This window comes from Ascaphus truei, chromosome 7, assembly GCF_040206685.1.
Source record: "Ascaphus truei isolate aAscTru1 chromosome 7, aAscTru1.hap1, whole genome shotgun sequence".
In the NCBI taxonomy this organism is placed as follows: Eukaryota; Metazoa; Chordata; class Amphibia; order Anura; family Ascaphidae; genus Ascaphus; species Ascaphus truei.
Window position 1 is genome coordinate 41,155,468 of NC_134489.1, and position 144,179 is coordinate 41,299,646.

Genomic DNA, 144,179 nt, shown 5'->3' on the forward strand with positions numbered 1-144,179 from the left:
TTAATGTTGAATTGAAAAAAAAATGTTTATCCCTCTTTGTAAACTTAAAGCTGTTTTGATTTTTGTGCTGAGAATTGATATTTATTTTTATTTATTATAATTGCTTTTTTTTTTTGTAAGATTGATTTATTTGGAATGTTTCACATTTGAAATTATATGACAGGTGAAGATCGACCCATTTGGTTGTTTTTGGGGTGGGAAGGGAGGTTAATAATATTGATGCATTTAGCCATACCCGCAGTTCGGAAATCCCATTTCCAGCACTGCTACCTGCGGACAGCAGACTTTGCATTGTTGCTTTGTATTGGCAAGAACCCCAACTGGTGATCCCCTGCACAGGAGCCTTTTACTAAGCAGGCACATCCGCTAGGAGGACATGACCTTGAAGAGATCAACCTCCCAATCCTCCCAGCGCTGCAGCCCCGACCTGCTGTTACATAACATTAATAAAGATTGAGGAGGTATTTTCATGGGAATCAGCTTATCGAGCCCCACGCAGGAATGAGCGCCTCTGCGCATTGATTTGTGGTGCCTGCAGAGCTCTGCCAGCAAGGCCGGGGTTAAATGTGGTTAAGATAAAAGGATTGGTGCAACCTGGGGATTCTCTTGGAAACCTTATTGTGTTACTAGATTCTCCTCTGTGCAACTGGCTCAGTGACTGAGATAATAAGGTTGGGCAACTCTAGGTGACCTTAGGTGAGGATGCTTATTTCTGCTACTCATAATGTCATTATAACCTCTTTGGGGCAGGGATGTATGTGCGCATATACTACAACGTGCGCGGATGTTGGAATATGTTGCTATATTCTGCATCAGCAATATTATTTAATCCTACATAACATCTGGATAGGTAGAAATATGACAGTGTCTAATGCAGGGGTAGGCCAACTCCAGTCCTCAAGGGCCACCGACCGGTCAGGTTTTAAGGATATCCCTGCTTCAGCAAAGGTGGCTCAATCAGTGGCTCAGTCAATGACTGCACCACCTGTGCTGAAGCAGGGCTATCTTTAAGACCTGATCGGTCGGTGGCCCTTGGGGACTGGAGTTTGAGATCCCATGTCTAATGGCCCGAGTCATGTTTGTGTCCTTCGTGTTTGTACCGCTGGTTCACACGTACCGCCTTTGTTACATACTGTTCCCTATCTCTGGCCGTCTCTTCCCATGAATACCCGCCGCGCTCGATCCTTTCCTGTCTTCAAGACCTGGCTAATAAAGCATCTTTAAAAGAGGAATTTCAGTACCATGGAGACAAGGCTAGTGCCCCTTTCCTGTCTCCTGGGAGATGGGCCTCAAATTAGAGGTGACCCCAAGACTCTCTTTATGTTTTTGGTCTCCTTGGGAACCACTCATCACCCACTTTGGTGCCCTATGGCAGGGGTGCGCAAACTGGGGGGTGCGCAATTTTGTTGGGGGGGGGCGCGGCGGTTGCAGCGGCGCTGCGTTCTTCCCCGAGGCATTTAAGTTAAATGCCAGGGGTCCGCGCGAGGCCTCTGCAACCTCAACTTACCGGGGTTCTGTAGTACTTTGGACGCATCGCCATGGTAACGCGCGTCAAATGACGCTGCGGGGTCACGTGACTTGACGTCACATGATCCGCGGCATTATTTGACGCCGGATCACAGAGAAGGGGGGGCGCGAGCGCTGGGGCTGTCGCACAGGGCGGGGGCGCAGCTCCAAAACTTTGCGCACGCCTGTCCTGTGGTACTGACTCCTCGCCTGACTCAACTATGTATAGGGGGTGTGGGAGAGGGGGTGAAGTAGGTCTGGCTGTGGTGTATGTATGTATATATTTAATTATATGGTACCATCCATGTACATAGCGCATCACAGCAGTAATACACGTGACATAATAGTATAACACAGGGGAGCGCAAATTTTAATTTCTGCGCCCCCTGTCTTGGCTGCTCCAAGCTTGCGCCCCCCTCCTACCTTGCTGGTGCATCAAATGACGTTCCGGGGTCACGTGACGTCACATGACCCAGCGGCGTCATTTGACACCACATTGCCATGGAGATGCGGCACAAGCGTCTGAATCACAGTAAGTTTTCTTGTTGTTGCGCTGGACCTCTGCAACAGCCCACGCCCCCCCCAGACAAATCTCCCGCCCCCCAGTTTGCGCACTACTGGTATAACACATAATAGGAATAAGCGCTTCAGACATTACAGTAAAATTAGGAAAAGAAGTCCCTGTCCCGAAGAGCTTACAATCTAAGTGCCCAGAAAAGAGGGGAAGGGACCATGTTGTAGAGAGGAAAAGTCCCCCAAATGACTGAATCCGGCTCTGCGTGAAAATACCAAACATACATATCCCCCTGTAACAGGGTAGGTATGTAACAGGGACTTTCCCCTGCTTAAATAAAGCAGCCTCAGAGCTCTGAGAATCCAGCAGAGATAGTTAATTGCAGCCACTCAATTAACTAGTCCCCACCACCTGGACTAATGAGAGCTCTGTTAAAAGCCTCATGTGAGACACAGGAGAGACATTCCTTAGCTCACATTTAGGCTGACATAAGGAGAAGGAAGACTGCAGAGATTTTCCTTAGCCCACAACTGGGCTAACATGAGGAAAAGATGATCTTGATGCACACAGACGGATGGTATGCTGACAGGTGACCTCTATACCTGGACATGAACATTTCCATAGCACACAAGGATGCTGGCCCAGGAGAGCAGAGAGGCAAGCACACAGACACTGTCTTGAGCACAAAGGCTGTGCTGAGATCAAGACACTCAGAGACCTATATTTCCTGGACCAGAGGACCCAGGAACCTGCCAGAGACTGACATGACCTGCTTAAGGTACCTCCTGAGACTTTGGGGTGATAGCCTGGTAATGGGAATATCCCTCCAGTCCTGCAGATAGGGTCTGGGGAAGTTCAGCCTTACAAAGGGATAGGGGTTTGTTATTTTGTTGTTTTTGTATGTTTTGCCTGGATAAAGGAACAGGCTCAATAAAACCAAGATATAATTTCCAAATCAGTCTCCATTATATGTACCTCTGCACACATCCCTTACACCCTCTCACCAGATACACCCCCGTTCCATGTCATGTACTCACGTGCCTATTGCACTTCTATTCATTCCTACTGTTTTTGTGTATCTTCCATCATCTCATTAGATTGTAAGCTCTTTAGTACAGGGTTTCCCGTCTGTTTACATCCATGTTTAATGCTCTCACGCTCTTATCCCAGATTGTATGTGTCATTTCTTGTATTTCAAATTCTAAAGCGCTGCATGCATGATTGGCACAATATTAAAATATGTATATTTCCATTTGCTATATGCTTTGCCGTGGAGGGTTTTTGTCACTTTTTTTTTTACCCACCATAACTTAACTAAGTGTGGTGAAACCTATCCCAGCTTCATTTTGCATAGCCCGTATAACCAACCCCACACTGATGAGACCCATTTAAGGTCGAAACGGCTGTCTGTGGGTGGGTTTACTGGCTATGCATCTTAACCCAGGCTGTGCTCAAAAGCGGTGCAATGCAGCAAGCATAAGCTTACAGGGGACCATGTCATATGGTTTTGAAGCAAAAGGTGGCAGTGTGTGCTCCTTTGCATGTCATTTCCCAGAATCCCTTGCTGCAGTGGAAGCACTGTATGCTGAGTGATAATGGTGAAAGGCGGGGTTGCAGACCTACCTAAGACATGCAAATGAGCACGCAGTAATATTTCCATTTGCTATATATATATATATATATATACTGTACATATTATTTATTCCATGCGTTGTCTACTTTAGAACTGACAGTGAAACATGTTTAGGTTGTGCAGACAAGTTATCTGCCGTCTGTTTCCTTGACTTCGAAATACAAGATGCATATATGTGAGACTCGGTACAATTACCTCTGCCCCTCACTGCCAACTTCAAACACGCCGGGCACCTCTTTAAATATAGCAAATCCCTGGAGCATGGCAGCAGCAGAAATACAAGGAGTAAATAGAAGCGTGTCTTGCTGGGTACAGGGATATAGAATGTGTTTTTTATTGCTCTATTACTGCACCGATGTGACACCTTCTCACAAAGTGTTCATCTCGTCACACCTCCGTCTTTTCCCCACTTATCGTGCCCTGCTACACAACCGCAGGGACTCCCAGGATGATAAGCAGGTGTTGCGTTGCTCACGAAATGATAACAGTGAGGGACGTGTTCCTAGGAGAAAGTGCGTGAGGGAAGCACAGCTTACACCGTGTGAGAGGGATGGCTGGCGCTGCCACCCTGCGGGAGACTTCCCCTTGAAAAGGTGATGCTGCATCCGTGTAACAGCAGAAACTCGTGTCAGATTAGGGTGGCTGGTTCCGCTGTGTCTGCACTATGTCCCCTACCTACTGCACTCGTAAACAATATGATTATTGTGTCAAGGCACTGCCCATGTGAACAGCACTTTACATTAACAGTATAATGCACTGGGCAGGGGGATACTGCTTCAAAACAAGGATAATATGATCAGGCATAAGGGTATACTGTATGTTAAACACCCTAGTATAAATATGGCAAAGAATTCTGGGGAGCCGTGTTTGTTCCTTTCTTCCAGGTAGTAACAAAAGGAGGAGGGGGGAGGAGGGGGTAGGATGCATTTTATTGGACCAACAAGCAGTTGATATGTTACAGGCTTTCCAACCTCTCGGGGTAGGAGTAGGACCTGATGAAGGACCCTGAGAGGTTGGAAAGCCTGCAACGTACCAACTACTTGTTGGTCCAATAAGAGATACCATACCCCCTCCTCCCTCTCCCTCCCCTGTTACTACACAGTATAAATAAGGGATTTATTTACATGTCTTGATAAAGCCTACAGCCTAAGATAACAGGAGGCTGGTTTTCTGCTCAGATATAAGAGATGTAATGTTATATAATAAAAGCCTGAAATCTACCCAAAAAACTCCTAATTGCCTTTCTCCAAGGAGTACAAAGTGACTCTCTGTGTGTGCTCATTTGCATGTCATTACCCAGAATCTCTGGCTGCAGTTGAAGCACTGTATGCTAAGAGATAATGGGGAAAGGCAAGGCTGCAGACCTGTCTGAGGCTTGGTTCCCGGTGCCGGCTGCAGCGCGCACTATGGCGTGCGCTGCAGGAACAAGAACCGCCCCTCAATGGGGCCGTCCCCACTAGCTGCCTTCGCATGTAATTGGCAGCCGCGCTGCACGACCAGATTTTCATAAGACCAGAATTTTGTCTTTACAAGTGTCGACGGAGCGCTGGCCACGCCCCACCGGCGGTTCAGCCAATGAGGGCGAACCAGCTGCATGACATCATGGCCACACCCCCGCCACGCCGCCCCCCGTCGCAATCTCATGCAGCTCAGCCACAGACCGGAGATAGCGGTTTACACAGCTGCACATGGCGCCAGCCCACCGTGCGTGCCGCAGCTGACACGGGGGCCGTGGCCTGAGGCGCGTGTGCGCTCACGCAGGATTTTTATTTGACACTATTTAGCAGGTCCCTGAAACCCAATTTTACAGTCTGATGAATCTGTTGTGGGTCCGTGTTTGACAGCGCAGTGAGGAAACTTTATTTCCTGTCAATACACAGACCCCCCTGAATAAAGGAAAACATGTAGGATTACCCTGAACCCAACGCATTTCCCGATATAATAAATTAGCCCCAATGCTGGTTCTTTTCTGTCTGCTGGTGGGTTTGATATGTCGGCTGTCACACACTTTTCAGTCTGCTGTGTAAACCTACGCTAGGAACGGAAGCCTCCCTGAGCATTCTGGGTATTGTAGTTCCAATTGGCGTACGTAGGGTGCAAACGTTGCCCGGCAGAACTAATTACACAGAAGTCATAGGGCGCACAGAGACACTGGTACCTATTCCAACAGAGCAGCAGACAAATATAGAAGTGTGACTCCCCTCGCACTAATAACATCTCAGCAAAACTGCCGTGTCCATGGCAACCCTCGCTGGCAGAGGAATGGAGACAGACCAACGGAAAGTTTTTCTTCCCACCTGTGACAATTGGGGTCTCCCGTGTCACACAGTGGGGGGGGGGGGGGGGGAAGGAGAGAGCTTGCTGCTGGTAATGGTGCCACCCCAATAAGCAGAACTCACAAAATAGACCTTAAAACACTTAGCCACGTAACACTTGCTTTGCGATTGCTGATATTTGCAAAGCGTTGGACCTGAAACACCCCTGGACTTTACCCTCAGAGGATTCTGGGTAAGAAGAGAGACTGTGTTTGTTCATAAGCAGAAAGACTGTGTAAGACTTGGCCAGTGGGATCCAGCAAGTATTGAGTTAATGTCTCAAAGAGACAAGGCAAGATGAAAAAGCCAACCTTGGAATTCCTGACAGAACCAGACAGGAGAGACTTACACCATGTATCCCACACAGCTAGGCCCAGCAAAAGATAACACGAGACTTATACCATGCATCCCACACAGCTCGGCTCAGCAACAGATAACACGAGACTTACACCATGTATCCCACACAGCTAGGCCCAGCAAAAGATAACACGAGACTTACACCATGTATCCCACACAGCTAGGCCCAGCAACAGATAACATGAGACTTACACCATGCATCCCACACAGCTCGGCCCAGCAACAGATAACACGAGACTTACACCATGCATCCCACACAGCTCAGCCCAGCAACAGATAACACGAGACTTACACCATGCATCCCACACAGCTCGGCCCAGCAACAGATAACATGAAACTTACACCATGTATCCCACACAGCTCGGCCCAGCAACAGATAACACGAGACTTACACCATGTATCCCACACAGCTCAGCCCAGCAACAGATAACACGAGACTTACACCTTGCAACCCACACAGCTCGGCCCAGCAACATATAACACGAGACTTACACCATGTATCCCACACAGCTCAGCCCAGCAACAGATAACATGAGACTTACACCATGTATCCCACACAGCTCAGCCCAGCAACAGATAACATGAGACTTACACCATGTATCCCACACAGCTCGGCCCAGCAACAGATAACATGAGACTTACACCTTGTATCCAACACAGCTCGGCCCAGCAACAGATAACACGAGACTTACACCTTGTATCCCACACAGCTCGGCCCAGCAACAGATAACACGAGACTTACACCATGTATCCCACACAGCTCGGCCCAGCAACAGATAACATGAGACTTACACCATGTATCCCACACAGCTCGGCCCAGCAACAGATAACACGAGACTTACACCATGCATCCCACACAGCTCGGCCCAGCAACAGATAACATGAGACTTACACCATGTATCCCACACAGCTCGGCCCAGCAACAGATAACATGAGACTTACACCATGTATCCCACACAGCTCGGCCCAGCAACAGATAACATGAGACTTACACCTTGTATCCAACACAGCTCAGCCCAGCAACAGATAACATGAGACTTACACCATGTATCCCACACAGCTCGGCCCAGCAACAGATAACAGGACACTTACACCATGTATCCCACACAGCTCGGCCCAGCAACAGATAACACGAGACTTACACCATGTATCCCACACAGCTCGGCCCAGCAACAGATAACATGAGACTTACACCATGTATCCCACACAGCTCAGCCCAGCAACAGATAACATGAGACTTACACCATGCATCCCACACAGCTCGGCCCAGCAACAGATAACACGAGACTTACACCATGCATCCCACACAGCTCGGCCCAGCAACAGATAACATGAGACTTACACCTTGTATCCAACACAGCTCAGCCCAGCAACAGATAACATGAGACTTACACCATGCATCCCACACAGCTCGGCCCAGCAACAGATAACATGAGACTTACACCATGCATCCCACACAGCTCGGCCCAGAAACAGATAACACGAGACTTACACCTTGTATCCAACACACAGCTCGGCCCAGCAACAGATAACATGAGACTTACACCATGTAACCCGCACAGCTAGGCCCAGCAACAGATAACATGAGACTTACACCATGTACCCCACACAGCTCGGCCCAGCAACAGATAACATGAGACTTACACCATGCATCCCACACAGCTCGGCCCAGAAACAGATAACACGAGACTTACACCTTGTATCCAACACACAGCTCGGCCCAGCAACAGATAACATGAGACTTACACCATGTATCCCACACAACTCGGCCCAGCAACAGATAACATGAGACTTACACCATGCATCCCACACAGCTCGGCCCAGCAACAGATAACACGAGACTTACACCATGCATCCCACACAGCTCGGCCCAGCAACAGATAACACGAGACTTACACCATGCATCCCACACAGCTCGGCCCAGAAACAGATAACACGAGACTTACACCATGTATCCCACACAGCTCGGCCCAGCAACAGATAACACGAGACTTACACCATGTATCCCACACAGCTCGGCCCAGCAACAGATAACACGAGACTTACACCTTGTATCCCACACAGCTCGGCCCAGCAACAGATAACACGAGACTTACACCATGTATCCCACACAGCTCGGCCCAGCAACAGATAACATGAGACTTACACCATGTATCCCACACAGCTCGGCCCAGCAACAGATAACACGAGACTTACACCATGCATCCCACACAGCTCGGCCCAGCAACAGATAACACGAGACTTACACCATGCATCCCACACAGCTCGGCCCAGCAACAGATAACATGAGACTTACACCATGTATCCCACACAGCTCAGCCCAGCAACAGATAACATGAGACTTACACCTTGTATCCAACACAGCTCAGCCCAGCAACAGATAACATGAGACTTACACCATGCATCCCACACAGCTCGGCCCAGCAACAGATAACACGAGACTTACACCATGCATCCCACACAGCTCGGCCCAGCAACAGATAACATGAGACTTACACCATGTATCCCACACAGCTCGGCCCAGCAACAGATAACATGAGACTTACACCTTGTATCCAACACAGCTCAGCCCAGCAACAGATAACATGAGACTTACACCATGCATCCCACACAGCTCGGCCCAGCAACAGATAACATGAGACTTACACCATGCATCCCACACAGCTCGGCCCAGAAACAGATAACACGAGACTTACACCTTGTATCCAACACACAGCTCGGCCCAGCAACAGATAACATGAGACTTACACCATGCATCCCACACAGCTCGGCCCAGCAACAGATAACACGAGACTTACACCATGTATCCCACACAGCTAGGCCCAGCAACAGATAACACGAGACTTACACCATGTATCCCACACAGCTCGGCCCAGCAACAGATAACATGAGACTTACACCATGTATCCCACACAGCTCGGCCCAGCAACAGATAACATGAGACTTACACCATGTATCCCACACAGCTCGGTCCAGCAACAGATAACATGAGACTTACACCATGTATCCCACACAGCTCGGCCCAGCAACAGATAACACGAGACTTACACCATGCATCCCACACAGCTCAGCCCAGCAACAGATAACATGAGACTTACACCATGCATCCCACACAGCTCGGCCCAGCAACAGATAACATGAGACTTACACCATGTATCCCACACAGCTCAGCCCAGCAACAGATAACACGAGACTTACACTATGTATCCCACACAGCTCGGCCCAGCAACAGATAACACGAGACTTACACCATGCATCCCACACAGCTCGGCCCAGCAACAGATAACACGAGACTTACACCATGTATCCCACACAGCTCGGCCCAGCAACAGATAACACGAGACTTACACCATGTATCCCACACAGCTCGGCCCAGCAACAGATAACATGAGACTTACACCATGTATCCCACACAGCTCGGCCCAGCAACAGATAACATGAGACTTACACCATAAATCCCACACAGCTCGGCCCAGCAACAGATAACACGAGACTTACACCATGTATCCCACACAGCTCGGCCCAGCAACAGATAACACGAGACTTACACCATGCATCCCACACAGCTCGGCCCAGCAACAGATAACACGAGACCTACACCATGTATCCCACACAGCTCGGCCCAGCAACAGATAACACGAGACTTACACCATGTATCCCACACAGCTCGGCCCAGCAACAGATAACATGAGACTTACACCATGTATCCCACACAGCTCGGCCCAGCAACAGATAACATGAGACTTACACCATGTATCCCACACAGCTCGGCCCAGCAACAGATAACATGAGACTTACACCATGTATCCCACACAGCTCGGCCCAGCAACAGATAACATGAGACTTACACCATGTATCCCACACAGCTCGGCCCAGCAACAGATAACATGAGACTTACACCATGCATCCCACACAGCTCGGCCCAGCAACAGATAACATGAGACTTACACCATGTATCCCACACAGCTCGGCCCAGCAACAGATAACACGAGACTTACACCTTGTATCCCAGACAGCTCGGCCCAGCAACAGATAACATGAGACTTACACCATGCATCCCACACAGCTCGGCCCAGCAACAGATAACATGAGACTTACACCATGTATCCCACACAGCTCGGCCCAGCAACAGATAACACGAGACTTACACCATGCATCCCACACAGCTCGGCCCAGCAACAGATAACACGAGACTTACACCATGTATCCCACACAGCTCGGCCCAGCAACAGATAACATGAGACTTACACCTTGTATCCAACACACAGCTAGGTCCAGCAACAGATAACACGAGACTTACACCATGTATCCCACACAGCTCGGCCCAGCAACAGATAACATGAGACTTACACCATGTATCCCACACAGCTCGGCCCAGCAACAGATAACATGAGACTTACACCATGTATCCCACACAGCTCAGCCCAGCAACAGATAACACGAGACTTACACCATGCATCCCACACAGCTCGGCTCAGCAACAGATAACATGAGACTTACACCATGTATCCCACACAGCTAGGCCCAGCAACAGATAACACGAGACTTACACCATGTATCCCACACAGCTCGGCCCAGCAACAGATAACATGAGACTAACACCATGTATCCCACACAGCTCGGCCCAGCAACAGATAACATGAGACTTACACCATGTATCCCACACAGCTCGGTCCAGCAACAGATAACATGAGACTTACACCTTGTATCCCACACAGCTCGGCCCAGCAACAGATAACACGAGACTTACACCATGTATCCCACACAGCTCGGCCCAGCAACAGATAACATGAGACTTACACCATGCATCCCACACAGCTCGGCCCAGCAACAGATAACACGAGACTTACACCATGCATCCCACACAGCTCGGCCCAGCAACAGATAACATGAGACTTACACCATGTATCCCACACAGCTCGGCCCAGCAACAGATAACACGAGACTTACACCATGCATCCCACACAGCTCGGCCCAGCAACAGATAACATGAGACTTACACCATGTATCCCACACAGCTCGGCCCAGCAACAGATAACACGAGACTTACACCATGTATCCCACACAGCTCGGCCCAGCAACAGATAACACGAGACTTACACCATGTATCCCACACAGCTCAGCCCAGCAACAGATAACACGAGACTTACACCATGTATCCCACACAGCTCGGCCCAGCAACAGATAACACGAGACTTACACCATGCATCCCACACAGCTCGGCCCAGCAACAGATAACACGAGACTTACACCATGTATCCCACACAGCTCGGCCCAGCAACAGATAACCTGAGACTTACACCATGTATCCCACACAGCTCGGCCCAGCAACAGATAACACGAGACTTACACCATGCATCCCACACAGCTGGGCCCAGCAACAGATAACACGAGACTTACACCATGTATCCCACACAGCTCGGCCCAGCAACAGATAACATGAGACTTACACCATGCATCCCACACAGCTCGGCCCAGCAACAGATAACATGAGACTTACACCATGTATCCCACACAGCTCGGCCCAGCAACAGATAACATGAGACTTACACCATGTATCCCACACAGCTCGGCCCAGCAACAGATAACATGAGACTTACACCATGTATCCCACACAGCTCGGCCCAGCAACAGATAACATGAGACTTACACCATGTATCCCACACAGCTCGGCCCAGCAACAGATAACATGAGACTTACACCATGTATCCCACACAGCTCGGCCCAGCAACAGATAACATGAGACTTACACCATGTATCCCACACAGCTCAGCCCAGCAACAGATAACATGAGACTTACACCATGTATCCCACACAGCTCGGCCCAGCAACAGATAACATGAGACTTACACCATGTATCCCACACAGCTCGGCCCAGCAACAGATAACATGAGACTTACACCTTGTATCCCACACAGCTCGGCCCAGCAACAGATAACACGAGACTTACACCATGTATCCCACACAGCTCGGCCCAGCAACAGATAACACGAGACTTACACCATGTATCCCACACAGCTCGGCCCAGCAACAGATAACACGAGACTTACACCATGTATCCCACACAGCTCGGCCCAGCAACAGATAACACCAAACAAAGGAGATACAGTTATGGAAGAAGGGAGGTATTTGGGGCATGCGCAGAGAGAATGCCAGTAGTAAGAATGATTAGTGTGACAGCTTTTCTTTATTTCAAATACTTTTTATTGAATAATCTGAAAATAATCAACATCCAGGGATATGGAAAAAGAAACATACATTTACACATTCAATAATAACGGTACACTGGGGGACAGTGGGTATACTATTATGACACAACCATCTAGTACTGTCAAATCAATATCCTGTGGTAAGAACAGAGGGTGAGTAAAGATAAAAGAAGAAACTGGGGGGGGGGGGGTGGGCACAAGGGGGCGGGGGGCGGGAGGGGGTGTGGCCCCCCTGTCCCCTTAGTCGGCCACAGTCAGTGTGAAAGCTTTTCTAAGATATATGTAACCCTGTTTCCCCCACCCAATCTCACATAGGCCTATCTCTGGGAAACTCGCTCTGGTTACATGGCATAGTGTGGTGCAAACCTGCTGGTAACAGGGGGCCCTGGGTCTCCCGCATGGTGTTATAGGGGAATTTGAGCCACCTGTGCTGAAGCAGGGATATCCTGAAAACCTGACCTGTTGGTGGCCCTTGAGGGCTGGAGTTGCCCACCCTTGCCCTAGCAAGAGATACCAGACCCCATTGCATTTTTTGGCATCTTGAAAATATGTTCCTTTTTGTATTTTTGCTATTTAATGATTAAATGAAACCAGTATAAATAATTTGAAGGTTTCACAAATAAAAAAATGACCGCTGAATTGAAGAATATTTACCTTCCTGAATCTCTCAAATATTTCATTAGAACAAATAAGAGGTCTGACAATTCTTTGTGGGACCTTAATCGGGATCTGTAGTCGGGACCTGAAATCGGGATGTGTAATCGGGACCTGTACAGGCAGTCCTCGGTTATCCAACGGAATCCGTTCTGGAAGTAGCGTTGGATAGTGAAACCGTCGTAAAGTGAGTCCCATGTTAATCAGTGGCGGTGAGCGTTGGATAACGCATTCAGGCGTTGAAAAATGGCCCGTAGGGTTGCATTGTAACGCGTTGGATATGCCATTCGTTGTAAAGTGAAACGTTGGATAACGAGGACTACCTGTAATAGGGATCTGTATTGGGATCTGTATTGGGACCAATAATCGGGATCTGTAATAGAGACCAGTAATCGGGATCTGTATCGGAAATTGTAATCGGGATCTGTATCGGAACCTGTAATCGGGATCTGTATCGGGACTTGTAATCGGGATCTGTATTTAGACGGTGCATTTCAGTCCAAAACACAAAGCAAATATATTCACGTGCTCTGCGAAGCTTGCTAATCTTGTATCTCACACACAGATACCCAGTAAGCTCATATAAACACCAAAAATTATCACAAAAATATATATATATATATACATATGTGTATGTATATATATGTATATAAGTGTTAAAAGGAGTGCTACTGTGCGTGGCACTGTATACTACAAAAAACAAAACACAAAGGGAGCCCAGAGCTACATCCAATATGAAAAAAATACACAGTGAAATATATATATATCTTGAAAAAAGGGCCAATTATTTTAACCCTTTGGCAAAAGCATTATAAGCCTGCGAGCCACTTCAAGGCATGACCAGATATCGCAGGTCCTAACACTAACTGATTAAAATTATTATTTACCTCTATAATTACAGGAAGAATGATCTGCATTGGATCTGTCACAACCAGCTGCATGAATAGATCTGTATCGGGATGGTGCACTTCGCTCCAAAACACAAAGCAAATATTTTCACCTGCTCCGCGAAGCTTGTTAATCTTGTATCTCACATTGGACATCGATCCATTCGTCGCAGCAGCTAATGCAACCTGGTCCACATATACTGTACGCTGGGATACGGGACCCAAAGCTGGCCTCTGGACGCAGCACATGGGGGAGGGTGTGAGGGGCTCAGCGGGGGGTGGGACGCCCCCGGGCTGTTGACCATGGTTGGGTTCTGCAATAGGAGCCTAGAGGAGGAAGAGGGCTTGGTTGTCTGACTTCAGAAGTCGAGGCCTAAATACTGGGGTCACCTTCTTTCACCTGGACTGTAGTCCTGGGAAATTCCCCCTGATGGTGGCCCTGAATATTTCCTCCCCTAACTCCCCCTATAAACATTCCTCAACTCGCTTGACACATTGATACATAGTGACGCAAGGTCAAAACAATGGATTTTGCACTAGTTCTAGGAGCAATATTTACTTTGCTCCATTTGATACATATGGCCCTATTTGTTACAATGCATGCATGCAATACATAGGCAAATATTTAAAGGAGCAATATTACATCCCCCCCCCCCGTTATTTTATTTATTCTTTTTCTCTTATTTTTATATGTAAAGCATGTAACAATATATTCTACATTCTTACCTAAGCTGGCAATCATTTGGTGCTCCTGTTATAAATCTGTAAAAATCCTGACTGTGTGCCTAACGAAATGGCCGCCTTCTAACTTTGTACTGCCATCTGTGAAATACAGCTGAAATGTAACCTTATATTGCTAAGTGTAACACATTATTGTTTCTGCTTTCAGAGTAATGGACAGTATGCTGTTTGGAACACAGCAACAAATCTGTGTGTGATACTTTGTTGCCAAAGTGCAGAGCTAAAAAAGGTGCGTGTCAGAGCCGGTTTCAGAAGAGGAAGTGGATGTGACTTTCTAAATGGTTGCCGTAGCAACCAAAGGATGATCAGCACATTTTTTTTAAAAATCATTAAACATTGCATTAGGAGCTAAAAATGCAGACCGTATTATCTAATACTACAGAACTGATTAATGTTTAAAAAAAAAAAACGTATAGGATTTTTCACGTTTTCCAGTTCTAAGTAATGGCCCTTTTTGTCTAATGTAATGGTTCAATATCATAAATATAATTCCTTCACTGTGCGCTGGCATCTTTATTAATATGACTATTACATTAGCCCCTACTTAATATTCTGTTAAATCATCTTCCCCTTGCGGGAGATGATTTAAACTCCATTCATCAGATTGGGACTTAAATTGTCCCAAACAAAGGGAAGGCAAACAGTACCCCATAAAATCGGACACATAAGAAACGGGAAGCAGAGAGCGCATCAGCACTCGTGGTGTAGTATGTAGATACAATGATACTCACAATGTGAGGGGGTAAGTATTCCACGTACAGAAATGACAAAGTTAATTTTGCATATGACAAAGACACTCAGCCTGTCCGTTGCCAGGAATCCCCCGGAAAAGCGGTTCTGTGTAGGTTCACCTGAAATGTAGACCGACAGGATACTCTCATCAGACGTTGAGAGCCGGAGGGCAGTGACTTCTCACAGTTACGTCAATGACTTCTCCCTCTCACTTCAGTCGGGGAGAGTATTCTTCTACTGGGGCAATCTCGGTGATTTTTAGTCCTCAGCCGAGTGTGTGGAAAACACTGAGAATGCGTGATCGCTGGATACTCCCAACTTCCCAGGACATTCATCACCGGGAGTATACGCCAGAATTACACTTACCGGTGTGAGGCAAAACCAAATCCTACGCATTTTGTGGCAACGCCTCCAGTCACTTCATACTCCGTTTGTCTTAACATACATGTTCTCTTTTATCATACAATGTTATTGTCCTCCCTCCCACATTGTACTGCGCTCCGGCATAGGTTGGCAACATACAAATAATAACACTGAGGGAAAATGCAGGTGGGATTTAAAACGTGCAGTGAGGAGGACTGTGTAAAAAATAATAAAGATGACCACTTTTAAAAACCTTCGAAAAATGACTTATCAGTAGTTCCCCAAAACAGAAAGGGGGGGGGGGATTTGTAAAGCCTCTGATTTAGGTAGAGTGGGTGGGACTGGCCCTTTAATTAGCTTATTCCTGGAGTCGCTGGTGGCTGTCACATTAACACTGTGTGTTACCTGTGTGTCAGTGTGTTGTCTTATTACCTCTGTAGCTGTGCAGAGGTTAACGTGATGATGTAGGGCTGGCCTCCTCTTGTCACTATTCCCAGCCAAGCCAATGAGAGCTGGATGCCAAGTGGTGGGTTTGGCTTGATAACTGAAGAAGGGGGGAGAGAAAAAGCTATTGAGACAACACAGACAGTCACACAGATCCCCAGCTCCCTGTCACTAGCACCTTCTCATAACATGATTCCTAGGGACTGCCTCTGGAACAGGACAGAAGGAAACTGAACCAAGCCAAAGAACAGAAGGATCTCAGCCAAGATATCACAGCCAATTTCTTCCCCTAAGGAAATATCCATTCAAACAATCAGAATTGGGGGGGTGAAGGTAACCCATCAAATCCATACCATGGACACCTCTGGCCACTTCCATGATTCAGGGGTTGGGGACATGGAAGAGGACCTCAAGTGCCACTGTCCTTTATCTGGGGATGAGAACCAGCAGCAGCTTCTGACCCAGCTGCAAAGCCAGACCCATCACCCTAGCCTGTTGCACTCCTCGCCAACTGCTTTCAGAGCACCTCCTTCCTCCAACTCTACAGCCCTCCACCCTTCCTCCAGGCAGGGCAGCCAGCTCAATTTAAATGACCACTTGGTTGGACATTCTCCAAGTTCAGCGTCTACAAGTGGTGCTGGGGGAGGATGCAAGCACAGACAAGCCAGTCCTCTCGTCCACAGAAGGGACAGCAATCCGTTCACCGAGATAGCCATGAGCTCTTGTAAATACACTGGAGGGGTCATGAAACCCCTCAGCCGTTTAAGTGCCTCCAGAAGGAACCTGATAGAGTCAGAGCCGGAAAGCCAACCTCTTCAGATCTTCAACTCCAGCAACCCACCAGAGATAATCATCTCTTCCAAGGATGAGCATCAGTCTAACCAGACCTTGCACCACCACCCCAATGCCACACACAACCACCAACACTCAGGCAACAACAGCAGCAGCAGTGGCAGCAACTACCCCAAAGCCAACAAGAGGAAAAACCAGAACATTGGGTACAAGCTGGGGCACAGGAGGGCACTCTTCGAGAAGAGGAAGAGGCTGAGTGACTATGCCCTCATTTTTGGAATGTTTGGAATAGTTATTATGGTCATAGAGACTGAACTGTCATGGGGTTTATACGCAAAGGTAGGGCTTGGCTTCTCTTTCCTCTCCAGACTATGGATGCAGAGAGAGAGAGAGATAAAAGTGCATATATACTGTGTGATAACAGGGGTTTCCTACACTGTAAAAATGGCTTCTTTTCCTGCTTAGGCATCCCTACCCCTCACATGCAGATATACCAGTTATATCAAAGGAAATGCTTGCAGGACCGTGTTTTATTTATCATCTTTTGCTCAGGTCCATTTGCATAGGACCTAACCCTTTCTGTGCCTGCTGGCTGCAAAGCATCCTGGCACTGACGGGGTTAAACACTTCACTATTCCATTACCCCGCTCCCTGCAATTAGAATAGAGTTGTTCCATCTGATTGTTTTAAGTGCCAGAGATAGGACACCCACTTACAGCAACATAGCACCATGGCTCCTGCCCAGAGCTCTGACTGGGATGCTGAGATGTGGACTCCCAGTAAAGCAAAAAAAGACATATATATATATGAATTGTCTTATGAACAGCAGGAGAAAAAATGGCTACAGGTGTCAGTGAGACAGGGAGTGATGGCAGGCGGCATGGCTGAGCATGGAGAGCACTGGGGCATTAGGAGTAAGAAGCAATGCTTTTAATGCACCCTCCTCTCCTTACAGTAATGTGGATCTGTATTTTGGATGGCTGCACAGGGAATGCTTTGGGGTTCTCTTCTAGGTTTATAGGGGATGTGAAGCAGACTGGGGTTGTGATGCACACAGGTGAATTTCTACTGGGTGCACAGATCCCAGTATAATGAAAGGGGGGGGGGGGTGAATTTAAACCTGCTGGCTATCACCCTACTTAGCAGCTCTAGGTGGCAAAAACAGCAATTCAACTGTACTATATGGTCCTGATTCTGCAGCCAAGAGCTGCTTACTGCTGTGAACTCAGCATAATGCAATGTAAATGCCCAGTCACTAATCAGTCTCATTCTACAGTGGAGAGCTGCTTTATTTACTGCGAGTGTGCCGTGAATTTTTAAATAATTGTGCCATCAATTTGAACTCGCGGGGCGGCATCCATTAAAGACGGAATACCGATCACTGTATAGAAGCACAGCCACCTATGAATGACTGTGCTGTGATCTTTCAATGGATGTGTTACTATCATGGCATTTTCCATTTGAAATGCAGTCAAAAAATATGCCAACGTTTCGGATATTTGACTGCGCCCCCATCACCGCGAGGACAGCCCGTTTAAGTTGGGAGGTTGGTATTTTTACAGGAATATGTCCACTTTTCTTCACTAATATATTTGTGCTGTGTCAGCACCTCTGATCCTCTTGTGCACCTCACACCCACACGAGTTTCTCTTGTTGTTCAGGTGATACGCTGAGCTTGCCATTGTTTTTTGTGTGTACTTAAGAAGAGTGCTGTATTTCCACACACACACCGTAGCATTTTTGGGCTTTGTTTGCAGCTGCAGGTTTAATCCCCCCCCCCCCCTGTGTTTTCTCCCCATGCCTGCAGCACATTTCCACTATTCGCTTGCTTTTCAGAAGTGCCCCCCTGTTATAAGCCATCGGTAAGCCAAGATTGTCCAGAGCTGTCAGAATTATTGCAGGTATTGTTCTGTTTGCTCATGCGTTCATTTAAAAGATGGCTACGTCCATTCAATGAAATAAAGGCCTAAAATTTGTTTTTAAACCGCTTCATTAAAGGAGGTGCCAGCCAGCACTGAAGTGGTTAATGGCTAGGTGGATCCTTAACACAGGGGGGCTCAGCTCCAGTCCTCAAGCCTCTCCCCCCCCCCCCCCCTCCAACCCCCATCAGGTCAGGTTTTCAGGATATCCCAGCTTCAGCACAGGTGGCTCAATCAGAGGTCAACCAGTCTTTGACTAAGCCTCTGATTGAGCCACCTGTGCTGAAGCAGGGTTCAATTGAGCCATCTGTACTGAACCAGGGACTGGCTGATTGAGCCACCTGTGCTGAAGCAGGGACTGACTGAGCCACCTGTGCTAAAACAGGGATATTTTGAAAACCTGACCTGTTGGGAGGGTTTGAAGGCTGCCGTTGAGCACCCCTGCCTTAACACATTCTTGCTCAACTGCCCAGTCCCACAGTCCACTGTGTGGTCACACCCTTTGGAGCTGTGATGTTTTAAATGGGCACAGCCCACATATTCTGTGGTTTGAATCACAGGAAGGGGGAGGCAGATTCAGCTGTTGAAAGACTGGACTTGCATCTAATTTGAGCCGCTTGCAGCTGCTCGGAACCTGTCACAATCCAGCGTGAAAGCTCCTAAAGGAACCAGGGAGATGTCGAGATGATATGTCCCTCTGCCAGAGCTGAGAGCTTCCATGTGTAGCCTTGAAGGAGTATACTGTCTTATCTTGGCCGGGGGTAAGGAAAATCCCCCCCTGACTATGAACATGCTTCAGCGTAATGATTAACGTCTGCGCAGGTTCGTAGGTTCGTACTCCGAGCTTTGCGAACTGCGACGATTGTTTCAAGTTGAAATTCGGAAACAAGATTTCCAATCCGCGTAAAATTGGAGTCCGTCCCTGAGAGACACTCGTACTGGGATTCGAATTCGGATTTGTTTTTTTTCCCTTTCTTTTTTTTTTAATGAAACTAAGCCGACGTTTTGAGTTTGCCAAAGAAAAAGAAAAAAAATCCCCAGCAAACTTTTTGAAAAACCGTTTGATAAAACGAGGCAAAAAGCGATCGTGTTCCAGCACGACAAAAACACAACATTGTTTTACAAACAAAATCCAAACAGTGGCAGTGCCCCCCTGTAATGACGATGACGAACACCTTTCTGCCCCCCTATAAACCCCCACTAACCTCCAGCTGCTCCCTCTGCTTCGGGGGAAGAACTTGGAGGCAGAAAAAAATCTGAGAGGTGTTACAGTATAAATGTGTAAAAACAAAGGGATAGGGACTTCATAAATATGCAAAAAATAACATTATATTGGCCCAACGTTTCGGTACTGACTGGAGCATTTAGGCACCAGTGAATAACCCAAATGTTCGCCCAATAAAATACATTTTTGGCATATTTATGGTGTGCCTATCCCTGTTATATATATATATATATATATATATATATATATATATATATATATATATAAAATAACAGGGATAGGCACACCATAAATATGCCAAAATTGTGTGTATATATATATATATATATATATATATATATATATATAAAGCAGAAAATAGCCGTGTTAGTCAATATATATATATATATATATATATATATATATATATAAATAAATAATTTGTGTACAGTACCTTATAGGTACTCTGATACCAGCACGCTCTCCAGTAGACTGGCTTATACTAGTTTAAGGATAGCTCCTTCTCCATAGTACGGCTGCTTGGTAGAGGTTAGAAGAATGTGAGGGGGGCTAGTGGAGGTAATCTTCATTTTTGAAGACCACTAATAATATATTTTAAGCGTTAAAAAAAAAAAAAAAAAAAAAAAGATTTAAAAGTGTGAAATAATACTCAGTACTGCTTGATACTGCAGCATGTTCATTTTAACCCTTTCTCGGCCAGAGGGTCCCTCAACAGCAACACATTGCAAAGCAATGGCACTGAGAGGGTTAAGCGTAATTGTGACTGAGAGGGTTAAAATACATAGATGGGGGTAGGAGAGCAGGCCTCTTCCTTGACTATATACAGTATGCTAATCTGTTTATCCTCCGTGGAGAGAAAATCAATATCTCACTTTATATTGAGGTTTGCGTCTCAGGATAAAGTTGCTCCTTTTTTTCGAGAGCCGCGTTTTCCCGCGGAATGCGTCCGTTATCTGAACGTTGCGGTCATTCCCGGGAGAAGGCGCGTTAAAGGGTTAATGGTTATTAACCCATCCACTCACCACATTGCAGGGTTTAAAAGACCCTGTTATATGCAGGACTTCCCACCTGCACAGCGAGGAACGAGTGCAGTAGAAAGGAATAAAGAACATGGATATACTATGTTTGCGTGGCGCCTGATTGTGGTGGTGGAATTGTATAATGCCGTGTAGCACAGATTCCTGGCGATCTTTGAAATAGTGCGGCCGGGTCTTGCGTCATCAATTTACAGGCAATTGTACCAAGAAACTACTCCCCTAATGGCTCCTATACCCACTTCCCCTAACCCCTCTTCCAAACGCACCTATATTAACTTCCTATAGGTCCTCCCCTAACTGCTCCTATAACTCCTCCCCTAACGGCTCCTATATCCACTCCTTATAACTCCTCCTCCAAACGCACCTATACTAACTCCCTATAGCTCCTCCCCTAACTACTCATATCCACTTCCTACAACTCGCCCCCCAAACGCACCTATACTAACTCCCTATAACTCCACACCTAACTGCTCTTATATCCACTCCTTATAACTCCTCCTCCAAATGCACCTATACTAACTCCCTATAGCTCCTCCCCTAACTACTCATATCCACTTCCTACAACTCGCCCCCCAAACGCACCTATACTAACTCCCTATAGCTCCTCCCCTAACTACTCATATCCACTTCCTACAACTCGCCCCCCAAACGCACCTATACTAACTCCCTATAGCTCCTCCCCTAACTACTCATATCCACTTCCTACAACTCGCCCCCCAAACGCACCTATACTAATTCCCTATAGCTCCTCCCCTAACTACTCATATCCACTTCCTACAACTCGCCCCCCAAACGCACCTATACTAATTCCCTATAGCTCCTCCCCTAACTACTCATATCCACTTCCTACAGCTCGCCCCCCAAACGCACCTATACTAACTCCCTATAACTCCACACCTAACTGCTCTTATATCCACTCCTCATAACTCCTCCCCCAACTGCACTTCTAACCACTTTTTCTAACTCCTCCCCAACAGCTCCTATATCCAATCCTTATAACTCCTATCCCCAAATGCACCTATAACCATTCCCTCTAACTCCTCCCCCAAATGCACCTATACTAGTTACCTATAACTGCTCCCCTAAATGTTCCTAAAACTGCTCCCTATAACTTCTCCTCTAATTCCTCCCCCAACTGCTCCTATAACCGCTTCATATTATAAACACGCAAAGTAAGTGGCACCCCTCCAATGACAAAGTTACCTAAGATGAAGTGTTCAGTATATACGAGTCCCAATATATACATGGCAGACGTAGAAAACAAGCTGAGAGAGAGGGCGACAGCACACAGGAATTAGTCATTGCCAAAGATCTTCATCCTGATGAAGGTCCATTTCCCGAAATGTTGTTTTTCCTGAAATTAATTTAGTATAAAACATCATCTTTTGCAGCTACTGATTCCAGTGTGTTGGATCCATCTCTCTCATACTGTGTTCTGGTTATGTCTAATATATACTGTATGTGTGTATGTATGTATATACTGTAGAAACAACCCACTGTTAACTAACTTACCCAGATCTGCTTTTTTGACTGTACTATCACTGAACCAAAGCTTTGATATACCATATACAAACCACACTGTTCACCCTAAAATAAATCATGCCTATGGTCCTGTTTCTGTTACCCAACACAATACAGCTCAGTAAATGTGACGTTCCGTTTACATCGAGGACATGTTGGTTTGGGATCATGATCTGAGGGTTTCACTCCTCTTGCTAGGTCAAGGACGGGGAGGAACTGAAGTGGCCTCAGGGGCCTCTTATTTGTGATTAAGACTTTCAAAACTGCAAACTGCTTAGAGCTCTCACCAGCCATTTATAGAAGCTATTGTAAACAACTCAGCAAGGACACGGCCTTGGGCTGCACTTGGGTAACGTGCTCAGCCAGGTTTTGTCCAAGCCCTAAAGTATGAATTCATTCAGATGCTTCCCACAAAGATTTTCCTCTGCATCACTTCTCGTTCTGAAAGCTTGTTTTGCTGTCTTTGGATGGTTTCCATCTTCCATTGGCATTGTTGGAGCTTGCACTAAGGAGAAGGAAGGTATGACATGGACGCAGGGCAACGTCTAACAGATCTTAGACCAGAAATAAATAGGGGCTTTCGGTTTGAATCAATCCAATTATAGTCTGTTTCTGCATTTGCAACACAGACACAATTAACTACAGTTGTGTGAAAAAGAAAGTACACCCTCTTTGAGTTCCATGGTTTTACATATCAGGACATAATAACAATCATCTGTTCCTTAGCAGGTCTTAAAATGAGGTAAATACAACCTCAGAGGAACAACACCACATGGCATATTACACCGTGTCATGATTTATTTAACAAAAATAAAGCCAAAATGGAGAAGCCATGTGTGAAACTAAGTACACCCTTACTGCTTCCATAGGAATTAAGATGCTAAGTACTGTCGCGGCCGAGTTTATTCGAGCATTTGCCCGGTCTCGGCCGCGACAGTAACCTGGCGCGTGCCGGGATGTCCCGGGCGAGCGCCGAAGCCTCGGAGGAGAGGCCCGCCGATCGGGGCTTCCCCCTCTCCTCTCCGGGTCCGCCGGGTCCCCCGGAACCCCCTGCCGCCGTCCCCCACATCGCGGGACACCAGGGCTCCCTCGGGGAGCCCTGGACGCGCGTGCAGGGGGCGCAGGCACCCAATGACGCGTGACCGCGCATCGGTGACGCGCGGCACGCCGAGGGGATGCCACTAGCAAGCCGGGAAATCTCCCGGCTTGCGGAACTGGCCGCACTCTAATAAAGTGTGCCGCCAGTGTAGCAGACAGGTGCCGCTAATCAAATGCCCTTGATTAATTGATCATCAGCAAGTGTGACCACCTCTGTAAAAGCCGAAGTTTTAGCAGTTTGCTGGTCTGGAGCATTTAGGTGTGTGTTAACACAATGCCAAGGAGGAAAGACATCAGCAATGATCTTAGAGAAGTAATTGTTGCTGCCCATCAATCTGGGAAGGGTTATAAGCCATTTTCAAACAATTTAAAGTCCATTATTCTACAGTGAGAAAGATTATTCAAAAGTGGAAAACATTCAAGACAGTTGCCAATCTTCCGAGGTGTGGACGTCCCAGCAAATTCACCCCAAGGTCAGACTGCAATGCTCAGAAAAATTGCAAAAAACCCAAGAGTTACATCTCAGACTCTACAGGCCTCAGTTAGCATGTTAAATGTTAAAGTTCATGACAGTACACTTAGAAAAAGACTGAACAAGTATGGTTTGTTTGTAAGGGTTGCCAGGAGAAAGCCTCTTCTCTCTAAAAAGAACATGGCAGCATGACTTAGGTTTGCAAAGTTGCATCTGAACAAACCACAAGACTTCTGGAACAATGACCTTTGGACAGACGAGACCAAAGTGGAGATATTTGGCCATAATGCACAGTGCCACGTTTGGCGAAAACCAAACACAGCATATCAGCACAAACACCTCATACCAACTGTCAAGCACTGTGGTGGAGGGGTGATGATTTGGGCTTGTTTTGCAGCCACAGGACCTGGGAACCTTGCAGTCATTGAGTCGACCATGAACTCCTCTGTATATCAAAGTATTCTAGAGTCAAATGTGAGGCCATCTGTCCGACAGCTAAAGCTTGGCCGAAATTGGGTCATGCAACAAGACAATGATCCCAAGCACACCAACAAATCTACAACAGAATGGCTGAAAAAGAAAAGAATCAAGGTGTTGCAATAGCCCAGTCAAAGTCCAGACCTCCACCCGATTGAAATGCTGTGGCTGGACCTTAAGAGAGCTGTGCATAAACAAATGCCCACAAACCTCAATGAACTGAAGCAACGTTGCAAAGAAGAGTGGGACAAAATTCCTCCACAACGATGTGAGAGACTGATAAAGTCATACAGAAAACTATTACTTCACGTTATTGCTGCTAAAGGTGGTTCTACAAGCTATTGAATCATAAGGTATACTTAGTTTTTTACACATGGCTTCTCCATTTTGGCTTTATTTTTGTTAAATAAATCATGACACGGTGTAATATGTCATGTGTTGTTGTTCATCTGAGGTTGTATTAACCTAATTTTAAGACCTGCTAAGGAACAGATGATTGTTATTATGTCCTGATATGTAAAACCATAGAATTCAAAGAGGGTGTACTTTCTTTTACACACCAATGTATTTCAGAGCAAGGTATTGCTTGCTCCCTGCAGTACTGAGAAGATTAATAGTGGTGATAGGGGTCTCACAGGTCTTGCTGCTCTAGACTGTGACTCATAAAAACGAAAAGCATCCCTGCTCACGGGGCAGTGTTTGTCTGTCGGTAATGGGGAAACCTTGAACTGCCCATACTGTTGTACAGACAGTACCTTGTGTGTTACTGTCTGAAACAAGTATTTCCCAGTATGGGGTATGTATTACATTTCAAACTGGAGCACCGTTCCAAAAACCGGTGCAAATTGCATAATTTTTACTTGACATCATTTATCGGCGATGTATAATATCAAGGTGCTTCGTTATACTTGAATCAGGAATCGAGGAGATAGCACAACGTTATAATGAAATATTTAAAACATTGGGCCTATAATTTGTGCGGTTTCTCTCTTGTCATGCGTCCAATAAATACGCCAGGTCTGCGCAGACATTATAACGTCTGCTGATAAATGATCCGCAGGAAATGTAAGAATCTAGATCAACGAGCTTCATTCATATGTCGCTCGTGCAAACTAATACAGATCAACATTTTTGCTCTATTGTTTTGGAGCACATTGCTTCTCCAGATATATAAATTATAATCCCCCCGACACCAGTCTTGAATAACCCCTGCTGCTGTGAGATGGAATGTCAGGTTTCAGCACAATGTGTCTGCTTGTGACTTATTAGTTTGGTCTTATTCTATGTAATTGCTGTACAAGAGCGCTATCAGAGACCTGGGAAATGCTGGGTGAAGATGAAAGGGCCGCTCGGTGAGTAAAGGCTCAGTGAGTAAAGGCTCAGTGAGTAAAGACACTGACTGATAACAATGACACTGACATTGTAGCAGTTAACCTGGTTCAATTCCCGGTGTCAAGCTCCGTGTGACCTTGGGCAAGTCACTTTATCTCCCGGTGCCTCAGGCACCAAAACCATAGATTGTAAGCTCTGCGGGGCAGGGACTGTGTCTGTAATATTCCTACATGCTGCGTACCGTGCGCTGTGCTGTACTTGGGACCAAAACGCTATATGAAATAAAGCTGTTATCTTATACTATATTAGTGAAAGCACTGTATGTTTGCCTGCCTGCCTGGATGTCCGGTGTCCCTAGGGGAAATCTCATTGGTCCCTTGGGTCGCCCGCCCCCGCACACCTCTCATTGGCCTGAGGCGGAGTGACGGGCCAAAGGACACACACACACACACACACACACACACACACACACACCTCTCACCTCTCTCTCTGTACTCTCACCCCCCCCCCCCCCCATCACACTCACCTCCCTCTCCATTCACCTCCCTCCCGCTCAACTCCCTCCCCGGCGCGGGGCCGCTCAACTCCCTCCCCGCCGCGGGGACAGCCAGTGGGCAGGGCAGCCTGCCGCTGCCTCCACTCACCTCCCGCTCCCTCCACCCACCTCCCGCTCCCTCCACTCACCTCCCCTCACCTCCCGCTCACCTCCCTGGCGCGGGGACAGGCATTGGCCAGGGCAGCCTACCGCTGCCACGCGGCACCTAAGATGGCGGCGGAAGGAAGGACCCCTTCCTCCCTCGCGGACTAACTAACATGGCGGCGGCCAGAAGGAGAGGTCAGTGTGAGTGTGTGAGTGTGTGTGTGTGTGTGTGTGTGTGTGTGTGTGTTACACTCTGTCTCAGACACTGTAGAGTGGGGACCGGAGCTACACATGGGGGGTGGGGGTGGGGGTGGGGGTGGGGGGGGTCAGGAGCGGAGAAAGATACAGGGGGAGTGGAGAGGAGGGACCCGTCAATTTAAACCAAACCAACCCCCCTCCTGTCCACTGCCCCCCCTCCTGTCCACTGCCCCCCCCCTCCTGTCCACTGTCACCCCCCCTCCTGGCCACTGTCACCCCCCCCCTCCTGTCCACTGTCACCCCCCTTCCTGTCCACTCTCCCCCCCCCCCCTGTCCACTCTCCCCCCCCCCCCTGTCCACTCTCCCCCCCCCTGTCCACTCTCCCCCCCCCTCCTGTCCACTGTCACCCCCCTCGTCCACTCTCCCCCCCCTCCTGTCCACTCTCCCCCCCCTCCTGTCCACTCTCCCCCCCTGTCCACTCTCCCCCCTCCTGTCCACTCTCCCCCCCTGTCCACTCTCCCCCCCTCCTGTCCACTCTCCCCCCTCCTGTCCACTCTCCCCCCCTCCTGTCCACTCTCCCCCCCTCCCATCCCCTCCAAATAGTCACCTATTGTTCCACCATTTCTAAATAATACTACCTATTACGCATTTACATCCCGGGCAACGCCGGGTCTCTCAGCTAGTTATCTATATATATAAAATCGAATGGTTAGTGCTATCTGCGGTGAATCTGATTGGTCCTCAGCCTCTGGCCAATCAGATTGGTGGGTCTGACGTCACCCAACTGCCACTCCCTTCCCGCTCGGCGCCACACACACACATACACACACACACACACCCCTACCTTTCACGCCCCCCCCTGCCTTTCACACCCTCCCCCCCTGCCTTTCACGCCCCCCCTGCCTTTCACGCCCCCCCCCTGCCTTTCACGCCCCCCCTCCTGCCTTTCACGCCCCCCCTCCTGCCTTTCACGCCCCCCTCCTGCCTTTCACGCCCCCCCTCCTGCCTTTCACGCCCCCCCCTCCTGCCTTTCACGCCCCCCCCCTCCTGCCTTTCACGCCCCCCCCCCTCCTGCCTTTCACGCCCCCCCTCCCTGCCTCCGGGCAACACCGGGTATATCAGTTAGTTATTAATAAGATAGACCTGCATACTGGAGTTACAACTAGGCGTTGGGCAGCTCTAACCAACTACTTAAAACACAATCCCACATCATCACCTTCACCACACCGATAGCATTATGTGTGTGGCGGAATGATGCTGGGGATTTGATGTATGGTGGAAGTTTGTACTTAATGTTGGAGGCCTGCCAGGCAGGTGAAGGAACAAGTCTTTCATGCACTGGGTTGTATATTTGATTCCCAACTTGGCCATCAATATTGTGTGCGAGTGTGACCACGTGAACATAACATTGGTCCATATTTACTATGCAGTGGTATAGCGGCAAGGTGACTTCCAGCGCCTTGTAGCACCGCTTAGTAAATATGGCGCTTAAACTCCCTGTGCTTCAGCTTACCCAGTTCCTGGGTAATAATAGTCACAATTATAAATAACAATCGTATAATGAAATCCGGTGGCTGCGGTGCTGACCCGTTTGGCAGTAATATGTTGCTGGGATTTCACCCAAGTGATGGCTTTCTGAGCGTTTCTGAATCATTGTCATACACTGGAATAGATAGAAATACATTTATGGCAGGGGAGTGGGCAACTGCAGTCCTCAAGGGCCACCAACAGGTCAGGTTTTCAGGATATCCTTGCTTCAGCACTTGTGGCTCAATCAGTGGCTGTCTTCAACTGCACCGCTTGTGCTGAAGCACGGATATCCTGAAAACCTGACCTGGTGGTGACCCACCCCTGATTTAGATCAGTGTTTTTCAACCAGGCTTCCTAGGAAGCATTGGGTTCCCTTAGACGCGCGATTAGAGAGGGTTGGGGTTCCTTACAATGTATCCGATCTCAGACGCGATATTAGAGAGGGTTGGGGTTCCTTACAATGCATCTGATCACAGACGCGCTATTAGAGAGGGTTGGGGTTCCTTACAATGTATCCGATCTCAGGCGCGCTATTAGAGAGGGTTGGGGTTCCTTACAATGCATCTGATCTCAGACGCGCTATTAGAGAGGGTTGGGGTTCCTTACAATGCATCTGATCTCAGACGCGCTATTAGAGAGGGTTGGGGTTCCTTACAATGTATCCGATCTCAGACGCGCTATTAGAGAGGGTTGGGGTTCCTTACAATGCATCTGATCTCAGATGCGCTATTAGAGAGGGTTGGGGTTCCTTACAATGCATCTGATCTCAGACGCGCTATTAGAGAGGGTTGGGTTCCTTACAATGCATCTGATCTCAGACGCGCTATTAGAGAGGGTTGGGGTTCCTTACAATGTATCTGATCTCAGACGCGCTATTAGAGAGGGTTGGGGTTCCTTACAATGTATCTGATCTCAGACGCGCTATTAGAGAGGGTTGGGGTTCCATAGGCTGAGGACCCGCTGCACGCACCCACACGACCGTCTTGCTTGCTGGCGGTGCGTGTAAGTCACTGCACTGCGATCTGCGGTGAACTATTTTCGGCGCGGGGGGACGTGGCCAAAACGGGTCGGAGGCGTGGCCATTGAGCTCGGGGAGAGGGGTGGAGGAGGTTGTGGGTCCGCAGGAGAGGGAGTGGGTGTGGGTCCGGGAGGAGAGGGGGGGGGTGATACAAAGGGGCAGATTGATCGAGCTGTATGGTGCAGTAAAGTCCCCCCGCCCCCCCCCCCCCCCGGGCTGTGCGAAACACACACAACACACCAACATATTATACACATATACACATAAATACACACACTTCCCTCCCTACCTTTAGGAGCTGGGGGAAGCTCTGACAGCTCCAGCCCCCGGTGCTGATAGGCTCACTGCGCACGCCGCCGACCGCAGCGGGTCCTCAGCCTTACAATGCATCTGATCTCAGACGCGCTATTAGAGAGGGTTGGGGTTCCTTACAATGCATCTGATCTCAGACGTGCTATTAGAGAGGGTTGGGGTTCCTTGCAATGTATCTGATCTCAGACGCGCTATTAGAGAGGGTTGGGGTTCCTTACAATGCATCTGATCTCAGACGCGCTATTAGAGAGGGTTGGGGTTCCTTACAATGCATCTGATCTCAGACGCGCTATTAGAGAGGGTTGGGGTTCCTTACAATGCATCTGATCTCAGACGCGCTATTAGAGAGGGTTGGGGTTCCTTACAATGCATCTGATCTCAGACGTGCTATTAGAGACGGTTGGGGTTCCTTACAATGCATCTGATCTCAGAGGCGCTATTAGAGAGGGTTGGGGTTCCTCAGAATTTCACATAGGGTTCCTTAACCAAAGATTTAGGGTACACAATTTTATCTTATATGTAAGAAATGTGTTGTTAATATGAAGCTACAGTACCTTCAGTGCTGATCCAAATAAGTGTGTAATGACTGCTTACTGTCCCTTAGCTGTCTGCCTTCATGTTTCTGTGGCCTACACTATCACACGTTCATCAGCCCCAGCTATGGGAAGCTGTTTATATGTAATTATTGTAACAATGCCCAAGGGCTTATCCATTGAAGCAAAAAAAAAAGACGCTTTGTAGCAGTGTAGGACAAAGATAAAAAAATCAGAGGAGAAATCGATTAGAAATAATCACCTTCCCCGATGGACAGAATCCGAGGGATTTATCAAAGTGATAACTTCTGGGACTTGTGGGGAGCATTTGGGGGGTGTAAAGTGAATCAGAAGCTGCTCTAGAATACACAAGTATGTGGCTTCGATGCCAGCTTTAGATATTTATATTTACTCCGTGTGATCTTTACATGTAAATAGAGAATAATACAATCACCCCTTTCATTATGAGAATAACCCCAGGGGTTCCACCCCAGAGGAGGCTGCATCAAAGTCTTTGAATAATAATTGTGATGTGCTTTGGAACTGAAAGGAGATATATAATACAAACGCTGCTAGGATTTTGTTTAGAATTAAACATGGGGATGAATCTCTTGGGCCAATTTAAGTCACTGTATTTTCCGACATCAAGTTTTAGTTTGTATGCAGAACGACCTTTAACTGCTACACAGGTTCAGTTACAGGGGAAAAGAAGGCAGGGAGGCGTGGGTGAGAGCAGGTGTGTATGTCTGGCTTCAGGCTTAGGGGAGATCCCCAGCAGCAGGAAGGAGTAGATAGAGGATGTGAATAGAGGATTTGATTGGGGGGGTTTTATTGAGGGGTAAAGAAGTTGCTGGGAGAGAGGTGTATAAATAAAGGGGGAGTGGGGAAGTTGGAGAGAACAGAGACGTTCACAAAGGAGTGAGGAAACCGTAAACAGAAAAAGCAATAGGGAGGGTATAGTGAGATGTAGGAGGAGAGACTTCCCAGGTACTGGGGGATAGGAAGAGTACAAAGAATCACAGCATTTAGAAAGTCACGGTTTCACAGTTGCAGGGTTGTTGTGCAGAGTCCAGATCTTCATCTAATCTTCACCTCCAATTTCAACTCCAAAATTAACTCTGCAGACACTTTAAATGTGACACTTAAGATGTTACACAGCCATATGGCTCACAGCCAAGATAAACTGTCTTAAATACTCTGATCACATTCATTTGACTAACAATTAAGGGAGGGGTTTGCCTAATCAGCTCACAGAAACATACCAAATAGTTGTTAATTAGATTTGAAGTTCTCTTTCAATTGATAGAAGAAATCAGCTCACAGAAACATACCTGTTTGAAGAAATGAATCAGAATGTTAGCCCAGATACTCAGCATGCATCCATGATTAAAGATATAGAAAGAAAACATCCACAGATGATAGCTCCAAAATTAACTCTACAGACACTTTAAATTTGACACTTAAGATGTTACACAGCCATAGTAATAATACATTAGAAAGAGGTTACTGGGTGCGTCCAGAGGGACAAGCAGTCACCTATCTTCAGACACTCCAAGCTGTATTTTCAGTACCACCATTTTGAAATGTCACAATCACTTTTGACTAGGGTTGCCAGGTGGTATCTACAAAAATACTGGACACAATGGTGAAAGGTGCAATGCACACGCGATACACACACCCTTCTCCCCTCCATGCTGTATCCTCCTGTCAATGGCCCCACCTACAGACTCCTAACACCTCCTTCTGATTGGCTGCATTATCCAGCAGCAGCCAATCAGGATGGAGGAAGCTTTCCAGCCCCCTAGCGGTAGCCCTGCTCTATCCCTGGTTGGGGAAATCCTGCGGCCCCCCCAACCCTGTCAGGTCACTAGAGAGGTAATACCGGTATACACATACACGCCCAGAGAGGTAATACCGGTATACACATACACGCCCAGAGAGGTAATACCGGTATACACATACACGCCCAGAGAAGTAATATCGGTATAGACATACACGCCCAGAGAGGTAATACCGGTATACACATACACGCCCAGAGAGGTAATACCGGTATACACATACACGCCCAGAGAGGTAATACCGGTATACACATACACGCCCAGAGAGGTAATACCGGTATACACATACACGCCCAGAGAGGTAACACCGGTATACACATACACGCCCAGAGAGGTAATACCGGTATATACACATACACGCCCAGAGGTAATACCAGTATACACATACACGTCCAGAGAGGTAATACCGGTATACACATACACGCCCAGAGAGGTAATACCGGTATACACATACACGTCCAGAGAGGTAATACCGGCATACACATACACGCCCAGAGAGGTAATACCGGTATACACATACACGCCCAGAGAGGTAATACCGGTATACACATACACGCCCAGAGCGGTAATACCGGTACATACATCCACGCCCAGAGAGGTAATACCGGTATACACACACACGCCCAGAGAGGTAATACCGGTATACACATACACGCCCAGAGAGGTAATACCGGTACATACATCCACGCCCAGAGAGGTAATACCGGTATACACATACACGCCCAGAGAGGTAATACCGGTATACACATACACGCACAGAGAGGTAATACCGGTATACACACACACGCCCAGAGAGGTAATACCGGTATACACATACACGCCCAGAGAGGTAATACCGGTATACACACACACGCCCAGAGAGGTAATACCGGTATACACATACACGCCCAGAGAGGTAATACCGGTATACACATACACGCCCAGAGAGGTAATACCGGTATACACACACACGCCCAGAGAGGTAATACCGGTATACACACACACGCCCAGAGAGGTAATACCGGTATACACACACACGCCCAGAGAGGTAATACCGGTATACACATACACGCCCAGAGAGGTAATACCGGTATACACACACGCCCAGAGAGGTAATACCGGTATAAAGATACACGCCCAGAGAGGTAATACCGGTATACACACACACGCCCAGAGAGGTAATACCGGTATACACATACACGCCCAGAGAGGTAATACCGGTATACACACACACGCCCAGAGAGGTAATACCGGTATACACATACACGCCCAGTAATACCTCTCACTTTTTACTGGACAGAGGGTCCAAATACAGGACAGTTCGGTTCAATACTGGACACCTGGTAACCCTATGTTTGGACTCTTAGGCTGCGTTTATAGTTAGGGCTACAGCGACGCAACCGCGTGGCGTCTGCCGTTGTAATAGCGATTCCTGTTAATAGTGCAGGAGACAAGAGAGGGCGACCGGGGGGGCGTGGCGGAGGTGTGGCTGTGAGCAGTTCACCTTCATTGGCTGAACCGCTCATGCGCCGCTGACGTCATGCGCCGATCGCTAAAGAAGTCAAAATCCTTTTGACTTCCAGCGATCGCAACCGTGTGACGCCAGCCGTCGCGCCCACTATGGGCACCCGCGACGGACTGCATGTGCTTGCTACGGCGCTGCGCAACGTTGCAGTCGCTGTAACCCTAGCTATAAACGCAGCCTTAGGGGGAGAAGGGGTTATGTATAGTGGGTATTCTTCACTTGACACCTAGAACCCTGATGAAGGACTTAATGGCCAAAACGTTGTTTTTTCTTTATGTAAAATGAACACTACAGTATTTTGTATTGAAAATACATCTCGGTGTGCCTGGAGATTTCTCCAGTGTATACATGTTGGAGTAGCCGTGTGTAACTGATTCAAACACAATGCTGCACTTCCTCACTTTTGGGGTTCTGCTGTTCTTTTGTATATGTTTCTTTACATGCTCATCTACACCAAGGGTGGGCAACTCCAGTCCTTAAGGGCCACCAACAGGTCAGGTTGTCAGGATATCCCTGTTTCAGCACAGGTGGCTCAAATGGGTTGGTCAGTCATTGACTGGCCAACTCCAGTCGTCAAGGGCCACCAACAGATCAGGTTTTCAGGATTGCCCCGCTTCAGCACAGGTGGCTCAATCAGTGGCTCAGTCTTCGCCTGAGCCACCGATTGAGCCACTTGTGCTGAAGCAGGGCTATCCTGAAAACCTGATGGTGGCCTTTGAGGACTGGAGTTGGCCAGTCAAAGACTGACCAACCCATTTGAGCCACCTGTGCTGAAGCAGGGATATCCTGACAACCTGACCTGTTGGTGGCCCTTAGAGACTGGAGTTGCCCACCCTTGATGCATACACTAAGATACTTTGTATCTAGATGTACACTGTGCACATTTCCCGAGGTAAAAGAAAAGACACAACATGCAATACACAACACAGGCCAATATATCTATGTGTGTAGTATACAGAGCGTGTACTGAGGCATCTGGCAGCATTTGTAATAACTCAAGGTTGCATCCACTTAGTTGAGCTGTGTAAGATGATAAGGTATCTGTATTTCTCCGGTGACTCACACGAGAGAAGGGAATATCACAATAGACGATGTGGATGTGGACATGCCACGTGCTGCGTGGGGTAAGCAGCGTCCTTTGAGATAGGTTGCCGCCCGAGTTGTATGTGAGCGGTGCCAGTGTGCTCTGCAAGGTTTGGACTTTATAGGGTGGAAGGCTTGTATGCCGAGAACCCTTGCGGGTTACACTTCCCCCGTGGAATGAAACAAGCTGAACAGCTGGAAGATTCAGTGCCCTGCCAGAGACGTGACATCGTGTTAAGGCGCACGCCCTTTAATATACAGGGTTGTGTATTTGATTCAGTGCTAGTGTAGTGTTGTGTTATACGTCGGAGTTCGTGCATCGTATTCTCCTGGCCGTATATTTCTATGACCTTTCACGGAGATGAAGAAGCTGTAATCTGCAGACTGCTGTGATTGCTAAAATACTGATTGTGTGTGGTGTTCCCTTCCTGGTTCCTTCTAACCATGAGATGGGCCAACTCCAGTCCCCGTGGGCCGCCAACAGGTCAGGTTTTCAGGATATCTCTGCTTCAGCACAGGTGGCTTAATCACTTGGTCAGTCGTTGACTGGCCAATTCCAGTCCTCAAGGGCCACCAACAGATCAGGGTTTACAGATATCCCTGCGTCAGCAAAGGTGGCTCAATCAGTCGAAGACTGGGCCACCTGTGCTGAAGCACTGAAAACCTTAAAACCTGACCTGTTGGTGGCCCTTGAGGACTGGAGTTGCGCACCCCTGCTCTAACCCATTGGTCTGAGGGGGGTTTACAAGCCATTAGATGTTGGGACTGGGGGTCTTTGGTCTCAAGCTTTAGAGACGCCCTACCTTTCTTGGATTGCTCCCCAAATATAAGATCCTTCCAATGGTTAAAAGTGGGCAGTATGTGCTATTTTATCTTACAATTTGACACCTTCAATGGGAAGGAATTTTAGTGGCACTGTGTGAATGCAACGCGTTAGATTTACTTAGAAAATCCAGGATTTCCCTGTTTATACATAAGGGGTTTATGGCTTCACTCCCTAGCAGTCAAAGGGTTAATGGAATGTGAAGCTGATGGTGCAAAGTCCTAAAGAAGCACTGTCTAATCACAATTAATTATTGCCACCCCCTGCTAAGCACTGCAGCTCCTAATAGCAGAATTGGCAGGACATCACGATGATGGGTACTCCGCACAGGGAGAAAAGTGATATTTCTTCCAAAGGCGGCTGAATACTTTCCCGTCCAGCAAGGGCATTGCAACTAATGACAGTATCGTGTCTCTCATTCTCCCTTCTTCTTAACTGCCTTTGAAACTGAGCTCACTGAATTGTAGTACGATGCTCAGCCTCCGCTCAGCCTCCGCTCAGCCTCCGCTCAGCCTCCGCTCAGCCTCCGAGGCAATCCAAGTAACACTTTAAAAAAAACAAACAAAAAAAATGTTGTTTTAATACATGCCGCCTTTGATTACCTGTATTGAAAAGTAATTACCTAAGCTGCGAATCGATTTGTTCTCCTGTGATCGATCGGCAAAGATCCCGCTTCCCAGGGTTCACTAAATGGCTGCCGTTCAGTTTCAATCAATCCTTCAGTCAGTGTAACTCAGCAGCTACAATGTATTCTTATAAGGTAACTTTCTATTGTTACAGTTTGCACCTCAAACTGCTGGGAATGTTGGTAACAAATTATCCCAAACAGGAAAGTGTTACAAAGATTTTGCACCTCTGGGGAGGTGGCTAAACCCTGCTGTAGAAAATCAAAGGATGATCAGAGTATTAAAACTAATGGAAAATGGCATTAAGAGATGAATAATAAATCACAGAAATGCAGTAAATAAGTCTACGGCAGGGAGGGCTGTGCAAAGTTTCTGTGCTGTCTGCCAGCCCCAGCGCTCGCGCCCCCCCCCCTTCCTGTGACCTGGCGCCAAATGACGCCGCAGGTCATGTGACGTCACGTGACCCCCCAGCGTCATTTGATGCCGCGTTACCATGGCGACGCGTCCAGAAGCCTACTGAATCCCGGTAACTTGAGGTTGCAGAGGCCTCGTGCGGTCCCCTGGCATTAAACGCCCCGGGGAAGAGCGCGGGACCTCTGGAACCGCCGCGCCCAACCCAAAAAATCCAAAAAAAATTTTTTTGTCTTTTCAAAACGCGGTCCCGCCATCGCGCTCCATCGTGCGCGCACACTAGGGGCGGACGCATAGGGATTAGCCACTTGTGTTTGTCGCGCGTGCGCCAGCGCCTTCGCACTCAGCATGATCTCAGCCTAATACTGCAGAGCTGGTTTATTAAACACAAACACATGTTTATATATTGCTGGGATTGCCTCATTAAGGAGCTAGACAAAATTTATAGCAGCAATAACCTCTGCTCACTGGATGTGTCTGAATTCCCTCATTTATTGCAATCGTCTGCTGCATCAAAGATGTTAAGTGCCATGTGTAAGATTTGCTTCCCTGCTCCTGCCCGGCGGCCACGGGTTCGGATATTTTTGGCCCGTGGGCAAATTGTTTTCATGGCAGGAAATGATCTGTTTCTTGTGATTGTAGATTACAGTAAGTACTGTACGCTACGAGGAATGGAAACAGACCAGCTCGCTTTGCTCCGTAACTTGACAGGCCAGCGGCAGCAGCTGTCCTGCTCATGTCTGCCGCTCTGACACTTACTAATCATGGAGAAAAGCAGATAAGACACTAAGAAACTCAGATGTCCATGTATCACCGTAGAGAAACGTGTGTTTAGATGCACTTCTCTGAGCTGCGACGTGTGTAAGAACAGTTGTGATGCAGAATGTTAGATTTACGCCACTTCAGATGGGGAGGATGTTTTTGGGCAAATAGAATGGAAAAAGAATGGGGCAGGGACGCAGAATGTGATACATCTCATTATAATATGTGCACCATGTAACTCCCCCCAACTCCTCCTACTGACTCTCCCCAAGGTGCAAGCTGGGGCAGAGACGCAGAATGTGATACATCTCATAATCTGTGCACCATGTAACTCCCCCCCAACTCCTCCTACTGACTCCCCCCAAGGTGCAAGCTGGGGCAGAGACGCAGAATGTGATACATCTCATTATAATCTGTGCACCATGTAACTCCCCCCCAACTCTTCCTACTGACTCTCCCCAAGGTGCAAGCTGGGGCAGAGACGCAGAATGTGATACATCTCATTATAATCTGTGCACCATGTAACTCCCCCCAACTCCTCCTACTGACTCTCCCCAAGGTGCAAGCTGGGGCAGAGACGCAGAATGTGATACATCTCATAATCTGTGCACCATGTAACTCCCCCCCAACTCCTCCTACTGACTCCCCCCAAGGTGCAAGCTGGGGCAGAGACGCAGAATGTGATACATCTCATTATAATCTGTGCACCATGTAACTCCCCCCAACTCCTCCTACTGACTCCCCCCAAGGTGCAAGCTGGGACAGAGACGCAGAATGTGATACATCTCATTATAATCTGTGCACCATGTAACTCCCCCCAACTCCTCCTACTGACTCCCCCCAAGGTGCAAGCTGGGACAGAGACGCAGAATGTGATACATCTCATTATAATCTGTGCACCATGTAACTCCCCCCCAACTCTTCCTACTGACTCCCCCCAAGGTGCAAGCTGGGGCAGAGACGCAGAATGTGATACATCTCATTATAATCTGTGCACCATGTAACTCCCCCCAACTCCTCCTACTGACTCCCCCCAAGGTGCAAGCTGGGACAGAGACGCAGAATGTGATACATCTCATTATAATCTGTGCACCATGTAACTCCCCCAACTCCTCCTACTGACTCTCCCCAAGGTGCAAGCTGGGACAGAGACACAGACTGTGATACATCTCATTATAATCTGTGCACCATGTAACTCCCCCCAACTCCTCCTACTGACTCCCCCCAAGGTGCAAGCTGGGACAGAGACGCAGACTGTGATACATCTCATTATAATCTGTGCACCATGTAACTCCCCCCAACTCCTCCTACTGACTCTCTCCAAGGTGCAAGCTGGGACAGAGATGCAGAATGTGATACATCTCATTATAATCTGTGCACCATGTAACTCCCCCCAACTCCTCCTACTGACTCTCCCCAGGTGCAAGCTGGGGCAGAGACGCAGAATGTGATACATCTCATTATAATCTGTGCACCATGTAACTCCCCCCCAACTCCCCCTACTGACTCTCCCCAAGGTGCAAGCTGGGGCAGAGACGCAGAATGTGATACATCTCATTATAATCTGTGCACCATGTAATCCCCCCCAACTCCTCCTGACTCCCCCCAAGGTGCAAAATAGGAGCAATCATAGGTGCAGGGGGGAAATGCACCGGTTCTGTTTCAAAATTGCTTTAAGTACATCGACCCCTTAGGCCGCGGCCACAGTAAGAGCTGCGGCTCAATCTACGTCGCTCGCGCCGAAAACAAAAGGCAGGAAGGCGATGCGCATGGCCATAGAGCGCGCGAGCACGGGGAGCGACGAGGCGGCCAATGCGCGTCGAGACAAAATGTTTTGATTTTGCCGTGCGAAGGCCGAGTCACATGCGCGGTCCAGCCAATGAGGGCGGACCGCTCACGTGACATCACGGCCACGCCTCCCCATCGCGCAACCCGGCATGCCACGGAACGCTTCTAGAACAGTCGCGCGGGACGTCATGCGCTCCGTCTCCCGAGGCCTTAGTTAGTAACCAGCAGCTGTGTAGCGGGCGCAGCCGCCTAAAAACTGCCCTCTGCTCGGACACTTCCAGCTGCTGCATGAAATGTCCCGAATCGTCGCTTGGAAACGGCCCGGTCTCATTTTTTTATTTTTTTTTAGCCATTTCACTCCCGTAGGCGCCTTCAACGCACGGCATTGCTAGCCTCTCTGGTAGTGAATGGGTTAATATTGTCGCTGCGAAGCCGGCGATGAAGTGCGTAATATAAACATTTACTAAAAAAAAAGTGAACCCAATCCCTCTTAATCAATGAATTCGGGTTCCAATGCCTCGATATCAGGGGCGGCCAACTCCGGTCCTCAAGGGCCACCAACAGGTCAGGTTTTCTGGATATCCCTGCTTCAGCACAGGTGGTGTAGTCGAAGGCAGAGCCACGGATTGAGCCACCTGAGCCGACGCAGGGATATCCCGAAAACCTGACCTGTTAGTGGCCCTTGAGGACAGGATCACCCCACCTCCTATATAAGGTTGCTTCTTTCAGCACAACCTTCCCCTTCCCAACACCTGGACACCCGCAGTGTAGGAAGTATTCACCTGCGGGAAATACAAATGGCCGCTAGCGTCATTGCGGGTCAGCACATAAATACCATGCTGTCCTCCGTATCCAGTGATCTGCGCTTATTGTAGTTCTAAACTGGGACGGGCATTAGAGGGGAACGCTTACACTAAAAGAATACGTCAGCCCTGGGGTGGGCAACTCCAATCCTCAAGACCCCACCCCAACAGGTCAGGTTTTCAGGATATACCTGCTTCAGCACAGGTGGCTCAATCAGTGGCTCAGATGAAGAACCTGCTTCAGCACAGGTGGCTCAATCAGTGGCTCAGATATAGAACCTGCATCAGCACAGGTGGCTCAATCAGTGGCTCAGATGAAGAACCTGCTTCAGCACAGGTGGCTCAATCAGTGGCTCAGTCTTCGACTGAGCCACTGATTGAGCCACCTGTGCTAAAACATAGAGATCCTGAAAACCTGACCTGTTGGTGGCCCTTGAGGACTGGAGTCCCCCACCCCTGCGCTAGCCATAGCTCTTTTCTAACTGGCTCCCTTTTGCCTTGCAGGATTCTATGTTTTCCTTGGCCCTGAAATGCCTTATAAGTTTATCGTCCATCATCCTCCTGGGACTGATCATCGCGTACCACGGGCGAGAGGTGCAGGTAAGGCCAGACCTGATTGGGGGCTCCACCTGGCAGGTGGCTGCGTGTGAACCAGTAATGGCTCTTGCTGTAGAGGGCAGAAGGGCTGAAAGGTGTTACATATAAATACAATATATTATTATTACTTTTGTGTCTGTGAGCGGGGATTGCTGTGACAAACTAATCTTGTACGTTACCATGGTGAGCATGAAGGCCAAGCGGCTGCTCACTTCAGCCCTGCACGGAGCAGAGGGAATCTGTGATACAGTGATACAGGGGGAGGCGCAAATGTGGAATTACAGGGCACACGGAGGTGCGTGAGAGTGGGGATGTTATAGAGGCTAAAGGGACATCGAGAAACATAGCTTTGCTTCTGCACCTCTCTTTCTCTGTAGCCAATGCCTCACTACCTCTCTGCCTCTGCCCCCTCTCTGCCTCTGTGCCCTGCCCCCTCTCTGCCTCTGTGCCCTGCCTCTCCCCCCTCTCTGTCTCTGTGCCCTGCCTCTGCCCCTCTGCCCCCTCTCTGCCTTTGTGACCTGCCTCTGCCCCCTCTCTGCCCTCTCTCTGCCTCTGCGCCCTCTGCTTCCTCTCTGCCTCTGCCCCCTCTGCCCTGCTTCTGCCCCCTCTGCCTCAGTGCCCTGCCTCTGCTCCCTCTCTGCCCCCACCCCCTCTCTGCTTCTGTGCCCTGCCTCTGCCCCCTCTCTGCCTCTGCTCCTTCTGTGCTTCTGCCCCCTCTGTGCCTTTGGGTCATGTAACTCCAATACTAATTCACCTCGTATACACAGCTTGCTCACTACACCTCAAACCCAGGCTGCAGCCCCTCTGCTATTCTAGTACTGATGCCCCCACACACAGCTATGCCTCAGTGTCACCCTGCAGCACTTCTGTTCCAGTACTTAACCCCACACACTCAGCTCTGTCGCTGCATCTCAGCCTGCGCTCCAGCACCCGCAGGGCTTCCAGAACTCACCCCTCACACACAGCGCTCTCATCGTGCCCCAACTCAGCCCTAGGGACACCTTCCTACCCCCGTACTTAACTTCACACGCAGCTCAATCACTGCACCTCGATCCCGCCCGCGAAGGCCCCTGCTATCTGTGTAAGCGCACGGCCTGGATTCCACCGCAGAGGTGGCTGCCTTGGTAGTAAGCCTGTAATAAAAGGCAGCTTTGCACAGATATTATTACCCTGCTATGTACAGTAGCCAGATGCCTGGCGCTCAGACCCCCTGGCCTGACTTTGATGGGGACTCCATGCCCTGGGTATGCCTGTGTTCCCCTCTCTGGGCAGGTGTTGAGACAGACGTGTCTGCATGTGACACACAAGCTTGGCTCCAGTGTAACAGTTAAAGGGCTATGAAAGATCCTGCACAGCTGTGCCCTGTTATATATATAGCAGTACACTGTTTGTCATGTCTGTCTGTGTCACCATGCTGCTCAACTGAACTTCTGCCTGCTGTCTCACCGTCCCTGGGTGTACTTGCCTCCTTACAGCACCTCAACCTTGCCCTGCAGCTTCCTCTGCTATTTCACATTACTGCTTCAGCTTAGCGCTGCAAACCCCCCTGCTACTGCAGTGTTCACCTACAGGTGGAGCAAGCAAACTGAGGGTCCCACCCGGTCCACTCTCCTGCCCTCAACCCAGGGGTGGGCAACTCCAGTCCTCAAGGGCCCCCAACAGGTCAGGTTTTCAGGATATCCCCGCTTCAGCACAGGTGGTGCAGTCTTTGACTGAGCCACTGATTGAGCCACCTGTGCTGAAGCAGGGAGCTAATGTTTGAGCCACCTGTGCAGAAGCAGGGATATTCTGAAAACCTGACCTGTTGGTGGTCCTTGAAGACTGGAGTTGCCCACCCCTTGTGCAAGAGGTGCTCTGTCTTGCCCTGAAACCCTTGTTGCAGGAACATACCACATATTGCTTGGAATGTCCCAAAAACATATGAGATAAACAACCCTTAAACAAGTGATATAACATTAATAATAATAATAAAATAATAATAACTTAGCATTAAATATAGCAGCGTTATTAACCCCCGCCCTGCCGCTCAGCATACTGCTATTGCCCCGCATTCCGCTGTTAACGAGGTCGTTCGGATTAAGTAACAATTTCAGCCAACAACGTTGGAGGAAAAAAACATCCTTTCTGAAAATGCAAAGCAGCACGCTGGGCAGCATCCGAGAGTACATCAAGATCGTAGCTAGAACTGGCACGCCTCAATCAATAAATACGGGGTCACTAAATGATGCCCCTCCGGGGACGGGACGGGACGAGAAGGTGCAAGTTGTTTCGTAATGACATTGTGTCCAATATGGCGACACTGCTAACAGAGAATATTCATCACAAGTGTCAGATGCATTCAATGCAATGATTGCCATAAAGTAATCAACTTAATAATACACTTTATTGCGATGCTTCCTGTCCTGCTCACGTACGATACATATGATGTTGTACTTCATAAAAGTTGTAAAGATGAATTTGCGCAATCTTTTGCCTGGCATTCAGTGGCGCTGTTTTCATCCCCTGGGTCACGCCGGTTTCAGAGATAGTTGCAGTCGGATCTCGGGATAATAGGAAGCTGGGACATCGCTTGTGGCTTTCTATTGAACATAATAATAGATATTGGGGCCGGTGTATCCCAGTTTTTCTTTTTTGTGTCTGTTCTTCCTATTGAACACCCATTTAAAGCTGCAGACCGAGCAATATCCTCCTACATGAGTGGTTTTTTAATTTTTTTTAAAATAAGGCTGCGCTTATAGTGCCTGCGATGGCGTAGTTGCGGCAAAACAAATGTATTGCCGCAGTCGCGTGCGCTTATAGTAAGCGCGACGCGACGGGAGCGACGCGAATTCTTGAAGCTGGTCAAACCGAATCGCTCACGTGACATCACGGGCACGCCCTTTGGCCCCCCGTCTTCAGCCAATGAGGGCGATCCGCTTACGTGACGTCACGGCCACGCCACATACATGGAATTGGAGCTGCTCTTGGTCACGTCTCCTTCTCTAGACCCCACAGGCCACGGATCGCCTGTGCTGCATGCGCGCGTGATGTCACGCGTTCGTTTGCGTGCTTTTACAGCTGCCGTTAAAAAGAAAAAAAATTCCCTTTAATATGTGCATTAATACAATCCACACAATGATCAGTAATTAGCTACGTTGCCGATCGATCTGTTCTCCTGTGACCGATTGCCAAAAATTCGGCTCGGGGGTTCACTAAATGTCTGTCAGTGCAGCAGAAGAAGACCAAAGATGCAAAGTTCTGTGGGGAAGATCCTGTTACCAGGCAGTCACTAGATACAATTGGTGCACTGCTAGAGAGAGGGCAGGGCTCAAAAAGGGGTGTGCCAGAGTCTGTTCAGAAGAAGAAGAGGGTGTGACTTGTAAATGGTTGCTATAGAAACAAAAAATGCTACAAGTGTTTTCTCATAGTACAGAATTGATTTAGGCAGCGCTTATAGTATGCGCAAGGCGACGCGACGAATGACGTCACCCGTTGCCGTTGCCGCAAGAAAAGTTGTATTTCGCTTTGCAGTGACGTCACATGAGTGGTTCACACTCATTGGCTGAAGGCGGGGGTCGTGCCCGTGACATCAAGTGAGCAGTTCGCCCTCATTGGCTGAAGGCGGGGGGCATGCCCGTGACATCACGTGAGCGGTTCGCTCTCATTGGCTGAAGGGGGGGGGGGGGGCATGCCCATGACGTCACGTGAGCGGTTCGCACTCATTGGATGAAGGCGGGAGGGCGTGACTGTGACATCACGCGAGCACTTCGCCCTCATTGGCTGAACAGCTCACGTGACCCGGTCGTCGGACTGTTAAATCAAAAAAATTTGTCTCACGAAAAATTGATTGCGCCGTCGCACACGTGCACGCATGCGTGCTCTATGCCCAGGCCCATTGCCTTACAGGCTTTTGTGTGCGGCGCGCGCAACGTTGCTCGTGCCGGTTTTTATTTGCAAAGTACGGGGGTCATTAGTTATTGGGTGACACCGCATGGAGACCCCCTGTGACGTTAGAGGGAGATTCTGTGCTGAAGCTGCACATGAATGAATTATCCTCTAGAATAGGAGGGGCCAACTCCAGTCTTCAAAGGCCAGCAACAGGTCAGGTTTTCAGGACATCCCTGCTTCAGCACAGGTGGCTCAATCAGTGGCTCTGTCTTCGACTGTATCACCTGTGCTGAAGCAGGGATGTCAACACAATTTATCTTAACCCCTGCGCTGCCAGATGAGTCCGCGCACGATTATCACCGCTGACTCCCCCGGCAACAAAGGTGTGGGGGGGGGGGTGTTTCAAAACCTTCTGTTGTTTTTGACAAAGCGATGAACGCCCCGCGATCAAACACAATACCACAGCTTTTCAACAAACGCCTCCATCTACTTTCAGTATTGGATTGTTCTGAAAGTGTTCAGGAAACAAAACCAGCCCTGCAGACACCGGAGCCGTAACACAGCTGTGGCAACGGGCTTCCCATTCATTAAACTGCGATAGTGCCCATCGGGGCACTATTGCATGGAAACAATGGGAGTTTCCATTTGGCAGCGCCCCCGATTGCCACGATCACAGTTTAGTGAGTAAGCCCCTTTATCTTTGCAGGCCAACACCCTATATACAATACCGCCGCGGATCTATCTGCCTCTCTCCATGTCCTGCTGAGCGCATGCGCAGGACCAGCTCCTGCGCGCTTTTTAAAAACTCCAAAAGGTGGAGCGCAGAATCAATCGGGGTTCGGGACGGCGATTTCACGGAGGCGAGGCTTGAGCCGGTTTCTAAAAGTGGGACGGTTTGTGATGTTTGTGATGGGCATGGGGAGGGCGTTCCGTTCCCTGGCGCCCGGTACTTCTCGTGCGTGTGAATTGGGGGGGGGGGGGAGCACTTTTATACGTTGAAGGTTTTGGGCTGGGAGATTCGAGGTGGGTCTGTGAAAGCGTATAGCACCAGAAGGGACATTATCCCCTTTATCGCACACCGAATGATGGAAGAATTCTTCCCCCTGATATATATACGGCATGGGGGAGCGCGGTTCCTCTCTCCGCAGTGTGCGCTGTGGGATGGGCGTCGGAGCCTTCCTGTCATTGTGAGAAGAGGAAGTGGAGGTGCGATAATATCAGTGTGCATGGCTACTTTGCCAAAGTGTTAGTCTAGTGGCCATGTCCCTGCCTTTGTAGTGGGTGAGCATGGGTTGCATTCCCAGAGAGCCTAAAACAGGGCGTTTCCCACGGGCACACAAACCCACTGCTCGGACGCAGAGAGCGTCAAACACAGCATTTCCCACAGGTATTTCGCTGCGTTACCGTACTGTTAATGTTGCATTTCTGGCAGTATTAACGACTTCGTAAGAAAAGTAGAATCATTTTTTTCATTTGCCTTTCTGGATAATTCAGCGATATGATCTTTTTAGCTTCTTCTTTCTTTTTTCCTTTTCTAAATGTTGACTAAGCCGGAATAAACCCATAAATAACGCTAACCGGAGACGCGGCAGAATGGGAGTCATTTCTTAAATGGCTTGTTTAATGCCCAGCGAGCGGAACAGGTTCTGCCCACGGGGGCGTCCAGCCACGTACAAATTCTTTCTCCGACCACGTACCCGGACCGGGCAAAGCAGGAGCTGCCCGTTTAACCCCACAGCTGCAGAGAGGACCGCTACGTATTGGTTTGTAATGAGTTGCTTGTGCCTCTATCCTGGAAAGGCTGTAATTGTGATGCCCCGATTACCCCATCCTAACACTTTTAGGGGCGTATTCACCAAGTGGTTCTTATGAGACACCTTCCACTACAATGGTAAAAGGGTGTCTGGAGGGTTTGTGACAGAATAGCACAGGGGGCGCCGTCTTCGACTGAGCCACGGATAGAGCCACCTGTGCTGAAGTAGGGATATCCTGAAAACCTGACCTGTTGGTGGCCCTTGAGCATTGGAGTTGGCTACTCCATTTAGTAAATATGGGCCTTAGGGATATTTGTGCCAAGCAGTGCTAAGCTGGAAAATCGCTTACAGCCCCATCCATGTGGCTTATCAACAACAAGAAAGGCTGTCCTTCTATTTGGTGCTGAATTGGCATACGCAGACACTACACGGCCTCAGGCATGGCACACGCAGACGCTACACGGCCTCAGACATGGCACACGCAGACACTACACGGCCTCAGGCGTGGCACACACAGACGCTACATGGCCTCAGGTGTGGCACACACAGACGCTACACGGTCTCGGGCCTGGCACACGCAGACGTTACACGGGCTCAGGCTTGGCACACGCAGACACTACACGGCCTCAGGTGTGGCAGACGCTACATGGCCTCAGGCCTGGCACACGCAGACATTGCATGGCCTCGGGCCTGGCACACGCAGGCGTTACATGGGCTCAGGCCTGGCACACGCAGACGTTACACGGGCTCAGGCCTGGCACACGCATACGTTGCACGGGCTCAGGCCTGGCACACGCAGGCGTTACATGGGCTCAGGCCTGGCACACGCAGGTGTTACACGGGCTCAGGCCTGACACACGCAGGTGTTACACGGGCTCAGGCCAGGCACACGCAGGCGTTACACGGGCTCAGTCCTGGCACACGCAGGCGTTACACCGGCTCAGGCCTGGCACACGCAGGCATTACATGGGCTCAGTCCTGGCACACGCAGGCGTTACACCGGCTCAGGCCTGGCACACGCAGGCGTTACATGGGCTCAGGCCTGGCACATGCAGGCATTACACGGGCTCAGGCCTGGCACAAGCAGGCGTTAAATGGCCTACATATATGCATAAACACATACACACACACACATACACACACACATACTCTCACACAAACTCAGGCTGTTTCCTCTGCCTCACTTGTTCCTATTAGTTGTACTTGGAGGGAATTGTCCAGTAAGAGATGCTCGGTTCATGGCCCGGATCCCTGGGGAATCGTGATTAGACAGACTTGGACTTTGATGCAGTTCCCATGGTAACCCCAACCAGAAGCTGCTACACATGTTAATGAACTTTTTATTTTTTCTCCCAAGAAAGAACATTTGGCAGCAAAAGCCATTTATTTCCTGATTTCTGCTTGCGCCTGTTCCATGTGTGAGTTTCTGTGATTGACTATTCACTCTGCTCTGTCTGCTCCTGTGCAGGAATCTTAATCTAGACCAGGGGCGGCCAACTCCAGTACTCAAGGGCCACCAACAGGTCAGGTTTTCAGGTAGGGTGCCAGGTGGCTATTCCAAAAATACTGGACACAATAGTGAAAGTTGCGACGCGCTCGAGAGACACACACTCGAGAGATACACACACACCTCTCTGCTCCATGCTGTTTCCTCCTCTCCTTGGTTCCACCTCCCGGCTCCTGACACCTCCTCCTGATTGGCTGCATTACCCAGCAGCAGCCAATGAGGATGGAAGCTGCCCAGCCCCCCAGCGACAGCCCTGCTCTTTCCCTGCTCGGGGAAATCCCGCTGACCCCTAAGCCGGTCAGGTCACTATGTCCAGAGAGATAATATAGGTATATACATACATGTGCAGAGAGGTAATACCAGTATACACATACACGCCCAGAGAGGTAATACCGGTATACACATACACGCCCAGAGAGGAAATACCGGTATACACATACACGCCCAGAGAGGTAATACCGGTATACACATACACGTCCAGAGAGGTTATACCGGTATACACATACACGCCCAGAGAGGTAATACCGGTATATACATACACGTCCAGAGAGGTAATACCGGTATATACATACACGCCCAGAGAGGTAATACCGGTATACACATACACGACCGGAGAGGTAATACCTGTATACACATACACGCCCAGAGAGGTAATACCGGTATACACATACACGCCCAGAGAGGAAATACCGGTATACACATACACACCCAGAAAGGTAATACCGGTATACACATACACGTCCAGAGAGGTAATACCGGTATACACATACACACCCAGAGAGGTAATACCGGTACACACATACACACCCAGAGAGGTAATACCGGTATACACATACACGCCCAGAGAGGTAATACCGGTATACACATACACGCCCAGAAAGGTAATACCGGTATACACATACACGCCCGGAGAGGTAATACCGGTATACACATACACGCCCAGAGAGGTAATACAGGTATACACATACACGCCTAGAGAGGTAATACCGGTATACACATACACGCCCAGAGAGGTAATACCGGTATACACATACACGCCCAGAGAGGTAATACCGGTATACACATACACGCCCAGAGAGGTAATACCGGTATACACATACACGCCCAGAGAGGTAATACCGGTATACACATACACGCCCAGAGAGGTAATACCGGTATACACATACACGCCCAGAGAGGTAATACCGGTATACACATACACGCCCAGAGAGGTAATACCGGTATACACATACACGCCCAGAGAGGTAATACCGGTATACACATACACGCCCAGAGAGGTAATACCGGTATACACATACACGCCCAGAGAGGTAATACCGGTATACACATACACGCCCAGAGAGGTAATACCGGTATACACATACACGCCCAGAGAGGTAATACCGGTATACACATACACGCCCAGAGAGGTAATACCGGTATACACATACACGCCCAGAGAGGTAATACCGGTATACACATACAAGCCCAGAGAGATAATACCGGTATACACATACACGCCCAGAGAGGTAATACCGGTATACACATACACGCCCAGAGAGGTAATACCGGTATACACATACACACGCAGAGAGGTAATACCGGTATACACATACACGCCCAGAGAGGTAATACCGGTATACACATACACGCCCAGAGAGGTAATACCGGTATACACATACACGCCCAGAGAGGTAATACCGGTATACACATACACGCCCAGAGAGGTAATACCGGTATACACGTACACGCCCAGAGAGGTAATACCGGTATACACGTACACGCCCAGAGAGGTAATACCGGTATACACATACATGCCTAGAGAGATAATACCGGTATACACATACACGCCCAGAGAGGTAATACCGGTATACACATACAGGTCCAGTATCACCTCTAATTGTTTAACTGGACAGTGTCTAAATACAGGACAGTCCGGTTCAATACTGGACACCTGGCAACCCTATAAATTCTAGCATATCCCTGCTTCAGCACAGGTGGCTCAATCAGTGGCTCAGTCCAAGACTGAGCCACCTGTGCTGAATCAAGGACTGACTGAGCCACCTGTGCTGAAGCAGGGATATCCTGAAAACCTGACCTGTTGGCGGCCCTTCAGGACTGGAGTTGCTCACCCCTGCTTCAAGTGCTATTTAACGGAATGAGATAAGAAGAAAATGGCTTTACCGAATCTGCCCGACGGCCGTAGAGATTCCTGTCCCGCGTGATCGCTCCTCTAACAAAACTGCCCTGTAATGTCGCGCAGAGCGTCGTGCACCTGTGCAGCTCGTTAGTTACATTACTGGAGTCGGGGTTACCTGGTGTACATTGGCCTGATTAATGGAGGCACGAGGTATCCCCGGTATGCAACACGATGTAGTAAAGATCGGATTCCTAGACTGCACTCTGGGCCTGTTCATGCACTGCAAATGTTACCCCCCCCAGGTGCAGTATCGGGCCGGTACTGCAAATGTTACCCCCCCCAGGTGCAGTATCGGGCCGGTACTGCAAATGTTACCCCCCCAGGTGCAGTATCAGGCCGGTACTGCAAATGTTACCCCCCCAGGTGCAGTATCAGGCCAGCACTGCAAATGTTACCCCCCCAGGTGCAGTATCAGACCAGCACTGCAAATGTTACCCCCCCAGGTGCAGTATCAGGCCAGCACTGCAAATGTTACCCCCTCAGGTGCAGTATCAGGCCGGCACTGCAGTGCACTGTAAATGTTACAGCCCCCCCCCCCCCCCCCCCAGGTGCAGTATCAGGCCGGCACTGCAGTGCACTGTAAATGTTACACCCCCCCAGGTGCAGTATCAGGCCGGCACTGCAGTGCACTGTAAATGTTACACCCCCCCCCCCCCCCCAGGTGCAGTATCAGGCCGGCACTGCAGTGCACTGTAAATGTTACACCCCCCCCCCCCCCCCCAGGTGCAGTATCAGGCTGGCACTGCAGTGCACTGTAAATGGTGCATTAAGTAATATTAAGTATGCATGTCATTATGTCCGATATATTACAATACAAATGATACGGTTTCTGTCGGCTTGTTCACACCTGCTGTGCTGACCTTTTATTTTGGGATGTGCATCACGACCACACCATACGCAGCGGTGGCGCTGGATGTAAGAACCCTTTATTTGGGTGACAGGGTATACACAAAAAAGCTGCACATGAGAAAACCTTATTTATTTTTTCACTTCCCCAGTGAGTTGCTGATGCTTTTTTCCCCTGGGTCCGCTGTCCCACCGCTCCTCCAGGAACTATATGAGAGAACTCCCCTGAGTTATAACCACACGTTCTGTCCATCACCAACTTTATATGTTTCATCATTTAATAAACTGCGGTTGTTTTCGCCTACATGTGGCTTGCTACCCGTGCATTACTTCCACTGTCATTGTCAGATATGAGAAGTCTTCCATATTTAAACAGAGAGGATCGTCACTGAGCAGAAATAAAGATGGAAGTCACCGGGTCCCAGGCCGGTATTCCGGGTTTGGTGCCTGAGTGCTGCAGATAGTGGGTTTGGGCTCAGAAAAGGACATTTCATGTAGTAAAAAAAAGTCATTGTCTGTCTGCATTTGAAACAGTGGCTGTAATGGCACACAGTTTTGGTGGCTGTAACGGCACACAGTTTTGGCGGCTGTAGCGGCACACAGTTTTGGTGGCTGTAACGGCACACAGTTATGGCGGCTGTAACGGCACACAGTTATGGCGGCAGTAACGGCACACAGTTATGGCGGGCTGTATTGGCACACAGTTATGGCGGCTGTAATGGCACACAGTTTTGGCGGCTGTAACGGCACACAGTTATGGCGGCAGTAACGGCACACAGTTATGGCGGCTGTAACGGCACACAGTTATGGCGGCTGTAACGGCACACAGTTATGGCGGGCTGTATTGGCACACAGTTATGGCGGCTGTATTGGCACACAGTTATGGCGGCAGTAACGGCACACAGTTATGGCGGCTGTAATGGCACACAGTTATGGCGGCTGTAACGGCACACAGTTATGGCGGCTGTAAAGGCACACAGTTTTGGCGGCTGTAACGGCACACAGTTTTGGCGGCTGTAACGGCACACAGTTATGGCGGCAGTAACGGCACACAGTTATGGCGGCTGTAACGGCACACAGTTATGGCGGCTGTAACGGCACACAGTTTTGGCGGCTGTAACGGCACACAGTTATGGCGGCTGTAACGGCACACAGTTATGGCGGCTGTAACGGCACACAGTTTTGGCGGCTGTAACGTCACACAGTTATGGCGGCTGTAACGGCACACAGTTATGGCGGCAGTAACGGCACACAGTTATGGCGGCAGTAACGGCACACAGTTATGGCGGCAGTAATGGCACACAGTTATGGCGGCTGTAACGGCACACAGTTATGGCGGCTGTATTGGCACACAGTTATGGCGGCTGTAATGGCACACAGTTTTGGCGGCTGTAACGGCACACAGTTATGGCGGGCTGTATTGGCACACAGTTATGGCGGCAGTAATGGCACACAGTTATGGCGGCAGTAACGGCACACAGTTATGGCGGCAGTAACGGCACACAGTTATGGCGGCAGTAATGGCACACAGTTATGGCGGCTGTAACGGCACACAGTTATGGCGGCTGTATTGGCACACAGTTATGGCGGCTGTAATGGCACACAGTTTTGGCGGCTGTAACGGCACACAGTTATGGCGGCAGTAACGGCACACAGTTATGGCGGCAGTAACGGCACACAGTTATGGCGGCTGTATTGGCACACAGTTATGGCGGCTGTAATGGCACACAGTTATGGCGGCTGTAACGGCACACAGTTATGGCGGCTGTAATGGCACACAGTTATGGCGGCTGTATTGGCACACAGTTATGGCGGCTGTAACGGCACACAGTTATGGCGGCTGTAATGGCACACAGTTATGGCGGCTGTATTGGCACACAGTTATGGCGGCTGTAACGGCACACAGTTATGGCGGCTGTATTGGCACACAGTTATGGCGGCTGTAATGGCACACAGTTATGGCGGCTGTAACGGCACACAGTTATGGCGGCTGTAATGGCACACAGTTATGGCGGCTGTATTGGCACACAGTTATGGCGGCTGTAACGGCACACAGTTATGGCGGCTGTAACGGCACACAGTTATGGCGGCTGTAATGGCACACAGTTATGGCGGCTGTATTGGCACACAGTTATGGCGGGCTGTATTGGCACACAGTTATGGCGGCTGTAACGGCACACAGTTATGGCGGCTGTAACGTCACACAGTTATGGCGGCTGTAACGGCACACTGTTATGGCGGCTGTAACGGCACACAGTTATGGCGGCAGTAACGGCACACAGTTATGGCGGCTGTAATGGCACACAGTTATGGCGGCAGTAACGGCACACAGTTTTGGCGGCTGTAACGGCACACAGTTATGGCGGCTGTAACGGCACACAGTTATGGCGGCAGTAACGGCACACAGTTTTGGCGGCTGTAACGGCACACAGTTATGGCGGCTGTAACGGCACACAGTTATGGCGGCTGTAACGGCACACAGTTTTGGTGGCTGTAACGGCACACAGTTTTGGCGGCTGTAACGGCACACAGTTTTGGCGGCTGTAACGGCACACAGTTTTGGCGGCTGTAACGTCACACAGTGTTGGCGGCTGTAACGGCACACAGTTTTGGCGGCTGTAACGGCACACAGTTTTGGCGGCTGTAACGTGTCACAGTTTTGGCGGCTGTAATGGCACACAGTTTTGGCGGCTGTAACGTCACATAGTTTTGGCGGCTGTAACGTCACATAGTTTTGGCGGCTGTAACGTCACACAGTTTTGGCGGCTGTAACGTGTCACAGTTTTGGCGGCTGTAACGGCACACAGTCTTGGCGGCTGTAACGGCACACAGTTTTGGCGGCTGTAACGTCACACAGTTTTGGCGGCTGTAACGTGTCACAGTTTTGGCGGCTGTAACGGCACACAGTTTTGGCGGCTGTAACGTGTCACAGTTTTGGCGGCTGTAACGGCACACAGTTTTGGCGGCTGTAACGTGTCACAGTTTTGGCGGCTGTAACGGCACACAGTTTTGGCGGCTGTAACGTGTCACAGTTTTGGCGGCTGTAACGGCACACAGTTTTGGCGGCTGTAACGTGTCACAGTTTTGGCGGCTGTAACGGCACACAGTTTTGGCGGCTGTAACGGCACACAGTTTTGGCGGCTGTAACGGCACACAGTTTTGGCGGCTGTAACGGGACACAGTTTTGGCGGCTGTAACGGCACACAGTTTTGGCGGCTGTAACGGCACACAGTTTTGGCGGCTGTAACGGCACACAGTTTTGGCGGCTGTAACGGGACACAGTTTTGGCGGCTGTAACGGCACACAGTTTTGGCGGCTGTAACGGCACACAGTTTTGGCGGCTGTAACGGCACACAGTTTTGGCGGCTGTGCGAGATTCTAGAATGCTTCAAACTTCATTTTTCTTCTTATAATAACGACATTCATTGAACCTAAACATCGCTCTTACAAAACTTAGCTCACAAAAGAACAGTGCGGGTTATCTTGTGATATTGGCTATTTGACTGAAATAATTGCACACAGGTTCAGACTTGGCAGGTAAATCATAGCATCACATAGTACCCCCTTTATGAGGGTTCCTTCTCTTCAGCCTCTGTATTGTATGACTGATATCCCTATGTATTGTATCACTGATGTCCCTCTGTATTGTATCACTGATATCCCTATGTATTGTATCACTGATGTCCCTCTGTATTGTATCACTGATATCCCTCTGTATTGTATCACTGATATCCCTCTGTATTGTATCTCTGATATCCCTCTGTATTGTATCACTGATGTCCCTATGTATTGTATCTCTGATGTATCCCTCTGTATTGTATCACTGATGTCCCTCTGTATTGTATCAATGATGTCCCTATGTATTGTATCTCTGATATTCCTCTGTACTGTATGTATCACCGCTGTCCCTCTGTATTGTATCTCTGATGTCCCTCTGTATTGTATCACCGATGTCCCTCTGTATTGTATCACCGATGCTATGAGACAGTATTCCATGCTGACCTCTCTTTGAAACCCTTCCCCAGCTCTTCATCATCGACAACGGTGCGGACGACTGGCGGATAGCTATGACTTACGAGCGGATCTTCTACATCAGCCTGGAGCTGCTGATCTGCGCCATTCACCCCATCCCCGGCGAGTACAAGTTCTTCTGGAACGCTCGCCTGGCCTTCTCCTACACGCCGTCCCAGGCGGAGGCCGACGTGGACATCATCCTCTCCATCCCCATGTTCCTGCGGCTCTATTTGATCGCCCGGGTCATGCTCCTGCACAGCAAGCTTTTCACGGACGCCTCGTCCCGCAGCATCGGGGCGCTCAACAAGATCAACTTCAACACGCGCTTTGTCATGAAGACGCTGATGACCATCTGCCCGGGGACCGTGCTGCTGGTCTTCAGCATCTCTCTGTGGATTATTGCGGCCTGGACCGTCCGAGTGTGCGAGAGGTGAGGAGGGGGATCGGTAGGGAGGGAACCGGGTGCGACATGGAGACATGACCGGGGTACAGTGCTCGTAGAGAGTAAGCAGCAGCGGAGAAGATAGCCCCCTCTGCTGTTGGTGGGAACAGCAGTTAAGATGGGCCGGCTGGGAGCCAAGGGGTTAAGGCACTTACCTTTGAAGTGGGACAACCAATGCCACCTCTATGTGACCCTGTACAACTCTTCTCATCTCCCTGTCTCTCGGGGAGAGACGTGGTTAGTTAGAGTGTAAGCTCCTCTGAGAAGGGATTGGTTGAGTGTGTGGTGTTCCGGGGCAGCTGAATATGTGCATTATAATGGTTTTTACTGGGTAGGACATAGCATCGTATTTACCGAGTGGTTCTATGCCACAGGACACCTCCCGGAGCAGGGAGACATCCCAAAACCCTTTTAATTGTCCTGTGGAATAAGGCAGGGGTGTGCAAACTTTTCCGTCTGAGCCGCCCTGCCTGCTCTCCCCCCCTGCCTGCTCTTCCCCCCTGCCTCGCGTCCCCCTGCCTGCTCTCCCCCCCTGCTTGCTCTCCCCCCTGCCTCGCGCCCCCCTGCCTGCTCTCCCCCCCTGCCTGCTCTTCCCCCCTGCCTCGTGTCCCCCTGCCTGCTCTCCCCCCCTGCTTGCTCTCCCCCCTGCCTCGCGCCCCCCTGCCTGCTCTCCCCCCTGCCTCGCGCCCCCTGCCTGCTCTCCCCCCTGGCTGCTCTTTCCCCTGCCTCGCACCCTCCTGCCTCGCGCCCCCTACCTGCTCTCCCCCCTGCCTGCTCTCCCCTCTGCCTCGCGCCCCCATGGCTGCTCTCCCCCCTGCCTCGCGCCCCCTACCTGCTCTCCCCCCTGCCTCGCGCCCCCTACCTGCTCTCCCCCCTGCCTGCTCTCCCCTCTGCCTCGCGCCCCCATGGCTGCTCTCCCCCCTGCCTCGTGCCCCCTACCTGCTCTCCCCCCTGCCTGCTCTCCCCCCTGCCTCACGCCCCCTACCTGCTCTCCCCCCTGCCTGCTCTCCCCTCTGCCTCGCGCCCCCATGGCTGCTCTCCCCCCTGCCTCGCGCCCCCTACCTGCTCTCCCCCCTGCCTCGCGCCCCCTACCTGCTCTCCCCCCTGGCTGCTCTCCCCTGCCTCGCGCCCTCCTGCCTGGTCTCAAACCTGTTCTCTGGCATTTTCGGATGTCATGTGACCCAGCGGCGTTTGGGGAAGAGCGCGGGGTCTCTGTAAGCACCGCTCCCCCCCAGAAAATCTCGTGCACCCCAGTTTGTACACCCTTGGAGGAACAAGGCATCTTACGGGTTATAGTTGGTGCATTTTCATGTATTTCAGAGTTTGTTTTCGTGATGTGGAGGTTTGCAAATAAAACAAGGCCACTATTTCAGCCACGTTCGTGGTCTATGATGGCCCTGAAATAATTTTTTGATTGTCTGCTGCACAAACAACTAACAAAGTAACGTAACGTTATTCTTCTATGACGTCACCTTGTACCCAGCGTTGTATGTCATAGAACAGGACTGGCATGTTAAATCCCGGCCTCAAAGAGCTTACAATCTAATTTTCGGTATTTAAGGCACCTGGAGGTAACGTGACTTGCAAAAGGTTACAAGGAGGTACACAACCATGTTATCCCACTTCAAAGGTAAGCGTCTGAAACACAAGTCTATCCCTCCTAACTTCATAAACACATGTGCAGTTTTCAGCATGATTTATTAAAGGCGCAGACACACACAGGCGGCCGGGGGGGGATTTCCTGGGGGTCAGAAATGGGAAGTGTTTATCAAGCAAGGGTTTTCTTCTCCCGTATCCCCCCACCCTCCTTTTTTGCTATAAAAGGACATGCTGAACATACAGTGACATCACACATGACATCATACAAAAGAGAGCACTCGGAGGGAATCAAATCCATCCCAACACTCATTATAATACAGGCATACCCCGGTTTAAGGACACTCACTTTAAGTACACTCGCGAGTAAGGACATATCGCCCAATAGGCAAACGGTAGCTCACGCATGCGCCTGTCAGCACGTCCTGAACAGCAATACCGGCTCCCTACCTGCACCGAAGCTGTGCGCAAGCGGGGAGACTATAGAGCCTGTTACACATGCGTTATTTATATCAGTTATGCACGTATATGATGATTGCAGTACAGTACATGCATCGATAAGTGGGGAAAAGGGAGTGCTTCACTTTAAGTACATTTTCACTTTACATACATGCTCCGGTCCCATTGTGTATGTTAGTGCGGGGTATGCCTGTATATACAGACAGACAGATAGTATGTACCTGTCACATTTGGATAAACAAAGGTATCACTTATTAGCAGTTTACTTCATAAGGCAGGGTTCTCAACTCCAGTCCTGAACATCCCCAGCAGGATTGAGTCACCTGTGCTGAAGCAGGGATATCCTGAAAACCTGACCTGTTGGGGGTGTCTTGACGACTGGAGTTGAGAATCCCGGCCCATACACATCTTTTGGCACCGCTTAGTAAATAAATATGGCGCCTTACGAGCGAGTGATTGGGCTATAACAGGTCTTCTAGCACCAAAAGGTGTTTTATGGAGTAGCAATGCTTAGTAAACATGGCCCTTTCTCCCCCATTCACTGGAATAGGCTGTAAGGTGTTTTATGGAGCAGCAGCACTTAGTAAACATGGCCCTTTCTCCCCCATTCACTGGAATAGGCTGTAAGGTGTTTTATGGAGTAGCACACTTAGTAAACATGGCCCTTTCTCCCCCATTCACTGGAAAAGGCTGTAAGGTGTTTTATGGAGTAGCAGCACTTAGTAAACATGGCCATTTCTTCCCCATTCACTGGAATAGGCTGTAAGGTGTTTTATGGAGTAACAGCGTTTAGTAAACATGGCCCTTTCTCCCCCATTCACTGGAATAGGCTGTAAGGTGTTTCCCGGAGCCGACATTGTTATATTGAATAGCACTGCTCAGTAGATATGGGCCTTGGTGTTTGAGTCCTGGCTGTCCCACTGCTTTTAACAGTACCCACGGGGAAGATGTAAGACCCCTATTCTGAGCACACACGTATGTGATACACGTGTAATAATGACACGTACTGCACAGGAGCCACCTGTTCACTTGTGTAACTGTCTCTCCTGCAGGTATCACGACCAACAGGATGTGACGAGTAACTTCCTAGGAGCCATGTGGCTCATTTCCATCACCTTCCTCTCTATCGGCTATGGCGACATGGTGCCAAACACCTACTGCGGGAAAGGAGTGTGCCTGCTCACTGGCATCATGGTGAGAGGGAGAGCTTTATTTCAATGGGTTAGGGGTCACGCCTGCGGTCTCAAGGTGCTCAATGAGACACAGGCCCCGGAGACAAATGTACCGGCAATTAGGAAGGATGGCATTCTCATGGGCTGCTAGGATTCCACCCCAGAGCTGGCTGCATCAATGCCTCTGTACTGTAAATCTTTAGGGTTGAATGCCAGGGTGTTAGTCAGCATTTTTGGACCTGTCAACTCCTCCAAGTCGGTCTCACTGATTTTTAGTATCAACACGGCGACTTCAGGTAAGGTTCACTGGTGGTTTCCATTAAAATGCCATCTTTCGGTCTAGAACCCCACAAATGTGATTGATTTGTGTCCCTGGCTGCCTTTTGGTCCCGGGGAAGTGTAGGTTTCCCGCAACTCAAAAGTTCTTCATAGCGCTAATTGCACGCCAGCTTTGCACACCTCACGCGTTCTGCCAACGTACCCAGTTAAAAGGAATAACATAATGACTTTGTATTTTTGCGTTGGTAGATGGTTAGCAAAATTGGAAGTCAAACTCCAGAGATACCACACCCCACAATGCAGCTGAACACACTAATATTCCGTATGTTTCCACTTCTGGTGTTATGCACACAATATACATGTGAATATTCCTCCTTTGGTATTAGCGACTTCAGCAAAGAGCTCGCAGGGTATAATCAGCCTCCCGTTGATTAAAAATATCTCGCTCCACTTCAGAGCGCCAATTATCTTCTCTCTGGATTCCAGCAGTAATTATTTCGCACGCTTTTCTTTTTAGTATTCATATTCCCTCCATTGCAGCTTTCTTTCTCTGCTCACATCTCGCCCCGCTCCTGCCTTTCTCTCTTCGCTGTGGAATCCGGCCCAGGAAATGCCCCTGTGTCTTTCTATTTTTTTTTTTTTATTATTGTATAATTAATGCCATTTTCTAGCTGAGTCATTTCATGCGAGGGTTTTCCCTTCATTGCAACCTGCTTTCCTCTGGTGGCTCCCGTCCCATACATGTATTATTATTCTTGTCCGTGTGCGATAATGAGCTCTTAGCGGTAGGCCTTGCAGCTGTGTTTCCATGGTGACGGTGTAGGCCGCAGCCATGCCTATGGTAAATTCCTGTATGAAGTGGAACATTTTTGTCACATTGTAAATAGGTTTAATCATTGTTTTCTTTTCCGTTTCCACAAGCCGTGCAATTAGCGTGGCGATATGACTGTGACACAAACCCGGTGGCTTGTTACCAGGGTTGCCACCTTCTATTGAAGGCTAATCCGGAGACTTTAGGCAATTACATTTTTTACATGCTTTTATTTTATTTATAGATTTATTTCTCTTACTTTGAGCGGCGGCGACATCTCCCCCCTGCAAGGTCCAGCCAGCAGGGCTCTGCGACGTCAAATGGCGCGCGGTGCCGTGGCAACCTGACATCACGGCGCCATGCGGTCTCAAGTTGCCATGACAGTGGCGACGCCTTATGGCACCGAGGTGTCACGTGACGCACCGTTGTCATGGCGCCGCGTGACGTCCCGTAGCCATGTTGACGGGATATGCAGGGGGAGATGCCAGGACACGCTGCCGCCGCCCGGAGGTTTTTTAGGTGAACCCGTGGCCCGGAGCATTCATTTAGCACATGAACATAGGTCCCTTTATTTGCCATGTATCAGAGCGTCCTAAGAAGTGACCTGCCGTGTACCATACGCGGAAGTCATATTACCAATAACATATGTCAATATTTGGATTTATTTGTATAAACAGACATTAGAAAAGTTATGCTGGGCAAAAAAATAGTGACAAAAACCTGCATGGTGGACTTTATTTTACCCGCCATAACTTTTTATGACGAGACCCAAAGGTAAAAAATAGCTGTCTGTGAGTAGGGTCAATGGCTCTGCACTTCTGTAAGCCGGGCTGTGCTGAAAAGCGGTGTAATGCGGCAGGCCGAAGCACATAGGAGGTCCCATGTTAAACTGGATGAGAAGTAAGGCTAAGGCCCCGCTCCCTCAGTCAGCGCGCCCGCACTGCATACAGGCGGGGCGCTGACATACACACACCGCGATATGCGGTCTGTAGGGAGCGGGAGCCGGGGCTGGAGGGGGAGGGAGGGGGTTGGAGTGGGAGGGAGGGGGCGTGGTTTAAGCGGAGGGACCCGCTACCCCGTCCTGACATCCAAGCTCATGATCTTCTGTTTGAGCCCTTCGGAATCATCTATTTCTTTACAAATATTAACAGCATCCGTATATATTGGTATGTGTAACACACACACGCGCACACACACACACACAGAGACAGGCACTCACGCACTCAGGCACACACATACACAAACACACACACACGCAGGCACTCGCGCACTCAGGCACACACATACACAAACACACACACACGCAGGCACTCACGCACTCAGGCACACACATACACAAACACAGATAGGCACTCAGACACACACAGACAGGCACTCAGACACACACACAGACAGGCACTCACGCTGCTTTCCCTCCACACTCCTCCCCGCTCCCCGAAGCCTCCCCTCCTCCCGAAGCCTCCCCTCCTCATTGGCTCACAGCCACACCACGTGACGCGTCGACGCTAGGGATTAAATTCTCTTGAATCCCCTAGCGGCTGACGCGTCACAGCGTGTAGTGAGCTGTGCAGCCAGGGGGGACCGGGACCGGCTCGGGAGGATACCCCTGCTGGTGAGGAACGCTCGTGCGGCCGCCCGCGCCGCCGGGCGCAGCGGGTCCCAGGCCTAAAGAGTGACATTGTGGGCTCATTTGCATGTCATTACCCAGATTCCCTGGCTGCAGTGGGAGCACTGTATGCTAAGAGATAATGGGGAAAGGCAGGGCTGCAGACCTGTCTGGGACATGTGAATGTTCCCACCAGCAGTATTTTTATTTACTGATTTATTTGTATATAAGTAGCCCCTGAGGAGTTTGGGCAACGAGGAAACGTTTACCTTCTGGTAATTGTGTTTCGCCCTCAGATTAGGGGGTAAATGTGTTTCTCCTTCTGGCAGCCATGCGGCACCAATCATCCCCATTATCCGATACCCCCCAACAGCTCAGGTTTTCAGGATATCCCAGTTTCAGCACAGGTGGCTCAATCAGAGGCTCAGTTGAAGACTGAGCCTCTGATTGTGCCACCTGTGCTGAAGCAGGGACTGATTGAGCCACCTGTGCTAAAGCAGGGATATCCTGAAAACCTGACCTGTTGGTGGTCTTTGAGGACTGGAGTTGACCACCCCTTGGCCTAAAAGATCATTTGACACTTTTGTCTGTTGTCACCTGAAGTATCTCCCTAAACTTTCAACTTCCCAGCTCAGATGCACTGAAAGTTGTTGTAGTTATTGGTGTTGAAGTTCCATTTCTGATGATGGCGCGTCGTCGCCCCCCCTTCCATAAGAAGAGTGAAATAACCTGTATAAAGAGTAAGGGCGTTTATTCTATCACAGACCCTTCTACTCATTGTGAAGGGGAATTGGTTGTTGTGTTCGGTATAACATCTTTTTGTGCTGCGATTTTAACCCTCCAACGGCTGGCGCGGGTGTACCCAGCCTTAAGAACCGAGGTAGCCCTAAGTTTTTATGAGATTTATCATGTTACCCTTTTCTCTCCCGGGCCAGCCTTTCAGGGGGTTAAATTAGTTTCGGGCTAGTGATCATTCGAGAATCCCACGTCGGTCCTCCATGTCTGGGACCGCTGAGGTGACGGCCACAGGATAGGGAACGTGTGAATTTTGATTATGGATTTTTTTGTGCTTTTTGGCTGCTTTTTGCATTCAAGTGAATGTAGCCATTCCCCTCCCTCCCCGCGAGAGAGCTTTTTCTTGCCCATTCTAAAGCCTCGTTCAGGGTGGCAGAGACAGGAGGTGGAGGGCGCGCGTCCGCGTGTGCGCGCGTCAGTCTGCTGGGCGATGTGTGCTCACCCCCAGCAGACCTTTTCAAGCATTCAGGATGCGGGTCTACAGACCTGAGGTTAGGGATGGGTGTTGCTCTTCTCACTACACTTTCCCGAATGATTTCATTGGCTGCCGAAGTACCAGTGACGCTACTGCAGCTAGAAAAAACAACTTGAGTTGTTTACGGAGACTGTCGCAAGCGTCAACTCCGTACTTGGGAGACAAGGAAAGCTGGTACCCTGACAACAGATATTGAGTTGAAATACTTTGTTTCGGACGTGTGCGCACACGTCGCTAAGCAGGCACCCTGAACGAGGCCTAAAAGATCTGCCCCCCCCCCGGCGTGGAAAAATACCAGGATGTCTGGGGAAGAATTGTCCTGTTAACAGAGTCGCTGGGACTACAAAAAGGGAGTGACCATAGGAAAAAGAAGATGGATTCCTGCGTGTCCCTGAGCGGTGGGAGCAGCATGAGATATCACAGGAAGACCGCCCAAATATCTTGTCTACCATTATTATCTCCCGGGGGATTATCTCCCAGGGGGGCTCCTGTGCAGTGGTCACACACAGGCTCTGGGTTTGACTGCTGCTGCCTGGACAGGTGGGCTGATGTATTGGTAGGCGAGGTGTGCACCTCCCTATTCCATTACTGGTGCGGTGCAGCAGATCTTAACCAGCTACCTGATGCCACCGTTCAGTCTCCAGCGGGTTAACGGAGTGGGATGGGCAGCGGGAACTCCAGGGACTCCCGAGCGATGAAGTAGGGAGCCAGACCAATGAAACGTCAATGCTTCAGTAGCGGTGGTGATGCGAAACAGTGCTACTAGCAATCCCCACCGCAGCGGACCTGGGAAAGCTAGAGCACGCCATATCGATCGGACCAGAGCCAGGAGAACCTGAAGTGAGGGCCACACAGAGCAAGAAGCCTGCGGAAGTGGGAGATCTGGACAAAGCAAACCCCGTGCCTACCCCACCTGCAGACTCCAGCGTGCCAAGCAAACCCCGTGCCTATCCCACCTGCAGACTCCAGCGTGCCAAGCAAACCCCGTGCCTACCCCACCTGCAGACTCCAGCGTGCCAAGCAAACCCCGTGCCTATCCCACCTGCAGACTCCAGCGTGCCAAGCAAACCCCGTGCCTACCCCACCTGCAAACTCCAGCGTGCCAAGCAAACCCCGTGCCTACCCCACCTGCAGACTCCAGCGTGCCACGCAAACCCTGTGCCTACCCCACCTGCAGACTCCAGCGTGCCAAGCAAACCCCGTGCCTATCCCACCTGCAGACTCCAGCGTGCCAAGCAAACCCCGTGCCTACCCCACCTGCAGACTCCAGCGTGCCAAGCAAACCCCGTGCCTACCCCACCTACAGACTCCAGCGTGCCAAGCATACCCCGTGCCTACGTCACCTGCAGACGCCAGCGTGCCAAGCAAACCCCGTGCCTACCCCACCTGCAGACTCCAGCGTGCCAAGCAAACCCCGTGCCTACCCTACCTGCAGTCTCCAGCGTGCCAAGCAAACCCCGTGCCTACCCCACCTGCAGACTGCAGCGTGCCAAGCAAACCCCGGGCCTATCCCACCTGCAGACTGCAGCGTGCCAAGCAAACCCCGGGCCTATCCCACCTGCAGACTCCAGCGTGCCAAGCAAACCCCGTGCCTATCCCACCTGCAGACTCCAGCGTGCCAAGCAAACCCCGTGCCTACCCCACCTGCAGACTCCAGCGTGCCAAGCAAACCCTGTGCCTACCCCACCTGCAGACTCCAGCGTGCCAAGCAAACCCCGTGCCTACCCCACCTGCAGACTCCAGCGTGCCAAGCAAACCCCGGGCCTATCCCACCTGCAGACTCCTCCTGCGTGCCAAGCAAACCCCGTGCCTACCCCACCTGCAGACTCCAGCGTGCCAAGCAAACCCTGTGCCTACCCCACCTGCAGACTCCAGCGTGCCAAGCAAACCCCGTGCCTACCCCACCTGCAGACTCCAGCGTGCCAAGCAAACCCTGTGTCTACCCCACCTGCAGACTCCAGCGTGCCAAGCAAACCCCGTGCCTACCCCACCTGCAGACTCCAGCGTGCCAAGCAAACCCCATGCCTACCCCACCTGCAGACTCCAGCGTGCCAAGCAAACCCCGTGCCTACCCCACCTGCAGACTCCAGCTTGCCAAGCAAACCCCGTGCCTACCCCACCTGCAGACTCCAGCGTGCCAAGCAAATCCTGTGTCTACCCCACCTGCAGACTCCAGCGTGCCAAGCAAACCCCGTGCCTACCCCACCTGCAGACTCCAGCGTGCCAAGCAAACCCCGTGCCTACCCCACCTGCAGACTCCAGCGTGCCAAGCAAACCCCGTGCCTACCCCACCTGCAGACTCCAGCGTGCCAAGCAAACCCCGTGCCTACCCCACCTGCAGACTCCAGCGTGCCAAGCAAACCCCGTGCCTACCCCACCTGCAAACCCCATGCCTATCCCACCTGCAGACTCCAGCGTGCCAAGCAAACCCCGTGCCTACCCCACCTGCAGACTCCAGCGTGCCAAGCAAACCCCGTGCCTACCCCACCTGCAGACTCCAGCGTGCCAAGCAAACCCCGTGCCTACCCCACCTGCAGACTCCAGCGTGCCAAGCAAACCCCGTGTTTTTTCAGAATGGCCTTTCACATAATGCCGTTTATTTTATTTATGTGCGAGAATCTGGAGAGAAGCTCCGTGGTTCTCCAAGTTCTTACTATTGTGATTGTGAATTGGTCAAACAACATATTATCTGCTACTGCATCATAACCATGACATACATGTATTACACATCCTCTGAAGCACGTATGAAGCATGTACAGTATGAAGTGAACTACTTGACCTCTCCTTAGGTCAGCAACCACTACTGTAGGAAAATGTAACCATGCATACAATTCTCCATTGTTATCGCTCGCCCTTATGTGAGATGTACAACTCTCTCCTATGGTTCCCTGCTTTTTACACCCGAGGCAAACTGTTATTTAGGTACCAAAGGTAAGTTGCCAACATATTCTCCCCCTATTAGAATTTTTTGTGTGTGTAAAAGTTATATGTGAAGAGTGGGATTGATGTTTGTGAAGTGGGTTAAGGACAGTAATGGTATTGAATAATAATATGATATAATAAATTAGATCAACAGTGTAAAGTAGTGTGAAGTATTCTGGTCTAATGTTTGATGTCAGGTGTTTTCTGCAATGGGGGTCTGTTCAGTCTTTCTTTTTCTTTTTCACACTATCGGGTCTGGCAGGGGACAGGCATATTCATTCCTGGTTGTAAATGAAGTCCCTTAGGAGTTTGGGAAAGAGGCAATTTTCCAGCCAAATCCTTTTTAGGGGATTAAATTTGTTTAGGATTAGTGATAATTCAAGAACCCATCTCGGTTCTCTACGTAAATCTGGTCCCCCAGGGGCGAGTCCGGCCACAAACACTTACTACATATACACAGAATAGAAGTTATTTTAAATCCCTCCAATCAGCTGATCATTGTGCGATCATTCATCAATATCCCAGCTGCTCTAATTAGGTAAAAGTTCTGAACATCAACCAGTGACAGAAATAGGAACATATACTGCTACATAGGTGCAGTTGGCAGGTAGGGGTGCATTGCAAGTTTGGGGCCAAATTGAAGTGTTTTACTGTATGACAGGGGGTGGCCAACGGCAGCCCTCAAGAGCTACCAACAGGTCAGGTTTTTCAGGATATCCCTGCTTCAGCACAGATGGCTCAATCCGTGCTGAAGGAGGGATATCATGAAAACCTGACCTGTTGGTGCCCCTTGGGGTCTGGAGTCGCCCATCCTTACTGTATGATATGAGGATTCTATAGTCTTCAGCCACACAATGCGCCTTCTGCTAACAGGATTTAAACTTGCCCAAGTATTTGGTTTTGTGGTGTTAGCAGAAACCTGGAGGAGGGGTGGTGGAGATGTTTTGTGAGTCTCTCTGTTCTCTCGGTAGATTTGTCGCTGGCTGTGATGCGGGCCGACCTGAGAGTTCTTGCTATATGTCGTTTCCCAGACCTCACAAGTCTCTTTTCTAGTTAGGGTGGAAAAACAGCATGTTCATGCCCATGGAGTTTTTACGCTGGCAAAGATAAACTTTGCCTGTGATCTCTGGGGGTATGTAACACACACACACACACCCCTTACCCTTTGGATAACGGAGCATGCCAGATACTTCTGTAAGCCGTGACATATTGTGTTTGCAAATGGCTGTGTCACTTATTCAACTATTCCCTTATGTCTACCGTTTCTTCATCCGTCATCGTCTCCCACTGTTTGAATATAATAGTCTCCAGCAGACTGCATTTAGAAACCATTGTGCTAGCGTTGCCTGTTACACACACACACACACACACACACACACACACACACACACACACACACACACACACAGATCCTTCACACATTCTGCTGGCGCCTCTCCTCCCTCTAATTGGAGGTAGTATACATTTTAAATGCATTGTCACCCATCCAATTGTTGACCCACTTCTTTCCGCGCTGCCGTGCTCAAACGACACGAGCCCACTCGGCAGAGAGTTCTGATTCTTGAACGGACGAGGACAATAAGAACCGGCAAAGCCTTGTAAACCTGACCCGTCTTGTTCCGTTGGTGAAAGGATGGTGATTAGGGAAGTTACGGCGAGATCCGTGTTTATACGCTGTGTTAACACCCGGTGCTTGAGTTTACGGTTTATGAATAATATCTTTTGCTGCCAGCGGAGCCAGCAATGTGTGGCTATATCGGTTAATACGTTTACACTTCAAGCAGCACAAGACTAAAATACACACAGCAGTAAAGGTATTTTTTTTACATCTTGTTTTTTTTTTAAATACTTTTTTTTCGTACTCGCCATCTGCTTTGTGTTTTTTTGTTTTGAACGCATTTCACCTGAACAGAATATTTATTCCTGATCCAGCCTTTCCGGCTGTTAATGATGTCATCGTGACATCATTGTAGTGCACAGTTCCAGTATCTGCGTACATCCTGAACATTTGTGCTAGTTTGTGAGCATAGATGAAATAACCTGTTTTAAAATGTGTCACAACATACCACAAAAACGACACTTTTCCAAGGCCAACACAATAATGACAACATTCATATTTATTTCTTAAAACGCACAATACATAGAATTTTTCAGGCATGAGTCACTTAGCCGTAAGCACAGAGAGATGACGCTGAAATGTGACCAGAGATCACTCAGAATTAGCCACCTGTATCTTGAATCGCATGTGCAACATTTTGGACTAGTGCCTCCCAATGGTGAAAAGTGGTCTATAAAAGAAAAAAATTGGTAAAGATGGGAAAAAAAAAAAACCCAATGAAAAGCAAATATGCAGTTCGGAAATAGTGTAGAGCACTGTTTTACATCAAGGGTTCCTAGGAAGCCTCGGGTTCCCTGAGCACCCCTAAAGGGTTCCCTGTAATTTTAAGATCATTTAAAAAAAACTGTACCAAATACAGAAGAATCTACAATGCATCTGATCTCAGACGCGCTATTAGAGAGGGTTGGGATTCCTTACAATGCATTTGATCTCAGACGCGCTATTAGAGAGGGTTGGGGTTCCTTACAATGCATCTGATCTCAGACGCGCTATTAGAGAGGGTCGGGGTTCCTTACAATGCATCTGATCTCAGACGCGCTATTAGAGAGGGTCGGGGTTCCTTACAATGCATCTGATCTCAGACGCGCTATTAGAGAGGGTTGGGGTTCCTTACAATGCATCTGATCTCAGACGCGCTATTAGAGAGGGTTGGGGTTCCTTACAATGCATCTGATCTCAGACGCGCTATTAGAGAGGGTTGGGGTTCCTTTACAATGCATCTGATCTCAGACGCGCTATTAGAGAGGGTTGGGGTTCCTTACAATGCATCTGATCTCAGACACGCTATTAGAGAGGGTTGGGGTTCCTTACAATGCATCTGATCTCAGACACGCTATTAAAGAGGGTTGGGGTTCCTCACAATGTATCTGATCTCAGACGTGCTATTAGAGAGGGTTGGGGTTCCTCAGAATTTCATAGGGTTCCTTGACCAAAAAAAGGTTGCAAACCACTGATCTAGAGCCTGGGACAGGTTACTCTTCGGAATCTCTTATCTTCTTTTAGTACAGTTTACGTGGCTTTAAACAGAGCATTTATACACGGCTCAAAAGCACTATTCAGGGGTGGGGGACAAGAAAGGAGATGGGGATCCCCTGGCCAGTTCCATCAACAGTGTGTTATCGTGAGGTCATCTCAACCAGGGACATGGACATACTGTGTCTCACAACTGAGGAGCAACAGCACGCTATGACCCCCCCAAAGGGAAAGGTTTGGGTTAGAAGGAACTTCAAAGTTATAATCCATTTTAAACTCGGAATTTCTCCGGGATTTGTAGCTCTCTGTAACACATCACACACCTAAAGAATATTTCAGCATATCATTGGCTTCCAGTACCCTTTCCAAAAATGTGGTTACCTGGTAGGGCTATGAGATAATACATGGGGTGCTTAACGCCAGTCCCCAAGCCCCTCAATAGGTTTTCAGGATATCCAGGTGGCTCAATCAGTCCCTGCTTCAGCACAGGTGGCTTAGTCTTCAACCTAGCCTCTGATTGAGCCACCTGTGCTGAAGCTGGGATATCCTGAAAATCTGACCTGTTGGGGGGGGTGGGTGATTGAGGACTGGAGTTGAGCCCCCCTGAGATAATACATGGAAGATCCTTTTAACCTCGCACAACTCACCTAATCACAGATCAGTGTTATTCACACGGATGTTAAGTGCCAATTCAGGTGTAGGATAAGATTACTAGGGTGTGGGAGGCTGTTCAGGCAGATATAACAGTAGGACAATGACATCAAATTCAGCAAACTCCTATTAGTGGGAGAACATCATCTTTCCTGCTCAAACGATCATTATATGTGCTACAACCCCCTGGGCGTATATACTGGTGTAAAAACACAGACCCAGATTCAACAAAGAAAAATAAACATTGGTTTTAATTGTGTTTTCTTACAGAAATCTGGTGTTGTTTTGTTTGCACTAGTTTTGGAAACAACGGATGATAAACACCCCCAAATACATTGTGATCTTGCACATATCAACATATTATATCAATATCAATCAGTGATGGTCTTGTCAGGGGCTTCAGAAGAAGATTGTCAGAGGGAAGGTTAAGGCAGTGAGAGAGATGGGAAAAAGATTTAAGACTTAACTTCACTTTCTAGCAAAACAGTCTCTGCTCATCTCCTCCATAAATCCCTCTCCTGGCTTCTCACCGAGCTTCAGATCACCCACAAAGTTCTCCTCCTTATCTTCAAGGCTCTCCCCTCATCTGCTCCTCCGTGCATATCAGCTCTGATCTCTCGTTATGCCCCTACTCATCTCCTCCCCAAAACTATCCCCTCTCCACCCTTTCACCCCTATTGCTCTCTCCCACCTTAATCCTTTCCCCCTCACTGCCCCTTACCTGTAGAACTCCCTCACACTCAATACTGTATATTCCAAGCAGCTTCTTTCCTCACCTTTAAGTCAAACCTTAGAACTCACCTCTTAAATTAAGCATCCCAATAGCCTGGACTCGTGGCTTCTGTCCCACATCCACAGTCGCTCCTAGCAACCAACCATTGTGGCCAAGCACTGCCATCTACTGCACCTAACCACCATCATGGCCAGGCACTGCCATCTAATGCACTTATTCCCTCACCTGCTGTCTCTGTAACTCTCCCAACATACCACTTAGATTGTAAGCTCTCTGGGGCACGGATTTCCTGTCCTATTGTCTGACTTTATTTGTTGCGCTTATTGTATTATTATAATTCCCTGTACTGTATTGTCTCTTTTGTACAGCGCTGAGTACACTGTGGGCGCTATATAAATAAAGATATACACACATACAAGACAGAGCAGTGAGGGGGCAAGATGAGAGGGGAACGACTGATTCATTGGAAGTGTTTTCTCCCTGTCACCGCAGGGCGCTGGCTGCACTGCTCTGGTTGTAGCTGTGGTCGCTAGAAAACTGGAACTCACGAAGGCAGAAAAGCACGTGCATAACTTCATGATGGATACCCAACTGACAAAGCGGGTAAGCCTAGGGGCGAGAGGGCAAAGAGGGCCATGGTACGCTTAATACACCATTAGCGATCTTCCAACTCGCCGTAGCTTGTGCAAAGTCTCTTGCACCGTTTCAGTTATGCTATCAACTCATCTTCACATTACTTTTAGAAGAGGGATGCATAATATCCCTCGTAATAACCCATTTGCTAAATACCTTGCAGGGCCGCCAAAAGAAGGGCAAGAAGTCATTATTTGTCTTGCAAGAGCAGCAAACAGCCTGCTGTCTGATTTCCGAACCTTCTGGTGCTCACAGCCCGGTTTCCCAATAGACCCGTCAGGCCTGGGGCCCCCCCGAATTGTAGGGGTCCCTAGCCGGGCCAGGCCCAACGGGGCCAGTCTTGCCTCTAGTTTTATTTTTTGCACCGCTGAAAACATTCACCCGAAATCCCTCTGTTTCGCTTCCCCACATAGACACGCGCGGCGGCGGCGGCCCGCTAAACTAAAATCCTCAGCAACGGCAGCGTAAATCATCGCACCTTATTTAAACGTCAGGGGCAGTTTGTCAGCGGCGTAATCGGTGCATTGTTTATAATTGTTGCCGGCCGCCGTTGTTATCAGACGCCCGGCGGGTGACGGCGGCGGCTTCGTGCGGCGCGCTGGTAAGGGCTCTTTGTAAATAACGGCACAGCGGCGCTTTCGTTTGCAGGCTTCAAATTTATTTTTGGGGAGGGGGTTGGAGGGCCTTGGTTCCCGGCACAGCCCCCCCTCCCTCCCCCCCCGTTGGGTAAACTCTGCTGCTGTTCCTATATATTTTCTAATTCCCTACGGTAATGCTACTTTATGTATATTCAATGACGTGATAACTGCATGCCAAACATGCATGTCTGCTATAATAGTACTGCAGATGCAGCGGCCATTATCCGAACAAATCACGGCGCCGTTTTCGTGTGCGCTGCTGCACTCCACGTGGCATTAACGCGGCCAGTCGCCCCAGGCACGCGTTTATCGCGGTTGCTTTGTTTGAATTTCATGGATTCTGTTTCTTTGTGTGCAATGAAATGAATGAATTGTAATGTGTACAGTACTGTGCTACTGTGTCAATTTCAGTGTTTAACACCATTTAACACTAAAATGCAATTTTCTGCACTCGCGTTTTAAGGCAGGAAGGGGCGGTACGGTTGGAAGAAATCCCGCGCCATGACATGGGTATTCCGAGGTATACACCGCGTGAAGTGTTCGAATAACGGCCGCTGCATCTGTATGAATAGGGAAACACATTTCTGATGGCTCACAAGAGGTTTATGGGAGTTGGGGAAAGAGAGTAAAACGCTCCCCCTCTTCTAATAGACAAACAGGATTAACTTTCTCAGGTCATAGGAGTTTGAACATCGGGCGTAAAATGCATGATGTGTAAATGTGAAATCCTGGCTCGAAAAAATGTCCGTCCTTCCCTCGGACAGGTATAAAGGCCGTACAGGTACATGCGGTGCCTGAGGTCAGGCTGCAGCAAATGATCTTTTATCCCAGTTGAAATCTCGCAAAGCCCCTCACATAAAGTCTGGGAATACTGGGAATAAGGAAATGGTCTTTAAATACTTAATACACGTCTACATCTTTTAAAGCATCACCCATAATAACCCACTCATCATGTCACTGGCATTAGTGCACGATGGTTCTAGGTGAGACACCCCCTTAAAACAGCTGTCCCAGCTGCCATTTTTTATTTATTTTTTTCCCTTAATATGTGCATCAATACAGTCCGCACAATAAGTAATTAGTTAAGTTGCAGATCGATCCGTTCTCCTGTGATTGATCAGTGATGATTCGTCTCGGGGGTTCACTAAATGGCAGTCAGTGCAACAGAAGAGGATCAAATATGCAAAGTTCTGTGGGGAAGATCATGTGACCAGGCAGTCACTAGATACAATTGGTACACTGCTAGAGAGAGGGCAGGGCTCAAAAAGGGGTGTGCCAGAGCCTGTTTCAGAAGAGGAAGGGGGTGTGACTTTGTAAATGGTTGCTATAGGAACAAAAAATGCTTGTTGCATTATAATACATTAAAAATGTCAGAACGGGTTTATTAGATAAAACACACATGTAGGATATTGCTTGGTCTGCATCTTTAACGCTTTCTACATGCATTGCAGATTAAGAACGCGGCCGCCAATGTGCTACGGGAAACGTGGCTGATTTACAAGCACACAAAGCTGCTGAAGAAGATTGACCATGCCAAAGTCAGGAAACACCAAAGGAAGTTCCTTCAAGCCATTCACCAGTAAGTTACATCTATCCAGGCAACTTCGGCGTTAAATTGCCGCCATTGAGTCATGTACATTCCATAACTAATAGCTTTAGTGCAGGGACAGGGGGGGTGCAATGCCACTCATCAAAGGCCACACACAGGTTTTGAGGATATTCCTGCTTCAGCACAGTTGGCTAAATCAGTGGGTCAGTCGTTGACTGGCCAACTCTAGTCCACAACTCTAGTCCACAAGGGCCACCAACAGATCAGGGTTTATGGATATCCCTGTATTAAGTCCTCTTTTTTAGTATATGGCTAGGAAAGCTCACAAATCAGAATAATATATAGAAGTGCATAAACACACACTCATGCACTCCTCCACAGAGCTTACTATCTAATTCAGGGGTTCTCCACTCCAGTCCTTAAGACCCCCCAATAGGTAAGATTTTCAGAATATCCCTGCTTCAGCACAGGTGACTCAATCAGTTGGTCAGTCGTTAACTGGCCAACTCTAGTCCTCAAGGGCCACCAACAAATCAGGGTTTATGGATATCCCTGCTTCGACACAGGTGGCTCAGTGTCTCAGTCTTCGACTGAGCCACTGATTGAGCCACCTGTGCTGAAGCTGGGATATCCTCAAAACCTGACCTGTTGGGGGATCTTGAGCACTGGAGCTGAGAATCACCGTCATACTGTATGTTATTTGGGGGATGCTTGAGGGGATATATATATATATATATATATATATATATATATATATATATATATATATACAGTGTTCGACAAACCTATACATTTGCTCGCCCCGGGCGAGTGGATTTAACCCCCGGGCGAGTAAATATTGGCCCAAGCAGCACACGTTTGGTACTAGGTGGTGAGTAGATTTTTTTGTGTGGCGAGTAGATTTTTTGGTGATTTGTCAACCACTGTATATATATATATATATATATATGTAACGGGTTTTCTGGACTAGTCTGACCCCCCCAATCTCATATTGGCCCCTGTGGTCAAACCAGTCCCCATTACGGTGTAGTGTCTGGTGGTGCACCTGTTGGCAACAGGACTCCTGAGTCTCCCGCATGATGGTGTGTGGGGATTTGCCAACCCAGACAGGCAGCTGAGGTAGTGTGCTGAGTCCTACCTATATCCAGTGCAGCGCCTCCACCTCATCAGGGTCCCTTCGGTCACTCGGGGATGGTCCTGGCGAGGAACTCCTCTGTGGTGCCCCTCTCCGTGCAATAACTCCACACTTGCACGTGAGAGTGTTGTTAATCAAGGACATCTTTATTTGTACGGTGGGCCAGCTGCCCTCCACAATGGGGTGTAATCAGCCCTCCATCGTTCACCGCACTTCCCTTTGAAAGGTAATGTCCTCCTAAATTAGGGATTCCCTATCCCCGCAGGGATATCTTATTCTGTGCCAGGTCCCTGGACACAGTCTCCTTATTCAGCTACTATAACATAACACTTGAACTGCTCCTTCTTTTACTCCTCCTTCTACAGAACCTAACTTTTGACACAGTGCGGTGCCTTATGTATCCTTTGGGGGCTGGCACAACTCTGACATCACTAACCATGGAGTCAGAACCTGTGACCACTCCCATCCATACATAGGGCACCTCACCAGGGTGTGAGGGCAAACCTCCATGATTACTGCTGGCATGCCCATTACTTACCAGGCATTACTGTCAGCAGGAGAGATGACTGCAACCATTTTACATCATGGTTACATATATAAAATATCCCCCTCTGTCTCTGCAATCTGAGTAACCTGGTGTGCGACCAAATGTAAGAAACTTTATCAATGGGATTCTAACATCCGAGAGAAGCAAGCAGGTTTTGTGGGAGAAGTTGCTGTACGTCAATGCAAACGTATATTGGTAATGATGTGTACACCCAATGGACTCATTTAAATAACATGCACTTTTGAAAATCGTCAATTCACATGAATGGACTATTTTTTCCCGGTGGCAGGAAGCAGGAAGAATGTAACTTGTATCTGTTTACTCTGAAGTGCAAATGTGTAGAATCGGTGTCGGATTTAAAAAGAGGCTGCCTATAGGCACTTACCTGGTGCCACCCTCCTCCTCCAGCACCGCGCATCCTATTGCCATGGCAACGCGATGCTGTGTGGTGTCACATTGCCGGCAGCCAGAAAGCACCGATCACGCATGCGCACGAGCGTCCGTCAAATGCCGATCGCGCATGCTTTAACTTCCTTACACATTTATTGCTATGTTCTTATATTACATAGAGCAGTGTTTCCCAACTGGGGTTCCGCTGCCCTGCCCTTCCGCGGCCTTGCCCTGGGGTTGCACGGCCCTGCCCTGGGGTTGCACGGCCCTTCCCTGGGGTTGCACAGCCCTGCCCTGGGGTTCCACAGCCCTGCCCTGGGGTTCCGCGGCTTCTGCAAGGGTGTTCCGCGGCCTTTGCCTTGGGGTTCTGCGGCCCTGCGGTTCCCGAGAGGATCAAAAGGGGCCGCAAGAATTCCCCGATAGCAGGGAGACAGCAGGGCAGCTGCTAGGGGTCTGGGCAGTTTCCTCCATCCTGATTGGCTGCATTACCCAGCAGGAGCCAATCAGGAGGAGGTGTCAGGAGCCTGGGGGTGGGGCCAAGCAGAGGAGGAAGCAGCATGGGCAGGAGAGAGGTGAGAGGGGTGAGTGTCTGTCCTGTTGTGTGTCTCCTGTGACGTGTGTGTGTGCGTTTCTCCTGTGAAGGTCAAATGTGTGTGTGTGTCTCTTGTGACTCTCTGTCTCCTGTGACTCTCTGCCCCCTCTGTCTCCTGTGACTCTGCCCCCTCTGTCTCCTGTGACTCTCTGCCCCCTCTGTCTCCTGTGACTCTCTGCCCCCTCTGTCTCCTGTGACTCTCTGCCCTTTGTCTCCCTGTGACTCTCTGCCCCCTCTGTCCCGTGACTCTCTACCCTCTCTGTCCCCTGTGACTCTCTGCCCTCTCTGTCTCCTGTGACTCTGCCCTCTCTGTCTCCCTGTGACTCTCTGCCTCCCTGTGACTCTCTGCCCTCTGTCTCCTGTGACTCTCTGCCCCCTCTGACTCTCTGCCCTCTGTCTCCTGTGACTTTCTGCCCCCTCTTTCTCCTGTGACTCTGCCCCCTCTGTCTCCTGTAACTCTCTGCCCTCTGTCTCCCCGTGACTTTCTGCCCCCTCTGTCTCCTGTGACTCTGCCACCTGGCTCCCTGTGACTCTCTGCCCCTCTGTCTCCCTGTGACTCTCTGCCCCTCTGTCTCCCTGTGACTCTCTGCCTCCTGTGACTCTCTGTCTCCCTGTGACTCTCTGCCCCCTCTGTCTCCTGTGACTCTGCCACCTGGCTCCCTGTGACTCTCTGCCCCCCTGTCTCCCTGTGACTCTCTGCCCCTCTGTCTCCCTGTGACTCTCTGCCTCCTGTGACTCTCTGCCTCCTGTGACTCTCTGTCTCCCTGTGACTCTCTGTCTCCTTGTGACTCTCTGTCTCCCTGTGACTCTCTGCCCCCTCTGTCTCCTGTGACTCTGTCCCTCTGTCTCCCTGTGACTCTCTGCCCCCTCTCACTGACTGTCCTGTTGTGGATGTGCCTCAGCAACTGAGTACTGTTATAGACTTACCTCTGTATTTTTCAGTAACTCTTACTAGTGAGTATTTAATACATGGTCAGTGTTGAATTAACCACGCTACTGACGGGGAATGTGCAAAGTATGTACTTTGGGCGAAAAATACATTAAAAAATAAATATAAGGTTTCCTAGCTGAATATGCTGACAGTTATATGCAAGACCAAGCTATTGTGTTATTGTGTATATCTCTGTGCGCAGTGCATGTAACATGCAGACTCTTCACGTGGGGTGTCTCTGTCTTGTAGGATGAGAAATGTGAAGATGGAGCAGCGGAAGCTCAGTGACCAGGCGAACACATTAGTCGATCTTTCCAAAGTAAGAATCTGACAGCAAATGAAGGCTGTCTGTCCCATGTACTCTGCATGTTCACTTCCACACACATTAACACGTATGTTTTCCCCTATTCACTTACACGGGTAAAAAACAGAAACTAGCCACACGGGGGGGTCACCCGCACAACCTATTTTCCCTACATCCTACAAAATAGAAGTCTGTAGCACAGGGGTGTGCAAATTTTTCCATCTGCGACCCCCTGCCTGCTCTCCCCCCTTTCTTGTGCCCCCCTCCTTACCTTGTCTCTAGCGTTTCTGACGTTACGACGTCATGAGATACCCCCCCCCCGGCGTCATATGACGCCGCGTTGTAACGGTGATACATTGCCAGAAGCCGCATGGAGCCACGGTAAGGGACCTTACAGAGCCCTCGCGCGCGCTCCCCGGCATTTCATTTAAATGCTTTCGGGAAGAGCGCGGTGCTTCTGTAAGTGCTGCACCCCCACCCAGAAAATCTCGCGCCCCCCTCAGTTTGCGCAGGGCCTCTAGCAGACCGTGGGTTAGTACTTCTCACCACTGTAAGGTTCATTTGTATATAGCTCAAGCATTTTGAATTAATTGACTGTATTTGCCCCTACCACTTTGATGTATTTGCCCCAGTCCCTTCAGCTGGAAGGCTGTTAGACTTTCAATGTCCCCCCCTGGCTCTCCCATTTGCCCTGAGCCTGCCATCCTCCAGCCCACACTGAGGCTTGAATTTATAAACATTAACACACACTGAGGCTTGAATGTATACACATTAACACACACTGAGGCTTGAATGTATACACATTAACACACACTGAGGCTTGAATGTATACACAGTAACACACACTGAGGCACCGCACCATATGCCGCCTTTCATACTCCCATGGACGTTGCGAGCATTATTCTGCTTAATGCACTCTATCGTGTTGCTCTTATACATTTTTGTTAATGTATAAAATGTTTTACCAGGAAGTAATACATTGAGCATTACCTCTTGTTTTCAAGTATGTCCTGGGCACAGAGTTATGATAAATGGTTGAATTAAACGAACAAAGGTTCTATATTATATTTACAGACATTTCATGGACAGTTTGAGATAATATATGAATATGGGCATATGTAACAGTTGCACACAAGGTTCCAATTGTGTTAGAAGAGGTAGGACAGGCCTGCAATGTGCTGTGTTAGGAGAGGTAGGACAGGCCTGCAATGTGCTGTGTTAGGAGAGGTAGGACAGGCCTGCAATGTGCTGTGTTAGAAGAGGTAGGACAGGCCTGCAATGTGCTGTGTTAGAAGAGGTAGGACAGGGCTGCAATGTGCTGTGTTAGAAGAGGTAGGACAGGCCTGCAATGTGCTGTGATAAAAGAGGTAGGACAGGCCTGCAATGTGCTGTGTTAGAAGAGGTAGTATAAGCCTGCAATGTGCTGTGTTAGGAGAGGTAGGACAGGCCTGCAATGTGCTGTGTTAGGAGACTTTACCCAATCCAGTAACCGAGCAGCGAACGTCTGACACCCTTTGGCTGCCGCCTTGACGTAAGCTAAACGGGTTCTGAATGAGTTCAGCTGGGCTTTGAAATTCCTTTGTCCAGAGTCATAAACACTGCAGGAGGCGGGGATGACGGAACACATAGCAACAAGAAATCCCAGATGTTCTGGTTCTGTGCAGAGGGGAGCAGTTCTTGGGGAACCCTTTCAGACGTCCGCCTTTGGGACGGCACAGATGTAGGCTGAAGGGGCTCTAAAATGGTTCTTCAGTTTCTAAGTGTGCTTTGGCATGACCATAAATATGCCAGGATTTTAGTACTACACAAACAGTAGATTCTCTTTTAGGACAAGCTGCTTTTACTCAGCATGTTCCCCCATCTCTCTCCTAGATGCAGAATGTTATGTACGACCTCATCACCGAGCTCAACGATCGGAGCGAGGATTTGGAGAAGCAGATTGGTAGCCTGGAGTCCAAGCTGGAGCAGATCACGGTCACGTTCAACACCCTGCCTGTGCTGATCGTGGATGCTCTCCGGCAGCAACAACAGCACCTCCTCTCGGTGGTCCTTGAATCTCGGGGGATCGGAGTTGCCGTGGGCACGCCTCAGACCCCGCTATCTGACAGTCCCATGGGGATTAGTTCGGCGTCATTTCCAACCCCCCACACAAGTTCAAGTAGCTGCTGAGTGGGTAGTGGAAGGAGCTGGGGTGGTAGATGCAGGCGATTCCATGTTGTGTGCACTCACTAGAAATACTTAGGAGGGGTCAGCATTCCAAAGTGACTGCTGGCTTCCTAAACATCATATAATCTCCGCTAACCCGAGCCCGCCTCACTGCGGGGAGACCTGTTAGCGCTTGTCGGGGTTGGACAGGTCAGACAGCTGCCAAGAGGGCAGTGAGGATGTGGATCCTCCCGCCCATTCCCTGCCAACGTGGCCTGCATTGCCGAGTAGAAAAGGGGGTTCGGTGGGAATCCCCTTTGAATTCTCTCACGGTTCTTACCACTGGGAGACCCACGGTGTCCTCCAATGTCCTGGCACATACAGGGTGTAATAAATGGCCTCCGCCATTACCGGCGAGCCAATGAGCCACTAAGATCCACGGCTGGCCACCTATCCAATGGATTCTTTTTTTATAAGTGCCTACATATTGGAGGTCAATACTTCCTCAGCCAGGTGGCTCCTCGTGGTAAGAGGGGGGGGGGGAAGTCCTACTACTATGGGATCAGGTAAGTTGGGGGGGAAAAAAGATTTAACTTGAAGGGAATTCATGATTTAAGGCAGGGGTCGGCAAAGTGGGGGGCGCAAGATTATTCTGGGGGGGGGGCAGACTTCGCCTACCTTATCTTCGGCAAATTACGCCACGGGGTCATGTGACGTGCGTGTTGCCATAGCAATGTGCGTCAAATGATGCAGCGGAGGTCACGTGATGTCACATGACCCCGCAAGTCATTTGACGCTGGATATTAGGTAAGCATAGGGGCTGGCAGGCAGGGGGGGGGGGTGCAGCACAGAAAGTTTGCGCGCCCCTGCTTTAAGGCAAAAAAACAATGTTTCCAGACCTTGTGTTAGAATTTGAAGGGGTTGAAGAGCGAGTGATTTCAGGCATTTTTTACTTGTTGAGTGAAGGAAGGCGATTCACAAATCACGGTGTAACTGCAGCTCTCTGCTGCATAACGGGGCTTAAAAATCCTTTTTGAAATCCCAGCTCGTTGGAAACCTGCTTTGCCGGAGCAAGCTGAAATGTTTTGGCAGCCCCCCTCCCCCACGGGCTACAAAGCCCCCCCCCCTAAAAAATAGCTCTTTATGCTTCTAACAATCACAATTTATAGCATCTGTTCACGATGCCATCCCTAAAATAAGCATGTTCCAACAACAAAACAAACCCAAGACTGAGTATATTCGGTCTATTTCCAATCGCTCGAGACGTTTATCTGAGATGGTAACTTTGGTGTTCTGGAAGCGTGCAGAATTTTCAGAGATTAGAGGAAGTTTCTCTGTTAATCAGCATCTCATGTTTGGGATTCAAAGATTTGATAATAAGCTACAGCATACATCAACACAGTGTATCTCCCTAGAGAAAATTTGAAACGGCCACCCTCAGTTCTACGCCCTCATACTTTTCAAAAGTGAGGTGCATGGGACCATTATGTTCATACTCGGAATCACTTTATAATGCAGCATGGTTATTTTCAGGGGGTTCCCGGATATAAACGTCTGCTGCAAAGGAGAGCAGATACCAAGGACAAGACCGTTACTGTGTGGATAAAGAGTAACAAGGAGCCTCTTTCCTTTGTACAATGAGGGCTGTGATATTAAGAACGTTATACACTGGCCCTTCCGCTTCGACACGTATCAGCCACAAGCCACTCTCCCTAATGGAACCCTCTGGGGTTTGGGTATCAAGGCAATCTTGGAGTGAAACTGGGGAAAAGCAAAAGCATTTGTATCACTTGTCTCTTTGCATCAATGTATCAGGGCACTTTGTTCCAGTGTTAGCTCTGTGCGTGTGATTTGGGGAGTGAGTGAGGCACATGTTATATTGGGAAGAATATGTGCCTCCCCATATCTTATTCTTTTCTTGGCAGAAATGGTTGAGGTGGCTTGAACCTTAGTGGCTACCAGTCTGAGCTACATGTAAGAAACCTGATACAGTACGTTTCTGGCATTTGACGCAACTGGAAGCTACAATGGTGCAAAGTGTCAGTGCAAACTTCTCTTTTCATTGATACATAGACCCGTCTGAATGGTTCATGGAAACACAAACCCGGTTATTCCACGTTCACTGTCGGCTCCGTTCAATCTTCCCTTCTGCAATTCATGGAGAGAATTCACCTTCTGTTCAGTCATTGGTAAACAAGAACTAGATTTCTAGGTTACCACGATCTTCTTCTGGGTATCACACGGGATTCCTGGAAAATGAGACGGGCTTCGCTTTGCTCAATCTTGCAGAAGTGAGACGTTGGCCAACTTCAGTCCTCAAGGGTCGTTGATTGAGCCACCTGTTGGTGGCCCTTGAAGACTGGAGATGGCCACTTCTGCTCTAGTTCATTTTTGTATACAAAAACAAGAATAGGCATTAATTGCACCTTTTTATTGTAATATTATGTTACAATGAAATGGTAGGAAGTGACCCACGGTAATTGTTACCAATCACTACTGTTCCTCAATTTCCAACAGAACGTGCATCATAACCTACCACCAATCTGGCACAAGTCAATTCCAACATTTCCAGCTTATTCTCAAATAAAACAAACACAGATTCTTCCCCTGGAAGTCCTATTTTTTTTTACTAACCATGATATGTCTGGCACTGCTTATCATGTAATACCTCTACCCATAACCCCTACGGGGACACCACAGTATGCTTTTCTTACCCGGCAAACAGATCGGCTAAAAGTTTCTATTCCTATCAACTTTAATGACAGGGACCAGTAACGGAAAAACAACCCCTGGGGTGTAAACATCGCGGCTTCGTGCTCGAGGACATCCGTCTGCTGTTCTCGCCGTAGCCGCCGCGTGATAACGGGCCCCAGAGTCGAGTCTTTTATTAACTTGAGTCTCCGCGGCGACGTGTCGGAATTCATCTCTCTTTTATTTTACTAAATATGTTTCTTCCTCTGACGTTATTTTTTTATATTTTATAAAAGATGACCTAACAAGGAAAGCCATTTTATACTGTTTGTATGTAGGCAGAATGCGGTGGGGTTTCGCTCGCAAAACAGGCGCGTTCCCTCTTATCCACGGTGAAAAGAAAATAATAAATTTTCAATTAAATATATCAAACACTTGTCTCTTTATTGTGCCAGTGGAAGCAATGTGCCGTATAGTCTTTCACAGGTAGCCAAAGTGCTGCCAACAGGCCATGTTTTCTGGATATGCCTGCTTCAGCACAGGTGGCTCAGTCTTTGACTGAGCCACTGATTGAGCCACCTGTGCTGATGCAGGGATATCCGGAAAACATGGCCTGTTAGTGGCCCTAGAGGACTAGAGTTGGCCACCCTTAGTCTTAAGTGCGCCAGCTGACCGGAGAGTAGAAAATATAATATGCACCTTCCTAAGAGCCAGATTAAAGATGACGGCCTGCGTAATGTTTGATCTAGCTTCATCACAGACACAGATGTGCGTCACTTCAGGAAGCCGAGGGCAGAGCCGCATCGGAGGAGAAGACAGATTGTGGGACAGACACGGAGATCACACTGATGATTACGCTACAGAGAAGCGCTCGGGGGCAGAGTCACTACGCGTCCTCGCGCCGTAACGCACACACATTTAAGTCAATAGCAAGTTAACGTCCGTTCAGGTGCGCTAACCTGCCATAGACCTTAATGAATAACCCTTAAGTGGGTTATTTATTAAAGTTTACTGGCTGCAAAACTGGGGCAAAAAGGAAAGGAAATTATCTGCAATGATCCATCTGATTTCCCCTCTGATAAATCGGGGTCAGGATCATTATGGCCCTAACTGTACAGTTGGGAAGAGTGAGACATCAGCCCCTCCGTGAGTATGATCACTCCTATAGGTTTGTAGGAGTGCATGCACTTGTAATACTACTGCATGGGGTGGCCAACTCCAGTGCTAAGGGCCACTAACAGATCAGGTTTTAAAGATATCCCTGCTTCAGCACAGGTGGGTCAATCAGTGGCTCAGTCAGAATGACTGAGCCATCTGTGCTGAAGCAGGGATATCCCTAATACCTGGCCTGTTTGGTGACCCTTGAGGACTGGAGTTGGCTACCCCTGCTATACTGTTTTTAATTGAAGATATAAAACATTGTATGAATACTAGCACTGTACTAATGAAATAACCACCCAATTACTGTGTGATATTAATGCCATGCCACCCAGATTTACCTGGTAACTATAGATGAGGTCACTATGTAACACTGCCTATAGATCATGTAACATTGCGTTGGACACTTCAGTCTTACATAGAACGGCACTGGGGTGTTACACAGAGTAATACAGGCACAATGACACCCTACCCTGAAGAACTAACAATCTAATGATAATACCATGGTGGTAGGGAGATAAAGTCACAAGCCACAAGGATTTAAACTGTTGTCCAGTACAGAATCATAATTCCTTTGCTGCAAAAGGATCCAGAAAAACATTGTACAGTATATTGCTGCAAATCCTGTGCGTTGCAAATCCCTGCGCTACAAATCCCTGCGCTTCAAATCCCTGCACTGCAACTCTGCGCTGCAAATGCGTGTGCTACAAATCCCTGCGCTGCAAATGCGTGCGCTACAAATCCCTGCGCTGCAAATCCCTGCGCTACAAATACCTGCGCTGCAAATCCTGTGCGCTACAAATCCCTGCGCTGCAAATCCCTGCGCTGCAAATCCGTGTGCTGCAAATGTTCATATAAATAAAAACATGGTCCTCAAATCCAAGAGCAGCGCTCGCCAATGTAACCAAACCGCTTACATCTCTGACCCAAGTTCTGTAGACTCTGGGTGGGTTTATCGCAAGGAAGTGTAACCCATGCACAAAGCAATGGCTTGTAGGCCCCACTGGAAGCAAAGGGGTTAACGCATTAGGCTCAACTGCATTATTGTCAGCCACTTAAATATCTCGTCTGAAGGATACAGGTTAAGAGGCCTTTGGAGTTTGATAGCACCTTTCAGGCTGATAGAGAACTGAGGCGCCATTGTCCTTTAGTCTCGAGGAGAGATCAATACAGACTAATTACCAATGCCAAGCGCTGTGTTTCCAATCAATTCCTTCCTTACACAGCTCCCGGACACGGAATACTGATAGCAGCGGCTCCATGTCTCCCACCTCACCACCAGCATCTAAATCCAACGGGCACTGTCCACACTCCATTCATTTATCCTCTGCTGCCGGTGGAACTTTCAACTCAATGTCATATATTGCGATCCATATACTGTACGGGCAAATGGGTTACTGGAAAAGTCCCATGTAGTGAGAATGATTAACATTTACATAACATCAATGTAACGTGTGTGTGTGTGTGTGTGTGTGTGTGTGTGTGTGTGTGTGTGTGTGTGTGTGTGTGTGTGTGTGTGTGTGTGTGTGTGTGTGTGTGTGTGTGTGTGTGTGTGTGTGTGTGTAAAACCTACCCAGCTTGAAAATTGCAAAGCCAGTACAACCAACCTCACACTGATGAGACCCAAGAGTGGTTCGACTGGCTTTGCATCTAATCCCATGCTGTGCTTAAAAGCTGTGTGAACAACAGAGCATTTGTTTATAAGGTTCCATGTAAAAATGAATTTTCATTTTCCACGGGTACCTGGAAATGACTCGGACCCGGCAGCAGAGGGCTGGAACCATCGCCGGGGAATTTCCGCTCTGCTCCCTCGGTTCTCCTCTTGGAGAACGGCAGGAGCAGAGCAACAGAAGACTTACCTGCAGCCGACGGCGGAGGGTGAGGATGACCGCTGCTGAGGGTGAGGAGGACCACGGCGACATCGTGGGAGCAGTGGCAGACATCCTGGTGGGGGCAGGAGGACGTCCTTGTTCAGCCGGTGGGAGCAGTGGAACATATCACAGCTAGTGCCGGTGGGAGCCGGGGTACATGTCCCCTTGGTCGTCCTCACCCTCCGCAGCGGTCTTCCTCACTCTCGGCCGCCGGATGCAGGTAATGCAGTGCTACCCGGCTGGGTAACCGGTATCCATCAATTTAGAGGACTCGGTACAACACTACCCAATACCATCAGGAGGATTCCAGAAAGAGCAACAGAGAAAGGGTCTCATACTGTCTATGTGGCCCTGAAAAGTGTGTAACTGTGTGTTAGATGTGACATCTTTCTTATTTTCTTAGTGAGGGAAAGTGTCCCCAGTTAGAGAGGGCCTCTAATATATTATGAAGAAGCCGTAGCTATTTCAAAAGGAGGATGTGCGTGACACTTCACAGTAAGGGATCCCTAAACTAGGGTTCCCAGGAACTGTCACAAGTGTGGTTGCGCTAACACCAACCCTAAGTATATGCACGCCAAGTTGCTAAGGAAGACTGCTAGGATGTGTCAGGATGATAGGTAGATGGGAACCTGGATTGAAGTACACCCCTATGATGAGTCTAGGACAGTACCTTGGAATAACTCCAGATCACTGAAGTTATAGAAAAGCAGTTCCTCTTAACCGTGGGAAAAGGAAGGTGATTACAAGCCATGTTGGGCCTCTTTGAGGGGTTGTGTGGACCCCCAGGGAAGATTCATGTTAGGGTGACTGTATCCAAATAAACTTGTCCTGCTTGTTGAATAAAGTTCCCGACGCCTTTTCGTACCACCATGACTGAAGAGTTTACTCCACCAGCCAGCCCGAACACCAGCATCGTGGGAGAAAGGTACAAGAGTCTGCATTTGTTTACATCCCCACCTCACACACGTGTGACCCTCCGTAATAAGAGCCGGGCAAGGAGGGGTTTCACAGGTTTTCAGGATATCCCTGCTTCAGCACAGGTTTAATGCAGCCATTTGTTATTATAACTCTGTGCCCAGAACATACTTAAGAACGAGAGGTCTGATATCCTAACCCACTGGGCACAAACCAATGCCGAAAAACCTGCCCAACAGTATTAGTTACAGATTGTCTAAAAGGTATTAGAAGCTGGCAGTCTGTGTAAGAGCTATAATAACATGGAGGCATGACATGCGCATGGTGCTACTGAGATGGAGGCCGTCCTCAGCTCTGTTACATGTGTCTCTCTGTGGGAATTATCCCTCTTTCAGCAGCAAATGCCGCCACCGATCTTCAGCCAAACAACCCCCAGGGGGGAGATCAAATCTACACGATGCTTGGAAGAAATTTGTGACAAATCACTAGTTGGAGAGAAGTGAAGGATGGGACCGCTCGTGCAAGTAAATTCAATCAGCCAAAGCTCTCTCGTTGACCCTCGTCACTGGCCGGGAAAAGGTCACAAAGCCGGTTCACCGGAGTCCGTGGAAAGTTGCAAATACCGACACACGGCATAAACGACGTGTTAAAACCATTCAAACGCTCACGTAAAGTATCATATATTACACAGGCTGGAGCAGCCCCTTACTCTATCTCCCCATCCCCCCCCCCCAAAAAAAAAGCTGTGTGTGCTGTGCACGCGCATAGTAAGTGAAACTTCTTTGACTTTTGTCACAGAAATTGTATTTGAGTTGGTGATGTTTTAATTAAAAATCAAAATACAATTTCTTTTTGTAACAATTTTTTTATTGGTCACAGTCAAAGATAATTTTACATTGAAGTTATAGAAAAGCAGTTCCTCTTAACCGTGGGAAAAGGAAGGTGATTACAAGCCATGTTGGGCCTCTTTGAGGGGTTGTGTGGACCCCTAGGGAAGATTCATGTTAGGGTGACTGTATAATAAACTTGTCCTGCTTGGTGAATAAAGTTCCCGACGCCTTTTCGTTCCACCATGACTGAAGAGTTTACTCCACCAGCCAGCCCGAACACCAGCATCGTGGGAGAAAGGTACAAGAGTCTGCATCTGTTTACATCCCCACCTCACACATGTGTGACCCTCCGTAATAAGAGTCGGGCAAGGAGGGGTTTCACAGGTTTTCAGGATATCCCTGCTTCAGCACAGGTTTAATGCAGCCATTTGTTATTATAACTCTGTGCCCAGAACATACCATTTCAACCCTTCTCTTGCACTCAAGGCGCCGAGCTGTCTAGCAAAAATCTCTTTGAAGGAGATTTTGGCTTCCCTGTAAGTGTGAAGACCGACACTTAAAAACACTCAGCCCCTTTGTTCTTGCCCTTAGCATAAACAATCAGGACAGTTAGCTTTTGATCACCGGGCTATGTTAATTCTTCAGGATGCGCTTCCTGCCTTCTTTAACATAGCAGATGGAGTCTGCATTTTTCAGAGCAGATCCAAAACCCCATATACATTTTAATACCTACACATATTAAAATACCCGGTTCTGGTAGGTCCAGACCTTAATGCCAGAAGTGGTACACTATAGGGTCCAAATTTCAGCCCGCTACGACCTTCGGAACCGGAGTTATACAAATATCACATAAACCGTTTCATATTTTATTATAAAAATCTCCGCTAAAAAGAAATCTCAGCGTTTCACTAAATCCCCATTGAAAACAACGGGCTCCGCCACCATGGGTTTCAATGGAGCAACTCCGCCGTTGTCGTCAATGGAGTTTCCCGCCATAGACTTTCAATGGAGGAACCGCCGCCATTGAAGTCTATGAGAAAATCCACAAATCTTTACCTTCGTCCATACTCCGTCTGGTTGGTCTGAGGGGGCTGGGAAGGGGCATGCATTAAAGCCGGAACCTTGGCTATATGCCACCCAAATCCCATCCCTCTGGTCATTTCAGAACCGGAGATATGGACTTACACATTTCAACATTAGATTCAATGGTGCGACCCTCCTCCGCTCGACCTTTTACGGGGGTCCCTCATTCCCGGACCCGGTGTGGATCGTGTGTGGGGGTTCCTAGGGGTTAGGGACAAAAATAACTTTATTCCCAGGGGCCCTAGAACCCAAGATTCCCACGCCAATTGTTGTTGAACCATAGTGATTAAACTCTTTTAAAAGACGTTGTATCCGCTTTTGCGGTCTGCGGTTTGGATGGCTGCCAACCTGTTCCTCGAGGCCGGCGTTGAGGAATCTCCATTGAAGTCAATGAGCCCATTGACTTACAATGGGAAACTGCCGCTCCTCCTCTCGGACGCCACCTGCTGGTCGTCGCTGGAAAACAGGTCCAAAACCGCTACTTCTGCCATTAGAAAGCATGGAGGCTCAATGGCGACCTATGGACGGCTGCAAAATGGAGCCTGAAAAGGCGGGAAAATTACACAAAGGGCTATAATCACTATTTTAACATTAACCCCTTCCCTCCCGCATCAACCCTAGTGTATGTGTGAGTGCAAACACCAGGATAACACAGGGGAATTTACATTTGGATACTGAAGCAAGGCAAAACACATTACTGGACCTCAGTCCAGTTAACCCCTTGCTTCCCAGGTGAGAGTAGAGGGTGGCCAAATGGGGTGTAACCCCTTTAATCCCGGGCCAAACCCTCTCTATCTTGACAAGTGGTTTCTCTCAAGGTTCTAGCCTCCTATGCTGAAGTACCTTCACCCAAGATTTTCGGTTGATGACCTTGGCTTGTTTCCTCGACCACCGCTCCTGTGCCGCCTGCCTTGACCCCTTCCCTTCTCCAATCCTGACCTGGCTATGTCTGACTATAGAATCTGCACTCCGGACCTGACTCCGTGGCCTAAGGTCGGTGCTTATACATCCCCACCTCAGCCCCGCGGTCCGGTACCAGTTTGTGGCAAGCACGTACGTTACAGGTCGTAACCTAACTGTGCATGCAATGTCTTGTATATAATGTATAAGGCCGCGGGCATGGTTAGCGCTTAGCCGCTGACCCGCGCTGAGGCAGCGGATTTACCCCCGGCACCCTTTATGAGGGCGGCTTTAGGAAGCGCTTCCGCACGCTTCTGCAGGCATGCGGAGGCGAAGGAGACAGATCAATTTAAGTTTTGGCGCTGAGGGGAGCGGAGGGCCGGTCACGTGAGCGGTTCGCCCAAGGAGGGCAAACCAGCTCTGTGATGTCACTGGCCCGCCCCCAGACACGCCCCCGGACGGCGCGCGCACTAAGGCCAGGGAAAGCACCCGCTTTCCCTCAGCCTCTGCACGCCTCCGCTCGGCTGCAGACTCTATGGACTCAGCCTAACCCTGTTCACTTCTGTAACTATGTATTTGTAACCATGTATTATTTGTCACCTTAACTCTATGCCCAGGACATACATGAAAACGAGAGGTAACTCTAAATGTATTACTTCCTGGTAACACATATTATACATAATATTATACATAATAAAAAATCCTGAAACCTTGATCTGTTTGTTGCCCTTGAGATCTGGAGTTTGATTCCCAGGGATCACTCCCTAAATGTTGATAGCCATTAGTAGTAACCATAGAGGTTAATAGTTTATAACGACCGCTAATGGTTTGCACTTTAAACCCCTTCAATTTTGCACATTTGACCCTTATCCGCTTGTACATTCTCTGCCTGAGGAATATGATTCGGCATCGGGTCTGATCTCCATGTGTTCATCTCTGCTTCTTTATCTCTACTGCTCCCTAGGGGCAAACTGAGAATCTCTGCGTTCCAAGTGGGCAGAACCAAAGCCACCCAAAATCCAGACTGACTGGACCAAAGGGGGACACCCATAGAGACTGTGATGGCAGATACAATAGATTTGTTAAAAAAAAAGTTTGGACATCTTTTTAGAATGGAAAGGTATACAGGGATGTACCAAATAAGTAAACATGGGAAGGATGTTGATCCAGGGAATAATCCGATTGCCAATTCTTGGAGTCAGGAAGGAATTTATTTTTCCCCTTAATGTTTTTTTTTTGTTTGCCTTCCTCTGGGGCAATAAGTAAGTATAGATATAGGATAAAATATCTGTTGTCTAAATTTAGCATGGGTTGAACTTGATGGACATATGTCTTTTTTCAACCTAATCTACTACAGTATGTAACACTGCAGGGTCCAAATGCAGAAACATTTCATTACTTATCTGATGCGAAGAGCGAAATCCGTCTGTCCCGGTCTGCGCCTTTATCCGGCCTGAAATTCTAAAGAGAGTGGGACATTTACATATTTAAATATCATTAAAAACCTGTGATCTTTTTAGCGAAGTACAGCAGGGCCCCGGGCATACGGCGGGTTCCGTTCTAAGGGCCCGCCGTATAGTGAAAATCGCCGGCAAGCAAAACCGGCGATTTTCAGTTGTGCGCATGCGCAAGCCAGCATTTCCCCCCTTGTGCGCATGCGCAAATCGGCATTTCCCCCCTTGTGCGCATATGCAAACCGGCATTTCCCCCCTTGTGTGCATGCGCGACCTACGTTCTGCACGCGCAACCTACGCTCTGTGCATGCACGCCGGCAGAAACAGCCCGTTCTGCGCATGCGCGACCTCTGGGCAGATATGGCGGCCCCCTTCTCGGTATCAGCGGATCACCGAGAAGAGGGGCCTTGCTGTATGGTTAATTCAGTTTGCAATACTGTGATGGTACGAGGGACGTGGAGTCATCAACGCACCCGAGCGACAGGTCAAGATGAGCTCATTAGCTCCATCTCCTTCAGCTGCCTTTCTTCCGTCCAGCCTATCGCTGGACTCTGCGGAGGTCACGCCTGCGGTCCACCCCCTGAGGGATTGGTCAGTGCCTGCTACTTATGATCAGCTGTGCCACTGGGACTTTGGCTGAGCATAGACTCACGTTACCCTGTGTTTGCCTCTGCTTATCCTGCCTTGTTCCCGTCCTGTTACCTTGTTCCTAGTTCTGATCTCTCGTGTACCGACCCAGCCTGCCCTTGGACCCTTTGCTCTCTGGAATACTGATATCGGCTTCACCTGGCTTTCCGCACCTCTGCTACCCAGACCCTGGCTTTGATGCTCTTCTCCAGTTCTGACCTTGGCAATAGTACCTTCCACGCTCTGGACCTCTCCTGCATCGGACCCGGCAAGTATACATTTATTCTGATCTCTCCTGTCCTAGACTCGGCCAGCAAGACCATCCTACATTCCGGACGGGGTCCCCGTGTCTGTGGCTGGTGTTTGCCTATTCCCATCTCAGCACAGGGGTCTCGTCTAGTTTGTGGTGAGTACGATGACACTCCTCCCACAGGAGAAAGAAACGCTTTGACAAAGTGCTTCGGCGTGAAACGTGTCAGAGGATCCGCCAGAACTACACTACTATGCTCCAATAAAAAAATTTCAGTCACAACCTCAGCCTTTGCATTTTTTCAATTTGGCGGTGCACCGTTTCTTTCTCCTGTGGGAGGAGTGTCATCGTATGCAGTGTTGCTTCCGGTAGCACGCCAGGTTGCAGTACAAGCTGAGCAGTTCAGGCACCGCCGGACACAGATCATTCACCAGGACGGAGGAGTCACCTGGTGGATTGCAGTGTGCCTGCTCAACGGAGGATTACATTGTTCACGGGCTCGGCTGTATTCTCTTCACTAACCGTGAGTCACTCCATTTTCAATAGTACTAGAGCTCTGGTGAGAGCGAATTGTTAAGAAAGACTGTTTACTTTCACTGGTTAACATTGAAGATTAGCCGTTGCCCTATCCATATACATTCACTATATGAGCAGGACTCATGCCGCTATGTTCTCCAAGCTCGAGAAATACTTAGAACAGTCTGATTGTCGCATGGACTCATTACAGAAAGACCTTCAGGCCCTCTCAGTCCAAGTACAACAGGTTAACTTACCCACATTCCCTCCACCTCTGCCTACTCCTCCGGTTAACCCCTGTCCGTCTGATCCACCACTTCCCACTCCCAACCGGTACTCCGGAGATCCCTTAGAATGCCGTGGATTCCTCAACCAATGCTATATACAGTTTGAGATGACTCCCTCCCGGTTGCCTACGCCAAGATCCAAAGTAGCCTTTATAGTCTCGTTGCTCATAGGGGACGCATTGGCCTGGGCCTCCCCCATCTGGGAGCAGAGAAGTGACCTCACACAGGACATTGGGCAATTCACAAAGGAGTTCAGACGTGTCTTTGACACCCCGGGTCGTAAAATTACTGCGGCTTCCTCTCTTCTCCATATCTGACAGGGAAATCGTCCGATGCCAAGTATGCCTTGGAATTCCGGAGAGTCGCATCTGAGACAGGGTGGAACAACCAGGATCTCTCTTCTGTCCTTTGGCAAGGCCTTTCTGAACAGCTGAAGGATGAACTCGCCGCACAAGAGCGTCCAAGTGACTTGGAGGAACTCATTGCGGTCTGCATTCGAGTAGATCAACGACTACAAGAGAGTAGGTCCGAGCGTTCACGTCACCGTCAGGTAAACCCCAGGACTTCTCTTGTTCATTCCTCCTTTCCAGAGGTCTTTGCTGCTGACGCCCCTGAGCCCATGCAACTAGGTGGCAACAGACTGTCCTCTTCAGAGAAACAGTGTCGCCGATCTTCCGGACTCTGCTTTTACTGTGGTAATCCTGGTCATTTCGTTCCACACTGCCCCTTCAAGCATGGATCCAAGTCGGGAAACGCCGACTCCCATTGAGGTCCAGTGGAGCCTCCGTGGGAACGCTCTCTAAATCCTCTACCACCAAGGAACCTTTTCCTAGCATAATTTTGATTCCAGTATCGCTTTTGGCCCAAGGGCTCTCGGTCGCTGCCTCAGCATTTATCGATTCCGGTATAACTTTATAGATCAAGAGTTCGCTAACAGGAATAACATCCCGCTGGAGAGGACCCCGGTGGTACTTGAGGCCATTGACGGACGTCCTCTGCAGCCGGCATTCATCGTCCTACAAACTATCGAGCTGTCCCTCCTGGTCGAGCAGACCCACAAAGAGAGTATCTCCCTGGATGTCATCCACTCTCCATCAGCCGAGATCATTTTGGGCCTTCCATGGCTTCGACGCCATAATCCACATATCGATTGGGTCAAACCAGAACCCATCTCATGGAATCAGCAGTGCTCCACGACCTGCGAAGCACCATGGCAGACTATCTGCAGTGTGAGGAACCCCGAGGAGGTACTGAGCATCTTACTGAGCTGTTATTCGGCCTTCAGAGACGTCTTTCATAAAATCAAGTCAGAGGTCCTTCCTCCTCACCCTTTTGATTGTCCAATAGATCTTCTGCCTGGGTCCGTTCTTCCTAGAGGGCAATCATACTCTCTCTCCCTTCCAGAGACTAAAGCCATGTCGGATTATATTCGAGAGAATCTCAAGAAAGGATTTATCAGGAAATCTTCTTCTCCAGCTGGGGCAGGGTTCTTCTTTGTCAAGAAGAAGGACGGTACCCTTCATCCATGCATCGACTACCGAGGGTTAAACAAAATTACTATTAAAAACCGATATCCCTTAATATTCTAATTGTTCGATCGTCTCCAAGGAGCAACCATCTTTTCCAAGTTGGATCTACGCGGCGCATATAACTTGGTAAGGATTCGACAAGGTGACGAATGGAAGACGGCCTTCAATAGACTGGCCAGTTAATTTAAAAAACAAACAAAAAAAAACAACACTGCTGTGCCGGGTCTCCTTGTGGGCAGCAGCGGAAGTCAGCTGGGCTTAGGTTGTGGTGCGCCGGCGTGAGAGGGAGGCCCGGCGCGCACGGGAGCAGCATCATGGGACAGGTGCCTGTAGCGGGGCCGGCGGCAACTGCTGTGAGCTGCCGCCGGGTCCCCGCAGCATCTGGCCACCCCCCCAGCATCGCCACCCCCCCCCCTTTGCCGCCACCGCCACCCCCCCCTGCAGCCACCGCCACCCCCCCAGCACCGCCACCCCCCCCCTGCAGCCACCGCCACCCCCCCCCCCCCCAGCAGCCTGACCTGAGATCATCCCCAAGGTAAGTCTAATTTTTATATGTATTGGGGGTGTATTTTATATATGTGTTGGGGTATTTTATATATGTATTGGGGGGGGGGGGGCATATTTTAACACACACACACACACACACACACACACACACACACACACACACACACACACACACACACACACACACACACACACACACACACACACACACACACACACACACACACACACACACACACACACACACACACACACACACACACACCATTGCGCATGCGCACGCAGCCCCCTCCCTCTCCCTCTCCCCCGCGTGACGTCAGGAGGCGGGCGCCCCCCGTTGTAGCGGGTTTCCAAAAGATTGAACCGGAAGCGGAAACACACCGACCGGAAGCAGTGGCCTTGTGTGGACAAAGAGAGGGAGCAGTACCGGCCGCCGCTGCCGCCAGCACCACCACGGGGACGGTAAGGGAGAAAGGGGCGGTCACTGCGATTCATTCATTAGGAACAGTGCGGCCTCTGTGCGTGTTGTAACCGAGGGAGCTATCTGCTGTAGTGATGAGGTGGTGGGGGGTGTGATGATCTATCTGCCCCAGAGGTGGAGGGGGGTGGGATGATCTATCTGCCCCAGAGGTGGAGGGGGGGTAGGATGATCTATCTGCCCCAGAGGTGGAGGGGGGGTAGGATGATCTATCTGCCCCAGAGGTGGAGGGGGGGTAGGATGATCTATCTGTCCCGGAGGGGGGGGGGGGGGTAGGATGATCTATCTGCCCCAGAGGTGGAGGGGGGGGGGTGTAGGATGATCTATCTGCCCCAGAGGTGGAGGGGGGGGGTGTAGGATGATCTATCTGCCCCAGAGGTGGAGGGGGGGGGGGGGTGTAGGATGATCTATCTGCCCCAGAGGTGGAGGGGGGGGGGGGGTAGGATGATCTATCTGCCCCAGAGGTGGAGGGGGGTAGGATGATCTATCTGCCCCAGAGGTGGAGGGGGGGTAGGATGATCTATCTGCCCCAGAGGTGGATGGGGGGGGTAGGATGATCTGTCTGCCCCAGAGGTGGAGGGGGGGGGTAGGATGATCTGTCTGCCCCAGATGTGGAGGGGGGGGGGGGGGGGTAGGATGATCTATCTGCCCCGGAGGGGGAGGGAGGGGGGTGTGATGATCTATCTGCCCCGGAGAGGGAGGGGGGGGTGTGATGATCTATCTGCCCCGGAGAGGGAGGGGGGGTGTGATGATCTATCTGCCCCGGAGGGGGAGGGAGGGGGGGTGTGATCTATCTGCCCCGGAGGGGGAGGGAGGGGGGGTGTGATGATCTATCTGCCCCGGAGGGGGCTGGAGGGGGGTGTGATGATCTATCTGCCCCGGAGGGAGGGGGGGGGTGTGATGATCTATCTGCCCCGGAGGGGGAGGGAGGGGGGGGTGTGATGATCTATCTGCCCCGGAGGGGGAGGGAGGGGGGTGTGTGATGATCTATCTGCCCCAAAGGGGGAGGGAGGGGGGTGTGTGATGATCTATCTGCCCCGGAGTGAGGGGGGGTGTGTGATGATCTATCTGACCCGGAGTGAGGGGGGGGTGTGTGATGATCTATCTGCCCCGGAGGGGGAGGGAGGGGGGTGTGATGATCTATCTGCCCCGGAGAGGGAGGGGGGGTGTGATGATCTATCTGCCCCGGAGAGGGAGGGGGGGTGTGATGATCTATCTGCCCCGGAGGGGGAGGGAGGGGGGGTGTGATCTATCTGCCCCGGAGGGGGAGGGAGGGGGGGTGTGATGATCTATCTGCCCCGGAGGGGGCGGGAGGGGGGTGTGATGATCTATCTGCCCCGGAGGGAGGGGGGGGGTGTGATGATCTATCTGCCCCGGAGGGGGAGGGAGGGGGGGGTGTGATGATCTATCTGCCCGGAGGGGGAGGGAGGGGGGTGTGTGATGATCTATCTGCCCCAAAGGGGGAGGGAGGGGGGTGTGTGATGATCTATCTGCCCCGGAGTGAGGGGGGGTGTGTGATGATCTATCTGACCCGGAGTGAGGGGGGGTGTGTGATGATCTATCTGCCCCGGAGTGAGGGGGGGTGTGTGATGATCTATCTGCCCCGGAGTGAGGGGGTGTGTGTGATGATCTATCTGCCCCGGAGTGAGGGGGGGTGTGTGATGATCTATCTGCCCCGGAGTGAGGGGGGGTGTGTGATGATCTATCTGCCCCGGAGTGAGGGGGGGTGTGTGATGATCTATCTGCCCCGGAGTGAGGGGGGGTGTGTGATGATCTATCTGCCCCGGAGTGAGGGGGGGTGTGTGATGATCTATCTGCCCCGGAGTGAGGGGGGGTGTGTGATGATCTATCTGCCCCGGAGTGAGGGGGGGTGTGTGATGATCTATCTGCCCCGGAGTGAGGGGGGGTGTGTGATGATCTATCTGCCCCGGAGTGAGGGGGGGTGTGTGATGATCTATCTGCCCCGGAGTGAGGGGGGGTGTGTGATGATCTATCTGCCCCGGAGTGAGGGGGGGTGTGTGATGATCTATCTGCCCCGGAGTGAGGGGGGGTGTGTGATGATCTATCTGCCCCGGAGTGAGGGGGGGTGTGTGATGATCTATCTGCCCGGGAGGAGGGGGGGGTGTGTGTGATGCTCTATCTGCCCGGGAGGAGGGGGGTGTGTGTGTGATGCTCTATCTGCCTGGGAGGGAGGGGGGAGGTGTGTGATCTATCTGCCCGGGAGGGTGTGTGTGTGTGATCTATCTGCCCGGGAGGGTGTGTGTGTGTGATCTATCTGCCCGGGAGGGGGTGTGTGTGATCTATCTGCCCGGGAGGGGGTGTGTGTGATCTATCTGCCCGGGAGGGGGTGTGTGATCTATCTGCCCGGGAGGGGGGTGTGTGATCTATCTGCCTGGGGGGGGGAGGGAGGGGGGGGTGTGATGATCTATCTGCCCGGGAGGGAGGGTGTGATGATCTATCTGCCCCGGAGGGAGGGAGGGTGTGATGATCTATCTGCCCCGGAGGGAGGGAGGGTGTGATGATCTATCTGCCCCGGAGGGAGGGAGGGTGTGATGATCTATCTGCCCGGGAGGGAGGGAGGGTGTGATGATCTATCTGCCCGGGAGGGAGGGAGGGTGTGATGATCTATCTGCCCGGGAGGGAGGGAGGGTGTGATGATCTATCTGCCCGGGAGGGAGGGAGGGTGTGATGATCTATCTGCCCGGGAGGGAGGGAGGGTGTGATGATCTATCTGCCCGGGAGGGAGGGAGGGTGTGATGATCTATCTGCCCGGGAGGGAGGGAGGGTGTGATGATCTATCTGCCCGGGAGGGAGGGGGGGGTGTGTGTGATGATCTATCTGCCCGGGAGGGAGGGGGGGGGGGTGTGTGATGATCTATCTGCCCGGGAGGGAGGGGGGGGGGGTGTGTGATGATCTATCTGCCTGGGAGGGAGGGGGGGGTGTGTGATGATCTATCTGCCTGGGAGGGAGGGGGGGGTGTGTGATGATCTATCTGCCTGGGAGGGAGGGGGGGGTGTGTGATGATCTATCTGCCTGGGAGGGAGGGGGTGTGTGATAATCTATCTGCCTGGGAGGGAGGGGGGGGTGTGTGATCTATCTGCCCGGGAGGGAGGAGGGGGTGTGTGTGATCTATCTGCCCGGGAGGGGGTGTGTGATCTATCTGCCCGGGAGGGGGTGTGTGTGATCTATCTGCCCGGGAGGGAGGGGGGGGTGTGTGATGATCTATCTGCCTGGGAGGGAGGGGGGAGGGAGGGGGGTGTGTGATGATCTATCTGCCCGGGAGGGAGGGGGGGTGATGATGATCTATCTGCCCGGGAGGGAGGGGGGGGTGATGATGATCTATCTGCCCGGGAGGGAGGGGGGGTGATGATGATCTATCTGCCCGGGAGGGAGGGGGTGTGTGTGATGATCTATCTGCCCGGGGGGGGGGGGGGGGTGTTTGATGATCTATCTGCCCGGGAGGGGGTGTGTGTGATCTATCTGCCCGGGAGGGAGGGGGGGGGGGTGTGTGATGATCTATCTGCCTGGGAGTGAGGGGGGGGTGTGATGATCTATCTGCCTGGGAGGAGGGGGGGGTGTGATGATCTATCTGCCCGGGAGGGAGGGGGGGTGTGATGATCTATCTGCCCGGGAGGGAGGGGGGGGTGTGATGATCTATCTGCCCAGGAGGGAGGGGGGGTGTGATGATCTATCTGGCCCGGAGGGAGGGGGGGGTGTGATGATCTATCTGCCCCGGAGGGAGGGGGGGTGTGATGATCTATCTGCCCCGGAGGGGGAGGGAGGGGGGTGTGATGATCTATCTGCCCCGGAGGGGGAGGGAGGGGGGGTGTGATGATCTATCTGCCCGGGAGGGAGGGGGGGGGGTGTGATGATCTATCTGCCCGGGAGGGAGGGGGGGGGGGGTGTGATGATCTATCTGCCCGGGAGGGGGTGTTGATGATCTATCTGCCCGGGAGGGGGTGTGTGTGATCTATCTGCCCGGGAGGGGGTGTGATGATCTATCTGCCCGGGAGGGAGGGGGGGGGGGTGTGTGATGATCTATCTGCCTGGGAGGGAGGGGGAAGGGAGGGGGGTGTGTGATGATCTATCTGCCCGGGAGGGAGGGGGGGGGTGATGATCTATCTGCCAGGGAGGGAGGGGGGGGTGTGATGATCTATCTGCCCCGGAGGGAGGGGGGGGGGTGTGATGATCTATCTGCCCGGGAGGGAGGGGGGGGTGTGATGATCTATCTGCCCGGGAGGGACGGAGGGGGGGTGTGATGATCTATCTGCCCGGAGGGACGGAGGGAGGGTGTGATGATCTATCTGCCCGGGAGGGACGGAGGGAGGGTGTGATGATCTATCTGCCCGGGAGGGGGTGTTGATGATCTATCTGCCCGGGAGGGGGTGTGTGTGATCTATCTGCCCGGGAGGGGGTGGGATGATCTATCTGCCCGGGAGGGAGGGAGGGGGGGGGGTGTGTGATCTATCTGCCTGGGAGGGAGGGGGAAGGGAGGGGGGTGTGTGATGATCTATCTGCCCGGGAGGGAGGGGGGGTGTGATGATCTATCTGCCCGGGAGGGAGGGGGGGTGTGATGATCTATCTGCCAGGGAGGGAGGGGGGGGTGTGATGATCTATCTGCCCGGGAGGGAGGGGGGGGTGTGATGATCTATCTGCCCCGGAGGGAGGGGGGGGTGTGAAGATCTATCTGCCCGGGAGGGAGGGGGGGGTGTGATGCTCTATCTGCCCCGGAGGGAGGGGGGGTGTGATGATCTATCTGCCCCGGAGGGAGGGGGGGTGTGATGATCTATCTGCCCGGGAGGGAGGGGGGGGGTGTGATGATCTATCTGCCCGGGAGGGAGGGGGGGGGGGGGGGTGTGATGATCTATCTGCCTGGGAGGGAGGGAGGGAGGGGGGGGGTGTGATGATCTATCTGCCTGGGAGGGAGGGAGGGAGGGAGGGGGGGTGTGATGATCTATCTGCCTGGGAGGGAGGGGGGGGGGGTGTGATGATCTATCTGCCCGGGAGGGAGGGTGTGATGATCTATCTGCCCGGGAGGGGGGGTGTGATGATCTATCTGCCCGGGAGGGGGGGTGTGATGATCTATCTGCCCGGGAGGGGGGGTGTGATGATCTATCTGCCCGGGAGGGGGGGTGTGATGATCTATCTGCCCGGGAGGGGGGGTGTGATGATCTATCTGCCCGGGAGGGAGGGGGGGGGGTGTGATGATCTATCTGCCCGGGAGGGAGGGGGGGGGGTGTGATGATCTATCTGCCCGGGAGGGAGGGGGGGGGGTGATGATCTATATTCCCGGGGGGGGGGTGTGATCTATCTGCCCGGGAGGGAGGGGGGGGGGTGTGATGATCTATCTGCCCGGGAGGGAGGGGGGGGGGGGTGATGATCTATATTCCCGGGGGGGGGGGTGTGATGATCTATCTGCCTGGGTGGGGGGGGTGTGTGATCTATCTGCCCGGGAGGGAGGGGGGGGGGGTGTGATGATCTATTTGCCCCGGAGGTGGTGTGGGGGGAGAAGGGTTCTGATCTATTTGCCCCAGAGGTGGGGGTTGCTGATGTATCTGCCCTTGTGGGGAAGGGAAGAGTTAAATGTGTCCTAATTGGGGTGGGTGTGAGGGGGGAGACAGTCAGATTTTGGCAGCCCCAGTGATTGAGGGGGGGGGGAAGATGAGGAAAGTCAGATCTATCTGCCCTAGTGGGCTGTTTGGGCACCTCTCTCTCCCCAAGGGAATCAAGCCCTCCCCATGTACCAGTGCTTCATTCACACAGCTTGTCCCATCGCTGATTGGCTGCTGGCCTCTGGTCCCGCCTTCCCCAGACAGGCAGGAGGTGGGATCTTAACTGAGAAAAGAAACTGAAACATTACCCAGCTTTATATCCAGGAAGCGGCCCGGGGATCACTTTATCCTGCCCCCAGCTGCTAGGCCGCAGGGTCCCCTGCCCCCCCACCCCTGGTATCCCTGCTCTATATCACAGAGCTGGCTTCTTTCTCAGCTGGCCTTTGAAGTGTGCTCTTATGTGGCACCCTGCCAGGTATCCTTGTCCTCTCAATAGGGAGAAGTCAAAGGTAAGGAACAGCCGAGCAAAATGTTTGTATTGTGTCTCCGGACAGAGGTTTCTTACAATTCTTATAGTCATGGGGTGCTCCAATCCAGTCCTCGAGACCCCCCTCAACAGGTCAGGTTTTCAGGATATCTCTGCTTCCGCACAGGTGGCTCAATCAGTCCCTGCTTCAGCACAGGTGGCTCAGTCTTTGAGCCACCTGTGCTGAAGCTTGGATATCCTCAAAATCTGACCGGTTTGGGGGGGGGATGTCCTGAGGACGGGACTTGCGCCCCCTTTTTTTGTCAGTAGCCGAAGTGCCAGAAAAGAAACAGCAGCGGTTCTGTGGATCAACAAGCGAGGTCTCATTCCTCTAAAATATGTCGATAAGTCTCTAGATCGCTTTTTGTTTGAATTAGGTAAGAAGAGAAGGGGAGAGAGCCCTTTTGTAATATATCCCGATCCATGTGACAATTAGGGGAACTTTGGGATTCTAGATAGGAAACCTAGTGGTCACTCTGTGTCATTACACGGTAACCTGGGAGCGCGTTCTCATTCGATACAATTTGAGACGCTTTTTCTGCTGGAGAGATCTTTTAAGCCTTTTTTTGTAATCTGCCACATTGCTTCCCAAATTCATACCGGGCTCTTGGACAGCAAACTGCTTTAGTGAGTCCTACAGACTTCAGGCTTTCGGACAGACGTTTAGTAGCTTGTAGCGGGTGCTCTTCTCTCTTACCGCTGTGCACTTTTGAAGGACCCCAGTTATTACTCCAGATCATCTCCCTGCTCAGAGTACTGTAGAAGGGGTGGAACGTGACCCGGTCCCGCTTTACTCACTCATTCTAATGCACTTTTGCATTTGTATTTTAGACCGCAATTTGTGATAAAACCGGGACTGGCCTGCAATCTCCCGATCACACCGGTGGCTTGCAGTGTTGAATTAGTAGTGTGGGCCGTAGCTGATAGGGCAGGGGTTTCCAACTCCAGTACTCGAGAGCCACCAACAGGTCAGGTTTTCAGTATATCCCAGCTTCAGCACAGGTCAAAGACTGAGCCTCTGATTGAACCAACTGTGCTGTAGCATGGACTGATTGAGTCACCTGTGCTGAAGCAGGAGCTGATTGAGCCACTTGTGCTGCAGCAGTGATATCCTGAAAACCTGACCTGTTGGTGGCCCTTGTGTGCTGGAGTTGGCCACCCCTGTGAGAGGTTGTCTGTCATTTGGGCTTTTCTGGGTTGTTTTACATGGTCACCATGGTTAAAGCCATGTGTTCATTGTGTATTCTCCTTTTGGCAGGGCCTTTGCACATCAGTTGTGCGAGTGGAGAGCGGACTGCAGCTCCCTCCTGCCCGTCGCTGCATATAAGGGTACTGGCTGGCATTTTGGTGCCGAGTTATGAATAGAGGCGCAAATCGAGGGCAACGTTCTTGGCCAATGCACAAAATACATACCTTCAACCAGAGCCCCAATTCCCCCTCTTTCACTAATCCTTTCATTCCACAGGGGTATTACTCGGACCATTTGCAAGCAGAGCAGAGAGCGTTTCTCTTGGGAAAAGACCCAGACGTTCCTTGGAGTGTCCCTGGCCCGTCCGTGTGGCACACACATCGTACACCGCAAAGCAACAACTTTACACACAAGACTACAACACAGCCACCGAGATACCAACGGCCCCACATCTATAGGGTACCATCTGAAAATAGCGTAGCTAATCTGTCCCTCGATTTCAAGGCACTGTCCGTCTCTGCTAACTCGTTGGAAGAACTGATACTGGGATTCTTCAAGGAGCTTCATGAAGGTGAAACCTCCACGGCTCTGGACTTAGCCAAACACTTCCGAGTGCCCAAAAAACGTGTCAACCACCATCTCTACAGCTTAGAACGGAAAGGTTTGCTGTGCAAAGCGGGTGAGAGACGACCGTTCTGGAGAATCGCAGCTGCTTCCCACGGTCCTAGACCTTCTTTTAGCCACAGGAGACAGGGATATCAACGTGAGGCTCCTCCAGAAGAAGAGGAAGACGTACCATCTTTGGACTCTGAAAGCAATTTGGCCACCTGCTCACCAGAGGCCATGGCAGAAAACCGGGAGAAAGTGTGCGAATATTTGTACGGCTCCCCTACAGCAACCGCGCTTTTCATCCGGAAAAATATCGGCGTCTCCAAGACGAGCGAGGTCAATCAGATCCTTAACGAGCTGGAGAAACAAGGAGATGTGTGCAAGGAGACCGCCACCAACCCCATCAAGTGGGCCCTCACGGAGAAGAAGCGCGAGAGGATGCTGAACAAGAAAAAGGCGAAAGACACCATGGAAACGAAGATCGTAAAAGAGGAGCCAGAAGACCTCCCAGATGTTGTGGCTACGGGGCAGCCCGTGAAGGTGCAGTTGGCCCCGAGCGTGGAGAACGGGCAGCAGGGCACGAAAAAGCAGGACACGAAAAAGCAGGACACGGGCAGTGACAAGCTTCCCGTGGATATAAAGACAGAAGGTGATGATGCGCTGAGCTCTGACGCACTCAATGCAGGACCGCCCAGGAAGCGTGCGAAGGGCATGGAATACGACGACGAGGACGACAACGGCAACGAAATGTGGACGCAGGATGACATTCCCAGCACTCTGGAAAACTTCATGGACGCAGGGGCTATGTCGGGGTTCACGCAGTATTACGAGCCGGTCAAGGAGCTCTCGCGCTTGGAGAAGCTGCAGGCGTGCCAGGAGAAGAACCCGGTCAGCGGCCTCATCGAGTTCACCCAGTTCTGTGCGCAGCAATGCGATTTCGTTCTCCTTGGCCAGAGTGGACCATCGCACGACCCCAGGTGAGACCACGGGGGGTAGTAGGGAGGAGGGGGGATTAACTACGGCACAAGGGGGGCCTGCAATGTATTGCAAAACCATTGCGTTCCTTTCAGAAATTCAAAGCAGCGCGTCCCTCTGGCAACCAATGGGTTAATTTATATTAACTCCCATGTCCACCATATTGGTCACTATATTAGTTTTGTATATATATATTAAAAAAAATGGGGAAACCGCATATTAAACCATCTTTTACCAATATTTAGAACATCATTTTTTTTAGCTTTTCCCCTGTAAAATATTTAAGAATGAATGAAATCAACGCAAAACCGTCACTTCTGATGAGTTATTAAGCAAGAAGTGACCGTTGTGATGTCGCACGTCTCCCCCCGCCCGGCACTGACCAGTGGATGTATATATTATCTTGCGCTGAGTCTCTCCTCTGTAAGTCTCTGCTGAGACTGGTGGATAAGAGCTTTTTATTTAGTTCGCTTCTGCTTTGCTTTCCCACCTGTCCCAGCGCTGACGAGACGACTGCGTTATTAAAGTCTTAGACGAGGAAGTTCTAATCGTTCATGTACAAACATGAAGAGCACCCGTGTTGGTTTCATTAAACATGAATGCTTCCGTTATCCGCTCAGATAGTCTCTCTTTCTGTAAGCCGTGTAAACGTTGTGCTGTGTACTAAATGGCAGCCTAAATTAAGTATATTGGTGATTTTAAAAAGCAGCGATATATTGGGTGCTGAAGGATTTCTAAAGCTCCTGGGAAAACTGCAGCTCAGAGATCAAAGCGCTTTGTCCACGGTCGTCTTATAGCCATCTTGTTGCTGAATTTGCGCACACTGTGTGAAATATTCGTTGTTGTTGTTGTTGTTGTTGTTGTTGGTCTGTGCATCTGATTTATTATTTGTTCATGTTTTGAAGGTTTAAGATGCAGGCCGTGATAGGCGGGCGCAGTTTCCCGGTCGTAGAGGCGAGCAGCAAAAAGACTGCAAAGAAGGTTGCTGCGTCCACAGCCCTGCGTGTTCTTATCCGCGAGCAGGGCGGTGGCACCGAGCCGGCGGAGGAGATACTATCGGCAGAGATTGAGACTCCAAACACACAAGAGGAGACGGTGAGTTGTGTGTGTTGGATTGCGCGTGTTAGTAATATTATCACATTAACACACGGGTTCTCCACTCCAGTCCTCAAGACACCAGCCCTCCCCCCCCCCCCCCAACAGGCCAGGTTTTCAGGATATCCCTGCTTCAGCACAGGTGGCTCAATCAGTGCCTCAGTCAAAGACTGAGCCACCTGCGCTGAATCAGGCTCTTCAACTGAGCCACTAACGTCCTCTTGTGCTGAAGCAGGGATATCCTTATAACCTGACCTGTGGGGGGGGGGTGGTCTCGACGAGTTGAGAAACCCCTGTATTAACAAACAGATCCCGACTCAGCTCCTGCACAAGCCCTTCTCCCTAACCCCTCACAGGCTTCAGCGCAGGCATTCAGTGGGTTAAGGCCCATACTTACCATGAGGCCGCGTCCATAGTCCGTGCGGCGCAAACAAAAGGCCGTAACCTCAACGAGGACTGCCATAGGGCGCACGACAGTGTGGCCGATTTTTTTCGCGCCGGTCGGGTCACGTGCACGGTTTAGCCAATGAGGGCGTCTCGTTCACGTGACATCACGCCCCCCGTTGCGTGTCCTCCACATCCCACTGGCCAGGGAACGCCTCTGCAGCAGGCATGTGCGACGCCACGCGCTCTGTGGTCTGACGCCTCTTGGCGTTGGAAGACACCGGCTTATACAAGTGAGTGGGCTGTACGGTGTCTTATTGCAGCGGTGCGCAAACTGGGGGGGGGGGCGAGCCTGCCTGCGGGGCGGGGGCCCGCGCGTTTTAGAGAGGCCCCGCAAGCTTCCCGAAGGCACTTAAATTAAGTGCCGGGGGAGCTGCAGGGCCTCTGTAAACCTTTACTTACGCGGCATGTGACGTCACATTGCTATGGCAACGTGACGTCATGACGCCGGAGCCGAGGTGAGGGTCGCGGGGGTGAGGTGACCGCCGGCAGGGGGGCGCAGGGGGAAAAGTTTGCGACCCCCTGTCTTATTGTATATCGCCACTTAGAGTGTAAGCTCTTCAGGGCAGGGACTCCTTTTCCTAATGTTTACTCTTCTGCCCGTAGTGTTTATTCCCATTATCTCTCCTATTATTTTGTGACAAGTATTAGTGCTGTAAAGTGATATGTAAATGGTTGATGTTATAGAAAACACACATGCCCGTCCCATAACAATATATACAGTATATATTGACTTAAGCCATCTATACCTGGTCATTCCTGTAACACCTCTAAATATTTAAGCCAAGGAGCGCCAACTCCAGTCCTCAAGGGCCACCAACAGGCCAGGTTTTCCGTATATCCCTGCTTCAGCACAGATGGTGCTGTCCTAGACTTAGCCACCTGTGCTTTATCAGGGATATCCTGAAAACCTGGCCTGTTGATGGCCCTTGAGGACTGGAGCTGGCCTCCCCTGATTTTAAGCCACCCGATTAAGGGATGTTTAATGGCTTTCTTTTTCCGACCATTTGCAGTATGATATATTGCTGGATTTAGATACAAAACTGTCCGGTTTTGTTCAGACTGTTAGGTTAGAGCAGGGGGTGCTCAATCTTTCCTCCTCCCCCTCCCTGCTCGCCCCCCCCCCCCCTTACCTTGTCTCCAGCTCTTAGTGTCAAACGACGCTGCGGGTTCACGTGACCCCGCTGGGTCATTTACCGCCGCAGTGCCATGGCGACGCGTTGCCGAAGCTAAGGGAAGTTGCAGGGGCCTCACTCGATTCCCCCCGGCATTAGGACTACTAAACGCTGTATAAAGTTCGGTGCACCTGCCCAGCGCTGTATGAAATGACATTCTTATGCGCTTACCTTCTTTTTGTTGCCCTTCTTTAGCAAAATGTAACAGAGTGCTCTTTCCCGAGCGGCAAGAATCCCATCTGCGTTCTCATGGAGCACAGCCAGAAATCGGGGCACGCGTGCGAGTTCCAGCTGCTGTCCCAGGACGGACCTGCCCACGACCCCAAGTATGTCTCCGTCTTAGTGTCAGGGGCACCACTTCGACCTATGAGTTGTTTGCCCCTTTGGTGTAGAAGAGGTTAAAATCTGGCATCAAAAATGTGAATGTGTCAGTTTGGAGTGCAGACCCGGTGTGAGGTTGGATGAAACCGTTTGCAGCCTTTGCGTTGCTTGTCCTTCTGGTAGAACAAAACTCAAAGGTTCGACACATTTTTAAACACAAGTTAAGACGCAAAAAATGTTGCGTTGGTGAGTGCTTTGAATTTTCTGCACTTTCAGCATACTTTAAAGAGGGCTAGTGATTTACAGCAGGGGAGGCTCAACTGTCCAGTCCTCAAGTCAAAGACTGAGCCTCTGATTGAGCCACCTGTGTTGAAGCAGAGATAATGAAAACCTGACCTGTTGGGGCGGGCTTGAGGACTGGAGTTGAGCCTCCCTGATTTGCAGGATGCATTGCATTTGGTAACATACCTTCTGTAAGAATGAAGACTCCGCTGTATAATCGCGCCTCCATCTTTTAGCAGTGTTGTTTATAATGTAATGCGTGCTTTGACAAGTCTTGACATTCAGGCCGGTTATCGGAGCAGCACACCGTGACATCTCGCCCCAATTGTAATCCATGCGTATTTTTACGGAGAGCTCATTAAACACCCGCCACTAGGGGCAGCAATCCCACAGTTTCGGGGATGTTGAACACACAGATTGTGTAAGACGTTCACAATAGCAGCCATATTTAAAAGTCCCTGGAAATATTGTTTATACCATCGTTCCCTGTTTATTATAGAAATACAGGGTTATTACAGAATCGCATATCCAAAGGAAAAGGAGGAAAAAATGATGCAAAGTTTTTGAACGACCGGATCGGTCTGGTTAATTTGTTATATTTGAACTGTTCTTCTTCTGTATCGCAGGTTCACGTATTCTGTAAAAATTGGCAGCGAGACATACCCCGCAGTGACTGCCAATAGCAAGAAGCTGGCCAAGCAGCTGGCTGCTGAGGTGGCCGTGAAACAGCTCCTGGGCAACTCTGTGTTACCGGGCGAGAAGGTATGGGGTGTGTGTTGCGGCCAACTCCAGTCCTCGAGGATCACCGACAGGTCAGGTTTTCAGGATATCCATGCTTCAGCACAGGTGGTGCAGTCAGACTGAGCCCCCTGTGCTGAAGCGGGTTTATCCTGAAAACCTGACCTGTTGCTGGCCCTTGAGGAATGGAGTTGGCCGCCCCCTGGTTTATAATTTGTCACCTGGCTGTGGCTGCCTTGTGTTCAATCTCCTATTAGGCCACATCCATGGTTACCGCGACGACACGCCCCCTCGTCTCATCCACCTAGAGGGCACAAATCTCTCCAGGTAGAGGCGTGTGTGAAGACACGCACAAGCACCCAACCATGGACGTGGCCTTACAAAGCGGGGCTGCGAGGCTAAACAATCCAGAAAACTTAATTCCATTAAACACTCCGAAACATCTCCCCTCCCCGTGGGAGCGGCCTGGGATGGAACTTTCAGAAATGGAGCCCTCTGATGGGATCTGCTTGTTGTCATGGAGACACTGAGCCTATCCCTCCAATCAGATGGCCAAACCGGACCTGGAATGTTCCATTTGTTCAGAATTGAGGGGGGGGGGGGGGGGAATTGAGTTTATTGATATTCCATATCTGACATTTTGTATTTAATAGATACCCTGATTTATAAGTTATGACTAGTGGAGCCTGCCACTCCATGTTGTAATTGCTTCCCCCTTAGGCTGATCAGTAAATCACATTGAAATGTTCTTCATATGTCTCTACATTATCCAGCTGACTTCCTGCTTTGTCTCAGTTTGACACAGGTCCCAATCCTGATGGCTCTGAATTGCCCACGGGCCCGGAGCTGCCACTGGAAGATCCCAAAAATACCCAGGCCCATAATGTGGGGGTTTTCATTAAATATCTGAATGCCAACCCAGTGAGCGGCCTCCTGGATTACTCCCGTGCCAAGGGCTTTGCAGCGGAGTTTAAGCTCGTCAACCAGACTGGACCTGCCCATGATCCCAAGTACGTGTGAACTTTGGAGTCAGACTAAGTGTAATGGGAAGTATGGGCTGTCTGATTTTCAAGCAGTTTATACTAGTATTGTGATGCACTGCAAGTCCCCTCCAACCTAAAGGAGCCGTTACCCCTACAGAATTTACGTTCAAGTTAATGTGTTGGATGCATCAACCTTGTTACATGACTGTAGAGCCGCGGTGGCCAACTCCATTCCTCAAGGGCCACCAGTAGGTCACGATATCCCTGCTTCAGCACAGGTGGCTCAGTCAAAAGACTAAGCCACAAGTGCTGAAGCAGGGATATCCGTAAACCCTGATCTGTTGGTGGCCCCTGAGGACTGGAGTTGGCCTACCCCCGCCGTAGAATGTTCCCCGCACACTGCCGGGTGTATAGTATGTAAACTCCAGTCACTGCTGCCGGCAAACGCCTATCTCTCACCATCAGGTTCCTCTACCAAGCAAAGGTTGGCGGCCGCTGGTTCCCAGCCGTCAGCGCGTCCAACAAAAAGCAGGCCAAGGCGGAAGCGGCCGACGCGGCCCTGCGAGTCCTGATCGGAGAGGCAGAAAAAGCGGCGCGCACCGGGGAGAGCATCGCAGAGGCCAGTGTGCGTGGAGTAACCGCGTGTTGGGCTCGTGTCGGGATTTACACGGCAGAACAAGTGGGGGGAAGAGTGAAGGTTCTCGTGTACATGCGGGGGAGGCAGTACACCGGGGGGGCGCCAACTCCAGTCCTAAAGGGCCGCGAACAGGTCAGGTTTTCAGGATATCCCTGCTTTAGCACAGGTGGGTCAGTCACGATATCCCTGCTTCAGCACAGATGGCTCAATCAGATTGAGCCGCCTGTGCTGAAGCAGGGATATCCTGAAAACCTGACCAGTTGGTGGCCCTTGAGGACTGGAGTTGCCCACCCTTGCGCTAGACCTTCACACACGTCCGGGGTTTTGATGAAGAGTAATCTTTACCTTACTTCACGGTGCAGGAATCTCTCTCCTAAATAGGGGGTGGGGGAAGTTGAAACCGGAGAGGGAGGCGTGTAGTCGATCGCGATTACACGGCGCGGCGGTAGAAAGAAATGTAGCTATGCTTCAAATCCCGATGATCTCCTTACAGCTCCCGGTGTCCGGCAGCACGTTCCACGACCAGATCGCCATGCTGAGCCACCAACGCTTCAACTCCCTGACCGCCCGGATCCAGAACAGCTTGCTCGGCCGGAAGATCCTGGCAGCCATCATCATGAAGAAGAGCGAGGAAGACATGGGGACCGTTGTCAGCATTGGAACGGGTAATCCCGCCCCCCCCTCCCCCTCTCTCCTCCACGCCCCCCCCTCCTTCTGCTCCCGTCTGCTTTGTGTTGCGTCCGTGCGTCACACGAGCCTTGTTTGTGTTTCGCAAAGGCAACCGTTGTGTGAAGGGAGAAGAGCTGAGCCTGAGAGGAGAGACGGTCAATGATTGCCACGCTGAGGTTATTTCCCGCCGGGGGTTTACAAGGTGAGGCGTTCATCTACCCGCACGCGCCCTTATTTCTCTCCATCTATGCCACGAAGTTGCCGCCCCACAAACCACGATTTGAGCTGTAGTACAACACTGTGGCCCAACCCGTGGTCCCATTCCCGCGGCTTCCCAGAAAATGATTGGCCGTTCCGAGGACACAAAATGCATTATCTTCCATTCAGTAGAATGGTAACTATTGCCATCACCATTTGCCGGCTGTGGGAAAGACTTGGCCACCTCCACACCCTATTCTTACATGACGGCCCAGTATATCTTAAGCATTCTTCAATTCTGTAGGGGTATGTAGATCTTTATTTATATAGCGCCGACGGTGTATAGCGCAGCAAAGTCAGACAATAGGCAATCCCTGTCCCGGAGAGCTTACAATCTAAGGGGTATTTTGGGAGACTGAGACAGCAGGTGCTGTAGATGGCAGTGCCTGGCCTTGCTGGTGGGTAGGTGCAGTAGATGGAAGTGCCTGGCCACAATGGTGGGTAGGAGTGACTGGGTGTGGGACAATAGCCATGAGTGCAGGATATTGGGATACTTCTTTTGAGAGGTGAATTTTAAGGTTGGCCGGTAATAAATTAGATAGGTTGCCATCATTAGCCGGGAGGGAGGCGTGGGCGAGAGCAGGTGTGTATATGGCTGGGTCCAGAGAGATCCCCAGCGGCAAGGAGGGGAGAGAAGAGGATTTGTGGGGGTGCTTTTTATTGAGGGATGCAGAAGTTGTTGGGAAAGGTGTGTGCATATAGTGGTGCAGTGTATGGGCACAGGCATAGGTGGAGGGGAGGAGAGATGAAGAAATGAGGAGAGTGGGGAAGTTGGAGAGAACACAAACTTTTACAAAGTAGTGAGGACACAGCGAGCAGAAGAGAACTGGAGTTGCCACCTCTGATCTAAAGCTTTAATTGGCAACACAAGTTCTTCTGCGCCCGACTCCTTCCGCCACACACACACAGACACACACACTCTCTCTCTCTCTCTCTCCCCCTCTCTCTCTCTCCCCCTCTCTCTCTCTCTCTCTCTCTCTCCCCCTCTCTCTCTCTCTCTCTCCCCCTCTCTCTCTCTCTCCCCCTCTCCCCCTTTCCCCCTCTCCCCCCCAGCCGGTGCTTTTCCCCGGGTATAAATCTCCGTTCTCCTCTTCCCCGGCTGCCTTTTCAGATACCTGTACAGCCAAATGATGAAATACAATCCGGACGCGCCAGATGATAACATATTTGAGGAAGCGGAAGGCGATCTGTTACGGGTCCGTCCAGCGGTGACCTTTCACCTTTATATTAGGTTAGTGAGAGCCAATGTGTCCCTGTGAGCCGCTGCCTTATGCAACCCATCAATTTCTTGATGTGATCCACGTAGTTGTGCACCTCCTTGTTGTATGTGGTTATGGGGCAAGAGTCCCAAAGACAGTGCTCAATCTCGTTCAGAACTTCAGTAGATAATAAACCTCCTTGTGTTGGGTAATTGTGCATGTGTAGCGCGGTTCTGACCCGAGTCCGTTTGTGCTGTTGTTGCAGCACTGCTCCCTGCGGAGATGGGGCTCTTTGTGTCTGGTGCATGTGTAGCGCGGTTCTGACCCGAGTCCGTTGTGTTGCAGCACTGCTCCCTGCGGAGTTGGGGCTCTTTGTGTCTGGTACTTGTGCATGTGTAGCGCGGTTCTGACCCGAGTCCGTTGTGTTGCAGCACTGCTCCCTGCGGAGATGGGGCTCTTTGTGTCTGGTACTTGTGCATGTGTAGCGCGGTTCTGACCCGAGTCCGTTGTGTTGCAGCACCGCTCCCTGCGGAGATGGGGCTCTTTATGTCTGGTACTTGTGCATGTGTAGCGCGGTTCTGACCCGAGTCCGTTGTGTTGCAGCACCGCTCCCTGCGGAGATGGGGCTCTTTATGTCTGGTACTTGTGCATGTGTAGCGCGGTTCTGACCCGAGTCCGTTGTGTTGCAGCACCGCTCCCTGCGGAGATGGGGCTCTTTATGTCTGGTACTTGTGCATGTGTAGCGCGGTTCTGACCCGAGTCCGTTGTGTTGCAGCACCGCTCCCTGCGGAGACGGGGCTCTTTATGTCTGGTACTTGTGCATGTGTAGCGCGGTTCTGACCCGAGTTCGTTGTGTTGCAGCACCGCTCCCTGCGGAGATGGGGCTCTTTATGTCTGGTACTTGTGCATGTGTAGCGCGGTTCTGACCCGAGTCCGTTGTGTTGCAGCACCGCTCCCTGCGGAGATGGGGCTCTTTATGTCTGGTACTTGTGCATGTGTAGCGCGGTTCTGACCCGAGTCCGTTGTGTTGCAGCACCGCTCCCCGCGGAGATGGGGCTCTTTATGTCTGGTACTTGTGCATGTGTAGCGCGGTTCTGACCCGAGTCCGTTGTGTTGCAGCACCGCTCCCTGCGGAGATGGGGCTCTCTTTGACAAGTCGTGCAGTGATTTGCCCTCTGCAGAGGGAGACAAAAAGCATTACCCCCTCTTTGAGAACCCAAAGCAGGGCAAGCTGCGAACTAAAGTGGAAAATGGTAAGTCGATCACAATTTATCACTTGTGTGTGCTTTCTTTGCTGGCTTCCATACTATTCAGTGAACCTGTTGTACGTGACCTCAAACTGGCATAAAAAGTGACTCGCATGCGCCTGTCGTGTGTCTGTCTTCCATGTGCGCCTGTCACGTATGTGTCTCCCATGTGAGGGGTAGTTCCTGTTTATTTCAGACTGTATGTACATGTGTTCAGATCTATCACTATGGGACGCCAGCCCGAACATGAATACATGGGGGGGGGGGGGGGGCACTCTGTTATCTTCAAGCAGCAGTTTAAAAACTTTTATTAATATGTTAATGTTTCCAAACTCTGGTTTGATGCCCGTGTTTCAGCTCAAGAACACCTGGGCTTTTGGAAATGGAGTTACAGAACTTTCTGAAGTCTCAGTTGCCATCGCTATCACTGACTTTGGACACGCATTACACGCATTACACGCATTACAGCAGTGGTGGCCACCAACAGGGCAGGTATTGGGGATATCCCTGCTTCAGTACAGGTGATGAGACATTCTGACTGAGACACTGATTGAGCCGCCTGTGCAGACGCAGGGATATCCTTAACCTGACCTATTGGTGGCCCTTGAGGACTGGAGTTTAGCACCCCCTGCATTAAAGCAATCAGTAGTCTGTTTATTTGATGTTTAGCTTTATTCATTCTTAAGCCTGCCTCCCCCCGAGGTTCCCTGCCTCTTCCCCCTCTTTCCCCCCCACCCCCCATTTCCGAGGTTCCCTGCCTCCCCGATGTTCCCTCAGGGTCGGGGTGAGAAGCCCCAGGATTTCCCTCTGTGATGACTCTTGATTTTGTCCTCCCGCTGCCACACAGGAGAAGGCACGATTCCCGTAGAGTCGAGCGACATCGTCCCGACCTGGGATGGGATCCAGCACGGAGAGCGCCTGCGCACCATGTCCTGCAGCGATAAAATCATGCGCTGGAACGTACTGGGCCTGCAAGGAGCCTTCCTCTCTCATTTCATGGAGCCCGTGTACCTCAGCTCTGTCACGCTTGGTACGCACTAGGAACGAACCCCCCTGAATATCACACATTTGGGTCACTGTTGCTCTGTGTACAATGTATAACGTGCGTGTCTTCCTGTTTGCCCCTAAACTCTGCATCTCTCTCTCAGGTTATCTATTCAGTAAGGGACACCTGACGCGGGCCATCTGTTGCCGCATGTCCCGGGACGGCGACGCCTTCGAAAAGCAGCTGCCAGAGACGTACATCGTCAATCACCCCGAGGTATCGGCGTTCTCTTCTCCTTTTAATTGTCTCCCCATTCACAAGCTTGTTTTATCACGAGAAAACGCCACCTTTTCATATGCATTGGCTGTTAAACGCGTCGGTCTCGCGGGATACCGGAGGGTTTGTGCTCAGCCGCTCGTCACGATACCGGCAATCAAACGCAGTCCGTTGCACGCAGAATACGGCGTGACGGCGCCGGCAAGCAGGAAGCGCGCGGGTTAAATGTGGCGCCGCTCCGTATAATGTGAAGGCCGGGACCGCACTGTACTCGGATATAAGGCACATTTTCCTAGGTAAAAATAAGCAGCAAAGTGGTATTTGCGAACCCCGCTATTTTCAGAGCCTCCCGTCCCGATGCATTTCGCAACTAAAAGATACACCAGGAAACAGAAATGCATCTTACATGCACACGTTGAACAATCAATGAAACAAGTGTAATACAGAAACACACAGCACTGCAACCAGGCAAACATAACAAATCCCAAGTATGCCTGCAAATGGGAGTCAAAAATGACAATGTAAAAGGACACGAAAAGGTGTTTTTTGGGGATTTGACATTTTTTTTTAAATTATATCTTTAAAACTTTCCCTAGGAAATATGAGCTACGACCTGTTTTTTAGGTCCAGGCTCCAAACTTGTTTGCAAGGAGAATATCCCAACCCCTTCTCCCTGCCCCGCAAGTCACATTCCCAGGCCGTGTGCAGAATACGAACATAAAATGCCATGATGCTGCAGAATGACACGGCTGTCTTTAAGGGTAACAGTATTGGTGATTTGATTTCATCCAACACCTTGATAAAGTCCTGTTGGATGAAACATGTTGGTGTGTTTCCTACACCTTCATTGCTAAGCTGATTGTGCAATAAACACAATTTTACTACATCTGGAGTTGCCCTATCTATTTTTGATCCACTGATGCGGAAGCTGTGCTCCTTTCCTTCTGCATATTCTAAGGGTAACAGGCCCAGTAATTGGGAGGTAGTGTCATTCTGCGCACGCATTGTGGGCCACATTTGTCAAAAGGTAAATCGCAAGTTTCGTATCCCCCGATTATAGCGCTAGGAATAGAAGATTTCTTGGCTTTTGCAGAACTACAATAATCCTTCTAATTATTCGTAAAATGGCAACACATAACTGTACCCGTGCCCTCCACATTTCAAACATGCTTTTTGTATTGGGAATATTTCGGGTGCAGTCGTGACGTTTTGTACACACTCCCATGCATTACACAGAGTTCCTTGCTTGTTAACCATGTGACTGGGTATTTAAGATTAACTACTGTTTCCTGGTGTATCTGACGCCTTTTCGCGCGTAAAATGCATAATGACGGAGAGACAAAGTGGGCTCTGTAAATGGTGCTTTGTTGCTTATTTTTACTTGGACTTTCCTAATGCAGATACTTTTATTTTGGACTCTGGCTGTCCCGCTGTCATATTGCTGGGTGCCGTGCAGACCGAATTGTGATAAATCGCTGATGCTTTTAAGCCTTATTGCAAAAGATATATACATGTTCTTGTTGGAACAATACAAGTTATCACTGCCTGCAAAACCCCATGTAAATCTGCCCCACAATGAGAGATTCCGCAGCATTGGGCGGTATTGGTCAGCACCCTCTTCATCTCCTTGTAATCCAGGTCGGGCGCGTCAGCGTCTACGATTCCACTCGGCAGACGGGTAAGACGAAGGAGTCCAGTGTGAATTGGTGCCTGGCTGACGACGAGGTCGAGGTGCTGGATGGAACGAAGGGGAAAGTGGAAGGGTAAGAAAGCAGCGCCCCCTTTTCTCTTTGCATGCGGTCTAAGACATTTGGGAGCAGTCCTTTTGCCTTTTTTTCTTATACCCCGCCGCCGTGACGCCACCGAACGCTTTGCCGCTAAGGTAAGTGACTAATCTTGTCCCTTACCCTAAAACCCCCTAATCTTAACACCTAATTGTAATGCTACCCCCACCCTTTACCCTAACCTTACCTTAACCCAGGGGTGTGCAAAATGGGGGCGGGAGAATTTCCAGGGGGGGCACGGCGGCTACAGAGGTCCCGCGCTCTCCCCCAAGGCACTTTAAATTAAGTGCTGGGGGGACTGCACAAGGCCTCTGCAGCTTCTCATACCTGATCTTCGGCGACACGTCGCCATGGCAACCAGCATCAAATGACGCAGTGACATCACATGAGCCCACGACCTCATTTGATGCCGGAGCCTTACAGGAGGGGGGGGGGGTGTGAATAACAGGAGGTGAGAAGGTAGGGGGGCATGCAGGGTCAATTTTGCGCACCCTCACCTTAACCCCAATCCCTTACCCTAACCACTAAAACTCCTAAACTGAACCCTCATCGAAGAGGCCGGTGGCGGATGGTCCCCTTGCAGCTAAGCGCTGGCGGGGAAGATGGTTGCTGCAGGACGGCCGCGGCCAAATGTTCCGTTTTGGGGGGGGGGAGGGTAGGGGACCTGTTCGCTTCTGATAACTCTGAAGAAACCCCATCACGTTCAAAGTACACCCCATCTACTCGGTCCAAAATCGGTTACAAAGCACCCATTTAAATATAAATAAAATCGTAGCAGTTTATTTTTGGATAAAATGTCTGTTTTGGAGAAATTCCTTTTTAAACCCGTCGGTAAGGCGCCCACAGCGTTATGCTGCGGTACCCACTTCCGTTAGCAACCCTAACACCTGTACTCGGGCAGGTCTGAGCTGCCACAGGGAGGGTCTCCTATCTTATTTATCACTGTGCGGTTCATTTAATCTCTATGGGGGGAATTTATAAGCTCAGAATGAGACCGGTTATAACGGTAGCGATAGTGTGGGTCGGTGCTTACCCTTCATGTTGGACTTGTCCTTCCCCCTTTAAACCTCTTTGTTAACAGAAGGTGTAATAACATTGTTCTGTGCTGTGTTACAGACCTCTGGCAGTGAAGGGGTTTAATATAGTGGAGATTCAGCCGCCGTTGCTTAATTAGCAGTGAATCACAATACCATTTTAATGAGTTTGTTTTATACACCATGAAGCTTATCGCTGTATAACTGCTTTGCACAGATCTCGTGTAGTAGAACATCTGTATTCCCCCGCGTGCAAAACGAATCCCTTGTTTCCTTGCAGGACAAAACTTGAAGTCTCTCGCGTCTCCAAGATGCACATGTTTGCGTTGTTCCAAGAGCTGTGCAAGCTGCGTGGGCGCAGTGAGCTGTTGCAGTGCAACTCCTACAGCGACATCAAAGAGGGCGCTGCCAATTATCAGGCGGCCAAGACCCAGTTCTTTAAGTCTCTGCAGCAGATGGGTTATGGGAACTGGATCAGTAAGCCCCAGGAAGAGAAGAGCTTTTCCTTGGCGGGAAATTAAAGTTTTGTTTTTTCTGTGCATTTTGTTTTTGTAAGGGAAGCCAGGGATGTTACCAGATCGGCGCTGGGCGTGTCAGTAATGGGTTATGTTACCTTCAAATGCGCATCCAGGTGTATATTTCTTGCTGGGCCTCCTCCCCAATCCATTACTCTGCTGCCCCAGTCCCACACACCATCGTTCCTTTAACTTCTGTTGTCCTTAATATAGACGGTAAGTTCCTGGCATGATATGTCCGGTGTAGTTAAATAGAACTCCAAAAAACCAGCATCAGTTAACTTTTTGTTTTAGCAGTTCCCCCCCGTCCTTTGTTTTTTGGTTCTGTCTCGTCACTCAATTGATCAGAAATCTAGTTTGACTATCCATTACATTTAAAGAGGACACTGGTGCCTTTGCCACAGCAATGAACTGGGCAGTGGAGGGTTAACATGACCCTGAATCAATCAGCTGGCATAGTCCTGAACATTTATTGTTAGTTTTATTTTTTACCATTTTAAATAGATTTGGAATGAGCGGGCACATAGATGCTTTCCTGTGTTGTGTCTAAAATAAACTGGTTCCGCAATCTGAACGTACACTGTAGTCTGGTGTCTTTTCTCCATTCCACGTGTAACGTGCTAGCCGGAGCATCGAGCATCTGTGTCTCAGAAAACACATTTGCAACATTGATATGAACTCCCCAAGCATCATGCGGTGGAGGTCTCTTTACATGGCCATCCAAAAAGCTGTGGGGTTGAAATGTGGCTCTGGCAGTGAGCTGTACAGATAGCAGTTGGGTTGCAGGAAGAGCAGAGACCTTTCCATAACTCCAATTTTAAGATGTGCTACTTGGTTCCATTGGAGAGAAATCAAACGCTGGTTAACCCCTCTTTAGATGTGCATGTGAAGGTTAATATAATACCTGTGCCATACATGCCGCTGGTGCATTGAAGGCATTACTCTGTAGTTCCACTCGACCAGTCGCAATTAGGAAGATTAATGGAACCAACGGACCACAGATCACTTTTAGTTTGAGTGGGGTTTTTCCCCTTGCAGCTGTGTGATTTTAGTAGAGCATTGAACGCCGGTGCAGGTCGGATAACTGTCTGTAATGCAAGTCTTGGTTGTTAAGAATGTTCCCTGGCGCTGACCAGTTGGGAGCAGACTGCAGCATTGGGAGCAGACTGCAGCATTAGAACCTTTCTGGTCGTTGTGGCTTTTTTGTTCTGAAACATTCCATATTAAACATATATTTTTTTTTTCTATTCTCCGAATGATTTCTATATTGTTTCTTTTGTACATTACATTCCCTGGGAATGGCCGCCAACACCGCAGTAGCCAAACTTGACCCATGTTACATTTGACCATTTGCATTTAGTAAAACTCTTTAGCACATGTTCAGTTAACAATATGATACATTGTTGGGCTTGCGTTTCACAGGCTACTATCCCATTGACCGGCTCGAGCCATCCTGCCCAGTCGTCATACTGTAACTCTGGTGGGTAACATGATATACAAGCCCTCCAAAGGGTCCCTGTCCCCCCGGCACAAAAAAACAGATCCAGGTTAAAAACCGAGTAGAAAAAAAAAACCCAGAGTAGTACGTTCTACAAATCTACTCTCCACAAGTAATCAACTCACAATTTGTATTCTTTGAGTAAAGCGTCTCCATGGAAGATACTGGAACTCTCGGTTACGCCACCTTCCAGCAAGACGCTTTACTCCAAGAAAACAAATTGAGAGTTGATTACTGTACGTGTGCGAGTGGATTTGTAGCACGTGCTACTCTGGTATTTTTCTTTTCTCTATTTTTATCCTGGTTCTGTTTTTTTGCGCCTGGGCATTTTTGTATATTTTATGAACTGTCTCTTGTATCAACACTTTTTGGGTTTAGGGCCTTTTTGGCAGCACTGACTATCTAATTCTTCAATTTTACATCCATGGCCGCATAATGGAAACGCCAAACACGACATGGAGATGGTCACACTCGCGGGTCTTCTGCAAAACTGAACACGCTTTATTCAAACTGGTGCGTGCTGAACGATATAAGGATCGCGTGATGTCTTATGATTCAGTATGATCGACATGTTCAGAATGAAAGTATGTTGCGGAAGTTTGTGCCTGCATGAGACGCTGCTTCTGTTTGGCTTGTTTCTGGCTGTGAAAGGCTGCAAGTTGTGTTCCTACTCAACTGCTTCAGCTAAGTTGCGCAGGAAGTGGGACGGTTTGACGCTCTCTATTTTCGTGTGTGGTATTTAACCCAATGTGCTGTTGGCTGCAATGAGAACTAAATGAATAGTAAGTGCATGCCACATTTATTTCTAGTCTGATGATAAAAAAAAAAATTGACTGGTTCAGCTCAATTAGCAGCAATTTAGTTGTCCTATTAACCAAGTGCATGCAGGAATGCACTTTTACAGTCGCTTGTTTGTTCTATAGGGCAGGGGAGCGCAAACTGTCCCCGCTGCGTAACCCCCCCTCCCCCCCCCCCCCCATCTCCTTACCTTGTCTTCGGTGTCAGTTGATGTGTTGCCATGGTGATGCGTTGCCGAAGACTAGGTAAGGCACATTGCAGAGGCCTGGCGATCCCCCAACATTAATTTAAATGCCTTGGGAAGAGCGCAGGGCGTCTGCAACCGCCGCATCTCCCCAGAAAAAGCTTGCGCCTCCCAGTTTTCCGACCCCTGCTTTAGGGACCAGTACACGCATGACCTCGGATATATAAAGGGGGTGCATTAATAAAGGTGTGCAGGAAGATAAGCGCACAGTTTATGCCTCACACCTTATCTTGGCTCTTTGTTCTGGGGTATAAGGAAACGAGGTAAGCGTGCCGAAATAAAACAAAGCATGTGATTGGGTCCTGGAGACGCACGGTCCAGCACTGGTCTTGTTCCTGCAGTCCAGCACTGGTCTTGATCCTGCATCATCTTGTGTCATTGGGAAATATGAAGTGTGGAAGTGAGAATTGCATCAACAATAAGGATTGTACAAGCCAACCATTCCTCCACTGCCATGCATGCCGGATTCCCACACCCCAGCATATTAAGGAATGATGTGTAGCCCCCCCCCCCCCCTTATTTCAAGCTTTTGAGCAGTGGTGGCCAACTCCAGGCCTCAAGGTCAGGTTTTCAGGATATCCCTGCTTCAGCACAGGTGGCTCAATCAGTGACTCAGTTAAAGACTGCACCACCTGTGCTGAAGCAGGGATATCCTGAAAACCTGACCTGTCGGCCCTTGAGGACTGCCGTTGTCCGCGCCTGCTTTTGAGGGAAACGCGCTCTCCGCAAACTTTGCACCGAAGTTGCAGTTGAAGAAAATACCAGATATGACATAAATTAGCATTTTTATTGCCCATGTTTACTGAAAATAAAATGATCTGCATACTTTGTGCTGTACGGGTCTCCTTCCCGACCTCTGCAGTGCATCACGTTTTAGGTAAGGTGGCTGCAGAGAGGAAGTAAAAATGTGTGAAATAAATGTTTCCCTAAATTAAGGTTGTGCCTCAGGCTGGTTATTTTTTTTTATTTAAAAAAAAAAAAAGGAAAAACCACATTTTCTATAAGGGAAAGCAACATCGGAGTAAATGGCTTTGGACATAGCTGCTGTTTACTTTTATATTATTGCTTGGAATAAATTACATGTCCACCATTGAATATATTCAGATGTATTCCCTTCAAACAAGATATTTCTACCTACGCTCAAACGCTGGCTCCAGCACGTGGATCGCTTTCAGAAACTTCAGTTAGTCTACTTCTTGTTGGGTTGTAACCAAAACAACGTAGAAGAATCCATTCTTAAAATCGTGGCATTATACTAATTATTTAGTGATGGGGACACTGTCCCACGCACCAGAGGTAGCGCAATCGTGGTTTTGGCTGGGGTTTATTCAGGGTATCTGTATTTAATATTGTATATAGATGTTTCACATGAAGAAGTTGCGGTCCTTTGAGCACCCAAAGCTAGTTGGGGCTGGGTGCTGCGTTGTTCAGCTGTAGTAACGTGTTGGTCGTATAATTCTGGAACAGCGGTTGGAGAAACATCCCAACCGTCCCGAAGACGCAGACGAAGATAAAAATCCAAAGGAAAAGGCGATCAATCACCATCGCCACGTACTTCCAGTCCTCGCTCACCTGGAAGAAACAAGGACCTCTATTGAAAGGATCCACAACATGGACATTTAATCGCCGCGGACATCGAGTGTTAAGACGATTGGGTTTCCCTTCGCAGTTCTGACGCATTATAACATTTACGCTTAATATTTTTCCTGCTCAAAATAAGAGGGAAAGGTAACCTTTTTTTTGCTCACCAGATGTCCTACGTGGAGGTTAATTTCCAAGGATCCATTTGGCTAATGCGCAGCGTTTATTTTTAGATCAGAATTTCATTTGTATACAGGTTGAAATGATAAGGAAACAACTGTTGGGGATTATGCCTGCACACCCATAAAAGATGTATGCAAAGTCCAGATCTATTAAATTACCATACCTAATAATGCACAAAACGTCACATGGTGTGGACAAAGAAAATAACTAATCGGATCATCTCGAGGTCTAATGCACAGGAGTAGTTCAATACTGACCTTGTTTTATCATCTACAGCAGGGGTTTCCAAACTTTTTTTTGGTTAAGGAACCCCATGTGAAATTCTGAAGAACCCCAACCTTCTCTAATAGCGCGTCTGAGATCAGATGCATTGTAAGGAACCCCAACCCTCTCTAATAGTGTTTCTGAGATCAGATGCATTGCAAGGAAACCCAACCCTCTCTAAATAGCGCGTCTGAGATCAGATGCATTGTAAGGAACCCCAACCCTCTCTAATAGCGTGTCTGAGATCAGATACATTGTAAGGAACCCCAACCCTCTCTAATAGCGCGTCTGAGATCAGATGCATTGTAAGGAACCCCAACCCTCTCTAATAGCGCGTCTGAGATCAGATGCATTGCAAGAAACCCCAACCCTCTCTAATAGCGCGTCTGAGATCAGATACATTGTAAGGAACCCCAACCCTCTCTAATAGCGTTTCTGAGATCAGATGCATTGTAAATTCTTCTGTGCTTGGTACAATTTTCAAATTACCTGATAATTGCAGGGAACCCTTTAGGCATGCCCAGGGAACCAAAGCGTTCCTAGGAACGCTGGTTGAAAAATACTGATCTACAGTATACATGAGCTTCCCTGCATTACTGACTGTTACGTGGTTTAAGGATGGATGGATGAGGCATTACTGGCGTGCAGTCATTTTTTTGTTGCAGGAATATTAGGTCTCTGTTAGAGGCCTAGCCGGGTGTAACTATATTTCCTATTATCTTATAACACAGCAAGTTCCCATGCAACGTGTTTTGGCATTAAAAGTACATTAAAAAGTCATTTTGCGTTTTGGAAAGTATGTATAATGGTATTTTGCAAGTTTCTACGCTTTTGGCAGAAAGAAACTGCAGAGACTCAAACATGTTTAGAGAAACAGGTCTTTAGCCGGTAAGTAGGGTTCCCAGGTGTCCAGTATTGAAGGGGACTGTATTTGGACCCTTTGTCCAGTAAAACATTAGAGCCAATACTGGACATGTATGTGTTCGGTATTTCCTCTCTGGACATAGTGACCTGACCGGCTTGGGAGGTCACGGGATTTCAGAGAGCAGGGCTGTTTCTAGGGGTCGGGGCAGATTCCACCATCCTGATTGGCTGCTGCTGGGTAATGCAGCCAATCAGGAGGAGGTGGCAAGAGCCTGGGGCTAAGGAGGAGGAGGAAACAGCATGGTGCAGGGAGAGGTGTGTGTGCGTGCGTCGAGCACGTTATACCTTTCACCCTTGTGTCCAGTATTTTTGGAGAAGCCGCCTGGCAACCCTACCGGTAAGGCATATTGGTGTTTTGACCTGGAACGTGTTTTCTGCAGTGGTCTGTCAGTAAAACATGCAGCCAAGGAGACACAACACTTGAGTGAACCTGTATCTCATGCAACCTGTTTTCACTGAAAAATAGCATTTGCTCCCTTTATACTGTACGTCGTGCACAAAGTTTCACTTACACTCTGGTCATCGTCCTCGCTCTTCATGTGATCAGCGATGAAACGCACACCATCCACAGCTTCCTCTAGGCCGCACAGACACTGCCGCACCTTCCCCTGCCTGTCCCGGAATCCGTTGACACCCTCTGGTAGTTCGGAAAGCTGCCCCCCGTACTTCTTCACCGTGGCTTGGTTTACAAAACAGGTGCAGGACTTGGCGCTGTCGCGCAGGAAGAAGCTGCCGCCCGCCCTTTCCTGGCTTTGACGTTGCTGGCGCAGCCGCTGCCGGGCGCAGTTCTGCTTCGGCTGCTTCATGAAGAGGAATGTGGGCAGCTTGTCCAAGAAGACCACTTTGACCCAGGGTGGCATGGTGTGCGTCGTGGGTGATCGGTGGTGCACATTTAACACGCAGACACTGGTCACGATGGAAAATGTCACTAGCACCATGGTGAACATCAGGTATTTACCCACCAGTGGCACGTCAAGAGAGGTAGGGGGTACGATCTTGGAGATCAAGAGCAGGAACACGGTCAGCGCCAACAACACCGAGATGCACAGTGTCATCTTCTCCCCACAGTCCGAGGGCAGGTAGAAGACAAGAATGGCCAAAGATGTGATGAGGATGCAGGGGATGATGAGGTTGATGGTGTAGAAAAGCGGCTTGCGCCTAATTATGAAGTCATAGGTGATGTCCACATAGGTGGTGTCCTCTGGGTTCTCGTTCCTCCTCCCAGGCAGAGCGATAATGTCCCATTCGCCGCTGGGTGTAAAGTCGTCCAGGCTGGCTACGTCGCTCTTAAGCACCAGGTCAATCTCCGTGCGGTCGTACGTCCAGGAGCGAAATTTCATGGTGCAGTTCTGCTGGTCGAAGGGGAAGTGCTTGACCTCAATCTTGCAGGCGCTCTTGTATATGGCAGGCGGCAGCCAGAAGATGCTCCCGTCGTATGACACCACGGCGTTGGAATAGAAGGAGACCTCGTACATCCCATCGGCACTGAGAAGAGACAGGACGCTACATTAGTTCAGGATACAGAGTTGGCATATAACTAACCACAGAGTTCATACAAAACGTAACACTTGTTGACAGCATAGAAATCCTATTCACTTTCCTTACGGGTATAAGACAGTACAGTATAGGCACACTCCGAGACGAAGCCCTATCCTAGAGGGTGAGACGCGTAGAGGGGGAGATCGTGGTGTAGCCCTAGTGTGTCCTTTGTGCCAATAAAGTTTGTTGAATTCATCCGGGACCTTCTGGAGTCTGTCATGCGCAGTTGCGCCGGAGCCCTTCCATTCCACACTTCAGTTTGAAGACTAAAGAATATTTATCATCTTATACATATGTAGTGAAATATATATATATTTCTGGAGAAGTCGCCTGTCACCCATAGGTGCTTTGCCGGCCCCTTTGGTGGCTAACAAATTTAAAATACTATTTGAGTAATGTGTTCTCCCTGCATTACATTATATTTACATGCATACCCCATATATAGAATAAAAAAAATATATATATATATATATATATATATATATATATATATATATATATATATATATATATATATATATATATCGCACTCATTCTCCTCCTCACATTTAAAGCTTTACACTCTTCTGCCCCTCCTTACATCTCAGCCCTAATTTCTCGCTATGCACCATCCCGACTCTTGTGATTTGCTCAAGGGTGTCTTCTCTCTACCCCCTTTGCATCTAGATTACATTATATTTCCATGAATACCACATATATAGAATAATAAAAAAATAAAAAAAGAATCCAGGTTAAGAGAAATGGTAAGAATGGTAAAACCCTGTGCATCGGAGGCCATCAGACAGCTTTGCTCTGCGCTCTGCTCACATACTTGTTGTACAGGACGACATCCGGGAGCCAGATATGTTTGGAAGGAAGTCTCACTTTCTTCATACTGTCAAATTCTTCTGGGTTCCAAGTCAGCCGGTAATCTTCCCATTCCTGTGAGGGAAGAGAGCGCCGGGCACATGTGTGACGGAGAATGCTCTCCCTGCGCCTGCAGCCTCAGACTGAGTAAGACCAGAGTCAGGATCTGTCGTCTCTGTATACTGACACTGCTGCACAAATGTTTCTACAATGACATTGTTATTGCTAACGCCTTCTGTGCTTAAGGGGAGTGCAATTCATGCATCTGCTACCATCAGTGGTCCTCAAGACCCCCCCAACAGGTCAGGTTTGCAGGATATCCCTGCTTCAGCACAGGTGGGTCAATCAGTGACCCACATGTGCTGAAGCAGAGATAGCCGTAAACCCTGATCTGCTGGTGGCCCGTGAGGACTGGAGTTGGTCAGTCAACGACTGAGCCACTGATTGAGCCACTTGTGCTGAAGCAGGGATATCCTGCAAACCTGACCTGTTGGGGTGGGGCTCTTGTGGACTGGAGTTGAGCGCCCCTGTGCTACAACTATGTCTAATTACCTGATGTCATTATTATTAACCATTTCAGTCCTGACGTACACAGTTTTGCAGTATATATAAAAAAAAAACCACAAGTATTACTAATAATGACTCCTCCGGCATTTAGGGGTTCCATGTGTAACAGGCCTATGCTGCACTGATGAGCTTAATAATTCTAACCCCCCTTTCTGGTGTTGGTTACTAAAGTAAGCTAAGGCGTTAATGGTAAGCAGTGGATGGTAGGCCTCACCCTGTGATGACACATAGAACTACATACTAGGGGATATAAGAACAGAGGGAATGTTCTAGAGAGGAGGTTCCAGCATGAGAGGAAGAGCAGAGCCTCGGGAAGTAGAGGGTAGGGGATATGTTCCAACAGTTATAGTTTAGATCATGCCCCCCTTGTATTGTGTTGCAGTTAGGGGCAGTGAGAGAAGCATATCCCAGAGTGGGAGTGCCGTCATGCCACAGTGGGTAGAGCAGAGAAGGCCCAGCATGTCAGGGGATCAGCCCTACAAGCGGATCCTCATCCACAGTATTCATTACCCCTGAGGAAGTAGCAGTTCCAGAGCAGGGCTGGAGAGTAACAGTAACGTACACAGAGCAGACCAGGATCTCAGCAAGGGCCGGCATGTAAAAGGGACCAATAGGATGTTGCTTAAAAGGGAGGCCCTGTCCACCAGATGAAGTCAGAACAGTAACAAGAACATGCACCTCCCATACGGGTTAAGAATGGACACCCAGGGGAGAAATGTGTCACGAATGATAGCATTAAGGATGAAATAAAGTGCAACCCTGTCAGTCTCACTGTAACTGTGACTGGAGCGCCCCCAAGCCTGGGAACAAGAATAAAGATGGAAGTTGTACTATAAAAACTCCTGGCGCCATCTTTTCCAACCCCCAGCCGACCACCGACAACCCCCTGAGACAAGGTAAAGCTATGCTGATGGCAAACACCCCCCTACCTCCGTGTAATGTCCTCAGGGAGCCCGGCGGGGTGAGGGTTACATAATAATAACAACAAATACATACATCTGGGGCAGCAGAGCAATGCTATTTTCAACATCACAAGGGGGTGAGCCACAAGCAGGTGCATGTTATAAGGGAGAGGAGGGAGAGACGGGAGAGGAGGGAGAGGAGGGAGACTCTTGGCGGTGGGAGATGAGGGAGACGCTTGGCGGTGGGAGAGGAGGGAGAGACTTGGCGGTGGGAGAGGAGGGAGAGACTTGGCGGTGTGATAAGAGGGGGAGGAGGGAGAAGCTTGGTGGTGGGTGAGGAGGGAGAGGAGGGAGAGACTTGGTGGTGGGAGGGGTGTGAGAGGAGGGAGACGCTTGGCGGTGTGTGGAGGGAGAGGAGGGAGAGACTTGGTGGTGGGAGAGGTGTAAGAGGAGGGAGACGCTTGGCGGTGGGAGAGGAGGGAGAGACTTGGCGGTGTGATAGGAAGGGGAGGAGGGAGAAGCTTGGTGGTGGGTGAGGAGGGAGAGGGAGTGAGAGACTTGGTGGTGGGAGAGGTGTGAGAGGAGGGAGACGCTTGGCGGTGTGAGGAGGGAGAGGAGGGAGAGACTTGGTGGTGGGAGAGGTGTAAGAGGAGGGAGACGCTTGGCGGTGGGAGAGGAGGGAGAGACTTGGCGGTGTGATAGGAGGGGGAGGAGGGAGAAGCTTGGTGGTGGGTGAGGAGGGAGAGGAGGAGGAGGAGGAGGGAGACGCTTGGCGGTGTGAGAGGAATATGACACGGTTACTCTGCAGAGAGAGGGTCTGTGTTCATTGCATGCTGTATGTAGCACGGTTTGAGTGGTGAGAGGGTTTACCTGAGTCAGCCACACATTGGTCGTCATGATCTGTTCACGTTCATGCTGTAAAGCAAACACAGTGGTTAGATTTTCTATGCATCAACATAAGACGGGGGTGGGGCAAATCCAGCCCTCAAGAGCCACCAACAGGTCAGGTTTGCAGGATATCCCTGCTTCAGCACAGGTGTCACTATTGGTTCTATGTGTCAAAGACTGAGCCACTGATTGAGCTGCCTGTGCTGAAGCAGGGTTAGCCAGAAATCGACTGAGCCACATATTGAGCCACCTGTGCTGAAGCAGAGATATCCTTAAAGCCTGACCTGTTGGTGGCCCTTGAGGACTGGAGTTGGCCCATGGCCGATATAAAATATGATCCGTAAACTGGTCTCACCCCCTTGGTAGTTTTTGCACGAGCACAGAGAGAGATACAGTGTGGGTTATGCAGAGGGGTCCGTCCCGAGACTGCAAATAATTAAAGAGGAATTCTACATCCCCTCGCTGCAAATAATTCATAACGGTCATTTTAAAAGAGTTACATAATGGCAAACCTAATTTATGTTAGCATGCTTATTTTAACCTAATAATTGAAATGTAAGATTATTACTTTAGGTTGCGAGTCCTGTTCCTTTGTGTTAGAATGAGTGTGTTTGTATCTCGTCACATATGACGGTCATTGTTTGCTCTGTTTGTAGATGTAGTACAGTTACTGCAGGTGACACGGGGTTGCAAGTAATATAATAACATGTATCTAACGTTTGTAAAAATGACCCCAGCAATATTAGTTGTAGGGACTTAGGATGGCTGAGCCTGGGTCCCGGGGGCCGGCTGGAATCAGACGTTCGCTGCCGCAGCCGCTCCGACGCTGGACACGCAGCCATCGGACGCGTCGCCAATAAGGTGAACTCATTTAAGGGGGTTTAGCGGTTAGCATAGGGGATTAGGGTAAAGGGTTAAGGTTTTTAGTGTTGGAGATTAGGGTAACAGTTTAGGTTTTTAGGGTAGGGGATTAGGGTAAAGGGTTAAGGTTTTTAGGGTAGGGGATTAGGGTAAAGGGTTAAGGTTTTTAGGATAGGGGATTAAGGTTAAGGTTTTTAGGGTAGGGGATTAGGGTAAAGGGGTTAAGGTTTTTAGGGTAGGGGATTAGGATAAAGGGTTAGGGATTAGGGTAAATGGTTAAGGTTTTTAGGGTAGGGGATTAGGGTAAAGGGTTAAGGTTTTTAGGGTAGGGGATTAGCGTTATTTTTAGGGGGTTTTGGTGTAAAGTTAGGGGCTTACTTTGGTGGCGGAAAGGTGTCCCGTGGCGAGGTGAGTGGCAGCTAACCCCGGCAGTGATTTGGTCGCGGCTGTTTTGCCTCGGTCACCCACTGGTTTGCAAAGGGGTTCTTAAAATGCAGCACACCCGTCATAATACATTTAAAAAAAAACCTAAAGCCATTTTAAGGAACAAGGCAGCCAATATGCGCCTGAAACTTCGCTTCTGCTGGTGAATTCCGTTTTTATTTAATCCACGTGTGAGAGAATCTACAACTTTTGGAACCACAAATTCAGCCACTGATGGACGTACCACACTGATGAGCTGAGCCAGGGACACCATCAGCTGCACGGTGACCTGCTCTGAGCCGTTGGTTGCTGGGCGGATCAGCTTGTTGTACCGGGAGGGATCCAGCAGGTACTCCACCAGACGTTCCTCGGTGTCTGTTCCCAGGCTTCCTGTAACAGAAGGACATCTAGAGGTGAACTCCCGGCTCACAGCCCTCACTGCTGCCCCAGCCACCGTGCCACGGAGGGGAGCGAAGGAGGCGATCAACTACACTTCCCATAATGCAATGGGTTGGAAATGAAATGACTCTTCCCCCTATAGCCTATATAGGTTCGAGAACAAAATGACGCTTCCCATAATTCTATGGTGGCTGCTGTATTATGCAACTTCAATGGCATCAAAACGTGTAATGTCAGCACTGCTGTGGCTTCAAAAGTACCAAGTATTCCCAGAATACAAAGGAAATAACACGTGCCCCAGACAAGCAATGGTGTGATATACATAAACTAGCCTATATAGTTCAGAGTTCAATGCTATGAGATATCCCCATCTTCCAGAGTGAACAGTATAAGCATGCCTACATACAGTATTTCTGCATGGAACAGTATGAGGTAGCCTATATATTCCTGCATGGAACAGTATGAGGTAACCTATATATTTCTGCATGGAACAGTATGAGGAAACCTATATATTCATGCATGGAAAAGTATGAGGTAACCTACATATTTCTGCATGGAACAGTATGAGGTAACCTATATATTCCTGCATGGAAAAGTATGAGGTAACCTATATATTCCTGCATGGAACAGTATAAGCATGCCTTCATATTTCTGCATGGAACAGTATGGGGTAACCTATATATTCCTGCATGGAACAGTATGAACCCCCATGTTTCTTAGAATGAGTGGTAGGAACAATCTATATGATCCAGAATATAATTGTATGACTAAGGCTGAGTCCATGCTCCCTGCTTGCTCGCTGAGGCGCGCTGAGGCTCAGGGAAAGCGGGTGCTTTCCCTGGCCTTGCGGTTGCTTACCGAACGCGTCGTCAGCGGGCCGTCCGGGGGCGGGCGCGTCACTTGCCGGGGCCGGGCCAGTGACGTCACAGAGCTGGTTCACCCTCATTGGGCGAACCGCTCATGTGACCGGCCTGTCGCGCCGGCAAGCGGGGGAATGTTAAATTCCCCTAAGACCTGCGCTTCCGCAAGCGCGCGGCAGCGCAGGTGAGCCCCTACTAAAGCCGCTCTAACTGCGGCTGTAGGGGCTCAGTGCTGAGCGGGAGCGCGCGTCAGCACACTTCCGCCAGCAAGCAGTAAACATGGCCGAGGCCTTAGTCTGCTCATCTCAGGATTTATTAGAGAAAAACCGATGGTCACTTTGATGAACCCATTCACTCTCACTGGGACAGAGAGGGGGTTTATTTGTACCAAATGTGTTCTGTGACCCCTCACCTTACGTGTCAAAATGGCTGTTATAGTTAATCCCATATCTATTATTGGAGTCAGACAATGTCACAGATATTTCTCACACCTCCTTATGGGCATACTACAGGGGTGCGCAACTCCAATCCTCAACGGCCACAAACAGGTCAGGTTTTCAGGATGTCCCAGCTTCAGCTCAGGGGCTGATTGAGCAACCTATGCTGAAGCAAGGATATCCTGAAAACCTGACCTGTAGGTAACCCATGAGGACTGGAGTTGCCCACCCCTGAACCAACATGAAACTTTTAAGCATCAGACTCCACTGAGATTTCCAGGAAATTCTACCCCCCCCCCCCTCCCGCCCCCCCTCTCTGACACGGCACAGAGCTGCATGGGTCTCAAACAGCCCGAGGTCTGATACAGACAAGAAAGTCTCAGCTGCTGTTATTGGAAGCAGTCCGTGCAATACTTCAAATGCAGCAGAAACAACCACACGGGGAGACTGGGATTTACATGAAATTGAGTTACTCAGCTATAAACACTCAGAGATAGAAACACGCCCTCATATGCAGAATGGGACTGGGCATGGATAAGGGCGTGTGCCTTTAAAGATTGGCATTCTCAGTGGTGTGGTGCTATTTATCTGCTTGGCATGATTGCCACTGAGTACATATAAATCTTGCTGTGGCACTGGGGAAAGGATTTGACATCACTCTGGTGTGTGTGTGTGTGTGTGTGTGTGTGTGTGTGTGTGTGTGTGTGTGTGTGTGTGTGTGTGTGTGTGTGTGTGTGTGTGTGTGTGTGTGTGTGTCTCTGTATGTGTGTGTGTCTATGTGTGTGTCTCTGTGTGTGTGTGTCTGTGTGTGTGTGTCTCTGTGTGTGTGTCTCTATGTGTGTCTCTATGTGTGTGTCTCTATGTGTGTGTCTCTCTGTGACCAGCGGTAAAGAATGACATCAAACCATAACATACACCAAGCAATAACATGCGTGAGCTCGTAACATGCTCTGTGCCTCCACATGCATCATGCTGTCACATGACACTGCGACATACGTCAAGCAGTAACATGCTACTGTTGGAGTGGGAGACTATCATACAGGGCCTGATAATGCACATGATCCGAACAGCCTATAAATTATACACATCCTCCTGTTCCTCTTCTGCACTGCTGCACTGAGCAGCCCTGACAGAGCAAGAGAGGGTCGCTATTAAAGTGATTCAGGAAGCGGAGAGATTCCCAGGGAACATTTCCCTGGTGCTTCCCAGCGCGTTCTCTATAAATGGCTCTTTCTCTTCTTGTAATGCTGCTCTGGCCCAGCACTGGGGCGATTACCGAGCAGCATTCAATGACATCTTCACCTACCCCCCCTTTTTGCCTTGTGCATTTTTGCTGCCACGGTTCCAGGCTGTAATACCTGCTGCTATTAAATGAATCGTCACTTGAGAGGTAACACAAAGGGAAACTTTCTCTCTATGTTTGATTTGTCTCATGTAATTGTGCATTGGCTTGTGTTATTAGCATGTGTTTGCTAACAGGTAAAGGCCCTAACGGAATAAACCTTACACTGCGCACACGCACAATGCCATAATGTGCCCCAATGTTTCCTCCCATACACCCACCAAATAATGCCACACAAACATATATACATTCTAACTAACACAAACACTCACAGTGCTACCTGCACAAAGCCACACACAGTCTTATCCCAGCAACCAGCACCTTACGCACTCACACATCATTACTCACATAATACATTCACACAATATTCTTACCTACACAAATTTACTAATCATACATACAGGGAGACAGACAGACAGACAGTGAGACAGACAGACATACAGTGAGATACAGTGAGAGAGACATACAGCGAGTGTTACATACAGTGAGGCAGACATACAGTGAGAGAGACATACAGTGAGACATACATACAATGAGACAGACATACAGCGAGAGAGACATACAGTGAGACATACATACAGTGAGACATACAGTGAGACAGATATACAGTGAGAAAGATATACAGTGAGAGAGATATACAGTAACAGACATACAGTGAGACAGACAGTGAGAAAATAAAGGAAGACAGACATACAGTGAGACAGACATACAGTGAGAAAATAAAGGAAGACAGACATACAGTGAGACAGACATACGGTGAGACAGACAGTGAGACATACAGTAAGACAGACAAACAGTGAAACATGCCGGGAGAGATACAGTGAGACATACATACAGAGAGACAGACAGTGAGACATACATACAGGGAGACATACATGCAATGAGACAGACACTGAGACATACAGTGATACCTACATACAGTGAGACAGACATACAGTGAGACAGACATATAGTGAGACATACAGTGAGAAATTCAGTGAGACATACAGTGAGACAGACATACAGTGAGACAGACATATAGTGAGACATACAGTGAGACATACATACAGTAAGAGATACATACATACAGTTGGCCAGACATACAGTGAGACAGACATACAATGAGTCAGACAGTGAAACAAACAGTGAGATGTAGATATATAGTGAGAAATACTTACAGTTAGACACACATATTGTATGTGAGACAGACAGACAGTGAGACAGAAAGACAGTGAGACATACAGTGAGACACACATACAGTGAGACACACATACAGTGAGACAAACAGTCAGACAGTGAGACATACAGTGAGATGTAGACATACAGTGAGACATACATACAGCGAGACAGACATACAGTGAGACATACATACAGTGAGGCATACATACAGTGAGACATACAGTGAGACAGACATACAGCGAGACAGACAGTGAGACACAATGAGACAGACATACAGTGAGACAGACAGTCAGACAGTGAGACATACAGTGAGATGTAGACATACAGTGAGACATACATACAGCGAGACAGACATACAGTGAGACATACACACAGTGAGGCATACATACAGTGAGACATACAGTGAGACAGACATACAGCGAGACAGACAGTGAGACACAATGAGATAGACATACAGTGAGACAGACAGTGAGACAGACATACAGCGAGACAGACAGTGAGACACAATGAGACAGACATACAATGAGACATACAGTGAGGCATACATACAGTGAGACATACAGTGAGACAGACATACAGCGAGACAGACATACAGTGAGACATACATACAGTGAGACATACAGTGAGGCATACATACAGTGAGACAGACAGTGAGACAGACAGTGAGACAGACATACAGCGAGACAGACAGTGAGACACAATGAGACAGACATACAGTGAGACAGACATATAGTGAGACACTCAGTGAGACATACAGTGAGACATACATACAGTTAGACAGACATATAGTGAGAAAGACGCACAGTGAGACAGACATACAGTGAGAAATACAGTGAGACATACACCAGTGAGACAGACAGTGAGATAAACAGTGAGACATAGAGTGAGACAACATACAGTTAGACAGACATACAGTGAGACGGACATACAGTGAGACATACATACAGCAAGACATACAGTGAGACATACATACAGTGAGACATACAGTGAGACAGACAGTGAGACAGACAGTGAAACAGACAGTGAGACAGACAGTGAGACAGACATACCATGACACACAGTGAGACAGACATACAGTGAGACATACATCCAGTGAGACATACAGTGAGACAGACATACAGTGAGACATACATACAGTGAGACATACAGTGAGACAGACAGTGAGACAGACAGTGAGACAGACATACAGTAAGAGACATACAGTGAGTCAGACATACAGTGAGACAGGATTACAGTGAGACATACATACAGTGAGACAGACATACAGTGAGACATACAAAAAGACATACATACAGTGAGACAAACATACAGAGAGACATACAGTGGGAAATACAGTGACACATATAAACAGTGAGACATACAGTGAGAGAGACATACAGTGAGACAAATATACAGTGAGAGAGATATATAGTGAGGGAGACATACAGTGAGAGAGACGTACAGTGAGAGAGATATACAGTAACAGACATACAGTGAGACAGACATACAGTGAGAAAATAAAGGAAGACAGACATACAGTGAGACAGACATACGGTGAGACAGACAGTGAGACATACAGTAAGACAGACAGTGAAACATACAGTGAGAGATACACTGAGACATACATACAGAGAGACAGACAGTGAGACAGTCAGACAGTGAGACAGACATACAGTGAGACATACATTGAGACATACAGTGAGACATACATACAGTGAGACATACATACAGTGAGACAGACATATAGTGAGACATACAGTGAGAAATACAGTGAGACAGACATATGTGAGACATACAGTGAGACATACATACAGTGAGACATACAGTGGGTCAGACATACAGTGAGACAGACAGTAAGACAGTGAAACAAACAGCGAGATATAGATATACAGTGAAAAATACTTACAGTTAGACAGACATACCGTATGTGAGACATGCATACAGTGAGACAGACAATGAGACAGACAAACTGTGAGAAAGCCAGTGATACATACAGTGAGACAGACAAACAGTGAGACAGACATACAGTGAGACAAACAGTCAGACAGTGAGACATACAGTGAGAGACAGTGAGACATACAGTGACAAATACATACAGTGAGACAGACCTACAGTGAGACAGACATACAGTGAGACATGCATACAGTGAGAAAGACATACAGTGAGACAGACATGCAGCGAGACAGACAGTGAGACACACTGAGACATACATACAGTGAGACATACATACAGTGAGACAGCCATACAGTGAGACATAGAGTGAGACATTCAGTGAGACATACAGTGAGAAAGACACACAGTGAGACAGACAAACAGTGAGACATAGAGTGAGACAACATACAGTTAGACAGACATACAGTGAGACAGACATACAGTGAGACGTACATACAGTGAGACAGACATACAGTGAGACATACATACAGTGAGACAGACACACAGTGAGACAGACATACAGTGAGACAGACACACAGTGAGACAGACAGTGAGACATACATACAGCAAGACACACAGTGAGACATACATACAGTGAGATAGACAATGAGATATACAGTGAGACAGACATACCGTGAGACATACAGTAAGACAACCATACAGTGAGAGACATACATACAGTGAGACAGGATTACAGTGAGACATACAATAAGACATACATACAGTGAGACATACATACAGTGAGACTTACAGTGAGACAGAGACATACAGAGAGACACACGGTGAGACATACAGTGACACATATAAACAGTGAGACAGACATTGAGACATACAGTGACATATACATACAGTGAGACAGACATACAGTGAGACATGCATACAGTGAGAAAGACATACAGTGAGACACAGTGCAACATAGAGTGAGATATTGACACAATAAGACATACAGTTAGATATTGACATACAGTGAGACATACAATGAGATATAGACATACAGTACAGTGAGACATACAGTGAAACATACAGTGAGATATAGACATACAGTGAGATATACAGTGAGACAGACATGCAGTGAGACATACAGTGAGATAAACATACAGTGAGACAGACATACAGTGAGACATATAGTGAGGCATACATACAGTGAGACACATAGTGAGGCATACATACAGTGAGACATATAATGAGACATACATACAGTGAGACAGACACACAGAGAGACAGACACACAGTGAGACAGACATACAGTGAGACAGACATACAGTGAGACATATAGTGAGGTATACATACAGTAAGACACATAGTGAGGCATACATACAGTGAGACATATAGTGAGACATACATACAGTGAGACAGGCATACAGTGAGACATGCATGCAGTGAGAAAGACATACATTGAGACAGTGCGACATACAGTGAGATATTGACACAGTAAGACATACAGTGAGATATTGACATACAGTGAGACATACAATGAGATATAGACATACAGTACAGTGAGACATACAGTGAAACATACAGCGAGATATAAGCATACAGTGATATATACAGTGAGACATACAGTGAGGCATACATACAGTGAGACATACAGCGAGACAGACATACAGCGAGACAGACATACAGCGAGACAGGCATACAGTGAGACATACAGTGAGATATACAGTGAGATATAGACATACACTGAGACATACAGTGAGATATAGACATACATTGAGACATACAGTGAGACATACAGCGAGATATAGACATACAGTGAGACAGACATACAGTGAGACAGACATACAGTGAGACATACAATGAGACAGAGAATCAGTGAGACAGACATACAGTAAGACAGGCTTACAGTGAGACATACAGTTAGACATATATACAGTGAGACATACATACAGTGAAACATACAGTGACATAGACATCCAGTGAGAGACATACAGTGAGAGACATACAGTGACACATACAAACAGTGAGACAGACATTGATATATACAGTGAGACATATATACTGTACAGTGAGACATACAGTGAGATATACATACAGTGAGACATACATACAGTGAGGTGGAAATTCAGTGAGACGGTGAGATATACAGTGAGATATACAGGGAGACAGACATACAGGGAGACAGACATACAGTGAGACAGACATACAGTGAGACATACATACAGTGAGACATACATACAGTGAGAAGACATACAGTGAGAAGACATACAGTAATACATACAGTGACACACAGTGAGACATACATGAGATATAGACATACAGTAAGACATACAGCGAGATATAGACATACAGTGAGACATACAGTGAGATGTAGACATACAGTGAGACATACAGTGATATACATACAATGAGACATACTGTACAGTGAGATATAGACATAAAATTTCCAAACCAATTGCTTCCATAGTCAACTCTATCCTGTCTGCAGGCCATATCCCTAAGACCTGGAAAACTGCAAGAGTTGTCCCAATCTTCAAAAATGGGGACAAAAACACTGTCTCAAACTACAGGCCAATCTCACTTCTCACAATCCTATCCAAAGTCATGAAAAAATGTGTCCACTCCCAATTAAGCAATTACTATACCAAGACAAATTTCCCTAGCCAATTCCAATCTGGTTTTCGCCCCAAACACTCCACCGTAACTACCCTGCTAAAAGTTTGCAATGAAATCCAGTGTGGAATGGAACGGGGACAACTCACTGGTGCAATATTCCTAGATTTTGCAAAGGCTTTTGACACGATTGATCATGCTATCCTGCTTAACAAACTCCAGAACTCTCGAATAGGGAAGCATACTTTAAACTGGTTTCAGTCCTACCTATCAGGTAGATCCCAACATGTGCCATCTCAGGCTCTAACTCCAACCCCCTGTATATCACCTGTGGTGTCCCGCAAGGCTCTGTTCTTGGGCCCCTACTCTTCTCAGTGTTCATCAATGATCTTCCCACAACTTGTAAGGAAGCCTCAATACACATGTATGCAGATGCCACAATCCTATATGCCCACAGCCATAGCCTCTCCGACCTTCAACATATACTTCAGTCTGACTTTTTGAGACTCGAAAACTGGATTTCCCAAAAAAAACTATTTTTAAACACTGACAAGACTGTAACAATGGTATTTGGGACCAAGACTAAATTTTTAAAGCTTCCAGTGACTGAGCTCCAGATCAGAACCAACGCTAACACCACCCTAACTCCTGTCACTAGTTTTAAATACCTGGGCATATGGTTTGACTCCCACTTAACATTCGGGATGCACATTGATACCCTGACATCCAAGCCCTATGCCAAACTAGGTGTACTTTACAGGAACAAATCCTCCCTAAGTTTGCTGGTCAGAAAGCGTATTGCACAGCAGATGATAATGCCAATTATCGACTATGGAGACATAGTTTATGACTCAGCACCCTAAACCCACCTTAGAAAACTTGACACCCTCTACAATTCAATATGCCGTTTTGTTCTCCAATGCAACTACAACACACATCCCTGCGAAATGCTCAAAGAACTAGATTGGTCATCACTCGGTCTAGGCACAAAGTTAACCTTTCCTGTCTTGCCTTCAAATACTTCCTGGGCAAGCTCCCCGTCTATCTGAACAAGCTCCTCACCCCAACACATGCAGCACTTATCATCTGAGATCTGACTCCAAAAGACTGTTCATGGTCCCAAGGCTCAACAAAGTATCTGTCCGCTCCTCCTTCTCTTACCGTGCACCCCAAAACTGGAACAACCTACCGGAGACTCTCACATCCGCCATCAGTTTAAGTTCTTTCAAAACTAAGGCTGTCTCACATTTTAATCTGGTCTGTAACTGTTTCATTCGCCCATAATATATATTTTCTTTAACTGTGCACGCAATGTCTTGTATATAATGTATACCCTGTTCACTTATGTAACTGTATTTGTAACCATGTATTATTTGTCTTAACTCTGTGCCCAGGACATACTTGAAAACGGAGGTAACTCTCCATGTATTACTTCGTGTTAAAACATTTTATAAATAAAATTAAAAATAAATAAATAAAATGAGACATACAGTGAGATATAGACATACAGTGAGACATACAGTGAGACATACAGCGAGATATAGACATACAGTAAGAAATATTGTGAGATATAGACATACTGTAAGTCATACAGTGAGATATAGACATACAGTGATACATACAATGAGATAGACATACAGTAAGACATACAGTGATATATAGACACAATGAGACATACAGTGAGATATAGATATATAATGAGACTTACAGTGAGATAAAGACATACAGTGAGACATACATTGAGATATAGACATACAGTGAAACATACATACAGTGAGACATGCAGTAAAACATACATACATTGAGACATACAGTGAAACATACATACAGTGAGACATGCAATAAAACATACATACAGTGAGATATAGACATGCAGTGAGATATAGACATACAGTGAGACATACAGTGAGACATACAGTTGGGTCCGGAAATAATTGGACACTGATACAAGTTTTGTTATTTCGGCTGTGTACCAAAATAAATTCAAGTTACAGTTAAATAATGAATATGGCCTTAAAGTGCAGTCTATCAGCTTTAATTGGAGGGTATTCACATCCAAATTGGAGGAAGGGTTTAGGAATACATCTCTTTAATATGTAGCCCCCTCTTTTTCAAGGGACCAAAAGTAATTGGACAATTGACTCAAAAGCTGTTTCATGGACAGGTGTGGGCTATTCCTTCGTTCTTTCATCATCAATTAAGCAGGTAAAAGGTCTAGAGTTGATTCCAGGTGTGGCATTTGCATTTGGAAGCTGTTGCTGTGAACACACAACATGCGGTCAAAGGAGCTCTCAATGCAAGTGAAACAGGGCATCCTTAGGCTGCAAAAAAAAATCCATCGGAGGGATAGCAGGAACATTAGGAGTGGCCAAATCAACAATTTGGTACATTCTGAGAAAAAAAGAACGCACTGGTGAGCTCTGCAACATAAAAAGGCCTGGATGTCCATGGAAGACAACAGTGGTGGATGATCGTAGAATCCTTTCCATGGTAAAGAAAAACCCCTTCACAACATCCAGCCAAGTGAAGAACACTCTCCAGGAGGTAGGCATATCATTATCCAAGTCTACTATAAAGGGAAGACTTCACGAGAGCAAATACAGAGGGTTCACCACAAGGTGCAAACCATTCATAAGCCTCAAGAATAGAAAGGCCAGATTAGACTTTGCCAAACAATATCTAAAAAAGCCAGCCCAGTTCTGGAACAGCATTCTTTGGACAGATGAAACTAAGATCAACCTGTACCAGAATGATGGGAAGAAAAAAGTACGGAGAAGCCTTGGAATGGCTCATGATTCGAAGCATACCACATCATCTTTAAAACACGGTGGAGGCAGTGTGATGGCATGGGCATGCATGGCTTACAATGCATTGGGTCACTAGTGTTTATTGATGATGTGACAGAAAACAGAAGCAGCCAGATGAATTCTGAAGTGTATAGGGATATATTGTCTTCTCAGATTCAAACAAATTCACCGAAGTTGATTGGACGGTGCTTCATTTTACAGATAGACAATGACCCAAAACATACTGTGAAAGCAACCCAGGAGTTTTTTAAGGCAAAGAAGTGGAATATTCTGCAATGGCCGAGTCAATCACCTGATCTCAACCCGATCGAGCATGCATTTCACTTGCTGAAGACAAAACGTAAGGCAGAAAGACCCACGAACAAACAACAACTGAAGACAGCTGCAGTAAAGGCCTGGCAAAGCATCACAAAGGAGGAAACCCAGCGTTTGGTGATGTCCATGCGTTACAGACTTCAAGCAGTCATTGCCTGCAAAGGATTCTCGACAAAGTATTAAAAATGAACATTTTATTTATGATTGTGTTAATTTGTCCAATTACATTTGAGCCCCTGAAATAAGGGGACTGTGTATGAAAATGGTTGCAATTCCTAAACGTTTCATATGATATTTTTGTTCAACCCTTGAATTAAAGCTGAAAGTCTGCACTTCTATTGCATCTCGGTTATTTCCTTTCAAATCCATTGTTGTTGCGTACAGAGGCAAAATTATGAAAATTGTGTCAGTGTCCAATTATTTCTGGACCTAACTGTACATACAGTGAGACATACAGTGAGACATACATACAGTGAGACATACAGTGAGATATAGACATACAGTGAGACATACAGCGATATATAGACATACAGTGAGATATACAGTGAGAAATACAGTGAGACAGACATACAGTGAGACAGACATACAGTGAGATAAAGACATATAGACATACAGTGAGACATACAGTGAGACATACATACAGAGAGACAGACATACAGTGAGACAGACATACAGTGAGACACACAGTGAGACATACCATGAGATATAGACATACAGTAAGACATACAGTGAGATATAGACATACAGTGAGATGTAGACATACAGTGAGACATACAGTGATACATACAATGAGACATACAGGGAGATATAGACATACAATGAGATATACAGTGAGATATAGACATACAGTGAGACAGACATACAGTGAGATATAGACATACAGTGAGACATACATACAGTGAGATATAGACATATAGTGAGATATAGACATGCAGTGAAACATACAGCGAGCTATAGAAATACAGTAAGACATACAGTGAGAGATAGACATACAGTAAGTCATACAGTGAGATATAGACATACAATGAGACATACAGTGAGATATAGACATACAGTAAGTCATACAGTGAGATATAGACATACAATGAGACATACAGTGAGATATAGACATACAGTGAGACATACAGTGAGATATACAGTACAGTGAGATATAGACATACACATCTTACCTGCACAATTCCACAAACTTTGCTACACCAATATATGTGGCAGAAGTTGTACATGCGAACACAAACCTTACCTGCACACAAAGGCCTACCTGTAAAAACACAAATGCACACAAAGTCTTACCCATCTATGCACATTACACAAAGCCTTTTTCTGCACAAATATCACATTTGGTAAGTATCCGTCAAATGGAGGGCTTGATATATTGCAGTATGGAAATCCTTTATCCTCCCCAAATCCATAAACATGTTATGGGAAGCTGGTCATTCCATATCAGAATCGGTGTTATAGCTAAATACCAGCGGAAAGTCGCCGGCACTGCTCAGGGAATTCTAAGAAACCAAAAAATACTGACATTTATAAATGAATCATTTTATTTTTTCGTTTCTAAACACGAAATCCCCAATCCTCCCATAATAGGTTAATTGCCTCTGAGGTCCTGAAAGGTTTGCTCGAGAGCCTCTAATACTGCGTGTGTGGGACATTGTACTCTCGTCCCAAACAAGGATTAAGGAACTTTGAGGAACTATGGCTGCTCCTGTATTTTTGCTAATTTTGCAAATTGGATTTTTAAAGTGACCAAGAGTAAGTGGCAGCTTGAGGGTTGTGTGATGTCATCGGTGATGTCATCAGTGAATTGTATCCAAACATAGACAATGGTTTCAGGAACCATCATGCTAAATTTGGTTACAATATCTTAAGAGGTTTCCAAATGTCCAGCGAACAGACAAACAGCTTTCCTACATATATAGTAGATGATGTGGAACGCAGAACTGTGTCAGACATGGCAGAGAAGAGTGTGCTTATAACACAGCTTTGATCTCCGCTGTATGTTACAAGGTAAGATACGCATCTCAGATATCAACCCCAACTCTTTGTAACCACAAAATAGGGCATTATTCCGCCTTCCAGAGCCCAGCCCAAGCACAATGATATGGTGCAAACAGAAGATGGATCCAGCTCTCGTGCACGGTGCAAACACTGTTTCATAGAGAAGGATAACAGAGAAGCAGTACATGGCTGGAGTGTTTCCAGGAGTAACCGAGTGCTCAGACATTTAGTTGAGGAACAGATGACAGGGTAAATTGAAAGCTGGGGTTCACAGGAGGTTTTGTACCCGAGGAAGAGTTCACTAGCACCCCGAAACGTTGTGTATACCTAATCTTATGGATGTCTAATAAATGGTCCCTTTTTGAAAGATGTGTGCGTTCATTGTCCTTTATTTTTCTCACATGATTTACTCTGTGACCGTTGGTGGGGGGAATCTGACACAACGAATCTACAGCACGGTGACACCTACCTAAATATTTACCTAAGCGACAGGAAACTGCAAGGTTATGTCTATGCAGCAATTTGTCCATTCACAGGAGGAGACCAACGTGTTGTGTTTTGGGGTTCAGTTATGGAGCTGGCATTTAATGTCTTTCTTAGTTGCATTATATCGGGGATGCAGGAAAATGTAGGCCCTACGCTAATAATTTCAAACTGTGGTCCCCTAAGTCTTTAGTGGTGAAGCGTTTGAAAATGTATTTTAGGAAACTCTTTGCTGCGCTGTCTATGCATCTTCGTTCACTGCTAAAGGCTGATTTTTATATACAGGTAAAGTATTTTTTTTAAATCTGTTTTATATATACATAAATATATTGATGCACAAAGCTATGTGTTTGTAGGGTGGCCCATCCAATGATTACTAACATGGTCTGTGAAATGGCAGCATAAGAGAACCTCTGATTTATGACAAATGGAATATAGAGATGCAAAAGCGATGTCTCTCCTGCGGGATTGGGAAAATGACAAGTAATCTAGATAAACTAAAGCAAGGGCGGCCAACTCCAATCCTCAGGAGCCACCGACTGGTCAGGTTTTCAGGATATCTCTGCTTCAGCACAGGTGGCTCAATCATAATGACTTAGCCACTGATTGAGCCACCTGTGCTGTAGCAGGAATATCCAGAAAACCCTAACCTGTTGTTGGCCTTTGAGGACTGGAGTTGGACACCTTGATCTAGAGGATTGGTGAATGAAGACTGTGGTAGCCAAATAGTGAGTCGTGGTAACGGAAGATTACATGACTGTCAGCCACCAAATAGAGATGGGATTTATTATATTCTATATCCCAAAATAATCCAAATGGTCAATGAACAGAATAACATGTCATTGAGTGAGGGAGTGAATTTGATGGTCTGCATTCCCAGTAGGTGGTGTTATCTCTCTACAGATCACTGAGAAGACCTAACCTGGGGCACTGTGTCCAGCTCTGGAGTCCCCAATCAGCAGAGCCACAAAACCAACATTATACTGTAAATAGGATAGAGAATAGAGTGTGGACCAGAACCAAGGTTGGAGAGTGTAATACTCAGGAGGAATGTGCGGAAACGACTTATTTACTGAACGGGTAGTGGATGCATAGAACAACTCTCCAATAGATGTATGTGAAGCAAATGTCGTAAAAGAATTAAAGAATGATCGGAAATACACAAGGAAATCCTAAATAAACATATGTTGTAAGCCAATAAGACTAACTGGACAAAACAGTCCTTATCTGCTGTCAGGTTTAATGTTTGAAGCACCATGCAAGAAAAACTGGCCAAGAAAAACAGAATCAAAAAGCCATCTGCGTCCTGCAAACAGGCCATCAGATTCCATGTGAACCCTAGCACACTGTGCAACCTGCCCTATAACACAGTGTGCAACATGCCCTATAACACACTGTTTAACCTGCCCTTTAACACACAGGAGCAAACCACATTATTGTACATCCTAATAACAAAGCACCCCAATTCTGAATAAATGTGCAAGCTGCCCTAGTAAAACAGGGCCAACCAATACACCTGGTAAATAACCCTATAGAGCAGGGGTGGTCAACTCCAGTCTTCAAGTACCCTCAACGGGCCAGGTTTTCAAGATATCCCTCCTTCAGCACAGGCGCTGCAGTCAAAGATTGAGCTCCCGGTGCTGAAGCAGGGATATTCTGAAAACCTGACCTGTTGGGGGGCTTTGGAGTTGCCCACCCCTTGGATAGAAGCAAATGAAGCCTTAATACACAGTGCAACCTGCTCTACATACCTTAATACACCGTGCAACCTGCTCTACATACCCTAAAATAATCTGAACACAGCTCTTGTTAGCACTCCACTGTTTAAGGGGCCTGTGCCCTCCTGAGATGGCAATGGCTTGGATAAACGGGCCCTAAGGATGCCCACCCAAGGGATGCCCACCCTAAGGATGCCCAGCAGACCTCCCTGTAGCGACACTTACTTCTCAGGAGCCCGAGCAGACAGAGCCGCATCAGGAGAGGAGCCATCATCCTACAGTATGTGCAGCTCACTGCCACATGTCCCGTGTCTGTCAGGCGCTGTCCAATGTGCTG

General features: G+C 49.0%; 3 protein-coding genes and 1 long non-coding RNA gene across 7 annotated transcripts in view; 2 read left to right on the forward strand and 2 right to left on the reverse strand.

Annotated features, from left to right (window-relative positions):
* Positions 1-13,989: 13,989 nt before the first annotated feature.
* LOC142499090 (uncharacterized) lies at positions 13,990-74,989 on the reverse strand. Its single transcript, XR_012802616.1, has 7 exons — positions 74,781-74,989; positions 36,165-36,253; positions 31,722-31,790; positions 16,344-16,455; positions 15,548-15,667; positions 14,802-14,897; positions 13,990-14,160 (listed from the first exon to the last, which is right to left on the reverse strand). It is a non-coding gene; the product is annotated as an uncharacterized LOC142499090 (long non-coding RNA).
* Positions 16,470-79,288, forward strand: KCNN3 (potassium calcium-activated channel subfamily N member 3). The gene is made up of 8 exons (XM_075607925.1): positions 16,470-17,486; positions 40,602-40,697; positions 54,873-55,291; positions 58,411-58,552; positions 70,386-70,496; positions 72,616-72,743; positions 76,558-76,627; positions 78,485-79,288. The coding sequence occupies exons 1-8, from the start codon at positions 16,710-16,712 to the stop codon at positions 78,779-78,781; spliced, it is 2,040 nt and encodes a 679-aa protein (XP_075464040.1). The 5' UTR covers positions 16,470-16,709; the 3' UTR covers positions 78,782-79,288.
* A 14,327-nt stretch (positions 79,289-93,615) lies between these two features.
* ADAR (adenosine deaminase RNA specific) lies at positions 93,616-117,598 on the forward strand. 3 transcript variants are annotated; one of them, XM_075607927.1, is made up of 15 exons: positions 93,616-93,837; positions 101,397-102,706; positions 103,610-103,799; positions 105,614-105,744; positions 106,648-106,783; positions 107,555-107,769; positions 108,208-108,367; positions 108,873-109,044; positions 109,157-109,250; positions 110,418-110,537; positions 111,625-111,758; positions 112,600-112,782; positions 112,901-113,013; positions 114,652-114,776; positions 116,112-117,598. In XM_075607927.1, the coding sequence occupies exons 1-15, from the start codon at positions 93,649-93,651 to the stop codon at positions 116,350-116,352; spliced, it is 3,513 nt and encodes a 1,170-aa protein (XP_075464042.1). In that variant the 5' UTR covers positions 93,616-93,648; the 3' UTR covers positions 116,353-117,598. The 3 variants fall into 3 exon arrangements, with proteins under 3 accessions (XP_075464042.1, XP_075464044.1, XP_075464043.1); XM_075607928.1 differs by lacking the exon at positions 93,616-93,837 and adding an exon at positions 99,759-99,914; XM_075607929.1 differs by lacking the exons at positions 111,625-111,758; positions 112,600-112,782; positions 112,901-113,013; positions 114,652-114,776; positions 116,112-117,598 and adding an exon at positions 111,023-111,188.
* A 2,056-nt stretch (positions 117,599-119,654) lies between these two features.
* CHRNB2 (cholinergic receptor nicotinic beta 2 subunit) overlaps positions 119,655-144,179 on the reverse strand; it is a 24,991-nt gene continuing 466 nt past the window's right edge. Inside the window, exons 1-7 of one of the 2 annotated variants that reach the window (XM_075607930.1) lie at positions 144,068-144,179; positions 140,884-140,901; positions 128,109-128,254; positions 126,563-126,607; positions 124,189-124,298; positions 122,351-123,323; positions 119,655-120,458 (exon numbers count right to left, since the gene is read on the reverse strand). The exon at positions 144,068-144,179 is cut by the window's right edge and continues 466 nt beyond it. In XM_075607930.1, coding sequence (XP_075464045.1) covers positions 120,288-120,458; positions 122,351-123,323; positions 124,189-124,298; positions 126,563-126,607; positions 128,109-128,254; positions 140,884-140,901; positions 144,068-144,116 — 1,512 coding nt within the window. In that variant the 5' untranslated portion in view covers positions 144,117-144,179 and the 3' untranslated portion in view covers positions 119,655-120,287. The remainder of the gene's footprint in view (positions 120,459-122,350; positions 123,324-124,188; positions 124,299-126,562; positions 126,608-128,108; positions 128,255-140,883; positions 140,902-144,067) is intronic. The other variant, XM_075607931.1, reaches the window with a different exon arrangement.

Bases quoted from the DNA above. Each gene is read 5' to 3' on its own strand.
- KCNN3 (XM_075607925.1), top strand. From the start codon at position 16,710: ATGGACACCTCTGGCCACTTCCATGATTCAGGGGTTGGGGACATGGAA. The intron at 58,553-70,385 runs GTGAGAGGGAGA...CTGTCACCGCAG, and splicing joins GCCTGCTCACTGGCATCATG to GGCGCTGGCTGCACTGCTCT. The intron at 70,497-72,615 runs GTAAGCCTAGGG...CATGCATTGCAG, and splicing joins ATACCCAACTGACAAAGCGG to ATTAAGAACGCGGCCGCCAA.
- ADAR (XM_075607927.1), top strand. From the start codon at position 93,649: ATGCGCACGCAGCCCCCTCCCTCTCCCTCTCCCCCGCGTGACGTCAGG. The intron at 102,707-103,609 runs GTGAGACCACGG...CATGTTTTGAAG, and splicing joins GGACCATCGCACGACCCCAG to GTTTAAGATGCAGGCCGTGA. The intron at 111,759-112,599 runs GTAAGTCGATCA...GCTGCCACACAG, and splicing joins GCGAACTAAAGTGGAAAATG to GAGAAGGCACGATTCCCGTA.